At 44.9% G+C, this 144,179-nt stretch overlaps 1 pseudogene; it reads left to right on the top strand.

Annotated features, from left to right (window-relative positions):
• Positions 1 to 86,511: 86,511 nt before the first annotated feature.
• Positions 86,512 to 121,235, top strand: LOC138674466 (sphingosine-1-phosphate phosphatase 2 pseudogene; annotated as a pseudogene).
• The last annotated feature ends 22,944 nt before the right edge of the window (positions 121,236 to 144,179 follow it).

Here is a 144,179-nt window from a genome sequence, read left to right as displayed (position 1 = left end):
CCCCCTCTTTAACACATACCACGATTCATGATGCACAGATACAGCAGAGAAATATAGCACAGCCAAGTAGCGTATAACACAGCCCACATAGTATGTAGCACAGCCACGTAGTATATAGCACAGCCACGTAGTATATAGCACAGCCACATAGTATACAGCACAGCCACGTAGTATAAAACACAGCCACATAGTATATAACACAGCCACGTGGTATATAACACAGCCCACATAGTAAATAGCACAGCCACGTAGTATATAGCATAGCCACGTAGTATATAGCACAGCCACGTAATATATAACACAGCCCATGTAGCATATAACACAGACCACGTAGTATATAGCACAGCCACGTAGTATCTAGCACAGCCACATAGTATATTGTTGTGAATTCTGTGGTCAAGCTCCCTCCTGTGGTCATGAGTGGTACTTCGGCTGGTTCTGTCCATGAGCTTCCTCTGGTGGATGTGAGTGGGGCTGCGGCTTCTGAGTTTCCTTCCTCAGGTGACGAGGTTAAGTCGTTAGGTGCTGCTCTATTTAACTCCACCTAGTTCTTTGTTCCTTGCCTCCAGTCAATGTTCCAGTATTGGTCTTGCTCTTTCCTGGATCGTTCTTGTGGCCTGTCTTCACTGCATAAGCTAAGTTCTGCTTGTGTTACTTGGTTTGCTATTTTTTCTGTCCAGCTTGCTATTTTGGTTTGTCTTGCTTGCTGGAAGCTCTGGGACGCAGAGGAAGCACCTCCATACCGTTAGTCGGTGCGGAGGGTCTTTTTGCGCCCTCTGCGTGGTTGTTTGTAGGTTTTGGTGCTGACCGCAAAGCTATCTTTCCTATCCTCGGTCTATTCAGTAAGTCGGGCCTCACTTTGCTAAAATCTATTTCATCTCTGTGTTTGTATTTTCATCTTTACTCACAGTCATTATATGTGGGGGGCTGCCTTTTCCTTTGGGGAATTTCTCTGAGGCAAGGTAGGCTTATTTTTCTATCTTCAGGGCTAGCTAGTTTCTCAGGCTGTGCCGAGGCGCCTAGGTCTGGTCAGGAGCGCTCCACGGCTACCTCTAGTGTGGTGTGATAGGATTAGGGATTGCGGTCAGCAGAGTTCCCACGTCTCAGAGCTCGTCCTATGTTATTAGTAACTATCAGGTCCCTTTGTGTGCTCTTAACCACCAGGTCCATTGTGTTTCTAAACCACCAGTCATAACAGTACTGGAGGCCCAAAGTACTAATGCTTCTCAATAGAGGGAAAAGAGACCAATTTTTTTCTCTGCACTGTGTTTTGTCTTTCTTTTCCCATAGACATTTGGGTGGTTCAGGACACAGTGTGTAGTGATGGACAGTAGGGTTGAGCGAAACGGGTCGTTCATTTTGAAAAGTCGCCGACTTTTAGCAAAGTCGGGTTTCATGAAACCCGATCCGACCCCTGTGCGGGGTCGGCCATGCGGTACGCGACTTTCGCGCCAAAGTCGCGTTTCAATGACGCGAAAAGCACCATTTCTCAGCCAATGAAGGTAAACGCAGAGTGTGGGCAGCGTGATGACATAGGTCCTGGTCCCCACCATCTTAGAGAAGGGCATTGCAGTGATTGGCTTGCTGTCTGCGGCGTCACAGGGGCTATAAAGGGGCGTTCCCGCCGACCGCCATGTTACTGCTGCTGATCTGAGCTTAGGGAGAGGTTGCTGCCGCTTCATCAGAAGCAGGGATAGCGTTAGGCAGGGTCCATTAACCACCAAACCGCTTGTGCTGTAGCGATTTCCACTGCCCAACACCACCTTCGGTGTGCAGGGACAGTGGAAGCTACATTTTTTTTTTCCCCTCAGCGCTGTAGCTCATTGGGCTGCCCTAGAAGGCTCCCTGATAGCTGCATTGCTGTGTGTACGCCGCTGTGGAAACCAACTGCTTTTTTCAAAGCACAAATCCTCTTGTTCCTTCCTTTCTGCACAGCTATCTTTTTTGTTTGTCCACACTTTTTATTTAATTTGTGCATCAGTCCACTCCTTATTGCTGCCTGCCATACCTGGCTGAGATTACTGCAGGGAGATAGTAATTGTTGGACACTCCCTGTTTTTTTTTTTTTTTTTTTTTGTGGGAGATTAAGATTGACATTTCTGCTAGAGTGCCATCCCTGTGTGTGCCATCTCTCACTCAGTGGGCCATAGAAAGCCTATTTATTTTTTTGCTTGATTTGGGTTATAAAATCTACATGAAAAAATCACTACATCAATCAGTGGGAGAAAAATATTGGCCTCAGGGCTTGTGTGCCACTCTTGACTCCTGTGTGTGCCATCTCTCAGTCAGTGGGCCATAGAAAGCCTATTTATTTTTTTGCTTGATTTGAGTTCTAAAATCTACCTGAAAAAATCACTACATCAATCAGTGGGAGAAAAATATTGGCCTCAGGGCTTGTGTGCCACTCCTGTGTGCATCATCACTCACTCAGTGGGCCATAGAAAGCCCATTTTTTTTTTTTTTTTTGCTTTATTTGGGTTCTAAATTCTACCTGAAAAAATCAATAAATCAATCAGTGGGAGATTAATATTGGCCTTTGGGCTTGTGTGCCAGTCCTAAGCGTGCCATCTCTCTCTCTCTCAGATAGTGGGCCATAGAAAGCCTATTTATTATTTTTTTTATTGGGTTTATAAATTTTCCCTGGAACAAAAAAAAAAAAAGTGGGAGATTAATATTGGCCTCTGGGCTTGTGTGCCAGTCCTGAGCGTGCCATCTCTCTCACAAATAGTGGGCCATAGAAAGCCTATTTATTTTTATTTTTTTGGTTTTATAAATTCTCCCTGAAAAAAAAAAGGGAGATTAATATTGGCCTTTGGGCTTGTGTGCCAGTCCTAAGCGTGCCATCTCTCTCTCTCAGATAGTGGGCCATAGAAAACCTATTTATTATTTTTTTTTATTGGGTTTATAAATTTTCCCTGGAACAAAAAAAAAAGTGGGAGATTAATATTGGCCTCTGGGCTTGTGTGCCAGTCCTGAGCGTGCCATCTCTCTCACAAATAGTGGGCCATAGAAAGCCTATTTATTTTTTTTTTTTGGTTTTATAAATTCTCCCTGAAAAAAAAAAGGGAGATTAATATTGGCCTTTGGGCTTGTGTGCCAGTCCTAAGCGTGCCATCTCTCTCTCTCAGATAGTGGGCCATAGAAAGCCTATTTATTTTTTTTTATTGGGTTTATAAATTTTCCCTGAAAATAAAAAGTGGGAGATTAATATTGGCCTCTGGGCTTGTGTGCCAGTCCTGAGCGTGCCATCTCTCTCACAAATAGTGGGCCATAGAAAGCCTATTTATGTTTTTGGTTGATTTGGGTTCTAAATTGTACCTGAAAAAATCAATAAATCAATCAGTGGGAGATAAATATTGGCCTCTGGGCTTGTGTGCCACTCCTGAATCCTGTGTGCGTCATCTCTCACTCAGTGGGCCATTGAAAGCCTTTTTTTGTTTTATTTGTTTTCTAAATTCTCCCTGAAAAAATCATTTTATTTTATTTGGTTTCTAAATTCTTCCTGAAAAAACCATTTTATTCTATTATTTTTTTTTCCTAAAGTCTCCCTGAAAAAAAAAAAAAACAAATCAGTGGGAGATTAATATTGCCCTTGCTGCTTGTGTGCCAGTCTTGACTCCTGGGTGTGCCATCTCTCTCTCTCTCTCCAATTGTGGGCCATAGAAAGCCTATTATTTTTTTAGCTTGATTTGGGTTCCAAAATCTACCTGAAAAAATCACTACATCAATCAGTGGGAGATAAATATTGGCCTCTGGGCTTGTGTGCCACTCCTGACTCCTGTGTGCATCATCTCTCACTCAGTGGGCCATAGAAAGCCTTTTTTTGTTTTATTTGTTTTCTAAATTCTCCCTGAAAAAATCATTTTATTTTATTTAGTTTCTAAATTCTTCCTGAAAAAATTATTGTATTCTATTATTTTTTTTTCCCTAAAGTCTCCCTGATAAAAAAAAAAAAAAAAAAAAAACAGTGGGAGATTAATATTGCCCTTTCTGCTTGTGTGCCAGTCTTGACTCCTGGGTGTGCCATCTCTCTCTCTCTCTCCAATTGTGGGCCATAGAAAGCCTATTATTTTTTTAGCTTGATTTGGGTTCCAAAATCTACCTGAAAAAATCACTACATCAATCAGTGGGAGATAAATATTGGCCTCTGGGCTTGTGTGCCACTCCTGACTCCTGTGTGCGTCATCTCTCACTCAGTGGGCCATAGAAAGCCTTTTTTTTGTTTTATTTGTTTTCTAAATTCTCCCTGAAAAAATCATTTTATTTTATTTGGTTTCTAAATTCTTCCTGAAAAAATCATTTTATTCTATTATTTTTTTTCCCTAAAGTCTCCCTGAAAAAAAAAAAAAAAAAAATCAGTGGGAGATTAATATTGCCCTTTCTGCTTGTGTGCCAGTCTTGACTCCTGGGTGTGCCATCTCTCTCTCTCTCTCCAATTGTGGGCCATAGAAAGCCTATTAGTTTTTTAGCTTGATTTGGGTTCCAAAATCTACCTGAAAAAATCACTACATCAATCAGTGGGAGATAAATATTGGCCTCTGGGCTTGTGTGCCACTCCTGACTCCTGTGTGCGTCATCTCTCACTCAGTGGGCCCTAGAAAGCCTATTTTTTGTTTTATTTGTTTTCTAAATTCTCCCTGAAAAAATCATTTTATTTTATTTGGTTTCTAAATTCTTCCTGAAAAAAATCATTGTATTCTATTATTTTTTTTTCCTAAAGTCTCCCTGAAAAAAAAAAAAATCAGTGGGAGATTAATATTGCCCTTTCTGCTTGTGTGCCAGTCTTGACTCCTGGGTGTGCCATCTCTCTCTCTCTCTCCAATTGTGGGCCATAGAAAGCCTAATATTTTTTTAGCTTGATTTGGGTTCCAAAATCTACCTGAAAAAATCACTACATCAATCAGTGGGAGATTAATATTGGCCTTTGGGCTTGTGTGCCAGTCCTAAGCGTGCCATCTCTCTCTCTCTCAGATAGTGGGCCATAGAAAACCTATTTATTATTTTTTTTTATTGGGTTTATAAATTTTCCCTGGAACAAAAAAAAAAGTGGGAGATTAATATTGGCCTCTGGGCTTGTGTGCCAGTCCTGAGCGTGCCATCTCTCTCACAAATAGTGGGCCATAGAAAGCCTATTTATTTTTTTTTTTTGGTTTTATAAATTCTCCCTGAAAAAAAAAAGGGAGATTAATATTGGCCTTTGGGCTTGTGTGCCAGTCCTAAGCGTGCCATCTCTCTCTCTCAGATAGTGGGCCATAGAAAGCCTATTTATTTTTTTTTATTGGGTTTACAAATTTTCCCTGAAAATAAAAAGTGGGAGATTAATATTGGCCTCTGGGCTTGTGTGCCAGTCCTGAGCGTGCCATCTCTCTCACAAATAGTGGGCCATAGAAAGCCTATTTATGTTTTTGGTTGATTTGGGTTGTAAATTGTACCTGAAAAAATCAATAAATCAATCAGTGGGAGATAAATATTGGCCTCTGGGCTTGTGTGCCACTCCTGAATCCTGTGTGCGTCATCTCTCACTCAGTGGGCCATTGAAAGCCTTTTTTTGTTTTATTTGTTTTCTAAATTCTCCCTGAAAAAATCATTTTATTTTATTTGGTTTCTAAATTCTTCCTGAAAAAATCATTTTATTCTATTATTTTTTTTTCCTAAAGTCTCCCTGAAAAAAAAAAAAACAAATCAGTGGGAGATTAATATTGCCCTTGCTGCTTGTGTGCCAGTCTTGACTCCTGGGTGTGCCATCTCTCTCTCTCTCTCCAATTGTGGGCCATAGAAAGCCTATTATTTTTTTAGCTTGATTTGGGTTCCAAAATCTACCTGAAAAAATCACTACATCAATCAGTGGGAGATAAATATTGGCCTCTGGGCTTGTGTGCCACTCCTGACTCCTGTGTGCATCATCTCTCACTCAGTGGGCCATAGAAAGCCTTTTTTTGTTTTATTTGTTTTCTAAATTCTCCCTGAAAAAATCATTTTATTTTATTTAGTTTCTAAATTCTTCCTGAAAAAATTATTGTATTCTATTATTTTTTTTTCCCTAAAGTCTCCCTGATAAAAAAAAAAAAAAAAAAAAAACAGTGGGAGATTAATATTGCCCTTTCTGCTTGTGTGCCAGTCTTGACTCCTGGGTGTGCCATCTCTCTCTCTCTCTCCAATTGTGGGCCATAGAAAGCCTATTATTTTTTTAGCTTGATTTGGGTTCCAAAATCTACCTGAAAAAATCACTACATCAATCAGTGGGAGATAAATATTGGCCTCTGGGCTTGTGTGCCACTCCTGACTCCTGTGTGCGTCATCTCTCACTCAGTGGGCCATAGAAAGCCTTTTTTTGTTTTATTTGTTTTCTAAATTCTCCCTGAAAAAATCATTTTATTTTATTTGGTTTCTAAATTCTTCCTGAAAAAATCATTTTATTCTATTATTTTTTTTCCCTAAAGTCTCCCTGAAAAAAAAAAAAAAAAAAAATCAGTGGGAGATTAATATTGCCCTTTCTGCTTGTGTGCCAGTCTTGACTCCTGGGTGTGCCATCTCTCTCTCTCCAATTGTGGGCCATAGAAAGCCTATTAGTTTTTTAGCTTGATTTGGGTTCCAAAATCTACCTGAAAAAATCACTACATCAATCAGTGGGAGATAAATATTGGCCTCTGGGCTTGTGTGCCACTCCTGACTCCTGTGTGCGTCATCTCTCACTCAGTGGGCCATAGAAAGCCATTTTTTGTTTTATTTGTTTTCTAAATTCTCCCTGAAAAAATCATTTTATTTTATTTGGTTTCTAAATTCTTCCTGAAAAAAATCATTGTATTCTATTATTTTTTTTTCCTAAAGTCTCCCTGAAAAAAAAAAAAATCAGTGGGAGATTAATATTGCCCTTTCTGCTTGTGTGCCAGTCTTGACTCCTGGGTGTGCCATCTCTCTCTCTCTCTCCAATTGTGGGCCATAGAAAGCCTAATATTTTTTTAGCTTGATTTGGGTTCCAAAATCTACCTGAAAAAATCACTACATCAATCAGTGGGAGATAAATATTGGCCTCTGGGCTTGTGTGCCACTCCTGTCTCCTGTGTGCGTCATCTCTCACTCAGTGGGCCATAGAAAGCCTTTTTTTGTTTTATTTGTTTTCTAAATTCTCCCTGAAAAAATCATTTTATTTTATTTGGTTTCTAAATTCTTCCTGAAAAAAATCATTGTTTTCTATTATTTTTTTTTCCTAAAGTCTCCCTGAAAAAAAAAAAAAAAAAATCAGTAAGAGATTAATATTGCCCTTTCTGCTTGTGTGCCAGTCTTGACTCCTGGGTGTGCCATCTCTCTCTCTCTCTCCAATTGTGGGCCATAGAAAGCCTAATATTTTTTTAGCTTGATTTGGGTTCCAAAATCTACCTGAAAAAATCACTACATCAATCAGTGGGAGATAAATATTGGCCTCTGGGCTTGTGTGCCACTCCTGACTCCTGTGTGCGTCATCTCTCACTCAGTGGGCCATAGAAAGCCTTTTTTTGTTTTATTTGTTTTCTAAATTCTCCCTGAAAAAATCATTTTATTTTATTTGGTTTCTAAATTCCTCCTGAAAAAAATCATTGTATTCTATTATTTTTTTTTCCTAAAGTCTCCCTGAAAAAAAAAAAAAAATCAGTAAGAGATTAATATTGCCCTTTCTGCTTGTGTGCCAGTCTTGACTCCTGGGTGTGCCATCTCTCTCTCTCTCTCCAATTGTGGGCCATAGAAAGCCTAATATTTTTTTAGCTTGATTTGGGTTCCAAAATCTACCTGAAAAAATCACTACATCAATCAGTGGGAGATAAATATTGGCCTCTGGGCTTGTGTGCCACTCCTGACTCCTGTGTGCGTCATCTCTCACTCAGTGGGCCATAGAAAGCCTTTTTTTGTTTTATTTGTTTTCTAAATTCTCCCTGAAAAAATCATTTTATTTTATTTGGTTTCTAAATTCTTCCTGAAAAAATCATTTTATTCTATTATTTTTTTTTCCTAAAGACTCCCTGAAAAAAAAAAAAAAAAAATCAGTGGGAGATTAATATTTACATTTGTGCTTCAGTGACAGTCCAGCATGTGTGGCATCTCTCTCATTTGTTGCCACCAACAACAGAGTGTGTAACATTGTGCCTGATTTTCGTTGTGGTCTCACTCACCTGTAAAGGGGTAGCTAAATCATACTGAAGTTATAGCTCACCGTGTAAGTTGTGTGACAGCAACAAATACCGTTAGTTTGTTTACGTTTTTAAAACAATGAGGAAGTCTGGTGGAAGAGGTCGTGGCCGGGGGCGTTCATTGTCAGCTGGTAATGAGGGTAGTGGTAGTGGTGGAGCATCAGCTGGTCGTGGGAAAAAAAATATTGCACCTAAGTCTGGAGCTGTGGAGCCAGGTTCGTCGTCTGGCTACACAAGGCCTCGAACGCTCCCTTTTCTGGGAGTAGGAAAACCGCTTTTAAAGCCGGAGCAGCAAGAGCAAGTTTTGGCTTGTCTTGCTGACTCAGCCTCTAGCTCTTTTGCCTCCTCTCGTGAAACTGGTAAATGTCAAAGCAGCGCGTCGTTAGTGGATGTTCACGGTCAGGGACAAGTCGCTTCCTTGTCCTCTTCAGCAAAAACAACAACAGAGAAGAATGCAGCAGGCGACACAACGGGTTACTCCATGGAGCTCTTTACACATACCGTCCCTGGCTTAGAAAGTGAAGCAGTTAACAGTCCATGCCCATTACAAGTTGAATCTGACATGGAGTGCACTGATGCACAGCCACAGCCAGACTACTATGCTGGTCCTTTGACTCAGACCACAACATTGCCCTCGCAGGGTAATGATCAAGAATCAGACCCTGATGAGACTATGTTGCCCCATCACGAACGCTATACCACCGACCGACACGGTGACACAGACAAAGTTGCACACGAGCTACAAGAAGAGGTAATAGATGACCCAGTTCTTGACCCCGATTGGCAGCCATTGGGGGAACAGGGTGCAGGCGGCAGCAGTTCTGAAGCGGAGGAGGAGGGGCCGCAGCAGGCATCAACATCGCAACAGGTTCCATCTGCCGGGCCCGTATCTTGCCCAAAAAGCGTGGCAAAGCCAAAACCTGTTGGAGGACAGCGTGGCCATCCGGTTAAAGCTCAGTCTGCAATGCCTGAAAAGGTATCCGATGCTAGAAAGAGTGCAGTCTGGCATTTTTTTAAACAACATCCAATTGATCAGCGCAAAGTCATCTGTCAAAAATGTTCAACTACCTTAAGCAGAGGACAGAATCTGAAAAGTCTCAATACAAGTTGCATGCATAGACATTTAACCACCATGCATTTGCAAGCCTGGACTAACTACCAAACGTCCCTTAAGGTTGTAGCACCCTCGGCCAATGAAGCTAGTCAGCAACGCAACATCCCTTCCGGCAGTGTAGGGCCACCATTTTCCGCACCACCTGCAGTATCTGTGCAGGTTTCTTTGCCAGGCCAAAGCAGTCAGGGTCAGGGAATCACCAGTTTCGTAGTAGGAAACACTGCATCTAGGGCACCGGCGGCAACAATACCATCTCCCACCGTCTCTCAGTCTGCCATGTCCACCGGCACCCCCGCTAGTTCCACGATCTCCAGCTCTCCAGTCCAGCTCACCCTACATGAGACTATGGTTAGAAAAAGGAAGTACTTAGCCTCGCATCCGCGTACACAGGGTTTGAACGCCCACATAGCTAGACTAATCTCGTTAGAGATGATGCCCTACCGGTTAGTTGAAAGCGAAGCTTTTAAAGCCCTGATGGACTACGCTGTACCACGCTACGAGCTACCCAGTCGACACTTTTTTTCCAGAAAAGCCATCCCAGCCCTCCACCAGCATGTTAAAGAGCGCATCGTCCATGCACTCAGGCAATCTGTGAGCACAAAGGTGCACCTGACAACAGATGCATGGACCAGTGAGTGATAACGGAAGGAATTTCATGGCTGCCATCTCCCTTTCCCAACTGAAACACATTCCTTGCCTGGCTCACACCTTAAACCTGGTGGTGCAGTGCTTCCTGAAAAGTTATCCGGGGTTATCCGACCTGCTCCTCAAAGTGCGTGGACTTTTCTCACATATCCGCCGTTTGCCCGTACACTCCAGCCGTATGCAGACCTATCAGCGTTCTTTGAACCTTCCCCAGCATCGCCTAATCATAGACGTTGCAACAAGGTGGAACTCAACACTGCACATGCTTCAGAGACTGTGTGAACAGAGGCGGGCTGTTATGTTTTTGTGGGAGGATACACATACACGGGCAGGCAGTAGGATGGCAGACATGGAGTTGTCAGGTGTGCAGTGGTCGAAGATTCAAGACATGTGTCAAGTCCTTCAGTGTTTTGAGGAATCCACACGGCTGGTTAGTGCAGACAACGCCATAATAAGCATGAGCATCCCCCTAATGCGTCTGCTGATGCAAAGTTTGACGCACATAAAGGATCAGGCGTCTGCAGCTGAGGAAGAGGAAAGCCTTGATGACAGTCAGCCATTGTCTGGCCAGGGCAGTGTACAGGACGAGTTAGCGGGGGAAGAGGAGGAGGAGGACGAGGAGGATGATGGGGATGATTATATTTTTAATGAGGAAGCTTTTCCGGGGCCACTGGAAATTGGTGGCGCGGCAAGGCCGGGTTCTGGTTTTTGGAGGGACACAAGTGACGTGGATTTGCCTGAAACTGCCCCTCAACCAAGCACAACCGCAGATTTGAGAACTGGAACTTTGGCCCACATGGCGGATTATGCCTTACGTATCCTCAAAAGGGAAACACGCATAACTAAAATGATGAACGATGACGATTACTGGTTGACCTGCCTCCTTGATCCTCGCTATAAAGGCAAATTGCAAAATATAATGCCACATGAGAACTTGGAACTAATATTAGCAACCAAACAATCAACTCTTGTTGACCGTTTGCTTCTGGCATTCCCTGCACACAGCGCCCGTGATCGTTCTCACACGAGCTGCAGGGGCCAGCAGACCAGAGGAGTTAGAGGGGCAGAAATCAGAAGTGGCGTTGGCCAGAGGGGTTTTCTGACCAGGTTGTGGAGTGATTTTGCTATGACCGCAGACAGGACAGGTACTGCAGCATCAATTCAAAGTGACAGGAGACAACATTTGTCCAGTATGGTTACAAACTATTTTTCATCCCTTATCGATGTTCTCCCTCAACCGTCATTCCCATTTGATTACTGGGCATCCAAATTAGACACCTGGCCAGAATTGGCAGAATATGCATTGCAGGAGCTTGCTTGCCCAGCAGCTAGTGTCCTATCAGAAAGAGTATTCAGTGCTGCAGGTTCAATACTAACAGAAAAAAGGACTCGTCTGGCTACCCAAAATATAGATGATCTAACCTTCATTAAAATGAACCACAACTGGATTTCGAAATCTTTTGCCCCACCTTGCCCGGCTGACACCTAGCTTTCCTATGAAAAGGTCTTGCCTGTGGACTATTCTGAATGCCTTTTCCAATCTCGTAATTTTCTGCACCTGATTGTCCAGCATACGACATGTTTACACCTCACTAAATGGCCAAACTACCCACACGGGGCCGTGGTATCGACACTTGGCGACAGCACCCGTGAGAGTGCTGTTTGTCTGAAGAGGTGGGTGTGCCCGCTTTTGGTCGACGGCACTGCCACTGGGTCCCTCCTCGTACAATAAAGTGTCTCTGGCGGTGGTGGTGCGCACCCAACGTCAGACACACCGTTGTAATATGAGGGGCCCTGGGCCTGTACCGCCGGCCACAAGACTGTTCCCCCCCCAGCTCAAACAGTGCTCTACCACTTGCAAAATTATCTCACAGCTCCACCAATGTTTAGTCTATGCGCTGACATCCTTCAATGCCTGCCACTGACAATACCATTGTATTGACATTTTTGTTATGTTAGGCCTTCGAAGCCTGTCTGCGGTCACTCCTTCCACTATGCCTCCACTGACCACACCACTGCTGCCCGTGTACCCCTGGAACCAATTTAAAATTGCCTACAGCCAGCCCAATTTTTTTATTTTAGGACTTGATGCCTGTCTGCGGTCCGTTCTTTCTACTACTACTACACTGACCAGGCCACTGCTGCCCGTGTACCCCTGGAACCAATTTAAAATTGCCTACAGCCATGTGTTATTATTTTAGGCCTTCGATGCCTGTCTGCGGTCACTCCTTCCACTAGGCCTCCACTGACCACACCACTGCTGCCCGTGTACCCCTGGAACCAATTTAAAATTGCCTACAGCCAGCCCAATTTTTATATTTTAGGCCTTCGAGGCCTGTCTGCGGTCACTCCTTCCACTAGGCCTCCACTGACCACACCACTGCTGCCCGTGTACCCCTGGAACCAATTTAAAATTGCCTACAGCCATGTGTTATTATTTTAGGCCTTCGATGCCTGTCTGCGGTCACTCCTTCCACTAGGCCTCCACTGACCACACCACTGCTGCCCGTGTACCCCTGGAACCAATTTAAAATTGCCTACAGCCAGCCCAATTTTTTTATTTTAGGCCTTCGATGCCTGTCTGCGGTCCATTCTTTCTACTACTACTACACTGACCAGGCCACTGCTGCCCGTGTACCCCTGGAACCAATTTAAAATTGCCTACAGCCATGTGTTATTATTTTAGGCCTTCGATGCCTGTCTGCGGTCACTCCTTCCACTAGGCCTCCACTGACCACACCACTGCTGCCCGTGTACCCCTGGAACCAATTTAAAATTGCCTACAGCCATGTGTTATTATTTTAGGCCTTCGATGCCTGTCTGCGGTCACTCCTTCCACTAGGCCTCCACTGACCACACCACTGCTGCCCGTGTACCCCTGGAACCAATTTAAAATTGCCTACAGCCATGTGTTATTATTTTAGGCCTTCGATGCCTGTCTGCGGTCACTCCTTCCACTAGGCCTCCACTGACCACACCACTGCTGCCCGTGTACCCCTGGAACCAATTTAAAATTGCCTACAGCCATGTGTTATTATTTTAGGCCTTCGATGCCTGTCTGCGGTCACTCCTTACAATATGCCTCCACTGACCACACCACTGCTGCCCGTGTACCCCTGGAACCAATTTAAAATTGCCTACAGCCAGCCCAATTTTTTTATTTTAGACCTTCGATGCCTGTCTGCGGTCCGTTCTTTCTACTACTACTACACTGACCAGGCCACTGCTGACCGTGTTTCCCTGGAACCAATTTAAAATTGCCAACAGCAATGTGTTATTATTGTTAAGCCTTCGATGCCTGTCTGCGGTCACTCCTTCCACTAGGCCTCCACTGACCACACCACTGCTGCCCGTATACCCCTGGAACCAATTTAAAATTGCCTACAGCCAGCCCAATTTTTTTATTTTAGGCCTTCGATGCCTGTCTGCGGTCCGTTCTTTCTACTACTACTACACTGACCAGGCCACTGCTGCCCGTGTTCCCCTGGAACCAATTTAAAATTGCCAACAGCAATGTGTTATTATGTTAGGCCTTCGATGCCTGTCTGCGGTCACTCCTTCCACTAGGCCTCCACTGACCACACCACTGCTGCCCGTGTACCCCTGGAACCAATTTAAAATTGCCTACAGCCAGCCCAATTTATTTATTTTAGGCCTTCGATGCCTGTCTGCGGTCCATTCTTTCTACTACTACTACACTGACCAGGCCACTGCTGCCCGTGTACCCCTGGAACCAATTTAAAATTGCCTACAGCCATGTGTTATTATTTTAGGCCTTCGATGCCTGTCTGCGGTCACTCCTTCCACTAGGCCTCCACTGACCACACCACTGCTGCCCGTGTACCCCTGGAACCAATTTAAAATTGCCTACAGCCAGCCCAATTTTTTTATTTTAGGCCTTCGATGCCTGTCTGCGGTCCATTCTTTCTACTACTACTACACTGACCAGGCCACTGCTGCCCGTGTACCCCTGGAACCAATTTAAAATTGCCTACAGCCATGTGTTATTATTTTAGGCCTTCGATGCCTGTCTGCGGTCACTCCTTCCACTAGGCCTCCACTGACCAAACCACTGCTGCCCGTGTACCCCTGGAACCAATTTAAAATTGCCTACAGCCATGTGTTATTATTTTAGGCCTTCGATGCCTGTCTGCGGTCACTCCTTCCACTAGGCCTCCACTGACCACACCACTGCTGCCCGTGTACCCCTGGAACCAATTTAAAATTGCCTACAGCCAGCCCAATTTTTTTATTTTAGGCCTTCGATGCCTGTCTGCGGTCCGTTCTTTCTACTACTACTACACTGACCAGGCCACTGCTGCCCGTGTTCCCCTGGAACCAATTTAAAATTGCCAACAGCAATGTGTTATTATGTTAGGCCTTCGATGCCTGTCTGCGGTCACTCCTTCCACTAGGCCTCCACTGACCACACCACTGCTGCCCGTGTACCCCTGGAACCAATTTAAAATTGCCTACAGCCATCCCAATTTTTATATTTTAGGCCTTCGAGGCCTGTCTGCGGTCACTCCTTCCACTAGGCCTCCACTGACCACACCACTGCTGCCCGTGTACCCCTGGAACCAATTTAAAATTGCCTACAGCCATGTGTTATTATTTTAGGCCTTCGATGCCTGTCTGCGGTCACTCCTTCCACTAGGCCTCCACTGACCACACCACTGCTGCCCGTGTACCCCTGGAACCAATTTAAAATTGCCTACAGCCAGCCCAATTTTTTTATTTTAGGCCTTCGATGCCTGTCTGCGGTCCATTCTTTCTACTACTACTACACTGAACAGGCCACTGCTGCCCGTGTACCCCTGGAACCAATTTAAAATTGCCTACAGCCATGTGTTATTATTTTAGGCCTTCGATGCCTGTCTGGGGTCACTCCTTCCACTAGGCCTCCACTGACCAAACCACTGCTGCCCGTGTACCCCTGGAACCAATTTAAAATTGCCTACAGCCATGTGTTATTATTTTAGGCCTTCGATGCCTGTCTGCGGTCACTCCTTCCACTAGGCCTCCACTGACCACACCACTGCTGCCCGTGTACCCCTGGAACCAATTTAAAATTGCCTACAGCCATGTGTTATTATTTTAGGCCTTCGATACCTGTCTGCGGTCACTCCTTCCACTAGGCCTCCACTGACCACACCACTGCTGCCCGTGTACCCCTGGAACCAATTTAAAATTGCCTACAGCCAGCCCAATTTTTTTATTTTAGGCCTTCGATGCCTGTCTGCGGTCCGTTCTTTCTACTACTACTACACTGACCAGGCCACTGCTGCCCGTGTTTCCCTGGAACCAATTTAAAATTGCCAACAGCAATGTGTTATTATTGTTAGGCCTTCGATGCCTGTCTGTGGTCACTCCTTCCACTAGGCCTCCACTGACCACACCACTGCTGCCCGTATACCCCTGGAACCAATTTAAAATTGCCTACAGCCAGCCCAATTTTTTTATTTTAGGCCTTCGATGCCTGTCTGCGGTCCATTCTTTCTACTACTACTACACTGACCAGGCCACTGCTGCCCGTGTTCCCCTGGAACCAATTTAAAATTGCCAACAGCAATGTGTTATTATGTTAGGCCTTCGATGCCTGTTTGCGGTCACTCCTTCCAATAGTTCTCCACTGACCAGACCAATGCTGGCCGTGTACCCCTGGAACCCAGCTGAAAGTGCATGTAGCCTCCTTTTTTTCTTTGTTTTATATTTAGAAAGCCCAGATGAACTACGCTGTGCAACGGTTCAAGCTACCCAGTCGACATTTCTTTTGCGAGAAAAGCCATCCCAGCCCTCCACCGGCATTAAAAAGTCTGCATTGTCATAGCACTCAGGCAATCAAACAGTAGAAAGGTGCACCTGACAAGAGACGCATGGACCAGTAGGCATGTCCACAAAAAGTTACGTGTCCATTACGGCGCACTGGGTTAATGTGTTGGATGCATGGTCCACAGGGGACAGCCTACAAAGTCTGTCTGCAGTCCCTAATTCCAATTTTCCTCCGCTGACAACACCACTGCTGCCCGTGTACCCCTGGAACCAATTTTACAGTGTCTACAGCCTAATTTTGTTATGTTAGGCCTACTACGCCTGTCTGTGGTCCCTCCTTCCAATACTCGTCCACTGACCACAACACTGCTGCCCGTGGACCCCTGGAACCTATTTTTAATTGCATTGAGCATCCTTTTTTTAATAGTAGGCGTACAAAGTCTGTCTGCGGTCCACTATTGAAATTGTCCTCCACTGCCCAGAGCACTGCTGCTTGTGTACCCCTGTAACTTTTTTAAGCTGCAGTGAGCCACATTTTTGGGTTAAGTCCTACTACCTGTGTCTGTCTGCGCCACTCAATTCAGCTGTGTTCCTTTGAAAAAAGCTGAGCGTCAATAGTCTTGTTTTCAGCCTCTAGGAATTTTAAAACTGCATTGGGGGTACAACTTTGGTAGGGCCTACTAACGGTGTCTGCGTCCCCAAGGTGTGCCCCAGGTTTCCTCGCCATTGCTTCGATCTTAATGCTCTCGTTTAGTAGTTGTTGGAAACTACACTGCATTAGGCCTACAAATTGGGTGTGGGGTGTAAAGAGATGGTGTGTTCCACTCCAAGGTGTTCTCCAGGTTACCTTTCCTGAGCTCCGATCCTCCGGCTCTCGTTTAGTAGTTCTTGGAAACTACACTGCATTAGGCCTACAAATTGGGTATGGGGTGTAGAGAGATGGTGTGTTCCACTCCAAGGTGTTCTCCAGGTTGCCTTTCCTGAGCTTCGATCTTCCGGCTCTTGTTTAGTAGTTCTTGGAAACTACACTGCAGTAGGCCTACAAATTGGGTATGGGGTGTAGAGAGATGGTGTGTTCCACTCCAAGGTGTTCTCCAGGTTGCCTTTCCTGAGCTTCGATCTTCCGGCTCTCGTTTAGTAGTTCTTGGAAACTACACTGCATTAGGCCTACAAATTGGGTATGGGGTGTAGAGAGATGGTGTGTTCCACTCCAAGGTGTTCTCCAGGTTGCCTTTCCTGAGCTTCGATCTTCCGGCTCTCGTTTAGTAGTTCTTGGAAACTACACTGCATTAGGCCTACAAATTGGGTATGGGGTGTAGAGAGATGGTGTGTTCCACTCCAAGGTGTTCTCCAGGTTGCCTTTCCTGAGCTTCGATCTTCCGGCTCTCGTTTAGTAGTTCTTGGAAACTACACTGCATTAGGCCTACAAATTGGGTATGGGGTGTAGAGAGATGATGTGTTCCACTCCAAGGTGTTCTCCAGGTTGCCTTTCCTGAGCTTCGATCTTCCAGCTCTCGTTTAGTAGTTCTTGGAAACTACACTGCATTAGGCCTACAAATTGGGTATGGGGTGTAGAGAGATGGTGTGTTCCACTCCAAGGTGTTCCCCAGGTTTCCTCGCCAATGCTTTGATCTTCATGCTCTCGTTTAGTAGTTGTTGGAAACAACGCTGCATTAGGCCTACAAATTGGGTATGGGGTGTAGAGAGATGGTGTGTTCCACTCCAAGGTGTTCTCCAGGTTGCCTTTCCTGAGCTTCGATCTTCCGGCTCTCGTTTAGTAGTTCTTGGAAACTACACTGCATTAGGCCTACAAATTGGGTATGAGGTGTAGAGAGATGGTGTGTTCCACTCCAAGGTGTTCCCCAGGTTTCCTCGCCAATGCTTCGATCTTCATGCTCTCGTTTAGTAGTTGTTGGAAACTACGCTGCATTAGGCCTACAAATTGGGTATGGGGTGTAGAGAGATGGTGTGTTCCACTCCAAGGTGTTCTCCAAGTTGCCTTTCCTGAGCTTCGATCTTCCGGCTCTCGTTTAGTAGTTCTTGGAAACTACACTGCATTAGGCCTACAAATTGGGTATGGGGTGTAGAGAGATGGTGTGTTCCACTCCAAGGTGTTCTCCAGGTTGCCTTTCCTGAGCTTCGATCTTCCGGCTCTCGTTTAGTAGTTCTTGGAAACTACACTGCATTAGGCCTACAAATTGGGTATGGGGTGTAGAGAGATGGTGTGTTCCACTCCAAGGTGTTCTCCAGGTTGCCTTTCCTGAGCTTCGATCTTCCGGCTCTCGTTTAGTAGTTCTTGGAAACTACAATGCATTAGGCCTACAAATTGGGTATGGGGTGTAGAGAGATGGTGTGTTCCACTCCAAGGTGTTCCCCAGGTTTCCTCGCCAATAGGGTTGAGCGAAACGGGTCGAACATTTTCAAAAGTCGCCGACTTTTGGCGAAGTCGAGTTTCATGAAACCCGATCCGACCCCTGTGCATGGTCGGCCATGCGGTACGCGACTTTCGCGCCAAAGTCGCGTTTCAATGACGCGAAAAGCGCCATTTCTCAGCCAATGAAGGTAAACGCAGAGTGTGGGCAGCGTGATGACATAGGTCCTGGTCCCCACCATCTTAGAGAAGGGCATTGCAGTGATTGGCTTGCTGTCTGCGGCGTCACAGGGGCTATAAAGGGGAGTTCCCGCCGACCGCCATGTTACTGCTGCTGATCTGAGCTTAGGGAGAGGTTGCTGCCGCTTCGTCAGAAGCAGGGATAGCGTTAGGCAGGGTCCATTAACCACAAAACCGCTTGTGCTGTAGCGATTTCCTGGCTGAGATTACTGCAGGGAGATAGTAATTGAAGGACAGTTCCTTTTTTTTTTTTTTTTTTTTTGGTGGGAGATTAAGATTGACATTTCTGCTAGAGTGCCATCTCTGTCTGTGTCATCTCTCACTCAGTGGGCCATAGAAAGCCTATTAATTTTTTTGCTTGATTTGGGTTCTAAATTCTACCTGAAAAAATCAATAAATCAATCAGTGGGAGATTAATATTGGCCTTTGGGCTTGTGTGCCAGTCCTAAGCGTGCCATCTCTCTCTCTCTCAGATAGTGGGCCATAGAAAGCCTATTTTTTTTATTATTTTATTGGGTTTATAAATTTTCCCTGGAAAAAAAAAAAAAGTGGGAGATTAATATTGGCCTCTGGGCTTGTGTGCCAGTCCTGAGCGTGCCATCTCTCTCACAAATAGTGGGCCATAGAAAGCCTATTTATTTTTTTGGTTGATTTGGGTTCATAATTCTACCTTAAAAAATCAATCAATCAATCAGTGGGAGATTAGTATTGGCCTTTGGGCTTGTGTGCCAGTCCTAAGCGTGCCATCTCTCTCTCTCAGATAGTGGGCCATAGAAAGCCTATTTATTATTATTTTTTTTATTGGGTTTATAAATTTTCCCTGGAAAAAAAAAAAAAGTGGGAGATTAATATTGGCCTCTGGGCTTGTGTGCCAGTCCTGAGCGTGCTGTTGTGAATTCTGTGGCTGAGTTCACTTCTGTGGTCACAAGTGGTATTGCAGTCTCTGGGCTTCCTCCCTCAGGTGTTTTGGTGAGCTCGTTGGCTGCCTTGCTATTTAGCTCCACCTGAGTCTGTCTTCCTTGCTCCTTGTCAATGTTCCAGTGTTGGATCTGAGCTACTGCATCTTTCCTTGGGCCTGCTGCTCTGCTAGATAAGTGCTTCTAGTTTGTTTTCTGTTTTTTTCTGTCCAGCTGCTATTGTCTTTTGCTGGAAGCTCTGAGAAGCAGAGGGGTGCACCGCCGTGCTGTTAGTTCGGCACGGTGGGTCTTTTTGCCCCTTTGCGTGGTTTTCGTTTTAGGGTTTTTGTAGACTGCATAGTTCTCTTTGCTATCCTCGCTCTGTCTAGAATATCGGGCCTCACTTTGCTGAATCTATTTCATTCCTACGTTTGTCTTTTCATCTTGCTAACAGTCATTATATGTGGGGGGCTGCCTATTCCTTTGGGGGATTTCTCTGAGGTAAGTCAGGCTTGTATTTCTATCTTCAGGCTAGTCAGCTCCTCAGGCAGTGCCGAGTTGCATAGGTAGTTGTTAGGCGCAATCCACTGCTGCTTATAGTTGTGTGAGGATAGATCAGGTACTGCAGTCTACAGAGATTCCACGTCTCAGAGCTCGTCCTATTGTTTTTGGTTATTGCCAGATCTCTGTATGTGCGCTGATTACTGCACGCTGTGTTGCCTGATTGCCAGCCATAACAGTACAAGGAGCCACACCAATGATTCCCAATAGAGGGAAAAAAGAAATCCTGACATCATTTTTTTTTCTTAGCTCTGTCTTCAGTCTTTTTTTTCCCCTAGACATTAGAGTGCTTCAGGACACAGCTGTGGACATGGATATTCAGGCTCTGTGCTCCTCAATGGATAATCTCGTTGTAAATGTACAAAAGATTCAAGATACTATTGATCAGAAATCGATGCTAGAACCAAGAATTCCGATTCCTGATTTGTTTTTTGGTGACAGAACTAAGTCCCTGAGCTTCAGAAATAATTGTAAGCTATTTTTGGCCTTGAAACCTCATTCTTCTGGTAATCCTATTCAACAGGTTTTGATTATTATTTCTTTTTTGCGCGGCGACCCACAGGACTGGGCGTTTTCTCTTGCACCAGGAGATTCTGCATTGAGTAATGTTGATGCATTTTTCCTGGCGCTCGGATTGCTTTACGATGAGCCTAATTCAGTGGATCAGGCTGAGAAAAATCTGCTGGCTTTATGCCAGGGTAAGGATGATGTAGAAGTATATTGTGTGAAATTTAGGAAATGGTCAGTACTCACTCTGTGGAATGAATCTGCACTAGCGGCTTTGTTCAGAAAGGGTCTCTCTGAAGCTCTTAAGGATGTAATGGTGGGATTTCCTATGCCTGCTGGTTTGAATGAGTCTATGTCCTTGGCCATTCAGATCGGTCGTCGCTTGCGCGAGCGTAAATCTGTGCACCATCTGGCGGTACTGCCTGAGAGTAAACCTGAGCCTATGCAGTGCGACAGGACTATGACTAAAGTAGAACGGCAAGAACACAGACGTCTGAACAGACTGTGTTTCTATTGTGGTGATTCTACTCATGCTATTTCTAATTGTCCTAAACGCACTAGGCGGTTCGATAGCTCTGCCGTTATTGGTACTGTACAGTCCAAATTCCTTTTGTCCATTACCTTAATGTGCTCTTTGTCATCGTATTCTGTCATGGCGTTTGTGGATTCAGGCGCTGCCCTGAATCTGATGGATTTGGATTATGCTAAACGTTGTGGATTTTTCTTGGAGCCTTAGCGGTGTCCTATTCCGTTGAGAGGAATTGATGCTACACCTTTGGCCAAGAATAAGCCTCAGTACTGGGCCCAGCTGACCATGTGCATGGCTCCTGCACATCAGGAAGTTATTCGCTTTCTGGTACTGCATAATTTGCATGATGTGGTCGTGTTGGGGTTGCCATGGCTACAAACCCATAATCCAGTATTTGATTGGAACTCTATGTCGGTAACCAGCTGGGGTTGTCAGGGAGTACATGGTGATGTTCCATTTTTGTCTATTTCGTCATCCATTCCTTCTGACATCCCAGAGTTCTTGTCGGACTTTCAGGATGTATTTGAAGAGTCCAAGTCTGATGCCCTACCTCCGCATAGGAATTGTGATTGTGCTATCGATTTGATTCCTGGTAGTAAATTCCCTAAGGGTCGTTTATTTAATTTGTCCGTACCTGAACACACCGCTATGCGCAGTTATGTGAAGGAGTCCCTGGAGAAGGGACATATTCGCCCATCGTCGTCACCATTGGGAGCAGGGTTCTTTTTTGTAGCCAAGAAGGATGGTTCGCTAAGACCGTGTATTGATTACCGCCTTCTTAATAAGATCACTGTTAAGTTTCAGTATCCCTTGCCATTGATTTCTGACTTGTTTGCTCGGATTAAGGGGGCTAGTTGGTTTACTAAGATTGATCTTCGTGGTGCGTATAATCTGGTGAGAATCAGGCAGGGAGATGAATGGAAAACGGCATTTAATACGCCCGAGGGTCATTTTGAGTATCTGGTGATGCCGTTCGGACTTGCCAATGCTCCATCTGTTTTTCAGTCTTTTATGCATGACATTTTCCGTGAGTATCTGGATAAATTCTTGATTGTTTACTTGGATGACATTTTGATCTTCTCAGATGATTGGGAGTCTCATGTGAAGCAAGTCAGAATGGTTTTCCAGGTACTGCGTGCTAATTCCTTGTTCGTGAAGGGATCAAAGTGTCTCTTCGGTGTGCAGAAAGTTTCATTTTTGGGGTTCATCTTTTCCCCTTCTACTATCGAGATGGATCCGGTTAAGGTTCAGGCCATCCAGGATTGGACTCAGCCGACATCTCTAAAAAGTCTGCAGAAATTCCTGGGCTTTGCTAATTTTTATCGTCGCTTCATCTGTAATTTTTCTAGCATTGCCAGACCATTGACCGATTTGACCAAGAAGGGTGCTGATTTGGTTAATTGGTCTTCTGCTGCCGTGGAAGCTTTTCAGGAGTTGAAGCGTCGTTTTTGCTGTGCCCCTGTGTTGTGTCAACCTGATGTTTCTCTTCCGTTCCAGGTCGAGGTTGATGCTTCTGAGATTGGTGCAGGGGCGGTTTTGTCACAGAGAGGTTCTGGTTGCTCAGTGTTCAAACCATGTGCTTTCTTTTCCAGGAAATTTTCTGCTGCTGAGCGTAATTATGATGTGGGCAACCGAGAGTTGCTGGCCATGAAGTGGGCATTCGAGGAGTGGCGTCATTGGCTTGAGGGTGCTAAGCATCGCGTGGTGGTTTTGACTGATCATAAGAACTTGACTTATCTCGAGTCTGCCAAGCGCTTGAATCCTAGACAGGCCCGTTGGTCGTTATTTTTTGCTCGTTTTGATTTTGTGATTTCATACCTTCCGGGCTCTAAAAATGTGAAGGCGGATGCTCTGTCTAGGAGTTTTGTGCCCGACTCTCCGGGGTTATCTGAGCCGGCGAGTATCCTCAAGGAAGGAGTCATTGTGTCTGCCATCTCCCCTGATTTGCGGAGAGTGTTGCAGAAATTTCAGGCTAATAAACCTGATCGTTGTCCGGCCGAGAAACTGTTCGTCCCTGATAGGTGGACTAGTAAAGTTATCTCTGAACTTCATTGTTCGGTGCTGGCCGGTCATCCAGGAATCTTTGGTACCAGGGAGTTGGTTGCTAGATCCTTCTGGTGGCCATCTCTGTCACGGGATGTGCGTGCTTTTGTGCAGTCCTGTGGAATTTGTGCTAGGGCTAAGCCCTGCTGTTCACGTGCCAGTGGGTTGCTTTTGCCCTTGCCGGTCCCGAAGAGGCCTTGGACACATATTTCGATGGATTTCATTTCTGACCTTCCCGTTTCTCAAAAAATGTCGGTCATTTGGGTGGTCTGTGATCGCTTTTCTAAAATGGTCCATCTGGTGCCCTTGGTTAAATTGCCTTCCTCCTCTGATTTGGTGCCTTTGTTCTTCCAGCATGTGGTTCGTTTACATGGCATTCCTGAGAATATTGTTTCTGACAGAGGTTCCCAGTTTGTCTCGAGGTTCTGGCGAGCCTTTTGTGGTAGGATGGGCATTGACCTATCTTTCTCCTCGGCCTTCCATCCTCAGACTAATGGCCAGACCGAACGAACCAATCAGACCTTGGAAACATATCTGAGATGTTTTGTTTCCGCTGACCAGGATGATTGGGTGTCATTTTTGCCGTTGGCTGAGTTCGCCCTTAATAATCGGGCCAGCTCGGCTACCTTGGTCTCTCCATTTTTCTGCAATTCTGGGTTCCATCCTCGTTTCTCTTCAGGACAGGTTGAGTCTTCGGACTGTCCTGGTGTGGATTCTGTGGTGGACAGGTTGCAGCAGATCTGGACTCAGGTAGTGGACAATTTGACCTTGTCCCAGGAGAAGGCTCAGCTTTTCGCTAATCGCAGACGCCGTGTGGGACCCCGACTTCGTGTTGGGGATTTGGTTTGGTTATCTTCTCGTCATATTCCTATGAAGGTTTCCTCTCCTAAATTTAAACCTCGTTTTATTGGTCCGTATAGGATTTCTGAGATTCTCAATCCGGTGTCTTTTCGTCTGACCCTCCCAGACTCCTTTTCCATACATAATGTATTCCATAGGTCGTTGTTGAGGAGATACGTGGCACCTATGGTTCCATCTGTGGAGCCTCCTGCCCCTGTTTTGGTGGAGGGGGAATTGGAGTATATTGTGGAGAAGATTTTGGATTCTCGTGTCTCTAGACGGAAACTCCAGTATCTGGTCAAATGGAAGGGTTATGCTCAGGAAGATAATTCCTGGGTTTTTGCCTCTGATGTCCATGCCCCAGATCTTGTTCGTGCCTTTCATGTGGCTCATCCTGGTCGGCCTGGGGGTTCTGGTGAGGGTTCGGTGACCCCTCCTCAAGGGGGGGGTACTGTTGTGAATTCTGTGGCTGAGTTCACTTCTGTGGTCACAAGTGGTATTGCAGTCTCTGGGCTTCCTCCCTCAGGTGTTTTGGTGAGCTCGTTGGCTGCCTTGCTATTTAGCTCCACCTGAGTCTGTCTTCCTTGCTCCTTGTCAATGTTCCAGTGTTGGATCTGAGCTACTGCATCTTTCCTTGGGCCTGCTGCTCTGCTAGATAAGTGCTTCTAGTTTGTTTTCTGTTTTTTTCTGTCCAGCTGCTATTGTCTTTTGCTGGAAGCTCTGAGAAGCAGAGGGGTGCACCGCCGTGCTGTTAGTTCGGCACGGTGGGTCTTTTTGCCCCTTTGCGTGGTTTTCGTTTTAGGGTTTTTTGTAGACTGCATAGTTCTCTTTGCTATCCTCGCTCTGTCTAGAATATCGGGCCTCACTTTGCTGAATCTATTTCATTCCTACGTTTGTCTTTTCATCTTGCTAACAGTCATTATATGTGGGGGGCTGCCTATTCCTTTGGGGGATTTCTCTGAGGTAAGTCAGGCTTGTATTTCTATCTTCAGGCTAGTCAGCTCCTCAGGCAGTGCCGAGTTGCATAGGTAGTTGTTAGGCACAATCCACTGCTGCTTATAGTTGTGTGAGGATAGATCAGGTACTGCAGTCTACAGAGATTCCACGTCTCAGAGCTCGTCCTATTGTTTTTGGTTATTGCCAGATCTCTGTATGTGCGCTGATTACTGCACGCTGTGTTGCCTGATTGCCAGCCATAACAGCGTGCCATCTCTCTCACAAATAGTGGGCCATAGAAAGCCTATTTATTTTTTTGGTTGATTTGGGTTCACAATTCTACCTTAAAAAATCAATCAATCAATCAATCAGTGGGAGATTAGTATTGGCCTTTGGGCTTGTGTGCCAGTCCTAAGCGTGCCATCTCTCTCTCTCAGATAGTGGGCCATAGAAAGCCTATTTATTATTATTTTTTTTATTGGGTTTATAAATTTTCCCTGGAAAAAAAAAAAAAGTGGGAGATTAATATTGGCCTCTGGGCTTGTGTGCCAGTCCTGAGCGTGCCATCTCTCTCACAAATAGTGGGCCATAGAAAGCCTATTTATTTTTTGGGTTGATTTGGGTTCATAATTCTACCTGAAAAAATCAATCAATCAATCAGTGGGAGAAAAATATTGGCCTCAGGGCTTGTGTGCCACTCCTTACTCCTGTGTGTGCCATCTCTCACTCAGTGGGCCATAGAAAGCCTATTAATTTTTTTGCTTGATTTGGGTTCTAAATTTTACCTGAAAAAATCATTAAATCAATCAGTGGGAGATTAATATTGGGCTTTGGGCTTGTGTGCCAGTCCTAAGCGTGCCATCTCTCTCTCTCAGATAGTGGGCCATAGAAAGCCTATTTATTATTTTTTTTTTTATTGGGTTTATAAATTTTCCCTGGAAAAAAAAAATGGGAGATTAATATTGCCCTTTCTGCTTGTGTGCCAGTCTTGACTCCTGGGTGTGCCATCTCTCTCTCTCTCTCCAATTGTGGGCCATAGAAAGCCTATTAATTTTTTTGCTTGATTTGGGTTCCAAAATCTACCGAAAAAAATCACTAAATCAATCAGTGGGAGATTAATATTGGCCTCTTGGCTTGTGTGCCACTCCTGACTCCTGTGTGCGTCATCTGTCACTCAGTGGGCCCTAGAAAGCCTATTTTTTGTTTTATTTGTTTTCTAAATTCTCCCTGAAACAATCATTTTATTTTCTTTGGTTTCTAAATTATTCCTGAAAAAAATAATTTTTTTTGTATTTTTTTTTCTCTCAAGTCTCCCTGAAAAAAAAAAAAAAAAATCTGTGGGAGATTCATATTGCCCCTTCTGCTTGTGTGCCAGTCTTGACTCCTGGGTGTGCCATCTCTCTCTCTCTCCCCAATTGTGGGCCATAGAAAGCCTATTAATTTTTTTGCTTGATTTGGGTTCCAAAATCTACCTGAAAAAAATCACTAAATCAATCAGTGGGAGATTAATATTGGCCTCTGGGCTTGTGTGCCACTCCTGACTCCTGTGTGCGTCATCTGTCACTCAGTGGGCCCTAGAAAGCCTATTTTTTGTTTTATTTGTTTTCTAAATTCTCCCTGAAACAATCATTTTATTTTCTTTGGTTTCTAAATTATTCCTGAAAAAAATCATTTTTTTGGTATTTTATTTTCTCTCAAGTCTCCCTGAAAAAAAAAAAAAATTAAAATCTGTGGGAGATTCATATTGCCCCTTCTGCTTGTGTGCCAGTCTTGACTCCTGGGTGTGCCATCTCTCTCTCTCTCCCCAATTGTGGGCCATAGAAAGCCTATTAATTTTTTTGCTTGATTTGGGTTCCAAAATCTACCGAAAAAAATCACTAAATCAATCAGTGGGAGATTAATATTGGCCTCTTGGCTTGTGTGCCACTCCTGACTCCTGTGTGCGTCATCTGTCACTCAGTGGGCCCTAGAAAGCCTATTTTTTGTTTTATTTGTTTTCTAAATTCTCCCTGAAACAATCATTTTATTTTCTTTGGTTTCTAAATTATTCCTGAAAAAAATAATTTTTTTTGTATTTTTTTTTCTCTCAAGTCTCCCTGAAAAAAAAAAAAAAAAATCTGTGGGAGATTCATATTGCCCCTTCTGCTTGTGTGCCAGTCTTGACTCCTGGGTGTGCCATCTCTCTCTCTCTCCCCAATTGTGGGCCATAGAAAGCCTATTAATTTTTTTGCTTGATTTGGGTTCCAAAATCTACCTGAAAAAAATCACTAAATCAATCAGTGGGAGATTAATATTGGCCTCTGGGCTTGTGTGCCACTCCTGACTCCTGTGTGCGTCATCTGTCACTCAGTGGGCCCTAGAAAGCCTATTTTTTGTTTTATTTGTTTTCTAAATTCTCCCTGAAACAATCATTTTATTTTCTTTGGTTTCTAAATTATTCCTGAAAAAAATCATTTTTTTGGTATTTTTTTTTCTCTCAAGTCTCCCTGAAAAAAAAAAAAAATTAAAATCTGTGGGAGATTCATATTGCCCCTTCTGCTTGTGTGCCAGTCTTGACTCCTGGGTGTGCCATCTCTCTCTCTCTCTCCCCAATTGTGGGCCATAGAAAGCCTATTAATTTTTTTGCTTGATTTGGGTTCCAAAATCTACCGAAAAAAATCACTAAATCAATCAGTGGGAGATTAATATTGGCCTCTGGGCTTGTGTGCCACTCCTGACTCCTGTGTGCGTCATCTGTCACTCAGTGGGCCCTAGAAAGCCTATTTTTTGTTTTATTTGTTTTCTAAATTCTCCCTGAAAAAATCATTTTATTTTCTTTGGTTTCTAAATTATTCCTGAAAAAAATCATTTTTTTGGTATTTTTTTTTCTCTCAAGTCTCCCTGAAAAAAAAAAAAAAAAAAAAAATCTGTGGGAGATTCATATTGCCCCTTCTGCTTGTGTGCCAGTCTTGACTCCTGGGTGTGCCATCTCTCTCTCTCTCCCCAATTGTGGGCCATAGAAAGCCTATTAATTTTTTTGCTTGATTTGGGTTCCAAAATCTACCGAAAAAAATCACTAAATCAATCAGTGGGAGATTAATATTGGCCTCTGGGCTTGTGTGCCACTCCTGACTCCTGTATGCGTCATTTGTCACTCAGTGGGCCCTAGAAAGCCTATTTTTTGTTTTATTTGTTTTCTAAATTCTCCCTGAAACAATCATTTTATTTTCTTTGGTTTCTAAATTATTCCTGAAAAAAATCATTTTTTTGGTATTTTTTTTTCTCTCAAGTCTCCCTGAAAAAAAAAAAAAAAAAAAAATCTGTGGGAGATTCATATTGCCCCTTCTGCTTGTGTGCCAGTCTTGACTCCTGGGTGTGCCATCTCTCTCTCTCTCCCCAATTGTGGGCCATAGAAAGCCTATTATTTTTTTTAGCTTGATTTGGGTTCCAAAATCTACCGAAAAAAATCACTACATCAATCAGTGGGAGATAAATATTGGCCTCTGGGCTTGTGTGCCACTCCTGACTCCTGTGTACGTCCTCTCTCACTCAGTGGGCCCTACAAAGCCTTTTTTTTTTTTTCCTAAATTCTCCCTGAAACAATCATTTCATTTTATTTGTTTTATAAATTCTTCTGTAAAAAATAAATTTTTTTTAATTTTTTTTTTTTCTGAAGTCTCCCTTTTAAAAAAAACAAACACAAATCAGTGGGAGATAAATATTTACATTTGCGCTTCAGTGACAGTCCTGCGTGTGTGCCATCTCATTTGTTGCCAACAACAACAGAGTGTGTAACATTGTGGCTGATTTTCGTTGTGGTCTCACCCACCTGTAAAGGCGTAGCTAAATCATACTGAAGTTATAGCTCACCGTGTAAGTTGTGTGACAGCAACAAATACCGTTCGTTTGTTAATGTTTTTAAAACAATGAGGAAGTCTGGTGGAAGAGGTCGTGGCCGGGGGCGTTCATTGTCAGCTGGTAATGAGGGTAGTGGTAGTGGTGGAGCATCAGCTGGTCGTGGGAAAAAAAATATTGCACCTAAGTCTGGAGCTGTGGAGCCAGGTTCGTCGTCTGGCTACACAAGGCCTCGAACGCTCCCTTTTCTGGGAGTAGGAAAACCGCTTTTAAAGCTGGAGCAGCAAGAGCAAGTTTTGGCTTATCTTGCTGACTCAGCCTCTAGCTCTTTTGCCTCCTCTCGTGAAACTGGTAAATGTCAAAGCAGCGCGTCGTTAGTGGATGTTCACGGTCAGGGACAAGTCGCTTCCTTGTCCTCTTCAGCAAAAACAACAACAGAGAAGAATGCAGCAGGCGACACAACGGGTTACTCCATGGAGCTCTTTACACTTACCGTCCCTGGCTTAGAAAGTGAAGCAGTTGACAGTCCATGCCCATTACAAGTTGAATCTGACATGGAGTGCACTGATGCACAGCCACAGCCAGACTACTATCCTGGTCCTTTGACTCAGACCACAACATTGCCATCGCAGGGTGCTGATCAAGAATCAGACCCTGATGAGACTATGTTGCCCCATCACGAACGCTATACCACCGACCGCCACGGTGACACAGACGAAGTTGCACACGAGCTACAAGAAGAGGTAATAGATGACCCAGTTCTTGACCCCGATTGGCAGCCATTGGGGGAACAGGGTGCAGGCGGCAGCAGTTCTGAAGCGGAGGAGCAGGGGCCGCAGCAGGCATCAACATCGCAACACGTTCCATCTGCCGGGCCCGTATCTTGCCCAAAACGCGTGGCAAAGCTAAAACCTGTTGGAGGACAGCGTGGCCATCCGGTTAAAGCTCAGTCTGCAATGCCTGAAAAGGTATCCGATGCTAGAAAGAGTGCAGTCTGGCATTTTTTTAAACAACATCCAATTGATCAGCGCAAAGTCATCTGTCAAAAATGTTCAACTACCTTAAGCAGAGGACAGAATCTGAAAAGTCTCAATACAAGTTGCATGCATAGACATTTAACCACCATGCATTTGCAAGCCTGGACTAACTACCAAACGTCCCTTAAGGTTGTAGCACCCTCGGCCAATGAAGCTAGTCAGCAACGCAACATCCCTTCCGGCAGTGTAGGGCCACCATTTTCCGCACCACCTGCAGTATCTGTGCAGGTTTCTTTGCCAGGCCAAAGCCGTCAGGGTCAGGGAATCACCAGTTTCGTAGTAGGAAACACTGCATCTAGGGCACCGGTGGCAACAATACCATCTCCCACCGTCTCTCAGTCTGCCATGTCCACCGCCACCCCCGCTAGTTCCACGATCTCCAGCTCTCCAGTCCAGCTCACCCTACATGAGACTATGGTTAGAAAAAGGAAGTACTTAGCCTCGCATCCGCGTACACAGGGTTTGAACGCACACATAGCTAGACTAATCTCGTTAGAGATGATGCCCTACCGGTTAGTTGAAAGCGAAGCTTTCAAAGCCCTGATGGACTACGCTGTACCACGCTACGAGCTACCCAGTCGACACTTTTTTCCAGAAAAGCCATCCCAGCCCTCCACCAGCATGTTAAAGAGCGCATCGTCCATGCACTCAGCCAATCTGTGAGCACAAAGGTGCACCTGACAACAGATGCATGGACCAGTAGGCATGGCCAGGGACGTTACATGTCCATCACGGCACACTGGTTAAATGTGGTGGATGCAGGGTCCACAGGGGACAGCAAGTTTGGGACAGTTCTGCCTAGCCCACGGTCTAGGAAACAATTGGCTGTAGCCGTTCGCACCCCCTCCTCCTCCTCTTCGTCCTCCTGCAGAAGCGAGAGCTCGTCCACAGACCGCAGGCGCACAACCACTCCATCCGCAGCTGCCACTGTTGCACACCAGGTCTCCCATTATGGGGCAGCTACTGGCAAACGTCAGCAGGCTGTATTGGCTATGAAGTGTTTGGGCGACAACAGACACACCGCGGAAGTTCTGTCCGAGTTCTTGCAGAAATAAACGCAGTCGTGGCTGGGCACTGTAGATCTTGAGGCAGGCAAGGTAGTGAGTGATAACGGAAGGAATTTCATGGCTGCCATCTCCCTTTCCCAACTGAAACACATTCCTTGCCTGGCTCACACCTTAAACCTGGTGGTGCAGTGCTTCCTGAAAAGTTATCCGGGGTTATCCGACCTGCTCCTCAAAGTGCGTGGACTTTGCTCACATATCCGCCGTTCGCCCGTACACTCCAGCCGTATGCAGACCTATCAGCGTTCTTTGAACCTTCCCCAGCATCGCCTAATCATAGACGTTGCAACAAGGTGGAACTCAACACTGCACATGCTTCAGAGACTGTGTGAACAGAGGCGGGCTGTTATGTTTTTGTGGGAGGATACACATACACGGGCAGGCAGTAGGATGGCAGACATGGAGTTGTCAGGTGTGCAGTGGTCGAAGATTCAAGACATGTGTCAAGTCCTTCAGTGTTTTGAGGAATGCACACGGCTGGTTAGTGCAGACAACGCCATAATAAGCATGAGCATCCCCCTAATGCGTCTGCTGATGCAAAGTTTGACGCACATAAAGGATCAGGCGTCTGCAGCTGAGGAAGAGGAAAGCCTTGATGACAGTCAGCCATTGTCTGGCCAGGGCAGTGTACAGGACAAGGTAGCGGGCGAAGAGGAGGAGGAGGACGAGGAGGATGATGGGGATGATTATATTTTTAATGAGGAAGCTTTTCCGGGGCCACTGGAAATTGGTGGCGCGGCAAGGCCGGGTTCTGGTTTTTTGAGGGACACAAGTGACGTGGATTTGCCTGAAACTGCCCCTCAACCAAGCACAACCGCAGATTTGAGAACTGGAACTTTGGCCCACATGGCGGATTATGCCTTACGTATCCTCAAAAGGGACACACGCATAACTAAAATGATGAATGATGACGATTATTGGTTGGCCTGCCTCCTTGATCCTCGCTATGAAGGCAAATTGCAAAATATAATGCCACATGAGAACTTGGAACTAATATTAGCAACCAAACAATCAACTCTTGTTGACCGTTTGATTATGGCATTCCCTGCACACAGCGCCCGTGATCGTTCTCACACGAGCTGCAGGGGCCAGCAGACCAGAGGAGTTAGAGGGGCAGAAATCAGAAGTGGCGTTGGCCAGAGGGGTTTTCTGACCAGGTTGTGGAGTGATTTTGCTATGACCGCAGACAGGACAGGTACTGCAGCATCAATTCAAAGTGACAGGAGACAACATTTGTCCAGTATGGTTACAAACTATTTTTCATCCCTTATCGATGTTCTCCCTCAACCGTCATTCCCATTTGATTACTGGGCATCAAAATTAGACACCTGGCCAGAATTGGCAGAATATGCATTGCAGGAGCTTGCTTGCCCGGCAGCTAGTGTCCTATCAGAAAGAGTATTCAGTGCTGCAGGTTCAATACTAACAGAAAAAAGGACTCGTCTGGCTACCCAAAATGTAGATGATCTAACCTTCATTAAAATGAACCACAACTGGATTTCGAAATCTTTTGCCCCACCTTGCCCGGCTGACACCTAGCTTTCCTATGAAAAGGTCTTGCCTGTGGACTATTCTGAATGCCTTTTCCAATCTCGTAATTTTCTGCACCTGATTGTCCAGCATACGACATGTTTACACCTCACTAAATGGCCAAACTCCCCACACGGGGCCGTGGTATCGACACTTGGCGACAGCACCCGTGAGAGTGCAGTTTGTCTGAAGAGGTGGGTGAGCCCGCTTTTGGTCGACGGCACTGCCACTGGGTCCCTCCTAGTACAATAAAGTGTCTCTGGCGGTGGTGGTGCGCACCCAACGTCAGACACACCGTTGTAATATGAGGGGCCCTGGGCCTGTACCGCCGGCCACAAGACAGTTTCCCCCCATCCCAGCTCAAACAGTGCTCTACCACTTGCAAAATTATCTCACAGCTCCACCAATGTTTAGTCTATGCGCTGACATCCTTCAATGCCTGCCACTGACAATACCATTGTATTGACATTTTTGTTATGTTAGGCCTTCGATGCCTGTTTGTGGTCACTCCTTCCACTAGGCCTCCACTGACCACACCACTGCTGCCCGTGTACCCCTGGAACCAATTTAAAATTGCCTACAGCCATGTGTTATTATTTTAGGCCTTCGATGCCTGTCTGCGGTCACTCCTTCCACTAGGCCTCCACTGACCACACCACTGCTGCCCGTGTACCCCTGGAACCAATTTAAAATTGCCTACAGCCAGCCCAATTTTTTTATTTTAGGCCTTCGATGCCTGTCTGCGGTCCATTCTTTCAACTACTACTACACTGACCAGGTCACTGCTGCCCGTGTACCCCTGGAACCAATTTAAAATTGCCTACAGCCATGTGTTATTATTTTAGGCCTTCGATGCCTGTCTGCGGTCCATTCTTTCAACTACTACTACACTGACCAGGTCACTGCTGCCCGTGTACCCCTGGAACCAATTTAAAATTGCCTACAGCCATGTGTTATTATTTTAGGCCTTCGATGCCTGTCTGCGGTCATTCCTTCCACTAGGCCTCCACTGACCACACCACTGCTGCCCGTGTACCCCTGGAACCAATTTAAAATTGCCTACAGCCAGCCCAATTTTTTTATTTTAGGCCTTCGATGCCTGTCTGCGGTCCATTCTTTCAACTACTACTACACTGACCAGGTCACTGCTGCCCGTGTACCCCTGGAACCAATTTAAAATTGCCTACAGCCATGTGTTATTATTTTAGGCCTTCGATGCCTGTCTGCGGTCACTCCTTCCACTAGGCCTCCACTGACCACACCACTGCTGCCCGTGTACCCCTGGAACCAATTTAAAATTGCCTACAGCCAGCCCAATTTTTTTATTTTAGGCCTTCGATGCCTGTCTGCGGTCCATTCTTTCAACTACTACTACACTGACCAGGTCACTGCTGCCCGTGTACCCCTGGAACCAATTTAAAATTGCCTACAGCCATGTGTTATTATTTTAGGCCTTCGATGCCTGTCTGCGGTCCATTCTTTCAACTACTACTACACTGACCAGGTCACTGCTGCCCGTGTACCCCTGGAACCAATTTAAAATTGCCTACAGCCATGTGTTATTATTTTAGGCCTTCGATGCCTGTCTGCGGTCCATTCTTTCAACTACTACTACACTGACCAGGTCACTGCTGCCCGTGTACCCCTGGAACCAATTTAAAATTGCCTACAGCCATGTGTTATTATTTTAGGCCTTCGATGCCTGTCTGCGGTCACTCCTTCCACTAGGCCTCCACTGACCACACCACTGCTGCCCGTGTACCCCTGGAACCAATTTAAAATTGCCTACAGCCAGCCCAATTTTTTTATTTTAGGCCTTCGATGCCTGTCTGCGGTCCATTCTTTCAACTACTACTACACTGACCAGGGCACTGCTGCCCGTGTACCCCTGGAACCAACATCAGAAAATATAAAAATAAGTATTTTGCTTACAAAAGTAGTTAGTTGCTTACAAGTAGTTAACTGAAAGGTTTTTTCAATTGAAAACACACATATGGCATCCACCGAGTGTTGTCCTGTCGCGTCTTCTTTATATTATTGCCGAGAAGATGCAAAACAATGAAAATAATAAAATCATTAATTATCAAAATAATAGAGAAAGTCAACACCACATTGCAAATAAACATTCATTCCAAATAAAGAAGCAGGGCGCGTCCGAGGGTGAGTATATACCTAATAAGAATATAATCACCCTCGGACGCGCAATGCTTATTTCCAACAGCCTTCCTTCCTAAGAATCAGCCCTTCCGTGGTGTAGAGAGACGTTGTGTTACACTCCAAGGTGTTCCCCAGGTTGCCTTTCCTGAGCTTCGATCTTCCGGCTCTCGTTTAGTAGTTCTTGGAAACTACACTGCATTAGGCCTTCAAATTGGGTATGGGGTGTAGAGAGAGGGTGTGTTACACTCCAAGGTGTTCCCCAGGTTGCCTTTCCTGAGCTTCGATCTTCCGGCTCTCGTTTAGTAGTTCTTGGAAACTACACTGCATTAGGCCTTCAAATTGGGTATGGGGTGTAGAGAGAGGGTGTGTTACACTCCAAGGTGTTCCCCAGGTTGCCTTTCCTGAGCTTCGATATTCCGGCTCTCGTTTAGTAGTTGTTGGAAACTACACTGCATTAGGCCTACAAATTTGGTATGGGGGAAACATTGGCGCATCTGCGGTCCCTCCTTCCTCTAGGCCTCCACTGACCTGTCTACTGCTGCCCGTGTTCCCCTGGAACCAATTTTAAATTGCCTACAGGCAGCCCAATTTATTATGTTAGGGCTTCGAAGCCTGTCTGCGGTCCCTCCTTCCACTAGGCCTCCACTGACCTGTCTACTGCTGCCCGTGTACCCCTTGAACCAACATCATAAAATAAAAAAAAAGTATTTTGCTTATAAAAAAGAAAATACTGGTGAGATATCAAATGCAGACATTTTAACATTAAAAACAAACACACAACTAAAATCTGGTACAGTACTAAAAATGGCCACCAGCTACAATTACTTTCTCCTGCAAGTAGTTAACTGAAAGGTTTTTTCAATTGAAAACACACATATGGCATCCACCGAGTGTTGTCCTGTCGCGTCTTCTTTATATTATTGCCGAGAAGATGCAAAACAATGAAAATAATAAAATCATTAATTACCAAAATAATAGAGAAAGTCAACACCACATTGCAAATAAACATTCATTCCAAATAAAGAAGCAGGGCGCGTCCGAGGGTGAGTATATACCTAATAAGAATATAATCACCCTCGGACGCGCAATGCTTATTTCCAACAGCCTTCCTTCCTAAGAATCAGCCCTTCCGTGGTGTAGAGAGACGTTGTGTTACACTCCAAGGTGTTCCCCAGGTTGCCTTTTCTGAGCTTCGATCTTCCGGCTCTCGTTTAGTAGTTCTTGGAAACTACACTGCATTAGGCCTTCAAATTGGGTATGGGGTGTAGAGAGAGGGTGTGTTCCACTCCAAGGTGTTCCCCAGGTTGCCTTTCCTGAGCTTCGATCTTCCGGCTCTCGTTTAGTAGTTGTTGGAAACTACGCTGCATTAGGCCTTCAAATTGGGTATGGGGTGTAGAGAGAGGGTGTGTTACACTCCAAGGTGTTCCCCAGGTTGCCTTTCCTGAGCTTCGATCTTCCGGCTCTCGTTTAGTAGTTGTTGGAAACTACACTGCATTAGGCCTACAAATTGGGTATGGGGTGGAGAGAGATGGTGTGTTACACTCCAAGGTGTTCCCCAGGTTTCCTTGCCATTGCTTCGGTCTTCCGACTCTCGTTTAGTAGTTGTAGAAAAGTACACTGCATTAGGCCTACAAAATGGGTATGGGGTGGAGAGAGATGGTGTGTTACACTCCAAGGTGTTCCCCAGGTTGCCTTTCCTGAGCTTCTATCTTCAGGCTCTCATTAAATTGTGGTTAAATGGAACAACTGCATTTGGCGTACTAGTTGGTTTGGGGCCTACTATCGGTGTCTGCCACTCCTTGCTGTTCTCCTGGTTTCCTGTCCTGAAATTCCATTTTCAGGCTCTCGTTAAGTAGTTGTTAATGTTAGACTGCATTTGGCCTACTAGTTGGGTTGGGGCCTACTATCGGTGTCTGCCACTCCTTGCTGTTCTCCTCCACTGAACAAAGCTGTGCCGCCTGTTTACTACGGTTGCCAATTTTGAACTGCATTTCGACTACTTACTGATTTGGCCCTACTCTCTGTGTCAGCCTCTCATTCCAGTTGTCCTCCACTGCAATGCCCCCTGGTTATTCCTGTGTTACCAATTTTGAACTGCATTTAGCCCACTTTATTCTTTGGGCCTATATCTGTGTTTCCACTTCATCGTGCCCATTGCCCAGCCAGTGATAGATGAGTCTGCTGGTACATTGACCCATAACGCAACATTCCCCGTGCATGCTACACAACAACATTGTGACCCTGCTGAAAGTCAGGTTGCTCTTCCCGCATACCATACCACCTTACACGGGGACAAAGAGGAAGGTGCAGATGAAAGTGCAGGTTCCTTCATCAGGTGGGGGGAGGAATACTAGTTGGCGACGTCACTGGCACAGGGCCTCTCATAGTACGCAAAAGTGTTGCTGCCGGTGGGAGGCGCCCCCGCCGTGCAAACACACCGCTGTACTTTGAGGGGCCCTGTGCCAGTGCCAATGCCAACAAGTGGGCCCCCCCTGCTTGCTCAGGATCACAGCACTTGCAAAGTTGAAATACTTACCTCTCCCTGCTCCACTTCCGTGACGTGGTCCAGATTTCCTGGGCCCACTAATTACTTGAACCAGCCCTACCCCACACAACTTTAGCCAAATGACCCCCAATTTCAAATGCCTTCCAATTATTATAAGGTAAATTACGCTTGACAAGCTTCATTAAGAAGAATGGATGGTTTTTACATTAAAATGGGCACTCTAGGTGTTTTCCTGGCCCCCACTCACTGCCGACTATGCTGCCCCATTGACTTGCATTGGGTTTCGTGTTTCGGTCGATCCCGACTTTACGTCATAATCGGCCGATTTCACTCGACCCGACTTTTGAGATAGTCGGGTTTCGCGAAACCCGGCTCGACTCTAAAAAGGTCAAGGTCGCACAACTCTACTCGCCAATGCTTCGATCTTCATGCTCTCGTTTAGTAGTTGTTGGAAACTACGCTGCATTAGGCCTACAAATTGGGTATGGGGTGTAGAGAGATGGTGTGTTCCACTCCAAGGTGTTCCCCAGGTTTCCTCGCCAATGCTTCGATCTTCATGCTCTCGTTTAGTAGTTGTTGGAAACTACGCTGCATTAGGCCTACAAATTGGGTATGGGGTGTAGAGAGATGGTGTGTTCCACTCCAAGGTGTTCTCCAGGTTGCCTTTCCTGAGCTTCGATCTTCCGGCTCTCGTTTAGTAGTTGTTGGAAACTACGCTGCATTAGGCCTACAAATTGGGTATGGGGTGTAGAGAGATGGTGTGTTCCACTCCAAGGTGTTCCCCAGGTTTCCTCGCCAATGCTTCGATCTTCATGCTCTCGTTTAGTAGTTGTTGGAAACTACGCTGCATTAGTCCTACAAATTGGGTATGGGGTGTAGAGAGATGGTGTGTTCCACTACAAGGTGTTCTCCAGGTTGCCTTTCCTGAGCTTCGATCTTCCGGCTCTCGTTTAGTAGTTCTTGGAAACTACACTGCATTAGGCCTACAAATTGGGTATGGGGTGTAGAGAGATGGTGTGTTCCACTCCAAGGTGTTCTCCAGGTTGCCTTTCCTGAGCTTCGATCTTCCAGCTCTCGTTTAGTAGTTGTTGGAAACTACACTGCATTAGGCCTACAAATTGGGTATGGGGTGTAGAGAGATGGTGGGTTCCACTCCAAGGTGTTCTCCAGGTTGCCTTTCCTGAGATTCGATCTTCCGGCTCTCGTTTAGTAGTTCTTGGAAACTACACTGCATTAGGCCTACAAATTGGGTATGGGGTGTAGAGAGATGGTGTGTTCCACTCCAAGGTGTTCTCCAGGTTGCCTTTCCTGAGCTTCGATCTTCCGGCTCTCAATTAGTAGTTGTTGGAAACTACGCTGCATTAGGCCTACAAATTGGGTATGGGGTGTAGAGAGATGGTGTGTTCCACACCAAGGTGTTCCCCAGGTTTCCTCGCCAATGCTTCGATCTTCATGCTCTCGTTTAGTAGTTGTTGGAAACTACGCTGCATTAGGCCTACAAATTGGGTATGGGGTGTAGAGAGATGGTGTGTTCCACTCCTTGCTGTTCTCCAGGTTGCCTTTCCTGAGCTTCGATCTTCCGGCTCTCGTTTAGTAGTTCTTGGAAACTACACTGCATTAGGCCTACAAATTGGGTATGGGGTGAGGAGAGATGGTGTGTTCCACTCCAAGGTGTTCTCCAGGTTGCCTTTCCTGAGCTTCGATCTTCCGGCTCTCGTTTAGTAGTTCTTGGAAACTACACTGCATTAGGCCTACAAATTGGGTATGGGGTGTAGAGAGATGGTGTGTTCCACTCCAAGGTGTTCTCCAGGTTGCCTTTCCTGAGCTTCGATCTTCCGGCTCTCGTTTAGTAGTTCTTGGAAACTACACTGCATTAGGCCTACAAATTGGGTATGGGGTGTAGAGAGATGGTGTGTTCCACTCCAAGGTGTTCTCCAGGTTGCCTTTCCTGAGCTTCGATCTTCCGGCTCTCGTTTAGTAGTTCTTGGAAACTACACTGCATTAGGCCTACAAATTGGGTATGAGGTGTAGAGAGATGGTGTGTTCCACTCCAAGGTGTTCCCCAGGTTTCCTCGCCAATGCTTCGATCTTCATGCTCTCGTTTAGTAGTTGTTGGAAACTACGCTGCATTAGGCCTACAAATTGGGTATGGGGTGTAGAGAGATGGTGTGTTCCACTCCAAGGTGTTCTCCAAGTTGCCTTTCCTGAGCTTCGATCTTCCGGCTCTCGTTTAGTAGTTCTTGGAAACTACACTGCATTAGGCCTACAAATTGGGTATGGGGTGTAGAGAGATGGTGTGTTCCACTCCAAGGTGTTCTCCAGGTTGCCTTTCCTGAGCTTCGATCTTCCGGCTCTCGTTTAGTAGTTCTTGGAAACTACACTGCATTAGGCCTACAAATTGGGTATGGGGTGTAGAGAGATGGTGTGTTCCACTCCAAGGTGTTCTCCAGGTTGCCTTTCCTGAGCTTCGATCTTCCGGCTCTCGTTTAGTAGTTGTTGGAAACTACGCTGCATTAGGCCTACAAATTGGGTATGGGGTGTAGAGAGATGGTGTGTTCCACTCCAAGGTGTTCCCCAGGTTTCCTCGCCAATGCTTCGATCTTCATGCTCTCGTTTAGTAGTTGTTGGAAACTACGCTGCATTAGGCCTACAAATTGGGTATGGGGTGTAGAGAGATGGTGTGTTCCACTCCAAGGTGTTCTCCAGGTTGCCTTTCCTGAGCTTCGATCTTCCGGCTCTCGTTTAGTAGTTCTTGGAAACTACACTGCATTAGGCCTACAAATTGGGTATGGGGTGTAGAGAGATGGTGTGTTCCACTCCAAGGTGTTCTCCAGGTTGCCTTTCCTGAGCTTCGATCTTCCGGCTCTCGTTTAGTAGTTGTTGGAAACTACACTGCATTAGGCCTACAAATTGGGTATGGGGTGTAGAGAGATGGTGGGTTCCACTCCAAGGTGTTCTCCAGGTTGCCTTTCCTGAGCTTCGATCTTCCGGCTCTCAATTAGTAGTTGTTGGAAACTACGCTGCATTAGGCCTACAAATTGGGTATGGGGTGTAGAGAGATGGTGTGTTCCACTCCAAGGTGTTCCCCAGGTTTCCTCGCCAATGCTTCGATCTTCATGCTCTCGTTTAGTAGTTGTTGGAAACTACGCTGCATTAGGCCTACAAATTGGGTATGGGGTGTAGAGAGATGGTGTGTTCCACTCCTTGCTGTTCTCCAGGTTGCCTTTCCTGAGCTTCGATCTTCCGGCTCTCGTTTAGTAGTTCTTGGAAACTACACTGCATTAGGCCTACAAATTGGGTATGGGGTGTAGAGAGATGGTGTGTTCCACTACAAGGTGTTCTCCAGGTTGCCTTTCCTGAGCTTCGATCTTCCGGCTCTCGTTTAGTAGTTCTTGGAAACTACACTGCATTAGGCCTACAAATTGGGTATGGGGTGTAGAGAGATGGTGTGTTCCACTCCAAGGTGTTCTCCAGGTTGCCTTTCCTGAGCTTCGATCTTCCGGCTCTCGTTTAGTAGTTGTTGGAAACTACCCTGCATTAGGCCTACAAATTGGGTATGGGGTGTAGAGAGATGGTGGGTTCCACTCCAAGGTGTTCTCCAGGTTGCCTTTCCTGAGATTCGATCTTCCGGCTCTCGTTTAGTAGTTCTTGGAAACTACACTGCATTAGGCCTACAAATTGGGTATGGGGTGTAGAGAGATGGTGTGTTCCACTCCAAGGTGTTCTCCAGGTTGCCTTTCCTGAGCTTCGATCTTCCGGCTCTCAATTAGTAGTTGTTGGAAACTACGCTGCATTAGGCCTACAAATTGGGTATGGGGTGTAGAGAGATGGTGTGTTCCACACCAAGGTGTTCCCCAGGTTTCCTCGCCAATGCTTCGATCTTCATGCTCTCGTTTAGTAGTTGTTGGAAACTACGCTGCATTAGGCCTACAAATTGGGTATGGGGTGTAGAGAGATGGTGTGTTCCATTCCTTGCTGTTCTCCAGGTTGCCTTTCCTGAGCTTCGATCTTCCGGCTCTCGTTTAGTAGTTCTTGGAAACTACACTGCATTAGGCCTACAAATTGGGTATGGGGTGTAGAGAGATGGTGTGTTCCACTCCAAGGTGTTCTCCAGGTTGCCTTTCCTGAGCTTCGATCTTCCGGCTCTCGTTTAGTAGTTGTTGGAAACTACACTGCATTAGGCCTACAAATTGGGTATGGGGTGAGGAGAGATGGTGTGTTCCACTCCAAGGTGTTCTCCAGGTTGCCTTTCCTGAGCTTCGATCTTCCGGCTCTCGTTTAGTAGTTCTTGGAAACTACACTGCATTAGGCCTACAAATTGGGTATGGGGTGTAGAGAGATGGTGTGTTCCACTCCAAGGTGTTCTCCAGGTTGCCTTTCCTGAGCTTCGATCTTCCGGCTCTCGTTTAGTAGTTCTTGGAAACTACACTGCATTAGGCCTACAAATTGGGTATGGGGTGTAGAGAGATGGTGTGTTCCACTCCAAGGTGTTCTCCAGGTTGCCTTTCCTGAGCTTCGATCTTCCGGCTCTCGTTTAGTAGTTCTTGGAAACTACACTGCATTAGGCCTACAAATTGGGTATGAGGTGTAGAGAGATGGTGTGTTCCACTCCAAGGTGTTCCCCAGGTTTCCTCGCCAATGCTTCGATCTTCATGCTCTCGTTTAGTAGTTGTTGGAAACTACGCTGCATTAGGCCTACAAATTGGGTATGGGGTGTAGAGAGATGGTGTGTTCCACTCCAAGGTGTTCTCCAAGTTGCCTTTCCTGAGCTTCGATCTTCCGGCTCTCGTTTAGTAGTTCTTGGAAACTACACTGCATTAGGCCTACAAATTGGGTATGGGGTGTAGAGAGATGGTGTGTTCCACTCCAAGGTGTTCTCCAGGTTGCCTTTCCTGAGCTTCGATCTTCCGGCTCTCGTTTAGTAGTTCTTGGAAACTACACTGCATTAGGCCTACAAATTGGGTATGGGGTGTAGAGAGATGGTGTGTTCCACTCCAAGGTGTTCTCCAGGTTGCCTTTCCTGAGCTTCGATCTTCCGGCTCTCGTTTAGTAGTTCTTGGAAACTACACTGCATTAGGCCTACAAATTGGGTATGGGGTGTAGAGAGATGGTGTGTTCCACTCCAAGGTGTTCCCCAGGTTTCCTCGCCAATGCTTCGATCTTCATGCTCTCGTTTAGTAGTTGTTGGAAACTACGCTGCATTAGGCCTACAAATTGGGTATGGGGTGTAGAGAGATGGTGTGTTCCACTCCAAGGTGTTCCCCAGGTTTCCTCGCCAATGCTTCGATCTTCATGCTCTCGTTTAGTAGTTGTTGGAAACTACGCTGCATTAGGCCTACAAATTGGGTATGGGGTGTAGAGAGATGGTGTGTTCCACTCCAAGGTGTTCTCCAGGTTGCCTTTCCTGAGCTTCGATCTTCCGGCTCTCGTTTAGTAGTTGTTGGAAACTACGCTGCATTAGGCCTACAAATTGGGTATGGGGTGTAGAGAGATGGTGTGTTCCACTCCAAGGTGTTCTCCAGGTTGCCTTTCCTGAGCTTCGATCTTCCGGCTCTCGTTTAGTAGTTGTTGGAAACTACGCTGCATTAGGCCTACAAATTGGGTATGGGGTGTAGAGAGATGGTGTGTTCCACTCCAAGGTGTTCTCCAAGTTGCCTTTCCTGAGCTTCGATCTTCCGGCTCTCGTTTAGTAGTTCTTGGAAACTACACTGCATTAGGCCTACAAATTGGGTATGGGGTGTAGAGAGATGGTGTGTTCCACTCCAAGGTGTTCTCCAGGTTGCCTTTCCTGAGCTTCGATCTTCCGGCTCTCGTTTAGTAGTTCTTGGAAACTACACTGCATTAGGCCTACAAATTGGGTATGGGGTGTAGAGAGATGGTGTGTTCCACTCCAAGGTGTTCTCCAGGTTGCCTTTCCTGAGCTTCGATCTTCCGGCTCTCGTTTAGTAGTTCTTGGAAACTACACTGCATTAGGCCTACAAATTGGGTATGGGGTGTAGAGAGATGGTGTGTTCCACTCCAAGGTGTTCCCCAGGTTTCCTCGCCAATGCTTCGATCTTCATGCTCTCGTTTAGTAGTTGTTGGAAACTACGCTGCATTAGGCCTACAAATTGGGTATGGGGTGTAGAGAGATGGTGTGTTCCACTCCAAGGTGTTCCCCAGGTTTCCTCGCCAATGCTTCGATCTTCATGCTCTCGTTTAGTAGTTGTTGGAAACTACGCTGCATTAGGCCTACAAATTGGGTATGGGGTGTAGAGAGATGGTGTGTTCCACTCCAAGGTGTTCTCCAGGTTGCCTTTCCTGAGCTTCGATCTTCCGGCTCTCGTTTAGTAGTTGTTGGAAACTACGCTGCATTAGGCCTACAAATTGGGTATGGGGTGTAGAGAGATGGTGTGTTCCACTCCAAGGTGTTCCCCAGGTTTCCTCGCCAATGCTTCGATCTTCATGCTCTCGTTTAGTAGTTGTTGGAAACTACGCTGCATTAGGCCTACAAATTGGGTATGGGGTGTAGAGAGATGGTGTGTTCCACTCCAAGGTGTTCTCCAGGTTGCCTTTCCTGAGCTTCGATCTTCCGGCTCTCGTTTAGTAGTTCTTGGAAACTACACTGCATTAGGCCTACAATTTGGGTATGGGGTGTAGAGAGATGGTGTGTTCCACTCCAAGGTGTTCTCCAGGTTGCCTTTCCTGAGCTTCGATCTTCCGGCTCTCGTTTAGTAGTTGTTGGAAACTACACTGCATTAGGCCTACAAATTGGGTATGGGGTGTAGAGAGATGGTGGGTTCCACTCCAAGGTGTTCTCCAGGTTGCCTTTCCTGAGATTCGATTTTCCGGCTCTCGTTTAGTAGTTCTTGGAAACTACACTGCATTAGGCCTACAAATTGGGTATGGGGTGTAGAGAGATGGTGTGTTCCACTCCAAGGTGTTCTCCAGGTTGCCTTTCCTGAGCTTCGATCTTCCGGCTCTCAATTAGTAGTTGTTGGAAACTACGCTGCATTAGGCCTACAAATTGGGTATGGGGTGTAGAGAGATGGTGTGTTCCACTCCAAGGTGTTCCCCAGGTTTCCTCGCCAATGCTTCGATCTTCATGCTCTCGTTTAGTAGTTGTTGGAAACTACGCTGCATTAGGCCTACAAATTGGGTATGGGGTGTAGAGAGATGGTGTGTTCCACTCCTTGCTGTTCTCCAGGTTGCCTTTCCTGAGCTTCGATCTTCCGGCTCTCGTTTAGTAGTTCTTGGAAACTACACTGCATTAGGCCTACAAATTGGGTATGGGGTGTAGAGAGATGGTGTGTTCCACTCCAAGGTGTTCTCCAGGTTGCCTTTCCTGAGCTTCGATCTTCCGGCTCTCGTTTAGTAGTTGTTGGAAACTACACTGCATTAGGCCTACAAATTGGGTATGGGGTGAGGAGAGATGGTGTGTTCCACTCCAAGGTGTTCTCCAGGTTGCCTTTCCTGAGCTTCGACCTTCCGGCTCTCGTTTAGTAGTTCTTGGAAACTACACTGCATTAGGCCTACAAATTGGGTATGGGGTGTAGAGAGATGGTGTGTTCCACTCCAAGGTGTTCTCCAGGTTGCCTTTCCTGAGCTTCGATCTTCCGGCTCTCGTTTAGTAGTTCTTGGAAACTACACTGCATTAGGCCTACAAATTGGGTATGGGGTGTAGAGAGATGGTGTGTTCCACTCCAAGGTGTTCTCCAGGTTGCCTTTCCTGAGCTTCGATCTTCCGGCTCTCGTTTAGTAGTTGTTGGAAACTACGCTGCATTAGGCCTACAAATTGGGTATGGGGTGTAGAGAGATGGTGTGTTCCACTCCAAGGTGTTCCCCAAGTTTCCTCGCCAATGCTTCGATCTTCATGCTCTCGTTTAGTAGTTGTTGGAAACTACGCTGCATTAGGCCTACAAATTGGGTATGGGGTGTAGAGAGATGGTGTGTTCCACTCCAAGGTGTTCTCCAGGTTGCCTTTCCTGAGCTTCGATCTTCCGGCTCTCGTTTAGTAGTTCTTGGAAACTACACTGCATTAGGCCTACAAATTGGGTATGGGGTGTAGAGAGATGGTGTGTTCCACTCCAAGGTGTTCTCCAGGTTGCCTTTCCTGAGCTTCGATCTTCCGGCTCTCGTTTAGTAGTTCTTGGAAACTACACTGCATTAGGCCTACAAATTGGGTATGGGGTGTAGAGAGATGGTGTGTTCCACTCCAAGGTGTTCTCCAGGTTGCCTGTCATGATCCCAATGGCAGGGGATCACTAAAGGACAAGCACAGATACAAACAAGCTCTAGGGCGATGGAACCTGAGCTGACCGCGACCCTGAACCTAACACACAAATAAAAGTAGCCGGGGAACGTGCCTACGATGATCCTAGACGTCTCGCTCCAGCCGAAGATCTAACTTCCCCTATTAGAAGAAACACAGACCTCTCTTGCCTCCAGAGAAATCCCCCACAGAAATAGCAGCCCCCCACATATAATGACGGTGAAATGAGAGGAAAGCACATACGCAGTATGAAAACAGTTTCAGCAAAATGAGGCCTGCTGAAGCTAGATAGCAGAGGATACAAAAGTGAACTGCGCGGTCAGCGAAAAACCCTTCAAAAAAACATCCTGAAATTACTTGAACTCATGTGCCAACTCATGGTACATGAGGAGCAATTTCAGCCCACTAGAGCAACCAGCAGCAAGAATCACATATCTGCAGGCTGGACTAAAAACCAAATAAAGCAAAACACCAAAACAGGAAAATCCAAACTTAGCTTGACAAGAAGGTTCTAGGAGCAGGGAGCAGAGGTAACAAGACACACTGGATACATTGATAACCGGCGAGGAAATGCCAGCAAAGCCAGGTTAAATAGGAAACTCCCATATGCTGATGGAACAGGTGGAACCCAGAAACCCAGGCAAGACAAGTCACCCAGTACCATCAGTAACCACCAGAGGGAGCCCAAAAACAGAACTCACAACAGTACCCCCCCCTTGAGGAGGGGTCACCGAACCCTCACGAGAACCACCAGGGCGACCAGGATGAGCCCTATGAAAAGCGCGAACCAAATCATCAGCATGAACATCCGAGGCAACCACCCAAGAATTATCCTCCTGACCATAACCCTTCCACTTGACCAAATACTGGAGTTTCCATCTGGAAACACGAGAATCCAAGATCTTCTCCACAACATACTCCAATTCTCCCTCCACCAGCACTGGAGCAGGAGGCTCAAGCGAAGGAACAACAGGTACCTCATACTTCCGCAACAACGACCGATGAAACACATTATGAATAGCAAACGATGCCGGGAGATCCAAACGAAACGACACAGGGTTAAGAATTTCCAAGATCTATTCGGACTATAGCTGGTCCGAATAACTAAAGCAATTGCTACCATCCACCTCTCGTGTCTCCCCTTTTCCCCATAGTTTGTAAGCTTGCGAGCAGGGCCCTCACTCCTCCTGGTATCTGTTTTGAACTGTATTTCTGTTATGCTGTAATGTCTATTGTCTGTACAAGTCCCCTCTATAATTAGTAAAGCGCTGCGGAATATGTTGGCGCTATATAAATAAAAATTATTATTATTATTATTAAGATCCTATAGGGACCGATGAACCGAGGCTTGAACTTAGGAGAAGAGACCTTCATAGGAACAAAACGAGAAGACAACCACACCAAGTCACCAACAAGAAGTCGAGGACCCACGCGGCGACGGCGATTAGCAAACTGCTGAGCCTTCTCCTGGGACAACTTCAAATTGTCCACCACATGACTCCAAATCCGATACAACCTATCCACCACCATGTCCACTCCAGGACAATCAGAAGGTTCCACCTGACCAGAGGAAAAAACGAGGATGAAACCCCGAATTACAAAAGAAAGGAGAAACCAAGGTAGCAGAACTAGCCCGATTATTAAGGGCAAACTCGGCCAACGGCAAAAAGGTAACCCAGTCATCCTGATCAGCAGAAACAAAACACCTTAAATAAGTTTCCAAGGTCTGATTAGTTCGTTCAGTCTGGCCATTCGTCTGAGGATGGAATGCAGACGAAAAGGACAAATCAATGCCCATCTTAGCACAGAACGTCCGCCAAAATCTAGACACAAACTGGGATCCCCTGTCAGAAACGATGTTCTCAGGAATCCCATGCAAACGAACCACATTATGAAAAAACAGAGGGACCAACTCAGAGGAGGAAGGCAACTTAGGCAAGGGTACCAGATGAACCATTTTAGAAAAGCGATCACACACAACCCAGATGACGGACATTTTTTGAGAGACAGGGAGATCCGAAATAAAGTCCATGGAAATGTGCGTCCAAGGCCTCTTCGGGATAGGCAAAGGTGACAACAATCCACTGGCCCGAGAACAGCAAGGCTTAGCCCGAGCACAAACCTCACAAGACTGCACAAAAGAACGCACATCCCTCGACAAGGAAGGCCACCAAAAAGACCTGGCCACCAAGTCTCTAGTACCAAATATTCCAGGATGACCTGCCAACGCAGAAGAATGGACCTCGGAGATGACTCTACTGGTCCAATTATCCGGAACAAACAGTCTCTCAGGCGGACAACGATCAGGTTTACCCGCCTGAAACTCCTGCAAAGCACGTCGCAAGTCTGGGGAGACAGCAGACAAAATCACCCCATCCCTAAGGATACCAGAGGGCTCAGAATTTCCAAGGGAGTCAGGCACAAAACTCCTAGAAAGAGCATCCGCCTTCACATTCTTTGAACCTGGCAGGTATGAAACCACAAAATTGAAACGAGAGAAAAACAGTGACCAACGAGCCTGTCTAGGATTCAGACGCCTGGCAGACTCAAGGTAAATCAAATTTTTGTGATCAGTCAAGACCACCACACGATGTCTAGCACCCTCTAGCCAATGACGCCACTCCTCAAATGCCCACTTCATGGCCAAAAGTTCCCGATTACCAACATCATAATTCCGCTCAGCCGGCGAAAACTTTCTAGACAAAAACGCGCATGGCTTCATCACTGAGCCATCGGAGCTTCTCTGTGACAAAACCGCCCCCGCTCCAATCTCGGAAGCATCAACCTCAACCTGAAAAGGGAGCGAAACATCTGGCTGACGCAACACAGGAGCAGAAGAAAACCGGCGCTTAAGTTCCTGAAAGGCCTCCACAGCCGCAGGAGACCAATTAGCAACATCAGCACCCTTCTTAGTCAAATCCGTCAAAGGCTTAACAACACTAGAAAAATTAGTTATAAAACGACGATAGAAATTAGCAAAGCCCAAGAACTTCTGTAGACTCTTAAGAGATGTAGGCTGCGTCCAGTCACAAATAGCCTGAACCTTGATGGGATCCATCTCGATAGTAGAAGGGGAAAAAATATACCCCAAAAAAGAAATCTTCTGGACTCCAGAGAGACACTTTGAGCCTTTTACAAACAAGGAATTGGCCCGCAGGACCTGAAACACCTTCCTGACCTGCTGAACATGAGACTCCCAGTCATCAGAAAAAACCAAAATATCATCCAAATAAACAATCATAAATTTATCCAGATATTCACGGAAAATATCGTGCATAAAGGACTGGAAGACTGAAGGAGCATTAGAAAGTCCAAAAGGCATTACCAAATACTCAAAATGGCCCTCAGGCGTATTAAATGCGGTTTTCCACTCATCACCTTGCTTTATTCGTATAAGATTATACGCACCCCGAAGATCAATCTTAGTGAACCATTTAGCCCCCTTAATGCGAGCAAACAAATCAGTCAACAATGGCAAAGGATACTGATATTTTACGGTAATCTTATTCAAAAGACGATAATCTATACAAGGCCTCAAGGAACCATCTTTTTTGGCCACGAAAAAAAAACCTGCTCCCAAAGGGGACAAAGATGGACGGATATGTCCCTTTTCCAAGGACTCCTTAACATAATCCCGCATAGCAGTATGCTCTGGCACTGACAGATTGAACAAACGACCTTTAGGAAATTTACTGCCTGGAATTAAATTTATAGCACAATCGCAATCCCTGTGAGGAGGAAGCGAACTGAGCTTAGGCTCCTCAAAAACATCCCGATAGTCAGACAAAAACACAGGAATCTCAGAAGGAGTAGATGAAGCGATAGAAATCGGAGGTGCATCATCATGAACCCCCTGACAACCCCAGCTTAACACAGACATTGATTTCCAGTCAAGGACTGGATTATGAGTTTGTAACCATGGCAGACCAAGTACTAGAACATCATGCAAATTATACAGTACCAGGAAGCGAATCACCTCCTGGTGAACGGGAGTCATACGCATGGTCACTTGTGTCCAGTACTGAGGTTTATTCATAGCCAAAGGTGTAGAGTCAATTCCCTTCAAAGGAATAGGGACTTCCAGAGGCTCCAGACTAAACCCACAGCGATTGGCAAATGACCAATCCATAAGACTCAGGGCAGCGCCTGAATCCACATAGGCATCGACGGAAATGGATGATAATGAACAAATCAGAGTCACAGACAGAATGAACTTAGACTGTAAAGTACTAATGGCAACAGACTTATCAACCTTTTTTGTGCGTTTAGAGCATGCTGATATAACATGAGCTGAATCACCACAATAAAAGCACAACCCTTTTTTCCGCCTATACTTTTGCCGTTCACTTCTGGACTGAATTCTATCACATTGCATTATCTCAGGTGACGGTTCAGACGACACCGCCAAATGATGCACAGGTTTGCGCTCCCGTAAACGCCGATCAATCTGAACAGCCATAGTCATAGACTCATTCAGACCAGCAGGCGCAGGGAACCCCACCATAACATCTTTAATGGCCTCAGAAAGGCCATCTCTAAACTTTGCAGCCAGAGCGCACTCATTCCACTGAGTAAGTACCGACCACTTCCGAAATTTTTGACAATAAATTTCTGCTTCATCTTGCCCCTGAGAGAGGGCCAACAAAGCTTTTTCAGCCTGAATCTCTTGGTTAGGTTCCTCATAGAGCAAACCCAATGCCAGAAAAAACGCATCCGCATTAAGCAACGCAGGGTCCCCTGGTGCCAATGCAAATGCCCAATCCTGAGGGTCACCCCGCAGGAAAGATATAATAATCTTGACTTGCTGAGCAGGGTCTCCAGAGGAGCGAGATTTCAAAGAAAGAAACAACTTGCAATTGTTCCTAAAATTCAGAAAACGAGATCTATCTCCAGAAAAAAACTCTGGGACAGGAATTCTAGGTTCAGACATAGGAGCATGTACAACAAAATCCTGTATATTTTGAACCTTAGTGGCAAGATTATTCAGGCTGGAAGCCAAACTCTGGACGTCCATGATAAACAGCTGGGATCAGAGCCATTCAAAGATTAAGAGGAGGAGGAAGTAGCCACGCTGCAATAAGGCTAGGCAGCAAACTCTGAGGGAAAGAGAAAAAAAAAAAAAACTTCCTCAGACTACTTATCCTCCTACTTCAGCCAATACAATTAACACTTTGTGGGCCGGTTATACTGTCATGATCCCAATGGCAGGGGATCACTAAAGGACAAGCACAGATACAAACAAGCTCTAGGGCGATGGAACCTGAGCTGACCGCGACCCTGAACCTAACACACAAATAAAAGTAGCCGGGGAACGTGCCTACGATGATCCTAGACGTCTCGCTCCAGCCGAAGATCTAACTTCCCCTATTAGAAGAAACACAGACCTCTCTTGCCTCCAGAGAAATCCCCCACAGAAATAGCAGCCCCCCACATATAATGACGGTGAAATGAGAGGAAAGCACATACGCAGTATGAAAACAGTTTCAGCAAAATGAGGCCCGCTAAAGCTAGATAGCAGAGGATACAAAAGTGAACTGCGCGGTCAGCGAAAAACCCTTCAAAAAAACATCCTGAAATTACTTGAACTCATGTGCCAACTCATGGTACATGAGGAGCAATTTCAGCCCACTAGAGCAACCAGCAGCAAGAATCACATATCTGCAGGCTGGACTAAAAACCAAATAAAGCAAAACGCCAAAACAGGAAAATCCAAACTTAGCTTTACCAGAAGGTTCTAGGAGCAGGGAGCAGAGGTAACAAGACACACTGGATACATTGATAACCGGCGAGGAAATGCCAGCAAAGCCAGGTTAAATAGGAAACTCCCATATGCTGATGGAACAGGTGGAACCCAGAAACCCAGGCAAGACAAGTCACCCAGTACCATCAGTAACCACCAGAGGGAGCCCAAAAACAGAACTCACAACAGTTGTCTTTCCTGAGCTTCGATCTTCCGGCTCTCGTTTAGTAGTTCTTGGAAACTACACTGCATTAGGCCTACAAATTGGGTATGGGGTGTAGAGAGATGGTGTGTTCCACTCCAAGGTGTTCTCCAGGTTGCCTTTCCTGAGCTTCGATCTTCCGGCTCTCGTTTAGTAGTTCTTGGAAACTACACTGCATTAGGCCTACAAATTGGGTATGGGGTGTAGAGAGATGGTGTGTTCCACTCCAAGGTGTTCTCCAGGTTGCCTTTCCTGAGCTTCGATCTTCCGGCTCTCGTTTAGTAGTTCTTGGAAACTACACTGCATTAGGCCTACAAATTGAGTATGGGGTGTAGAGAGATGGTGTGTTCCACTCCAAGGTGTTCTCCAGGTTGCCTTTCCTGAGCTTCGATCTTCCGGCTCTCGTTTAGTAGTTCTTGGAAACTACACTGCATTAGGCCTACAAATTGGGTATGGGGTGTAGAGAGATGGGATGTTCCACTCCAAGGTGTTCTCCAGGTTGCCTTTCCTGAGCTTCGATCTTCCGGCTCTCGTTTAGTAGTTCTTGGAAACTACACTGCAGTAGGCCTACAAATTGGGTATGGGGTGTAGAGAGATGGTGTGTTCCACTCCAAGGTGTTCTCCAGGTTGCCTTTCCTGAGCTTCGATCTTCCGGCTCTCGTTTAGTAGTTCTTGGAAACTACACTGCATTAGGCCTACAAATTGGGTATGGGGTGTAGAGAGATGGTGTGTTCCACTCCAAGGTGTTCTCCAGGTTGCCTTTCCTGAGCTTCGATCTTCCGGCTCTCGTTTAGTAGTTCTTGGAAACTACACTGCATTAGGCCTACAAATTGGGTATGGGGTGTAGAGAGATGGTGTGTTCCACTCCAAGGTGTTCTCCAGGTTGCCTTTCCTGAGCTTCGATCTTCCGGCTCTCGTTTAGTAGTTCTTGGAAACTACACTGCATTAGGCCTACAAATTGGGTATGGGGTGTAGAGAGATGGTGTGTTCCACTCCAAGGTGTTCTCCAGGTTGCCTTTCCTGAGCTTCGATCTTCCGGCTCTCGTTTAGTAGTTCTTGGAAACTACACTGCATTAGGCCTACAAATTGGGTATGAGGTGTAGAGAGATGGTGTGTTCCACTCCAAGGTGTTCCCCAGGTTTCCTCGCCAATGCTTCGATCTTCATGCTCTCGTTTAGTAGTTGTTGGAAACTACGCTGCATTAGGCCTACAAATTGGGTATGGGGTGTAGAGAGATGGTGTTTTCCACTCCAAGGTGTTCTCCAGGTTGCCTTTCCTGAGCTTCGATCTTCCGGCTCTCGTTTAGTAGTTCTTGGAAACTACACTGCATTAGGCCTACAAATTGGGTATGGGGTGTAGAGAGATGGTGTGTTCCACTCCAAGGTGTTCTCCAGGTTGCCTTTCCTTAGCTTCGATCTTCCGGCTCTCGTTTAGTAGTTCTTGGAAACTACACTGCATTAGGCCTACAAATTGGGTATGGGGTGTAGAGAGATGGTGTGTTCCACTCCAAGGTGTTCCCCAGGTTTCCTCGCCAATGCTTCGATCTTCATGCTCTCATTTAGTAGTTGTTGGAAACTACACTGCATTAGGCCTACAAATTGGGTATGGGGTGTAGAGAGATGGTGTGTTCCACTCCAAGGTGTTCTCCAGGTTGCCTTTCCTGAGCTTCGATCTTCCGGCTCTCGTTTAGTAGTTCTTGGAAACTACACTGCATTAGGCCTACAAATTGGGTATGGGGTGTAGAGAGATGGTGTGTTCCACTCCAAGGTGTTCTCCAGGTTGCCTTTCCTGAGATTCGATCTTCCGGCTCTCGTTTAGTAGTTGTTGGAAACTACACTGCATTAGGCCTACAAATTGGGTATGGGGTGTAGAGAGATGGTGGGTTCCACTCCAAGGTGTTCTCCAGGTTGCCTTTCCTGAGATTCAATCTTCCGGCTCTCGTTTAGTAGTTCTTGGAAACTACACTGCATTAGGCCTACAAATTGGGTATGGGGTGTAGAGAGATGGTGTGTTCCACTCCAAGGTGTTCTCCAGGTTGCCTTTCCTGAGCTTCGATCTTCCGGCTCTCAATTAGTAGTTGTTGGAAACTACGCTGCATTAGGCCTACAAATTGGGTATGGGGTGTAGAGAGATGGTGGGTTCCACTCCAAGGTGTTCTCCAGGTTGCCTTTCCTGAGCTTCGATCTTCCGGCTCTCGTTTAGTAGTTCTTGGAAACTACACTGCATTAGGCCTACAAATTGGGTATGGGGTGTAGAGAGATGGTGTGTTCCACTCCAAGGTGTTCTCCAGGTTGCCTTTCCTGAGCTTCGATCTTCCGACTCTCGTTTAGTAGTTCTTGGAAACTACACTGCATTAGGCCTACAAATTGGGTATGGGGTGTAGAGAGATGGTGTGTTCCACTCCAAGGTGTTCTCCAGGTTGCCTTTCCTGAGCTTCGATCTTCCGGCTCTCGTTTAGTAGTTGTTGGAAACTATGCTGCATTAGGCCTACAAATTGGGTATGCGGTGTAGAGAGATGGTGTGTTCCACTCCAATGTGTTCCCCAAGTTTCCTCGCCAATGCTTCGATCTTCATGCTCTCGTTTAGTAGTTGCTGGAAACTACGCTGCATTAGGCCTACAAATTGGGTATGGGGTGTAGAGAGATGGTGTGTTCCACTCCAAGGTGTTCTCCAGGTTGCCTTTCCTGAGCTTCGATCTTCCGGCTCTCGTTTAGTAGTTCTTGGAAACTACACTGCATTAGGCCTACAAATTGCGTATGGGGTGTAGAGAGATGGTGTGTTCCACTCCAAGGTGTTCTCCAGGTTGCCTTTCCTGAGCTTCGATCTTCCGGCTCTCGTTTAGTAGTTCTTGGAAACTACACTGCATTAGGCCTACAAATTGGGTATGGGGTGTAGAGAGATGGTGTGTTCCACTCCAAGGTGTTCTCCAGGTTGCCTTTCCTGAGCTTCGATCTTCCGGCTCTCGTTTAGTAGTTCTTGGAAACTACACTGCATTAGTCCTACAAATTGGGTATGGGGTGTAGAGAGATGGTGTGTTCCACTCCAAGGTGTTCTCCAGGTTGCCTTTCCTGAGCTTCGATCTTCCGGCTCTCGTTTAGTAGTTCTTGGAAACTACACTGCATTAGGCCTACAAATTGGGTATGGGGTGTAGAGAGATGGTGTGTTCCACTCCAAGGTGTTCTCCAGGTTGCCTTTCCTGAGCTTCGATCTTCCGGCTCTCGTTTAGTAGTTCTTGGAAACTACACTGCATTAGGCCTACAAATTGGGTATGGGGTGTAGAGAGATGGTGTGTTCCACTCCAAGGTGTTCTCCAGGTTGCCTTTCCTGAGCTTCGATCTTCCGGCTCTCGTTTAGTAGTTCTTGGAAACTACACTGCATTAGGCCTACAAATTGAGTATGGGGTGTAGAGAGATGGTGTGTTCCACTCCAAGGTGTTCCCCAGGTTTCCTCGCCAATGCTTCGATCTTCATGCTCTCGTTTAGTAGTTGTTGGAAACAACGCTGCATTAGGCCTACAAATTGGGTATGGGGTGTAGAGAGATGGTGTGTTCCACTCCAAGGTGTTCTCCAAGTTGCCTTTCCTGAGCTTCGATCTTCCGGCTCTCGTTTAGTAGTTCTTGGAAACTACACTGCATTAGGCCTACAAATTGGGTATGAGGTGTAGAGAGATGGTGTGCTCCACTCCAAGGTGTTCCCCAGGTTTCCTCGCCAATGCTTCGATCTTCATGCTCTCGTTTAGTAGTTGTTGGAAACTACGCTGCATTAGGCCTACAAATTGGGTATGGGGTGTAGAGAGATGGTGTGTTCCACTCCAAGGTGTTCTCCAGGTTGCCTTTCCTGAGCTTCGATCTTCCGGCTCTCGTTTAGTAGTTCTTGGAAACTACACTGCATTAGGCCTACAAATTGGGTATGGGGTGTAGAGAGATGGTGTGTTCCACTCCAAGGTGTTCTCCAGGTTGCCTTTCCTGAGCTTCGATCTTCCGGCTCTCGTTTAGTAGTTCTTGGAAAGTACACTGCATTAGGCCTACAAATTGGGTATGGGGTGTAGAGAGATGGTGTGTTCCACTCCAAGGTGTTCTCCAGGTTGCCTTTCCTGAGCTTCGATCTTCCGGCTCTCGTTTAGTAGTTCTTGGAAACTACACTGCATTAGGCCTACAAATTGGGTATGGGGTGTAGAGAGATGGTGTGTTCCACTCCAAGGTGTTCCCCAGGTTTCCTCGCCAATGCTTCGATCTTCATGCTCTCGTTTAGTAGTTGTTGGAAACTACGCTGCATTAGGCCTACAAATTGGGTATGGGGTGTAGAGAGATGGTGTTTTCCACTCCAAGGTGTTCTCCAGGTTGCCTTTCCTGAGCTTCGATCTTCCGGCTCTCGTTTAGTAGTTCTTGGAAACTACACTGCATTAGGCCTACAAATTGGGTATGGGGTGTAGAGAGATGGTGTGTTCCACTCCAAGGTGTTCTCCAGGTTGCCTTTCCTGAGCTTCGATCTTCCGGCTCTCGTTTAGTAGTTCTTGGAAACTACACTGCATTAGGCCTACAAATTGGGTATGGGGTGTAGAGAGATGGTGTGTTCCACTCCAAGGTGTTCCCCAGGTTTCCTCGCCAATGCTTCGATCTTCATGCTCTCATTTAGTAGTTGTTGGAAACTACGCTGCATTAGGCCTACAAATTGGGTATGGGGTGTAGAGAGATGGTGTGTTCCACTCCAAGGTGTTCTCCAGGTTGCCTTTCCTGAGCTTCGATCTTCCGGCTCTCGTTTAGTAGTTGTTGGAAACTACGCTGCATTAGACCTACAAATTGGGTATGGGGTGTAGAGAGATGGTGTGTTCCACTCCAAGGTGTTCCCCAGGTTTCCTCACCAATGCTTCGATCTTCATGCTCTCGTTTAGTAGTTGTTGGAAACTACGCTGCATTAGGCCTACAAATTGGGTATGGGGTGTAGAGAGATGGTGTGTTCCACTCCAAGGTGTTCTCCAGGTTGCCTTTCCTGAGCTTCGATCTTCCGGCTCTCGTTTAGTAGTTCTTGGAAACTACACTGCATTAGGCCTACAAATTGGGTATGGGGTGTAGAGAGATGGTGTGTTCCACTCCAAGGTGTTCTCCAGGTTGCCTTTCCTGAGATTCGATCTTCCGGCTCTCGTTTAGTAGTTGTTGGAAACTACACTGCATTAGGCCTACAAATTGGGTATGGGGTGTAGAGAGATGGTGGGTTCCACTCCAAGGTGTTCTCCAGGTTGCCTTTCCTGAGATTCAATCTTCCGGCTCTCGTTTAGTAGTTCTTGGAAACTACACTGCATTAGGCCTACAAATTGGGTATGGGGTGTAGAGAGATGGTGTGTTCCACTCCAAGGTGTTCTCCAGGTTGCCTTTCCTGAGCTTCGATCTTCCGGCTCTCAATTAGTAGTTGTTGGAAACTACGCTGCATTAGGCCTACAAATTGGGTATGGGGTGTAGAGAGATGGTGGGTTCCACTCCAAGGTGTTCTCCAGGTTGCCTTTCCTGAGCTTCGATCTTCCGGCTCTCGTTTAGTAGTTCTTGGAAACTACACTGCATTAGGCCTACAAATTGGGTATGGGGTGTAGAGAGATGGTGTGTTCCACTCCAAGGTGTTCTCCAGGTTGCCTTTCCTGAGCTTCGATCTTCCGACTCTCGTTTAGTAGTTCTTGGAAACTACACAGCATTAGGCCTACAAATTGGGTATGGGGTGTAGAGAGATGGTGTGTTCCACTCCAAGGTGTTCTCCAGGTTGCCTTTCCTGAGCTTCGATCTTCCGGCTCTCGTTTAGTAGTTGTTGGAAACTACGCTGCATTAGGCCTACAAATTGGGTATGCGGAGTAGAGAGATGGTGTGTTCCACTCCAAGGTGTTCCCCAAGTTTCCTCGCCAATGCTTCGATCTTCATGCTCTCGTTTAGTAGTTGTTGGAAACTACGCTGCATTAGGCCTACAAATTGGGTATGGGGTGTAGAGAGATGGTGTGTTCCACTCCAAGGTGTTCTCCAGGTTGCCTTTCCTGAGCTTCGATCTTCCGGCTCTCGTTTAGTAGTTCTTGGAAACTACACTGCATTAGGCCTACAAATTGCGTATGGGGTGTAGAGAGATGGTGTGTTCCACTCCAAGGTGTTCTCCAGGTTGCCTTTCCTGAGCTTCGATCTTCCGGCTCTCGTTTAGTAGTTCTTGGAAACTACACTGCATTAGGCCTACAAATTGGGTATGGGGTGTAGAGAGATGGTGTGTTCCACTCCAAGGTGTTCTCCAGGTTGCCTTTCCTGAGCTTCGATCTTCCGGCTCTCGTTTAGTAGTTCTTGGAAACTACACTGCATTAGGCCTACAAATTGAGTATGGGGTGTAGAGAGATGGTGTGTTCCACTCCAAGGTGTTCCCCAGGTTTCCTCGCCAATGCTTCGATCTTCATGCTCTCGTTTAGTAGTTGTTGGAAACAACGCTGCATTAGGCCTACAAATTGGGTATGGGGTGTAGAGAGATGGTGTGTTCCACTCCAAGGTGTTCTCCAAGTTGCCTTTCCTGAGCTTCGATCTTCCGGCTCTCGTTTAGTAGTTCTTGGAAACTACACTGCATTAGGCCTACAAATTGGATATGAGGTGTAGAGAGATGGTGTGCTCCACTCCAAGGTGTTCCCCAGGTTTCCTCGCCAATGCTTCGATCTTCATGCTCTCGTTTAGTAGTTGTTGGAAACTACGCTGCATTAGGCCTACAAATTGGGTATGGGGTGTAGAGAGATGGTGTGTTCCACTCCAAGGTGTTCTCCAGGTTGCCTTTCCTGAGCTTCGATCTTCCGGCTCTCGTTTAGTAGTTCTTGGAAACTACACTGCATTAGGCCTACAAATTGGGTATGGGGTGTAGAGAGATGGTGTGTTCCACTCCAAGGTGTACTCCAGGTTGCCTTTCCTGAGCTTCGATCTTCCGGCTCTCGTTTAGTAGTTCTTGGAAACTACACTGCATTAGGCCTACAAATTGGGTATGGGGTGTAGAGAGATGGTGTGTTCCACTCCAAGGTGTTCTCCAGGTTGCCTTTCCTCAGCTTCGATCTTCCGGCTCTCGTTTAGTAGTTCTTGGAAACTACACTGCATTAGGCCTACAAATTGGGTATGGGGTGTAGAGAGATGGTGTGTTCCACTCCAAGGTGTTCCCCAGGTTTCCTCGCCAATGCTTCGATCTTCATGCTCTCGTTTAGTAGTTGTTGGAAACTACGCTGCATTAGGCCTACAAATTGGGTATGGGGTGTAGAGAGATGGTGTGTTCCACTCCAAGGTGTTCCCCAGGTTTCCTCGCCAATGCTTCGATCTTCATGCTCTCGTTTAGTAGTTGTTGGAAACTACGCTGCATTAGGCCTACAAATTGGGTATGGGGTGTAGAGAGATGGTGTGTTCCACTCCAAGGTGTTCTCCAGGTTGCCTTTCCTGAGCTTCGACCTTCCGGCTCTCGTTTAGTAGTTCTTGGAAACTACACTGCATTAGGCCTACAAATTGGGTATGGGGTGTAGAGAGATGGTGTGTTCCACTCCAAGGTGTTCTCCAGGTTGCCTTTCCTGAGCTTCGATCTTCCGGCTCTCGTTTAGTAGTTGTTGGAAACTACACTGCATTAGGCCTACAAATTGGGTATGGGGTGAGGAGAGATGGTGTGTTCCACTCCAAGGTGTTCTCCAGGTTGCCTTTCCTGAGCTTCGATCTTCCGGCTCTCGTTTAGTAGTTCTTGGAAACTACACTGCATTAGGCCTACAAATTGGGTATGGGGTGTAGAGAGATGGTGTGTTCCACTCCAAGGTGTTCTCCAGGTTGCCTTTCCTGAGCTTCGATCTTCCGGCTCTCGTTTAGTAGTTGTTGGAAACTACGCTGCATTAGACCTACAAATTGGGTATGGGGTGTAGAGAGATGGTGTGTTCCACTCCAAGGTGTTCCCCAGGTTTCCTCGCCAATGCTTCGATCTTCATGCTCTCGTTTAGTAGTTGTTGGAAACTACGCTGCATTAGGCCTACAAATTGGGTATGGGGTGTAGAGAGATGGTGTGTTCCACTCCAAGGTGTTCTCCAGGTTGCCTTTCCTGAGCTTCGATCTTCCGGCTCTCGTTTAGTAGTTCTTGGAAACTACACTGCATTAGGCCTACAAATTGGGTATGGGGTGTAGAGAGATGGTGTTTTCCACTCCAAGGTGTTCTCCAGGTTGCCTTTCCTGAGATTCGATCTTCCGGCTCTCGTTTAGTAGTTGTTGGAAACTACACTGCATTAGGCCTACAAATTGGGTATGGGGTGTAGAGAGATGGTGGGTTCCACTCCAAGGTGTTCTCCAGGTTGCCTTTCCTGAGATTCAATCTTCCGGCTCTCGTTTAGTAGTTCTTGGAAACTACACTGCATTAGGCCTACAAATTGGGTATGGGGTGTAGAGAGATGGTGTGTTCCACTCCAAGGTGTTCTCCAGGTTGCCTTTCCTGAGCTTCGATCTTCCGGCTCTCAATTAGTAGTTGTTGGAAACTACGCTGCATTAGGCCTACAAATTGGGTATGGGGTGTAGAGAGATGGTGGGTTCCACTCCAAGGTGTTCTCCAGGTTGCCTTTCCTGAGCTTCGATCTTCCGGCTCTCGTTTAGTAGTTCTTGGAAACTACACTGCATTAGGCCTACAAATTGGGTATGGGGTGTAGAGAGATGGTGTGTTCCACTCCAAGGTGTTCTCCAGGTTGCCTTTCCTGAGCTTCGATCTTCCGACTCTCGTTTAGTAGTTCTTGGAAACTACACTGCATTAGGCCTACAAATTGGGTATGGGGTGTAGAGAGATGGTGTGTTCCACTCCAAGGTGTTCTCCAGGTTGCCTTTCCTGAGCTTCGATCTTCCGGCTCTCGTTTAGTAGTTGTTGGAAACTACGCTGCATTCGGCCTACAAATTGGGTATGCGGAGTAGAGAGATGGTGTGTTCCACTCCAAGGTGTTCCCCAAGTTTCCTCGCCAATGCTTCGATCTTCATGCTCTCGTTTAGTAGTTGTTGGACACTACGCTGCATTAGGCCTACAAATTGGGTATGGGGTGTAGAGAGATGGTGTGTTCCACTCCAAGGTGTTCTCCAGGTTGCCTTTCCTGAGCTTCGATCTTCCGGCTCTCGTTTAGTAGTTCTTGGAAACTACACTGCATTAGGCCTACAAATTGCGTATGGGGTGTAGAGAGATGGTGTGTTCCACTCCAAGGTGTTCTCCAGGTTGCCTTTCCTGAGCTTCGATCTTCCGGCTCTCGTTTAGTAGTTCTTGGAAACTACACTGCATTAGGCCTACAAATTGGGTATGGGGTGTAGAGAGATGGTGTGTTCCACTCCAAGGTGTTCTCCAGGTTGCCTTTCCTGAGCTTCGATCTTCCGGCTCTCGTTTAGTAGTTCTTGGAAACTACACTGCATTAGGCCTACAAATTGGGTATGGGGTGTAGAGAGATGGTGTGTTCCACTCCAAGGTGTTCTCCAGGTTGCCTTTCCTGAGCTTCGATCTTCCGGCTCTCGTTTAGTAGTTCTTGGAAACTACACTGCATTAGGCCTACAAATTGAGTATGGGGTGTAGAGAGATGGTGTGTTCCACTCCAAGGTGTTCCCCAGGTTTCCTCGCCAATGCTTCGATCTTCATGCTCTCGTTTAGTAGTTGTTGGAAACAACGCTGCATTAGGCCTACAAATTGGGTATGGGGTGTAGAGAGATGGTGTGTTCCACTCCAAGGTGTTCTCCAAGTTGCCTTTCCTGAGCTTCGATCTTCCGGCTCTCGTTTAGTAGTTCTTGGAAACTACACTGCATTAGGCCTACAAATTGGGTATGAGGTGTAGAGAGATGGTGTGCTCCACTCCAAGGTGTTCCCCAGGTTTCCTCGCCAATGCTTCGATCTTCATGCTCTCGTTTAGTAGTTGTTGGAAACTACGCTGCATTAGGCCTACAAATTGGGTATGGGGTGTAGAGAGATGGTGTGTTCCACTCCAAGGTGTTCTCCAGGTTGCCTTTCCTGAGCTTCGATCTTCCGGCTCTCGTTTAGTAGTTCTTGGAAACTACACTGCATTAGGCCTACAAATTGGGTATGGGGTGTAGAGAGATGGTGTGTTCCACTCCAAGGTGTTCTCCAGGTTGCCTTTCCTGAGCTTCGATCTTCCGGCTCTCGTTTAGTAGTTCTTGGAAACTACACAGCATTAGGCCTACAAATTGGGTATGAGGTGTAGAGAGATGGTGTGTTCCACTCCAAGGTGTTCTCCAGGTTGCCTTTCCTCAGCTTCGATCTTCCGGCTCTCGTTTAGTAGTTCTTGGAAACTACACTGCATTAGGCCTACAAATTGGGTATGGGGTGTAGAGAGATGGTGTGTTCCACTCCAAGGTGTTCCCCAGGTTTCCTCGCCAATGCTTCGATCTTCATGCTCTCGTTTAGTAGTTGTTGGAAACTACGCTGCATTAGGCCTACAAATTGGGTATGGGGTGTAGAGAGATGGTGTGTTCCACTCCAAGGTGTTCCCCAGGTTTCCTCGCCAATGCTTCGATCTTCATGCTCTCGTTTAGTAGTTGTTGGAAACTACGCTGCATTAGGCCTACAAATTGGGTATGGGGTGTAGAGAGATGGTGTGTTCCACTCCAAGGTGTTCTCCAGGTTGCCTTTCCTGAGCTTCGATCTTCCGGCTCTCGTTTAGTAGTTGTTGGAAACTACGCTGCATTAGGCCTACAAATTGGGTATGGGGTGTAGAGAGATGGTGTGTTCCACTCCAAGGTGTTCCCCAGGTTTCCTCGCCAATGCTTCGATCTTCATGCTCTCGTTTAGTAGTTGTTGGAAACTACGCTGCATTAGGCCTACAAATTGGGTATGGGGTGTAGAGAGATGGTGTGTTCCACTCCAAGGTGTTCTCCAGGTTGCCTTTCCTGAGCTTCGATCTTCCGGCTCTCGTTTAGTAGTTCTTGGAAACTACACTGCATTAGGCCTACAAATTGGGTATGGGGTGTAGAGAGATGGTGTGTTCCACTCCAAGGTGTTCTCCAGGTTGCCTTTCCTGAGCTTCGATCTTCCGGCTCTCGTTTAGTAGTTGTTGGAAACTACACTGCATTAGGCCTACAAATTGGGTATGGGGTGAGGAGAGATGGTGTGTTCCACTCCAAGGTGTTCTCCAGGTTGCCTTTCCTGAGCTTCGATCTTCCGGCTCTCGTTTAGTAGTTCTTGGAAACTACACTGCATTAGGCCTACAAATTGGGTATGGGGTGTAGAGAGATGGTGTGTTCCACTCCAAGGTGTTCTCCAGGTTGCCTTTCCTGAGCTTCGATCTTCCGGCTCTCGTTTAGTAGTTGTTGGAAACTACACTGCATTAGGCCTACAAATTGGGTATGGGGTGTAGAGAGATGGTGGGTTCCACTCCAAGGTGTTCTCCAGGTTGCCTTTCCTGAGATTCAATCTTCCGGCTCTCGTTTAGTAGTTCTTGGAAACTACACTGCATTAGGCCTACAAATTGGGTATGGGGTGTAGAGAGATGGTGTGTTCCACTCCAAGGTGTTCTCCAGGTTGCCTTTCCTGAGCTTCGATCTTCCGGCTCTCAATTAGTAGTTGTTGGAAACTACGCTGCATTAGGCCTACAAATTGGGTATGGGGTGTAGAGAGATGGTGGGTTCCACTCCAAGGTGTTCTCCAGGTTGCCTTTCCTGAGCTTCGATCTTCCGGCTCTCGTTTAGTAGTTCTTGGAAACTACACTGCATTAGGCCTACAAATTGGGTATGGGGTGTAGAGAGATGGTGTGTTCCACTCCAAGGTGTTCTCCAGGTTGCCTTTCCTGAGCTTCGATCTTCCGACTCTCGTTGAGTAGTTCTTGGAAACTACACTGCATTAGGCCTACAAATTGGGTATGGGGTGTAGAGAGATGGTGTGTTCCACTCCAAGGTGTTCTCCAGGTTGCCTTTCCTGAGCTTCGATCTTCCGGCTCTCGTTTAGTAGTTGTTGGAAACTACGCTGCATTAGGCCTACAAATTGGGTATGCGGTGTAGAGAGATGGTGTGTTCCACTCCAAGGTGTTCCCCAAGTTTCCTCGCCAATGCTTCGATCTTCATGCTCTCGTTTAGTAGTTGTTGGAAACTACGCTGCATTAGGCCTACAAATTGGGTATGGGGTGTAGAGAGATGGTGTGTTCCACTCCAAGGTGTTCTCCAGGTTGCCTTTCCTGAGCTTCGATCTTCCGGCTCTCGTTTAGTAGTTCTTGGAAACTACACTGCATTAGGCCTACAAATTGCGTATGGGGTGTAGAGAGATGGTGTGTTCCACTCCAAGGTGTTCTCCAGGTTGCCTTTTCTGAGCTTCGATCTTCCGGCTCTCGTTTAGTAGTTCTTGGAAACTACACTGCATTAGGCCTACAAATTGGGTATGGGGTGTAGAGAGATGGTGTGTTCCACTCCAAGGTGTTCTCCAGGTTGCCTTTCCTGAGCTTCGATCTTCCGGCTCTCGTTTAGTAGTTCTTGGAAACTACACTGCATTAGGCCTACAAATTGGGTATGGGGTGTAGAGAGATGGTGTGTTCCACTCCAAGGTGTTCCCCACGTTTCCTCACCAATGCTTCGATCTTCATGCTCTTGTTTAGTAGTTGTTGGAAACTACACTGCATTAGTCCTACAAATTGGGTATGGGGTGTAGAGAGATGGTGTGTTCCACTCCAAGGTGTTCTCCAGGTTGCCTTTCCTGAGCTTCGATCTTCCGGCTCTCGTTTAGTAGTTCTTGGAAACTACACTGCATTAGGCCTACAAATTGGGTATGGGGTGTAGAGAGATGGTGTGTTCCACTCCAAGGTGTTCTCCAGGTTGCCTTTCCTGAGCTTCGATCTTCCGGCTCTCGTTTAGTAGTTCTTGGAAAGTACACTGCATTAGGCCTACAAATTGGGTATGGGGTGTAGAGAGATGGTGTGTTCCACTCCAAGGTGTTCTCCAGGTTGCCTTTCCTGAGCTTCGATCTTCCGGCTCTCGTTTAGTAGTTCTTGGAAACTACACTGCATTAGGCCTACAAATTGAGTATGGGGTGTAGAGAGATGGTGTGTTCCACTCCAAGGTGTTCCCCAGGTTTCCTCGCCAATGCTTCGATCTTCATGCTCTCGTTTAGTAGTTGTTGGAAACAACGCTGCATTAGGCCTACAAATTGGGTATGGGGTGTAGAGAGATGGTGTCTTCCACTCCAAGGTGTTCTCCAAGTTGCCTTTCCTGAGCTTCGATCTTCCGGCTCTCGTTTAGTAGTTCTTGGAAACTACACTGCATTAGGCCTACAAATTGGGTATGAGGTGTAGAGAGATGGTGTGCTCCACTCCAAAGTGTTCCCCAGGTTTCCTCGCCAATGCTTCGATCTTCATGCTCTCGTTTAGTAGTTGTTGGAAACTACGCTGCATTAGGCCTACAAATTGGGTATGGGGTGTAGAGAGATGGTGTGTTCCACTCCAAGGTGTTCTCCAGGTTGCCTTTCCTGAGCTTCGATCTTCCGGCTCTCGTTTAGTAGTTCTTGGAAACTACACTGCATTAGGCCTACAATTTGGGTATGGGGTGTAGAGAGATGGTGTGTTCCACTCCAAGGTGTTCTCCAGGTTGCCTTTCCTGAGCTTCGATCTTCCGGCTCTCATTTAGTAGTTCTTGGAAACTACACTGCATTAGGCCTACAAATTGGGTATGGGGTGTAGAGAGATGGTGTGTTCCACTCCAAGGTGTTCTCCAGGTTGCCTTTCCTCAGCTTCGATCTTCCGGCTCTCGTTTAGTAGTTCTTGGAAACTACACTGCATTAGGCCTACAAATTGAGTATGGGGTGTAGAGAGATGGTGTGTTCCACTCCAAGGTGTTCCCCAGGTTTCCTCGCCAATGCTTCGATCTTCATGCTCTCGTTTAGTAGTTGTTGGAAACTACGCTGCATTAGGCCTACAAATTGGGTATGGGGTGTAGAGAGATGGTGTGTTCCACTCCAAGGTGTTCCCCAGGTTTCCTCGCCAATGCTTCGATCTTCATGCTCTCGTTTAGTAGTTGTTGGAAACTACGCTGCATTAGGCCTACAAATTGGGTATGGGGTGTAGAGAGATGGTGTGTTCCACTCCAAGGTGTTCTCCAGGTTGCCTTTCCTGAGCTTCGATCTTCCGGCTCTCGTTTAGTAGTTGTTGGAAACTACGCTGCATTAGGCCTACAAATTGGGTATGGGGTGTAGAGAGATGGTGTGTTCCACTCCAAGGTGTTCCCCAGGTTTCCTCGCCAATGCTTCGATCTTCATGCTCTCGTTTAGTAGTTGTTGGAAACTACGCTGCATTAGGCCTACAAATTGGGTATGGGGTGTAGAGAGATGGTGTGTTCCACTCCAAGGTGTTCGACAGGTTGCCTTTCCTGAGCTTCGATCTTCCGGCTCTCGTTTAGTAGTTCTTGGAAACTACACTGCATTAGGCCTACAAATTGGGTATGGGGTGTAGAGAGATGGTGTGTTCCACTCCAAGGTGTTCTCCAAGTTGCCTTTCCTGAGCTTCGATCTTCCGGCTCTCGTTTAGTAGTTGTTGGAAACTACACTGCATTAGGCCTACAAATTGGGTATGGGGTGAGGAGAGATGGTGTGTTCCACTCCAAGGTGTTCTCCAGGTTGCCTTTCCTGAGCTTCGATCTTCCGGCTCTCGTTTAGTAGTTCTTGGAAACTACACTGCATTAGGCCTACAAATTGGGTATGGGGTGTAGAGAGATGGTGTGTTCCACTCCAAGGTGTTCTCCAGGTTGCCTTTCCTGAGCTTCGATCTTCCGGCTCTCGTTTAGTAGTTGTTGGAAACTACGCTGCATTAGGCCTACAAATTGGGTATGGGGTGTAGAGAGATGGTGTGTTCCACTCCAAGGTGTTCCCCAGGTTTCCTCGCCAATGCTTCGATCTTCATGCTCTCGTTTAGTAGTTGTTGGAAACTACGCTGCATTAGGCCTACAAATTGGGTATGGGGTGTAGAGAGATGGTGTGTTCCACTCCAAGGTGTTCTCCAGGTTGCCTTTCCTGAGCTTCGATCTTCCGGCTCTCGTTTAGTAGTTCTTGGAAACTACACTGCATTAGGCCTACAAATTGGGTATGGGGTGTAGAGAGATGGTGTGTTCCACTCCAAGGTGTTCTCCAGGTTGCCTTTCCTGAGCTTCGATCTTCCGGCTCTCGTTTAGTAGTTCTTGGAAACTACACTGCATTAGGCCTACAAATTGGGTATGGGGTGTAGAGAGATGGTGTGTTCCACTCCAAGGTGTTCTCCAAGTTGCCTTTCCTGAGCTTCGATCTTCCGGCTCTCGTTTAGTAGTTCTTGGAAACTACACTGCATTAGGCCTACAAATTGGGTATGGGGTGTAGAGAGATGGTGTGTTCCACTCCAAGGTGTTCTCCAGGTTGCCTTTCCTGAGCTTCGATCTTCCGGCTCTCGTTTAGTAGTTGTTGGAAACTACGCTGCATTAGGCCTACAAATTGGGTATGGGGTGTAGAGAGATGGTGTGTTCCACTCCAAGGTGTTCCCCAGGTTTCCTCGCCAATGCTTCGATCTTCATGCTCTCGTTTAGTAGTTGTTGGAAACTACGCTGCATTAGGCCTACAAATTGGGTATGGGGTGTAGAGAGATGGTGTGTTCCACTCCAAGGTGTTCACCAGGTTGCCTTTCCTGAGCTTCGATCTTCCGGCTCTCGTTTAGTAGTTCTTGGAAACTACACTGCATTAGGCCTACAAATTGGGTATGGGGTGTAGAGAGATGGTGTGTTCCACTCCAAGGTGTTCTCCAGGTTGCCTTTCCTGAGCTTCGATCTTCCGGCTCTCGTTTAGTAGTTGTTGGAAAGTACACTGCATTAGGCCTACAAATTGGGTATGGGGTGTAGAGAGATGGTGTGTTCCACTCCAAGGTGTTCTCCAGGTTGCCTTTCCTGAGCTTCGATCTTCCGGCTCTCGTTTTGTAGTTCTTGGAAACTACACTGCATTAGTCCTACAAATTGGGTATGGGGTGTAGAGAGATGGTGTGTTCCACTCCAAGGTGTTCCCCAGGTTTCCTTGCCAATGCTTCGATCTTCATGCTCTCGTTTAGTAGTTGTTGGAAACTACACTGCATTAGTCCTACAAATTGGGTATGGGGTGTAGAGAGATGGTGTGTTCCACTCCAAGGTGTTCTCCAGGTTGCCTTTCCTGAGCTTCGATCTTCCGGCTCTCGTTTAGTAGTTCTTGGAAACTACACTGCATTAGGCCTACAAATTGGGTATGGGGTGTAGAGAGATGGTGTGTTCCACTCCAAGGTGTTCTCCAGGTTGCCTTTCCTGATCTTCGATCTTCCGGCTCTCGTTTAGTAGTTCTTGGAAACTACACTGCATTAGGCCTACAAATTGGGTATGGGGTGTAGAGAGATGGTGTGTTCCACTCCAAGGTGTTCTCCAGGTTGCCTTTACTGAACTTCTATCTTCAGGCTCTCATTAAATTGTGGTTAAACGGAACAACTGCATTTGGCGTACTAGTTGGTTTGGGGCCTACTATCGGTGTCTGCCACTCCTTGCTGTTCTCCTGGTTTCCTGTCCTGAAATTCCATTTTCAGGCTCTCGTTAAGTAGTTGTTAATGTTAGACAGCATTTGGCCTACTAGTTGGGTTGGGGCCTACTATCGGTGTCTGCCACTCCTTGCTGTTCTCCTCCACTGAACAAAGCTGTGCCGCCTGTTTACTACGGTTGCCAATTTTGAACTGCATTTCGACTACTTACTGATTTGGGCCTACTCTCTGTGTCAGCCTCTCATTCCAGTTGTCCTCCACTGCAATGCCCCCTGGTTAGTCCTGTGTTACCAATTTTGAACTGCATTTAGCCAACTTTATTCTTTGGGCCTATATCTGTGTTTCCTCCTCATCCTGCCCATTGCCCAGCCAGTGATAGATGAGTCTGCTGGTACATTGACCCACAACGCAAAATTCCCCGTGCACGCTACACAGCAAGATTGTGACCCTGCTGAAAGTCAGGTTCCTCTTCCCGCATACCATACCACCTTACACGGGGACAAAGAGGAAGGTGCAGATGAAAGTGCAGGTTCCTTCATCAGGTGGGGGGAGGAATACTAGTTGGCGACGTCACTGGCACAGGGCCTCTCATAGTACGCAAAAGTGTTGCTGCCGGTGGGAGGCGCCCCCGCCGTGCAAACACACCGCTGTACTTTGAGGGGCCCTGTGCCAGTGCCAATGCCAACGAGTGGGCCCCCCCTGCTTGCTCAGGATCACAGCACTTGCAAAGTTGAAATACTTACCTCTCCCTGCTCCACTGCCGTGACGTGGTCCAGATTTACTGGGCCCACTAATTACTTGAACCAGCCCTACCCCCCACAACTTTAGCCAAATGACCCCCAATTTCAAATGCCTTCCAATTATTATAAGGTAAATTACGAATGACAAACTTCTTTAACAAGAATGGATGTTTTTGCCATTAAAATGGGCAGTGTAGGTATTTTCCTGGCCTCCACTCACTGCCGACTATGCTCCCCCATTGACTTGCATTGGGTTTCGTGTTTCGGGCAATACCCGACTTTTCGCGATAATCGGCCGATTCCACTCGACTCGACTTCTAAGATAGTCAGGTTTCGCGAAACACGGCTCGACTCTAAAAAAGTCAAGGTCGCTCAACCCTAATGGACAGTAAAGGTCTGTCTTCTTGTGTGGATCATCTCACTGCAAGAGTACAAAATATTCAAGACATTGTGGTTCAGAAATCTATGTTAGAACCTAGAATTCCTATTCCTGATTTTTTTTCTGGAGATAGAGCTAAGTTTCTGAATTTCAAAAATAATTGTAAACTGTTTCTGGCTTTGAAACCCCGCTCCTCTGGTGACCCAGTTCAACAAGTTAAGATCATTATTTCTTTATTACGTGGCGACCCTCAAGACTGGGCATTTTCCCTTGCGCCAGGAGATCCTGCATTATGCGATATTGATGCGTTTTTTCTGGCGCTCGGATTGCTTTATGATGAACCAAATTCAGTGGATCAGGCAGAGAAAAATTTGCTGGCTCTGTGTCAGGGTCAGGATGAGGTAGAGATATATTGTCAGAAGTTTAGGAAGTGGTCTGTGCTCATTCAATGGAATGGATGTGCGCTGGCAGCAATTTTCAGAAAGGGTCTCTCTGAAGCCCTTAAGGATGTCATGGTGGGATTTCCTATGCCTGCTGGTCTGAATGAGTCTATGTCTTTGGCCATTCAGATCGATCGACGCTTACGTGAGTGTAAAAATGTGCACCATTTGGCGGTATTATCTGAGCAAAAACCTGAGCCTATGCAATGTGATAGGACTTTGACCAGAGCTGAATGGCAAGAACACAGACGTCGGAATGGGCTGTGTTTTTATTGTGGTGATTCCACTCATGCTATCTCCGATTGTCCTAAGCGCACTAAGCGGTTCGCTAGGTCTGCCACCATTGGTACGGTACAGTCGAAATTTCTTTTGTCCGTTACTTTGATCTGCTCTTTGTCATCCTAATCTGTAATGGCATTTGTGGATTCAGGCGCTGCCCTGAATTTGATGGACTTGGACTTTGCTAGGCGCTGTGGGTTTTTCTTGGAGCCCTTGCAGTATCCTATTCCATTGAGAGGAGTTGATGCTACGCCTTTGGCCAAGAATAAGCCTCAGTACTGGACCCAACTGACCATGTGCATGGCTCCTGCGCATCAGGAGGATATTCGCTTTTTGGTGTTGCATAATCTGCATGATGTGGTCGTGTTGGGGTTGCCATGGCTACAAGTCCATAACCCAGTATTGGATTGGAAATCTATGTCTGTGTCCAGCTGGGGTTGTCAGGGGGTACATGATGATGTTCCATTTCTGTCTATTTCATCATCCACCCCTTCTGAGGTCCCAGAGTTCTTGTCGGATTACCGGGATGTATTTGATGAGCCCAAGTCCAGTGCCCTACCTCCGCATAGGGATTGCGATTGTGCTATCGATTTGATTCCTGGTAGTAAGTTTCCTAAGGGTCGAATGTTTAATTTGTCTGTGCCTGAGCACGCCGCTATGTGGAGTTACGTAAAGGAATCCTTGGAGAAGGGTCATATTCGCCCATCGTCGTCGCCATTGGGAGCAGGGTTCTTTTTTTGTGGCCAAGAAGGATGGTTCGTTGAGACCTTGTATTGATTACCGCCTTCTAAATAAAATCACAGTCAAATTTCAGTACCCCTTGCCGCTGCTGTCTGATTTGTTTGCTCGGATTAAGGGGGCTAGTTGGTTCACCAAGATAGATCTTCGTGGTGCGTATAATCTTGTGCGTATTAAACAGGGCGATGAATGGAAAACAGCATTTAATACGCCCGAGGGCCATTTTGAGTACCTGGTTATGCCATTCGGGCTTTCCAATACTCCATCAGTATTTCAGTCCTTTATGCATGACATCTTCCGAGAGTACCTGGATAAATTCCTGATTGTATACTTGGATGATATTTTGGTCTTCTCGGATGATTGGGAGTCTCACGTGAAGCAGGTTAGAATGGTGTTCCAGGTCCTGCGTGCAAATACTTTGTTTGTGAAGGGGTCAAAGTGTCTCTTTGGTGTTCAGAAGGTTTCATTTTTGGGTTTCATTTTTTCCCCTTACACTATCGAGATGGACCCTGTTAAAGTTCAGGCCATTTATGATTGGACTCAGCCGACATCTCTGAAGAGTCTGCAAAAGTTCCTGGGCTTTGCTAATTTTTATCGTCGCTTCATCAATAATTTTTCTAGTATTGCTAAACCGTTGACTGATTTAACCAAGAAGGCTGCTGATGTGGTCAATTGGTCTGCTGCTGTGGAAGCTTTTCAGGAGTTGAAGCGTCGTTTTTTTTCTGCCCCTGTGTTGTGCCAGCCAGATGTTTTGCTCCCATTCCAGGTCGAGGTTGATGCTTCTGAGATTGGAGCAGGGGCTGTTTTGTCGCAAAGAAGTTCTGATGGCTTGGTGATGAAACCATGTGCCTTCTTTTCCAGGAAGTTTTCGCCTGCTGAGCGTAATTATGATGTTGGCAATCGAGAGTTGTTGGCCATGAAGTGGGCATTCGAGGAGTGGCGTCATTGGCTTGAAGGAGCTAAGCATCGCGTGGTGGTCTTGACTGATCACAAGAACTTGACTTATCTCGAGTCTGCCAAACGGTTGAATCCTAGACAGGCTCGTTGGTCGCTGTTTTTCTCCCGTTTTGACTTTGTGGTTTCGTACCTTCCGGGCTCTAAGAGTGTGAAGGCGGATGCCCTGTCTAGGAGTTTTGTGCCCGACTCTCCGGGTTTGCCTGAGCCGGCGGGTATTCTCAAAGAGGGGGTAATTTTGTCTGCCATCTCCCCTGATTTGCGGCGGGTGCTGCAAAAATTTCAGGCTTATAGACCTGACCGTTGCCCAGCGGAGAAACTGTTTGTCCTTGATAAATGGACGAGTAGAGTTATCTCTGAGGTTCATTGTTCGGTGTTGGCTGGTCATCCTGGAATCTTTGGTACCAGAGATTTGGTGGCTAGATCCTTTTGGTGGCCGTCTCTGTCGCGGGATGTGCGTTCGTTTGTGCAGTCCTGTGGGATTTGTGCTCGGGCGAAGCCCTGCTGTTCTCGTGCCAGTGGGTTGCTTTTGCCCTTGCCGGTCCCGAAGAGGCCCTGGTCACATATCTCTATGGATTTTATTTCAGATCTCCCCGTCTCTCAAAAGATGTCGGTCTTTTGGGTGGTTTGTGATCGCTTCTCTAAGATGGTCCATTTGGTACCCTTGTCTAAATTGCCTTCCTTCTCTGATTTGGTGCCATTGTTCTTCCAGCATGTGGTTCGTTTACATGGCATTCCGGAGAACATCGTTTCTGGCAGAGGTTCCCAGTTTGTTTCGAGGTTTTGGCGAGCCTTTTGTGCTAGGATGGGCATTGATTTGTCTTTTTCCTCGGCTTTCCATCCTCAGACAAATGGCCAAACTGAACGAACCAATCAGACCTTGGAAACATATCTGAGATGTTTTGTTTCTGCTGATCAGGATGATTGGGTGTCCTTTTTGCCTTTGGCTGAGTTCGCCCTTAATAATCGGGCCAGCTCGGCTACTTTGGTTTCGCCGTTTTTCTGCAATTCTGGTTTCCATCCTCGTTTCTCTTCAGGGCAGGTTGAGACTTCGGACTGTCCTGGTGTAGATACTGTGGTGGATAGGTTGCAGCAGATTTGGACTCATGTAGTGGACAATTTGACATTGTCCCAGGAGAAGGCTCACCGTTTCGCTAACCGCAGGCGCTGTGTGGGTCCCCGACTTCGTGTTGGGGATTTGGTTTGGTTGTCATCTCGTTATATTCCTATGAAAGTTTCCTCTCCTAAGTTTAAGCCTCGTTTCATTGGTCCGTATAGGATTTCTGAGGTTCTTAATCCTGTGTCTTTTCGTTTGACCCTTCCAGCTTCTTTTTCCATCCATAATGTATTCCATAGGTCATTGTTGCGGAGATACGTGGCACCTGTGGTTCCATCCGTTGATCCTCATGCCCCGGTTTTGGTTGAGGGGGAGTTGGAGTGTATAGTGGAGAAGATTTTGGATTCTCGTATTTCGAGACGGAAACTCCAGTACCTGGTTAATTGGAAGGGTTATGGTCAGGAAGATAATTCCTGGGTCTTTGCCTCTGATGTTCATGCTGCCGATCTGGTTCGTGGTTTGTGGCCTGTCTTCACTGCATAAGCTAAGTTCTGCTTGTGTTACTTGGTTTGCTATTTTTTCTGTCCAGCTTGCTATTTTGGTTTGTCTTGCTTGCTGGAAGCTCTGGGACGCAGAGGAAGCACCTCCGTACCGTTAGTCGGTGCGGAGGGTCTTTTTGCTCCCTCTGCGTGGTTGTTTGTAGGTTTTTGTGCTGACCGCAAAGCTATCTTTCCTATCCTCGGTCTATTCAGTAAGTCGGGCCTCACTTTGCTAAAATCTATTTCATCTCTGTGTTTGTATTTTCATCTTTACTCACAGTCATTATATGTGGGGGGCTGCCTTTTCCTTTGGGGAATTTCTCTGAGGCAAGGTAGGCTTATTTTTCTATCTTCAGGGCTAGCTAGTTTCTCAGGCTGTGCCGAGGCGCCTAGGTCTGGTCAGGAGTGCTCCACGGCTACCTCTAGTGTGGTGTGATAGGATTAGGGATTGCGGTCATCAGAGTTCCCACGTCTCAGAGCTCGTCCTATGTTATTAGTAACTATCAGGTCACTTTGTGTGCTCTTAACCACCAGGTCCATTGTGTTTCTAAACCACCAGTCATAACAGTATATAACACAGCCACATAGTATATTGCCCAGCCACGTAGTATATAGCACAACCACGTAGTATATAGCACAGCCACATAGTATATAACACAGCCCATGTAGTATATAGCACAGCCACATAGTATATAGCAGAGCCCACGTAGTATATAGCACAGCCACATAGTATATAGCACAGCCACATAGTATATAGCACAGCCACGTAGTATATAGCACAGCCACATAGTATATTGCCCTGTCACGAAGTATATTGTCCAGCGACGTAGTATATTGCCCAGCAACGTAGTATTTTGCTCAGCCACGTATTATATTGCCCAGCCACGTAGCATATTGCCCATCCACGTAGTATATTGTCCAGCCACGTAGTATATAGCACAGTCTATATAGTATATAGCACAGAGATGTAGTATATAACACAGCCCATACAGTATCTAACACAGCCCACATAGTATATAGCAATGTGGGCACCATATCTCTGTTAAAAAAAGAATTAAAATAAAAAATAGTCATATACTCACCCTCCGTCGGCCCCCGGATCCAGCCGAAGCATTTACCGATGCTCCTTGTGATGCTCCAGTCCCAAGACTGCATTGCAGTCTCGTGAGATGATGATGTAGCGGTCTTGCAAGACCGCTACGTCATCATCTCGCGAGACTGCAATGCATGGAACGGTCACCAGAGCGTCGCGAGGAGCGGGAAAGGCCTGGGCTGGATCCGGAAAGGTGAGTATATAATTATTTTTTAATTTTTATTATTTTTAACATTAGATCCCGAGCCAATGTCGCTGATTGGTCACGCAGGCTGGGCACGGCCAATAAGCGAAGCGGGATTTAAATCCTGCGGCAATGTCGCTGATTGGTCACGCCGGCCAATCAGCGCTGGCTGGGTGCCACCAATCAGGGAAGCGGGATTTAAATCCCGTGGCAATGTCGCTGATTGGTCGCGCCGACTGGGCGCGACCAATCAGCGAAGCGGGATTTAAATCCCGTGCCAATGTCACTGATTAGTCGTGCCATCTGAGCGCGAGCAATCAAGCAGGATTTAAATCCCGCGCCAATGTCGCTGATTGGTCACGCCGGCTGGACGCGACCAATCAGCGAAGTGGGATTTAAATCCCGTGCCAATGTCACTGATTAGTCGCACCATCTGAGCGCGAGCAATCAAGCGGGATTTAAATCCCACGCCATTGTTGCTGATTGGTCACGCTGGCTGGGCACGAGCAATCAGCAAAGCCGGATTTAAATCCCATGCCAATGACACTGATTGGTCGTGCCGGCTGGGCGCGATCACTCAGCGAAGCGGGATTTAAATCCTGCGCCAATGTCGCTGATTGGTCGCGCCGGCTGGACACGACCAATCAGCGAAGCGGGATTTAAATCCCACGCAAATGTCGCTGATTGGTTGCACCGGCTGGGCACGAGCAATCAAGCGGGATTTAAATCCCATGCCATTGTCGCTGATTTGTCACGCCGGCTGGGCGCGAGCAATCAGCGAAGCAGGATTTAAATCTCGCGCCAATGTTGCTGATTGGTTGCACCGGCTGGGCACGAGCAATCAAGCGGGATTTAAATCCCACTCCATTGTCGCTGATTGGTCATGCCGGCTGGGCACGAGCAATCAGTGAAGCCGGATTTAAATCCCGCGCCAATGTCACTGATTGGTCACGCCGGCTGGACACGAGCAATCAGAGAAGCGGGATTTAAATCCCGCGCCAATATCGCTGATTGGACACATAAGCTGGGCGCAACCAATCAGCTGGGCATGACCAGTCAGCAAAGCGGGATTTAAATCTTATGCCCAATCAGCGAAGCGGTGGGACGGAGCATCGCGAGCTGCAGGAAAAGCTGCTGCAGAGGCGATGGAAGGTGAGAATATCACGATTTTTCATTTTTTAATTATTTTTAACATTATATCTTTTTACTGTTGATGCTGCATAGGCAGAATCAATAGTAAAAAGATTGTCACATAGGGTTAGTAGCAGCAATAACAGACTGCGTTACACCGCGTTATGCCGCGGTGTAACGCAGTCAGTTTAACGGACTGCTACAACGCTATGTGGGCGGCGGGCCGCATAGGCAGCATCAATAGTAAAAAGTTGGTCACACAGGGTTAATAGCAGCATTAACAGAGTGTGTTACACAGCGGCATAACGCGGTCCATTAACACTGCCATTAACCCTGTGTGAGCGCTGACTGGAAGAGAGTATGGAGCAGGCTCTGACTGCGGGGAGTAAGGAGCAGCCATTTTGTCGCCGGACTGTGCCCGTCGCTGATTGGTCATGGCAGTTTTGCCGCGACCAATCAGCGACTTGGGATTTCCGTTACAGACAGACAGACATAAAGACGGTAGTGACCCTTAGACAATTATATAGTAGATAAGACAGAAAAGTAAAAAATGTATTCCTTTGTGGGCCAGATTTATCAAAGCGTTCAAGCCAGAGTTCTATCGCAAAAGCTGTGAAAAGTAGTAAAATTTAGGCGCAACTCCGAGTTGTGCCTAAATTTTATGATGTTTGAGTTTTCATGACAGTTTCTCCCCCTCTGCCAAAATGGGCCAGAGCAGGGGCACGACCCCACAGCTCATCTAATTTATGATGAGCTGTTGTGTCCTCATGCCAGAAATCTCACTCAGGTACCTAACTGTAGTGGAATTTCTGGCACAGCACATAGAGACGCATGCCATTCGTCAGATGCTCCAGATTCATAAAGAGGCGTGCACCTCTTCATAAATCAGGTGCATCTGACTCAAGCCCACCCCCTCACCAAGACCCATGTGAACAATGCCAGCATTGATAAATTGGGCCCTGTGCACTTTTATTGCTTGGACCAATCGGAACCAGGAATGTAGTCCAAAGACAAGGTCACAAATCTGGGACCACTGGATGGAAGACCTTTGAATGTCTTTACCTTGATTATCCGGGCTGACACAATGCTCTCATTGCGGCTTGGCACACACATAATGTTGCACCAGGCCAGCAAATCAAAAGAAGATTAGGGAATGCAGGGAGATAAGGAAATTCACAGTCCTGTGTATTAATTCTCCCATACCTAGTAATTAGCCATTTATAATTTTAAATATTTTTCGTATTAAGTATATAATGCATACTAGATTTGGTTTCCAGTACCATCTCTATGCTGACGACACCCAATTATACACCTCTTCTCCTGTTGTCACGCCGACCTTTTTAGAAAACACCAGGGATTGTCTTACCGCTGTCTCTAACATCATGTCCTCCCTCTATCTGAAACTAAACCTGTCAAAAACTGAACTCCTCATGTTCTCTCCCTCTACTAACCTACCTTTGCCTGACATTGCCATCTCCGTGTGCGGTTCCACCATTACTCCAAAGCAACATGCCCGCTGCCTTGGGGTCATCCTTGATTCTGACCTTTCATTCACCCCCCACATCCGATCACTGGCTCGCTCTTCTTACCTGCATCTCAAAAACATTTCTAGAATTAGCCTTTTTCTTACTTTCGACTCTGCAAAAACTCTTACTGTTTCACTTATTCATTCTCGTCTGGACTATTGTAACTCTCTACTAATCGGCCTCCCTCTTACCAAACTTTCCCCGCTCCAATCTGTCCTGAATGCTGCTGCCAGGATCATATTCCTCACCAACCGTTACACCGATGCCTCTACCCTGTGCCAGTCATTACACTGGCTACCCATCCACTCCAGAATCCAGTACAAAACTACTACCCTCATCCACAAAGCACTCCATGGCTGGGCACCACCCTACATCTCCTCTCTGGTCTCAGTCTACCACCCTACCCGTGCCCTCCGCTCCGCTAATGACCTCAGGTTAGCATCCTCAATAATCAGAACCTCCCACTCCCGTCTCCAAGACTTTACACGTGCTGCGCCGATTCTTTGGAATGCACTACCTAGGTTAATACGATTAATCCCCAATCCCCACAGTTTTAAGCGTACCCTAAAAACTCATTTGTTCAGACTGGCCTACCGCCTCAATATATTAACCTAACGATCCCTGTGTGGCCTATTTAAAAAAAAAAAAACCTATTGTTTTTATTTATTTATTTTTTTTAAATTGGCAATCAGGTTCCTCGCATCATGTTCTCATTCACTTTATGCAGTTAATAGCCCTCTGTGTCTGTACTGCTACATACTTAGACAGTTAACTGGTTCATGCAGCTTTACATGAACACCCGAGCCTTACACTATGGCCGGTCCGAATAACTATAGCAATTGTTACCATCCACCTCTCGTGTCTCCCCTTTTCCTCATAGTTTGTAAGCTTGCGAGCAGGGCCCTCACTCCTCTTGGTATCTGTTTTGAACTGTATTTCTGTTATGCTGTAATGTCTATTGTCTGTACAAGTCCCCTCTATAATTTGTAAAGCGCTGCGGAATATGTTGGCGCTATATAAATAAAAATTATTATTATTATTATAAAAGGGGTAGATATGTTATATGTGCAATTTCTGAAGATGCACAGGGAATTAATAGGTAACATGGTCCATTGCCACCTTAAAAGCAGACATCAGCTTTTTTCTATACTCTATTAGATTGCATGTAAGTGACTGAGCTAATACATTTAATAGCTCAAATTTACTAATGGAATGTGAGAGCGAGATGAGAAGACTCCACTATTATGATATAAAGGAGCCTGTATATTGTTCTCACACAGGAACCTTTCTCGTCTATGTTCGTTCCTGTCTCTGAGGACAGCAGGCAAAAATGGAAAATATTTTAATGTAACTAATGTATCTTTAAAACACATTTATAAAAAGCTAACAATGAAAAGAAAATCAGTGGCTTATATGGAAAAAGTGGAATAAATTAATATTTTCTTGCCATAATTATAAACCCCTTCACGACTTATGACATATACAGTAGGTACGTTAAAGCTCGTGTCCCTCCCTTTCATGCGTCCTCCAGTTTCCAGTGTTCATAGGCGATAATAATTTCTGCACTGTTACGTGTAGCATAAGCGATCGGCTGGTTGCAGCTTCAAGTCTCCAAAGGGGATTGTTGAAGCAAGTAAAAAATTTTAAAAAAAGTTTTAAAAAATATAAAAATAAAATAAAAATATAAAAGTTCAAATCAGCCTCCTATTGTCTCATTAAAAAAACACATATTTTGCATCGTGAGTTCAGAAATGTCCTATCTATTAAAATATAAAAACAATCTGATCGGTAAACGGCATAACGAGAAAAAAAATCAAAAAGACAGAATTAACTTTTTTGGTTACCACAACATTGCAATAAAAAGCAATAAAAAGCGATCAAAACTTTGCATCTACCCCAAAATGGTATCGATAAAATTGTCAGATCAGTCTGCAAAAAATAAGCCCTTTCCCTGTCCGGGATTCCAAACACTGGAGACGCTACGGGTTTCGGAATATGGCGCAATTTTTTTTTCTTAAAAACTTTGGACTTTTTTCACAATTTATATAAAAAAGAACCTATATACTGTATAGTTGTTATCTGCGAACTCGTAATTTCTTGGGGAATCATAATGACAGGTCAGTTTTAGCATTTAGTGAACATGGTAAATAAAAAAATAAAAAAAAAAATTGTGGAATTCTACTTTTTTTGCAATGTCCTCACACTTGGAATTTTTTCATACTTTTGGGTACGCTATATAGTAAAACCAATGATATCGTTCAAAAGTGCAACACCTCCTGCAAAACACAAGCCCTCACATGGCCATACTGACAAAAAATTACAAAATTTATGACTCTGGGAAGATAGGGAGCAAAAAACAAAAATGCAAAAATGCAAAATCCCAAGGTTGTGAATGGGGTTAAAATATTCCATTGTGTGTGACATTAGACACTGCTGTCTTCCCACATTGCTACCACTATTGATAGACTTATGCCGGTTTCACACTAGCGTTTTTCTGATCCGCGGAGGGCTGCGGACTTCCTCCGTGAAGCGCCGCCCTCGGCCGCACCTCCGCTGCTAGCTCCGCCTACTTCTGCATGCGGCCCGCATGCGGCCTGCGTACCTAACTTTAACATTAGGTACGCAGGTCGTGCGGCTGTATGCGACGATGCGGCGACCAGCGTAGGACGCATCTTGTAGCAATTTTTTTCTACGCATCATCAAAACGACGCATGCGGAAGCATCCGCATACAGCCGCAGGACCTGCGTAGCTAATGTTAGAGATAGGTACGTAGGCCGCATGCTGAAGTAGGCGGAGCTAGCGACAGAGGTGGGGCTTCACGGAGGAAGTCCGCAGCCCTCTGCAGATCAGAAATACGCTAGTGTGAAACTAGCCTTAGTCAACTTTAATTACAGCTTCACTCATCAGTAAGAAACTGTTTAGAAGCAATGTGATGTAGTGTAAAAATCATTGGATAGAATGGATTAGGATGATCCCTACGTATAAAAAGTGCATAGTGCTTGACATTGGTGACATGACATCTATTAGAAAAGTGTTAGAAGAAATGAATAAAACATGATGAGGCTGCCTGGGCTAAAAGAATGAAAATTGTCATACTACATGCAAATAAAAAGTAGTATACAGTGAACAAATGTGTGAAAAAAAAGAGTGTGATACATATGAAAGAGTAATATGACAAAAATATATATAGGAGTTTTAATAAAGTGCCGACATGCTGTAAAATACAAAAGATCTATGGAGGAGAAAATTTGGAATGGAAGGGTTAAGCCCAAAAGGAGTGGTTAAAGAAAATAAGTCAAATGAGACATGAGGACATATGAAAAAAGCAGTGAAACCAAAACACGAATTTATAAAACCAGTAAGTTGCCGCAATTGATGTCCAGAGGTACATTATGTGGACCAAGTGTCTTCATTTCAATATGGACCAATGAACATCTGGTACCCAGGTGCAAATGCAAATCACAGATGCCGTGGAAATATTAGGTACACTAAGAGAAAGTATATATAATATTAAAATGAATAAAAAATATAAAACCAATAAAATGTCAAACACAGAGATCATGGCGCAGGTAGATCAAAGAAACAGGGCGAAACTGAGCGTTTCATTGAGACCAAACAGTTTTAAGGTACGCAACTTCCAAATCCAATGAGATTCTTTTTGTACCAAAAGGTGACACAAATTTTACCCATTTAGATCAGTTTGTATACAATCGATGCCCTTAATACAGAGGCCAGAGGAATCACATAAATGGTGTAATTTAAAATGCCTAGGAATGGTTTTTAATGCATTGAGATCATCCTTTTTGACAGCGCCCATAATGCCCCTCATGTTCTATTAACATCACCTTACATTAAAGTGTAACAGTTGTTTCGGGAGAACTTGCAGCAGAACGTCTGTACCTGCCTCTAGCTTCTTCCTCCTCCCATTTTCCTCCTCCATGAGAACTTTATGAACAGCAATTGTCATTTCCTATCTCAGTATTAGGAAAATCTATTTTCACTGAATACAGATTTTACCCATGAATTGAGAGTGATTGATCAGTTTATGTAGGGAAAGAAGCAGATGTCACAAAGTGACTGTCCTAGCGTGACACGACCCGACGAATGGACGGTCACCAAATGGCGAAACACACAAGGGTACACCGGGGACACTTTAACAATAGTGGGCTCTGTCGGTAGGGAACGGCGAATGAACACCTCCTGCACTCACCTGAGGATGGGCCCTGCTCTTACTAGCGTCCCTATAGGGGTTCTTTCAACATTAACCCCCGATAGCCTGAAAGGAAAAAAAGTTTTCAACTGAGAGGCCAGATCTGCCACAGATCCAAACATGGATTGTGACAGCAGATTTCTCCTATAACATACATTACAAGTATAACACCCCTTTAAGCTGCATCTGGGGGGCAAGGTGTCTTGTAATTCTCACATCAATATGGTGCAATGCCTCCACCTTAATCTTGCTGGGAGCTATAGTGGGATGCAGGAAGCACTTCCTCTTCTGCCAGGGGCCAACTCTGGAAACCTTAATCCTCGCTTCGTACACACTCACAAGAGATGAGGTTAAAACAATTTCCAGGTTTATTTACAGAGAACTAAATGGTGCTAAATTCAGAGGGCATAACGAGAAAGAGCAAAATATTTAATATCACACAATCTATGATGCAGCTTCTAATTGTGCTTTGCATTAGATCTAAATGTTAATGATGACACTTCCCTTTTAATTGACAGCAGATACACTCCTAATTAATAACACATAACCCAATAATGGCTGCAGCAATCCCAGTAACACAGTCCTATCAAAGGGTCCAGTTGCTGATTTTGTTGGCGCACTTGTAGAAGCCGTTGGTGCACATAATACAATAGGAAGAAAATCCAATCAGCAACAGTTGTCTTATTAACTCCTCAACATTGGAACCACAAGTCCCAAAAATAGCTCAGCACCAGTTCTCTTATTAACTCGACAGTGGAACCGCAGGTCTCAAGAAGAACTACACCTTGATGTAGCAGATTTGGATAGTCACACAAGAATACAGCTTGAGGTTGCAGGGTAGGGACGTCTTAGAGACAAGTGATAGATTGTAGACGTATTCCCTAAAGGTACCTTCACATTAAGCGACGCTGCAGCGATACCGACAACGATCCGGATCGCTGCAGCGTCGCTGTTTGGTCGCTGGAGAGCTGTCACACAGACCGCTCTCCAGCGACCAACGATGTCGGTGACCAGGGTAAACATCGGGTAACTAAGCGCAGGGCCGCGCTTAGTAACCCGATGTTTACCCTGGTTACCATCCTAAAAGTAAAAAAAACAAACAGTACATACTTACCTACAGCCGTCTGTCCTCCAGCGCTGTGCTCTGCACTCCTCCTGTACTGTCTGTGTGAGCACAGCGGCCGGAAAGCAGAGCGGTGACGTCACCGCTCTGCTTTCCGGCTGACCGACGCTCACAGCCAGTACAGGAGGAGAGCGGAGCACAGCGCCGGGGACAGACAGCGGTAGGTAAGTATGTACTGTTTGTTTTTTTTTACTTTTAGGATGGTAACCAGGGTAAACATCGGGTTACTAAGCGCGGCCCTGCGCTTAGTTACCCGATGTTTACCCTGGTTACCAGTGAAGACATCGCTGGATCGGTGTCACACACGCCGATCCAGCGATGTCAGCAGGAGTCCAGCGACGAAATAAAGTTCTGGACTTTATTCAGCGACCAACGATCTCCCAGCAGGGGCCTGATCGTTGGTCGCTGTCACACATAACGATTTCATTAACGATATCGTTGCTACGTCACAAAAAGCAACGATATCGTTAACAATATCGTTATGTGTGAAGGTACCTTTAGTTAAGCCAGGCGGCAATGGACACCTCCTAATAGCCTGGTTGGTCTGCAGATGTGGCTTGGCTGCAGGATTATCATTTCCCCCACACATTGAGTGACTGGGCGATTAGCACTCACTTTGTGCCTCTGTCCTCTGCTCTGCAGGATTAGACTCTCACATGTCTGAAATGGAGAATTGCATTTCTCTCCTTCTTGCTATCTCCACCCTTCCACTCGAACCTGCACAATCAGTTCCTTCCTCTGCTGCTCCTCCTCTCCTATGATGCAGAGAAGAGCAATGTCTTCTTCGAGTTGTAGTCCAGGAAAGTGCAGCAAGAGAATCATTAATGTCTGCTGCTGTGAATGTCTGTGTAATCCCAGACTAATATTGATTTATGAAATAAAAATTAAAACAACAGTCACTATGCTTTCAGGTCACTTTTCATAATAAGGTGTCCTGTCTGTGTGTGCATGAAGAATAACAATAAAACTTCTGTAACTTACATCCAGCTTCCTCACCAGATAAAACTGCGAATTGCTCTATCTGTAACTATCATGATTAAGGGAGCTTAGTCTCCAGAAACGCGTTGAGATTCTTACCCATATGGTTCGTGCTGAAGTCTGTATCCTCTATGCTTAAAGTTTCTGAATAAAGAAAACTCTTTTTTACGGATTCAGTGAAGCTGGACATTCTCTTCTTGTTTTAGTGCACACTTTACCAAGCTGTTAGGGCAGTCTGCACCAGACTGTTAGGACACCCTGCTCCAGCCTGTTAGGTAAATGTTCACCAGGCTGATGGGGCAATGTGCACCAGGTTGTTAGGGCACTCTTCACTAGGCTGTTAGGCTAATCTGCATCAGGCTATTAGGGCCCTATGCATCAGGCTGTTAACGCACTCTACACCAGGCTGTTAGGGCAATGTGCACCAGGCTCTTAGGATAATGTGCACCAGGCTGTTAGGGCACTCTGCACCAGGCTGTTAGGACACTCTGCACCAGGCTGTTAGGGCAATGTGTGCAAGGATGTTACTGCACTCTACAACAGGTTGTTAGGGCAATGTATACTCGGCTGATAGGGCAATGTGCATCAGGCTGTTAGGGCACTCTGCACGAGGCTGTTAGGAAACTCTGCACCAGGCTGTTAGGGCAATGTGTGCAAGAATGTTACTGCACTCTACAACAGGTTGTTAGGGCAATGTATACTCGGCTGATAGGGCAATGTGCATCAGGCTGTTAGGGCACTCTGCACCAGGCTGTTAGGAAACTCTGCACCAGGCTGTTAGGGCAATGTGTGCAAGGATGTTACTGCACTCTACAACAGGTTGTTAGGGCAATGTATACTCGGCTGATAGGGCAATGTGCATCAGGCTGTTAGGGCACTCTGCACCAGGCTGTTAGGACACTCTGCACCAGGCTGTTAGGGCAATGTGTGCAAGAATGTTACTGCACTCTACACCAGGTCATTAGGGCTAATGTATACTAGGCTGTTAGAGCAATGTGTATCAGGCTGTTAGGGCACTCTGACCTAAGCCGCTAGGGAAATGTGCACCAGGCTGCTAGGGAAATGTGTCAAGGCTCTTAATGCACTCTGCATCAGGCTGTTAGGGTAATCTGCACCACCAGGATGTTAGGGCAATGTGAACCATTCTGTTGGCGCAATGTGCACCAGACTGTTGGGGAACTCTGACCTAAGCTGTTAGGGAAATGTGCACCAGGCTGCTAGGAAAATGTGACAAGGCTGTTGGGGCACTCTGCACCAGGCTGTTAGTGCATTCTACCCCAGGTTGTTAGGCCACTCTGCACCAGGCTGTTTTAGGGCACTCTGCACCAAGTTTTTAGGGCAATGTGCACCAGTTGGTAAGGAAAATGTGCACCAGGGTGTTAGGACATGCTGTACCAGGCCGTTAGGCCACTCTGCGCCAGGCTATTAGAGTAATTTTAACCATGCTGTTGGGGCAATGTGCACCAGTCTGTCAGGGCACTCTACACCAGGTTGTTTGGGCACTCTACACCAGGCTGTTAGACCACTCTTCACTATGCTGTTAGGGCAATGTGCACCAGGCTGTTAGGGCACTCAGCACCACGCTGTGAGGGCACTTTGCTCTTTGCTGAGAATAGAATTGCAGAACAACCCTTCATCTGGCGTTTACACAAACTGGGTAATGTGGTGCGCCTGCAATCACAACCATGCCAATACTTGGCATAACTGTGATAGTTTCAGAAGTGCCCACAGCCTAAAATCTTGTTGATTGGCTGCACTGCATATTTTCAGCAAACTTTATTCCTCATCCAAACCTGGACAATACAACAGACTTCCGGGAGAAGTCCGTGTTCAAAGTTCAGCACCAGACACAAGGTGTCTGGTATGAACCCTGAAATTTACAGTTAGAGTTCGCTCATCTCTAGTCATTAGCAATTAATGCACACAAATTGTTAGAAAAACAACCATGATTACTGGGTAGACCAGTTATAGATGTACAGTATATTAGATAGAGATGTGCAAATATGCCCAACACAAATAAAATTGATTTTGAATTTTTAGGAATTTACTGAACAAGATGAAGTCAAAGAATTTTCAGTTCAAATAACGTGAATCACCTGAAATGTCCCCTTAGATTTTATGCATTGCAGAAGATTGCATCAGTCCGAGAAAAATAACAGGACCTTAAGGGCAGCCAGATGGATTTCCCCATAATTATTTGTAGCTATCATATTACTTGGCATAGCAAAACCAAACAGGAGGGGTTATCATAGCATGTCTAAAAGTAGAAACAGGAACTACAGCATCCATTTTGTGATGTATTTGGTTGGTCACAGGACAGTTCATAGTTGTAGAAAAATAGAAAAAATTATAAATAACGGATCAAATTGTACAGATAGTAAGGAGAATAAGGATGCAGATGGGGGGCCCGCAAACCCCAGCATGCATCTCTGCTCTTGGTGTCCTCGCATGGTTCCCCTTCTCCCTCCATGCAGTGATGCCAACATACTCACTGCAGCAGCCATGCGGCATGTCCCTTGGCATTCTCCCTCCTTCCAGTCTCTGTGTCTCATTGGCACGCATAGTGAAATGAGTGTTAGTGGTGCAACTAGTGAGTAGTTAGGTCTGCTCATCCTGGTGTGGCCAGTGGCCTGAATCCATAGTACCTGGTCCTTGCATGACCAGTCCCGAACCTGTAGTTCCTAGGCCTTGCGTGGCAAGTCCTGGACCCATAGTCCCAGGTCCAACTGTGGCCATTTCCTGAGACCTTAACCCCCAGTCACTCTGTGGTCAATACTTGAATCAGTATCTGATATCCATGTGTCTGAATGTGTGCCTTCAAAGTATTCCTTATATCCAGACTGTCCTATCAGTCTCTGAATCAACCCTGTCTGAGACTCCATGTCAGTAACTGTTTTACCAGAGGGTCAATAGATTAAGGGGTGCTCACTGCTAAAAAAAAACAGATGCTCAGGAGAAAAAAGAAAACTATAAAAAATGATGAACTCCGGCACTGAAATTAGACTTTTTGAAAACAAGGTGATTTTATTATATCCCAAAAATATGGTAAATTCAAGAAAAGAAGAGTAAATACAGACATCAATTTACAATGTTTCGGCTAACAAGCCTTTCTCAAGTAATGTCTGTTTATCAGAAACAGACATTACTTGAGAAGGGCTTGTTACTCTTCTTTATTGAATTTACCATATTTTTGGATACAACAAAATCACCTTGTTTTCAAAAAAGTCTAATTTAGGTGCAAGTGCCGGAGTTCATAATTTTTATGGTTTTCCTTTTTCTCCTGAGCACCTATTTTTTTTGGCAGTGAGCACCCCTTAATCTAATGACGCCATTGATATTGTTTGGGTGTTGGCTCCTGCTTGGACTAATGTCTTTTACTACTTTGTCCTACAATCAAGAGGAAGCATCCACCATCATTTCACAAGTCACTACACTTGGGACTTTCTTAAACACTTCCTCAGAAGAATTACGAAGAGAGACTTTGAAATCGACTTACGGAGACTCATGGCACTAGACTTACATTGCATTACTCTAGCAGAATACCATAGGGTGCAACGCATCCCTAGAGGTCTCAGAGTCCCAATAAGAACCACTTTGTTCCATGATAATGCAGATTTTTGTGTTAAGTTTGAATCGATTCTGAACAAGTGTTCTATGGACCTTATTGTTTTGACCATTGATTATTTACAGACCTAAATCACTGAGCCTAAGACAAAGATCACCACAATGGAGCAACAGCTTATTAATACTTTTTCATCTGAGGATTTCAAGCCTGTGAAAGACAAACTTGATAACACCATCTCTGAACTTCGTAATAACCTACAAACCAAAGAAAGGAACAAGTTCCTACGTGATACAGAAGGTTATAAGAACAACCAGGTATACGGATGGCATTCTAGTGGCTCCTTCAGAAACTGCAGGTCTACATGGCGAGGATACAGTCCTATCTCCACCAGCTCAGAAAGCGATTTTGGCACTTCACATTCAACTTTTTTAGAACCACGTCAGGCCCGGCCATACCAAGGAAGACGCGGAGGGCGAGGCGACACAGGTCTAGACCAACACAAGATGAGAACGAGATCACAGGTACAAATACATCTACCAACATTGTCTACAATATCTCAATGCACTGCCTGTCTTCCTCCAAAATGATTCTTTTACAGAAGAGACTAACCTTTTGCCCTGTACCACGCTTTAATACCTTTCAACTTGACCAAGAGTTACACCATTTTACTAGGACTTTAAGGTTGAAGGCCCATTTCTCCAACCAACCACTGGTAAATCTTCCTGTTGCGGAACCTTCATGAATGCTTTTTGCTCTAAAAGCTCTGAATCTACGCATTCCGAGCTCTTTTCAACCACCACGATCATATCACCTTATTGAAACATATATTGATCTTGTTCAAACAGATGTTAAAGCTACTTTGGAATCTATAGAAAGGGGTCAGTTGCGCATTAAACATAACCTTACCAGTGATGAGTATAGGTTCTTAATATAACTTAAAGCCAGAAAGGAATTAATTATTATCCCGGAGACAAGGGGGGTTCAATAGCGGTTCTAGATCGAGCATATTATATGGATGAGATACCTTCACAATCAAGTGATTCTAATACATATTTGCCTATATCTAATAATCCTACATTTGATATAACCAAACAAATTCAAAGTCTAGTAACACATTACTGCCAACTAGGGACAACTGATGAGAAACTAGGGGAATTCTTAATTAATCAGCACCCAGTCATCCCTGTGTTTTATACCCTCCTGAAAATTCACAAGAATTTATCGAGACCCCCCCTGGACGTCCGATAATGGCCTCCACTAATTCCATTTTATCTCCCTTAGTGATCACACTGAAAAAATCTTGTCTCCGCTTGTCCCGCTCATCAAATCGTATCTTAAAGATACAACCGACTTCCTAGCATCTCTGAATCATTTAGGTGTTCTACAAACAGGCTGTAAATTAGTAACTATGGATGTAAATAGCCTTTATACCAGTATTGGGGACAAAGAAGGACTGGAATCTGTGATTTCCTTCCTCTCTAAACACACTAGTTTCTCTAACGACTAGGGTTGAGCGAAACGGGTCGTTCATTTTCAAAAGTCGCCGACTTTTGGCAAAGTCGGGTTTCATGAAACCCGATCCGACCCCTGTGCGGGGTCAGCCATGAGGTACGCGACTGTCGCGCCAAAGTCGCATTTCAATGACGCGAAAAGTGCCATTTCTCAGCCAATGAAGGTAAACGCAGAGTGTGGGCAGCGTGATGACATAGGTCCTGGTCCCCACCATCTTAGAGAAGGGCATTGCAGTGATTGGCTTGCTGTCTGCGGCGTCACAGGGGCTATAAAGGGGCGTTCCCGCCGACCGCCATCTTACTGCTGCTGATCTGAGCTTAGGGAGAGGTTGCTGCCGCTTCGTCAGAAGCAGGGATAGCGTTAGGCAGGGTCCATTAACCACCAAACCGCTTGTGCTGTAGCGATTTCCACTGCCCAACACCACCTTCGGTGTGCAGGGACAGTGGAAGCTACATTTTTTTTTTTTTATCCCCTCAGCGCTGTAGCTCATTGGGCTGCCCTAGAAGGCTCCCTGATAGCTGCATTGCTGTGTGTACGCCGCTGTGCAAACCAACTGCTTTTTTTCAAAGCACAAATCGTCTTGTTCCTTCCTTTCTGCACAGCTATCTTTTTTGTTTGTACACACTTTTTATTTAATTTGTGCATCAGTCCACTCCTTATTGCTGCCTGCCATACCTGGCTGAGATTACTGCAGGGAGATAGTAATTGAAGGACACTCCCTGTTTTTTTTTTTTTGTGGGAGATTAAGATTGACATTTCTGCTAGAGTGCCATTCCTGTGTGTGCCATCTCTCAGTCAGTGGGCCATAGAAAGCCTATTAATTTTTTTGCTTGATTTGGGTTATAAAATCTACCTGAAAAAATCACTACATCAATCAGTGGGAGAAAAATATTGGCCTCAGGGCTTGTGTGCCACTCCTGACTCCTGTGTGCATCATCACTCACTCAGTGGGCCATAGAAAGCCCATTTTTTTTTTTTTTTTGCTTTATTTGGGTTCTAAATTCTACCTGAAAAAATCAATAAATCAATCAGTGGGAGATTAATATTGGCCTTTGGGCTTGTGTGCCAGTCCTAAGCGTGCCATTTCTCTCTCTCAGATAGTGGGCCATAGAAAGCCTATTTATTATTTTTTTTATTGGGTTTATAAATTTTCCCTGGAACAAAAAAAAAAAAAGTGGGAGATTAATATTGGCCTCTGGGCTTGTGTGCCAGTCCTGAGCGTGCCATCTCTCTCACAAATAGTGGGCCATAGAAAGCCTATTTATTATTTTGCTTGATTTGGGTTATAAAATCTACCTGAAAAAATCACTACATCAATCAGTGGGAGAAAAATATTGGCTTTAGGGCTTGTGTGCCACTCTTGACTCCTGTGTGTGCCATCTCTCAGTCAGTGGGCCATAGAAAGCCTATTTATTTTTTTGCTTGATTTTGGTTCTAAAATCTACCTGAAAAAATCACTACATCAATCAGTGGGAGAAAAATATTGGCCTCAGGGCTTGTGTGCCACTCCTGACTCCTGTGTGCATCATCACTCACTCAGTGGGCCATAGAAAGCCCATTTTTTTTTTTTTTGCTTTATTTGGGTTCTAAATTCTACCTGAAAAAATCAATAAATCAATCAGTGGGAGATTAATATTGGCCTTTGGGCTTGTGTGCCAGTCCTAAGCGTGCCATCTCTCTCTCTCAGATAGTGGGCCATAGAAAGCCTATTTATTATTTTTTTTATTGGGTTTATAAATTTTCCCTGGAACAAAAAAAGAAAAAGTGGGAGATTAATATTGGCCTCTGGGCTTGTGTGCCAGTCCTGAGCGTGCCATCTCTCTCACAAATAGTGGGCCATAGAAAGCCTATTTATTTTTTTGCTTGATTTGGGTTCTAAAATCTACCTGAAAAAATCACTACATCAATCAGTGGGAGAAAAATATTGGCCTCAGGGCTTGTGTGCCACTCCTGACTCCTGTGTGCATCATCACTCGCTCAGTGGGCCATAGAAAGCCCATTTTTTTTTTTTTGCTTTATTTGGGTTCTAAATTCTACCTGAAAAAATCAATAAATCAATCAGTGGGAGATTAATATTGGCCTTTGGGCTTGTGTGCCAGTCCTAAGCGTACCATCTCTCTCTCTCAGATAGTGGGCCATAGAAAGCCTATTTATTATTTTTTTATTGGGTTTATAAATTTTCCCTGGAACAAAAAAAAAAAAAAAGTGGGAGATTAATATTGGCCTCTGGGCTTGTGTGCCAGTCCTGAGCGTGCCATCTCTCTCACAAATAGTGGGCCATAGAAAGCCTATTTATTTTTTTGCTTGATTTGGGTTCTAAAATGTACCTGAAAAAATCACTACATCAATCAGTGGGAGAAAAATATTGGCCTCAGGGCTTGTGTGCCACTCCTGACTCCTGTGTGCATCATCACTCACTCAGTGGGCCATAGAAAGCCCTTTTTTTTTTTTTTTTTGCTTTATTTGGGTTCTAAATTCTACCTGAAAAAATCAATAAATCAATCAGTGGGAGATTAATATTGCCCTTTCTGCTTGTGTGCCAGTCTTGACTCCTGGGTGTGCCATCTCTCTCTCTCTCTCTCCAATTGTGGGCCATAGAAAGCCTATTATTTTTTTAGCTTGATTTGGGTTCCAAAATCTACCTGAAAAAATCACTACGTCAATCAGTGGGAGATAAATATTGGCCTCTGGGCTTGTGTGCCACTCCTGACTCCTGTGTGCGTCATCTCTCACTCAGTGGGCCATAGAAAGCCTTTTTTTGTTTTATTTGTTTTCTAAATTCTCCCTGAAAAAATCATTTTATTTTATTTGGTTTCTAAATTCTTCCTGAAAAAATCATTTTATTCTATTTTTTTTTTTCCTAAAGTCTCCCTGAAAAAAAAAAAAAAAAAAAAAAACAGTGGGAGATTAATATTGCCCTTTCTGCTTGTGTGCCAGTCTTGACTCCTGGGTGTGCCATCTCTCTCTTTCTCTCCAATTGTGGGCCATAGAAAGCCTATTATTTTTTTAGCTTGATTTGGGTTCCAAAATCTACCTGAAAAAATCACTACATCAATCAGTGGGAGATAAATATTGGCCTCTGGGCTTGTGTGCCACTCCTGACTCCTGTGTGCGTCATCTCTCACTCAGTGGGCCATAGAAAGCCTTTTTTTGTTTTATTTGTTTTCTAAATTCTCCCTGAAAAAATCATTTTATTTTATTTGGTTTCTAAATTCTTCCTGAAAAAATCATTTTATTCTATTATTTTTTTTCCTAAAGTCTCCCTGAAAAAAAAAAAAAACAAATCAGTGGGAGATTAATATTGCCCTTTCTGCTTGTGTGCCAGTCTTGACTCCTGGGTGTGCCATCTCTCTCTCTCCAATTGTGGGCCATAGAAAGCCTATTATTTTTTTAGCTTGATTTGGGTTCCAAAATCTACCTGAAAAAATCACTACATCAATCAGTGGGAGATAAATATTGGCCTCTGGGCTTGTGTGCCACTCCTGACTCCTGTGTGCGTCATCTCTCACTCAGTGGGCCATAGAAAGCCTTTTTTGTTTTATTTGTTTTCTAAATTCTCCCTGAAAAAATCATTTTATTTTATTTGGTTTCTAAATTCTTCCTGAAAAAATCATTTTATTCTATTATTTTTTTTCCTAAAGTCTCCCTGAAAAAAAAACAAAAAACAAATCAGTGGGAGATTAATATTGCCCTTTCTGCTTGTGTGCCAGTCTTGACTCCTGGGTGTGCCATCTCTCTCTCTCTCTCTCCAATTGTGGGCCATAGAAAGCCTATTATTTTTTTAGCTTGATTTGGGTTCCAAAATCTACCTGAAAAAATCACTACATCAAGCAGTGGGAGATAAATATTGGCCTCTGGGCTTCTGTGCCACTCCTGACTCCTGTGTGCGTCATCTCTCACTCAGTGGGCCATAGAAAGCCTTTTTTTGTTTTATTTGTTTTCTAAATTCTCCCTGAAAAAATCATTTTATTTTATTTGGTTTCTAAATTCTTCCTGAAAAAATCATTTTATTCTATTTTTTTTTTTCCTAAAGTCTCCCTGAAAAAAAAAAAAAAAAAAAAAAACAGTGGGAGATTAATATTGCCCTTTCTGCTTGTGTGCCAGTCTTGACTCCTGGGTGTGCCATCTCTCTCTTTCTCTCCAATTGTGGGCCATAGAAAGCCTATTATTTTTTTAGCTTGATTTGGGTTCCAAAATCTACCTGAAAAAATCACTACATCAATCAGTGGGAGATAAATATTGGCCTCTGGGCTTGTGTGCCACTCCTGACTCCTGTGTGCGTCATCTCTCACTCAGTGGGCCATAGAAAGCCTTTTTTTGTTTTATTTGTTTTCTAAATTCTCCCTGAAAAAATCATTTTATTTTATTTGGTTTCTAAATTCTTCCTGAAAAAATCATTTTATTCTATTATTTTTTTTTCCTAAAGTCTCCCTGAAAAAAAAAAAAAAAAAAAAACAGTGGGAGATTAATATTTACATTTGTGCCTCAGTGACAGTCCTGCGTGTGTGGCATCTCTCTCATTTGTTGCCACCAACAACAGAGTGTGTAACATTGTGCCTGATTTTCGTTGTGGTCTCACTCACCTGTAAAGGGGTAGCTAAATCATACTGAAGTTATAGCTCACCGTGTAATTTGTGTGACAGCAACAAATACCGTTAGTTTGTTTACGTTTTTAAAACAATGAGGAAGTCTGGTGGAAGAGGTCGTGGCCGGGGGCGTTCATTGTCAGCTGGTAATGAGGGTAGTGGTAGTGGTGGAGCATCAGCTGGTCGTGGGAAAAAAAATATTGCACCTAAGTCTGGAGCTGTGGAGCCAGGTTCGTCGTCTGGCTACACAAGGCCTCGAACGCTCCCTTTTCTGGGAGTAGGAAAACCGCTTTTAAAGCCGGAGCAGCAAGAGCAAGTTTTGGCTTATCTTGCTGACTCAGCCTCTAGCTCTTTTGCCTCCTCTCGTGAAACTGGTAAATGTCAAAGCAGCGCGTCGTTAGTGGATGTTCACGGTCAGGGACAAGTCGCTTCCTTGTCCTCTTCAGCAAAAACAACAACAAGAGAGAAGGATGCAGCAGGCGACACAACGGGTTACTCCATGGAGCTCTTTACACATACCGTCCCTGGCTTAGAAAGTGAAGCAGTTAACAGTCCATGCCCATTACAAGTTGAATCTGACATGGAGTGCACTGATGCACAGCCACAGCCAGACTACAATGCTGGTCCTTTGACTCAGACCACAACATTGCCCTCGCAGGGTAATGATCAAGAATCAGACCCTGATGAGACTATGTTGCCCCATCACGAACGCTATACCACCTACCGACACGGTGACACAGACGAAGTTGCACACGAGCTACAAGAAGAGGTAATAGATGACCCAGTTCTTGACCCCGATTGGCAGCCATTGGGGGAACACGGTGCAGGCGGCAGCAGTTCTGAAGCGGAGGAGGAGGGGCCGCAGCAGGCATCAACATCGCAACAGGTTCCATCTGCCGGGCCCGTATCTTGCCCAAAACGCGTGGCAAAGCCAAAACCTGTTGGAGGACAGCGTGGCCATCTGGTTAAAGCTCAGTCTGCAATGCCTGAAAAGGTATCCGATGCTAGAAAGAGTGCAGTCTGGCATTTTTTTAAACAACATCCAATTGATCAGCGCAAAGTCATCTGTCAAAAATGTTCAACTACCTTAAGCAGAGGACAGAATCTGAAAAGTCTCAATACAAGTTGCATGCATAGACATTTAACCACCATGCATTTGCAAGCCTGGACTAACTACCAAATGTCCCTTAAGGTTGTAGCACCCTCGGCCAATGAAGCTAGTCAGCAACGCAACATCCCTTCCGGCAGTGTAGGGCCACCATTTTCCGCACCACCTGCAGTATCTGTGCAGGTTTCTTTGCCAGGCCAAAGCAGTCAGGGTCAGGGAATCACCAGTTTTGTAGTAGGAAACACTGCATCTAGGGCACCGGCGGCAACAATACCATCTCCCACCGTCTCTCAGTCTGCCATGTCCACCAGCACCCCCGCTAGTTCCACGATCTCCAGCTCTCCAGTCCAGCTCACCCTACATGAGACTATGGTTAGAAAAAGGAAGTACTTAGCCTCGCATCCGCGTACACAGGGTTTGAACGCCCACATAGCTAGACTAATCTCGTTAGAGATGATGCCCTACCGGTTAGTTGAAAGCGAAGCTTTCAAAGCCCTGATGGACTACGCTGTACCACGCTACGAGCTACCCAGTCGACACTTTTTTCCAGAAAAGCCATCCCAGCCCTCCACCAGCATGTTAAAGAGCGCATCGTCCATGCACTCAGGCAATCTGTGAGCACAAAGGTGCACCTGACAACAGATGCATGGACCAGTAGGCATGGCCAGGGACGTTACGTGTCCATCACGGCACACTGGGTAAATGTGGTGGATGCAGGGTCCACAGGGGACAGCAAGTTTGGGACAGTTCTGCCTAGCCCACGGTCTAGGAAACAGTTGGCTGTAGCCGTTCGCACCCCCTCCTCCTCCTCTTCGTCCTCCTGCAGAAGTGAGAGCTCGTCCACAGACCGCAGTCGCACAACCACTCCATTTGCAGCTGCCACTGTTGCACACCAGGTCTCCCATTATGGGGCAGCTACTGGCAAACGTCAGCAGGCTGTATTGGCTATGAAGTGTTTGGGCGACAACAGACACACCGCGGAAGTTCTGTCCGAGTTCTTGCAGAAAGAAATGCAGTCGTGGCTGGGCACTGTAGATCTTGAGGCAGGCAAGGTAGTGATTGATAACGGAAGGAATTTCATGGCTGCCATCTCCCTTTCCCAACTGAAACACATTCCTTGCCTGGCTCACACCTTAAACCTGGTGGTGCAGTGCTTCCTGAAAAGTTATCCGGGGTTATCCGACCTGCTCCTCAAAGTGCGTGGACTTTGCTCACATATCCGCCGTTCGCCCGTACACTCCACCCGTATGCAGACCTATCAGCGTTCTTTGAACCTTCCCCAGCATCGCCTAATCATAGACGTTGCAACAAGGTGGAACTCAACACTGCACATGCTTCAGAGACTGTGCGAACAGAGGCGGGCTGTTATGTTTTTGTGGGAGGATACATATACACGGGCAGGCAGTAGGATGGCAGACATGGAGTTGTCAGGTGTGCAGTGGTCGAACATTCAAGACATGTGTCAAGTCCTTCAGTGTTTTGAGGAATGCACACGGCTGGTTAGTGCAGACAACGCCATAATAAGCATGAGCATCCCCCTAATGCGTCTGCTGATGCAAAGTTTGACGCACATAAAGGATCAGGCGTCTGCAGCTGAGGAAGAGGTAAGCCTTGATGACAGTCAGCCATTGTCTGGCCAGGGCAGTGTACAGGACAAGTTAGCGGGCGAAGAGGAGGAGGAGGACGAGGAGGATGATGGGGATGATTATATTTTTAATGAGGAAGCTTTTCCGGGGCCACTGGAAATTGGTGGCGCGGCAAGGTCGGGTTCTGGTTTTTGGAGGGACACAAGTGACGTGGATTTGCCTGAAACTGCCCCTCAACCAAGCACAACCGCAGATTTGAGAACTGGAACTTTGGCCCACATGGCGGATTATGCCTTACGTATCCTCAAAAGGGACACACGCATAACTAAAATGATGAACGATGACGATTACTGGTTGGCCTGCCTCCTTGATGCTCGCTATAAGGGCAAATTGCAAAATATAATGCCACATGAGAACTTGGAACTAATATTAGCAACCAAACAATCAACTCTTGTTGACCGTTTGCTTCTGGCATTCCCTGCACACAGCGCCCGTGATCGTTCTCACACGAGCTGCAGGGGCCAGCAGACCAGAGGAGTTAGAGGGGCAGAAATCAGAAGTGGCGTTGGCCAGAGGGGTTTTCTGACCAGGTTGTGGAGTGATTTTGCTATGACCGCAGACAGGACAGGTACTGCAGCATCAATTCAAAGTGACAGGAGAAAACATTTGTCCAGTATGGTTACAAACTATTTTTCATCCCTTATCGATGTTCTCCCTCAACCGTCATTCCCATTTGATTACTGGGCATCAAAATTAGACACCTGGCCAGAATTGGCAGAATATGCATTGCAGGAGCTTGCTTGCCCGGCAGCTAGTGTCCTATCAGAAAGAGTATTCAGTGCTGCAGGTTCAATACTAACAGAAAAAAGGACTCGTCTGGCTACCCAAAATGTAGATGATCTAACCTTCATTAAAATGAACCACAACTGGATTTCGAAATCTTTTGCCCCACCTTGCCCGGCCGACACCTAGCTTTCCTATGAAAAGGTCTTGGACTATTCTGAATGCCTTTTCCAATCTCGTAATTTTCTGCACCTGATTGTCCAGCATACGACATGTTTACACCTCACTAAATGGCCAAACTCCCTACACGGGGCCGTGGTATCGACACTTGGCGACAGCACCCGTGAGAGTGCTGTTTGTCTGAAGAGGTGGGTGTGCCCGCTTTTGGTCAACGGCACTGCCACTGGGTCCCTCCTAGTACAATAAAGTGTCTCTGGCGGTGGTGGTGCTCACCCAACGTCAGACACACCGTTGTAATATGAGGGGCCCTGGGCCTGTACCGCCGGCCACAAGACAGTTCCCACCCTCCCCAGCTCAAACAGTGCTCTACCACTTGCAAAATTATCTCACAGCTCCACCAATGTTTAATCTATGCGCTGACATCCTTCAATGCCTGCCACTGACAATACCATTGTATTGACATTTTTGTTATGTTAGGCCTTCGAAGCCTGTCTGCGGTCACTCCTTCCACTATGCCTCCACTGACCACACCACTGCTGCCCGTGTACCCCTGGAACCAATTTAAAATTGCCTACAGCCAGCCCAATTTTTTTATTTTAGGCCTTCGATGCCTGTCTGCGGTCCATTCTTTCTACTACTACTACACTGACCAGGCCACTGCTGCCCGTGTACCCCTGGAACCAATTTAAAATTGCCTACAGCCATGTGTTATTATTTTAGGCCTTCGATGCCTGTCTGCGGTCACTCCTTACAATATGCCTCCACTGACCACACCACTGCTGCCCGTGTACCCCTGGAACCAATTTAAAATTGCCTACAGCCATGTGTTATTATTTTAGGCCTTCGATGCCTGTCTGCGGTCACTCCTTCCACTACGCCTCCACTGACCACACCACTGCTGCCCGTGTACCCCTGGAACCAATTTAAAATTGCCTACAGCCAGCCCAATTTTTTTATTTTAGGCCTTCGATGCCTGTCTGCGGTCCATTCTTTCTACTACTACTACACTGACCAGGCCACTGCTGCCCGTGTACCTCTGGAACCAATTTAAAATTGCCTACAGCCATGTGTTATTATTTTAGGCCTTCGATGCCTGTCTGCGGTCACTCCTTACAATATGCCTCCACTGACCACACCACTGCTGCCCGTGTACCCCTGGAACCAATTTAAAATTGCCTACAGCCAGCCCAATTTTTTTATTCTAGGCCTTCGATGCCTGTCTGCGGTCCATTCATTCCAGTACTACTACACTGACCAGGCCACTGCTGCCCGTGTACCCCTGGAACCAATTTAAAATTGCCTACAGCCATGTGTTATTATTTTAGGCCTTCGATGCCTGTCTGCGGTCACTCCTTACAATATGCCTCCACTGACCACACCACTGCTGCCCGTGTACCCCTGGAACCAATTTAAAATTGCCTACAGCCATGTGTTATTATTTTAGGCCTTCGATGCCTGTCTGCTGTCACTCCTTCCACTACGCCTCCACTGACCACACCACTGCTGCCCGTGTACCCCTGGAACCAATTTAAAATTGCCTACAGCCAGCCCAATTTTTTTATTTTAGGCCTTCGATGCCTGTCTGCGGTCCATTCTTTCTACTACTACTACACTGACCAGGCCACTGCTGCCCGTGTACCCCTGGAACCAATTTAAAATTGCCTATAGCCATGTGTTATTATTTTAGGCCTTCGATGCCTGTCTGCGGTCACTCCTTACAATATGCCTCCACTGACCACACCACTGCTGCCCGTGTACCCCTGGAACCAATTTAAAATTGCCTACAGCCAGCCCAATTTTTTTATTCTAGGCCTTCGATACCTGTCTGCGGTCCATTCTTTCCACTACTACTACACTGACCAGGCCACTGCTGCCCGTGTACCCCTGGAACCAATTTAAAATTGCCTACAGCCATGTGTTATTATTTTAGGCCTTCGATGCCTATCTGCGGTCACTCCTTACAATATGCCTCCACTGACCACACGACTGCTGCCCGTGTACCCCTGGAACCAATTTAAAATTGCCTACAGCCAGCCCAATTTTTTTATTCTAGGCCTTCGATGCCTGTCTGCGGTCCATTCTTTCCACTACTACTACACTGACCAGGCCACTGCTGCCCGTGTACCCCTGGAACCAATTTAAAATTGCCTACAGCCATGTGTTATTATTTTAGGCCTTCGATGCCTGTCTGCGGTCACTCCTTACAATATGCCTCCACTGACCACACCACTGCTGCCCGTGTACCCCTGGAACCAATTTAAAATTGCCTACTGCCAGCCCAATTTTTTTATTCTAGGCCTTCGATGCCTGTCTGCGGTCCATTCTTTCCACTACTACTACACTGACCAGGCCACTGCTGCCCGTGTACCCCTGGAACCAATTTAAAATTGCCTACAGCCATGTGTTATTATTTTAAGCCTTCGATGCCTGTCTGCGGTCACTCCTTACAATATGCCTCCACTGACCACACCACTGCTGCCCGTGTACCCCTGGAACCAATTTAAAATTGCCTACAGCCAGCCCAATTTTTTTATTTTAGGCCTTCGATGCCTGTCTGCGGTCCGTTCTTTCTACTACTACTACACTGACCAGGCCACTGCTGCCCGTGTACCCCTGGAACCAATTTGCAATTGCCTACAGCCATGTGTTATTATTTTAGGCCTTCGATGCCTGTCTGCGGTCACTCCTTCCACTAGGCCTCCACTGACCACACCACTGCTGCCCGTGTACCCCTGGAACCAATTTAAAATTGCCTACAGCCAGCCCAATTTTTTTACTTTAGGCCTTCGATGCCTGTTTGCGGTCACTCCTTCCACTAGGCCTCCACTGACCACACCACTGCTGCCCGTGTACCCCTGGAACCAATTTAAAATTGCCTACAGCCATGTGTTATTATTTTAGGCCTTCGATGCCTGTCTGCGGTCACTCCTTCCACTAGGCCTCCACTGACCACACCACTGCTGCCCGTGTACCCCTGGAACCAACATCAGAAAATATAAAAATAAGTATTTTGCTTATAAAAAAGAAAATACTGGAGAGATATCAAATGCAGACATTTTAACATTAAAAACAAACACATACAACAAAAATCTGGTACAGTACTAAAAATGGCCACCAGCTACAATAACTTTCTCCTGCAAGTAGTTAACTGAAAGTTTTTTTCAATTTAAAACACAGATATGGCATCCACCGAGTGTTGTCCTGTCGCGTCTTCTTTATATTATTGCCAAGAAGATGCAAAACAATGAAAATAATAAAATCATTATTTACCTAAAAATAGAGTAAGTCAAAACCACATTGCAAATAAACATTCATTACAAATAAAGAAGCAGGGCGCGTCCGAGGGTGAGTATATACCTGATAAGAATATAATCACCCTCGGACGCACCCTGCTTCTTTCCGACAGCCTTCCTTCCTAAGAATCAGCCCTTCCATGGTGTAGAGAGAGGGTTTGTTACACTCCAAGGTGTTCCCCAGGTTGCCTTTCCTGAGCTTCGATCTTCATGCTCTCGTTTAGTAGTTCTTGGAAACTACACTGCATTAGGCCTACAAATTGGGTATGGGGTGTAGAGAGATGGTGTGTTCCACTCCAAGGTGTTCTCCAGGTTGCCTTTCCTGAGCTTTGATCTTCCGGCTCTCGTTTAGTAGTTCTTGGAAACTACACTGCATTAGGCCTACAAATTGGGTATGGGGTGTAGAGAGATGGTTTGTTCCACTCCAAGGTGTTCTCCAGGTTGCCTTTCCTGAGCTTCGATCTTCCGGCTCTCGTTTAGTAGTTCTTGGAAACTACACTGCATTAGGCCTACAAATTGGGTATGGGGTGTAGAGAGATGGTGTGTTCCACTCCAAAGTGTTCTCTAGGTTGCCTTTCCTGAGCTTCGATCTTCCAGCTCTCGTTTAGTAGTTCTTGGAAACTACACTGCATTAGGCCTACAAATTGGGTATGGGGTGTAGAGAGATGGTTTGTTCCACTCCAAGGTGTTCTCCAGGTTGCCTTTCCTGAGCTTCGATCTTCCGGCTCTCGTTTAGTAGTTGTTAGAAACTACTCTGCATTAGGCCTACAAATTGGGTATGGGGTGTAGAGAGATGGTGTGTTCCACTCCAAGGTGTTCCCCAGGTTTCCTCGCCAATGCTTCGATCTTCATGCTCTCGTTTAGTAGTTGTTGGAAACTACGCTGCATTAGGCCTACAAATTGGGTATGGGGTGTAGAGAGATGGTGTGTTCCACTCCAAGGTGTTCTCCAGGTTGCCTTTCCTGAGCTTCGATCTTCCGGCTCTCGTTTAGTAGTTGTTGGAAACTATACTGCATTAGGCCTACAAATTGGGTATGGGGTGTAGAGAGATGGTGTGTTCCACTCCAAGGTGTTCTCCAGGTTGCCTTTCCTGAGCTTCGATCTTCCGGCTCTCGTTTAGTAGTTCTTGGAAACTACACTGCATTAGGCCTACAAATTTGGTATGGGGTGTAGAGAGATGGTGTGTTCCACTCCAAGGTGTTCTCCAGGTTGCCTTTCCTGAACTTCTATCTTCAGGCTCTCATTGAATTGTGGTTAAACGGAACAACTGCATTTGGCGTACTAGTTGGTTTGGGGCCTACTATCGGTGTCTGCCACTCCTTGCTGTTCTCCTGGTTTCCTGTCCTGAAATTCCGTTTTCAGGCGCTCGTTAAGTAGTTGTTAATGTTAGACTGCATTTGGCCTACTAGTTGGGTTGGGGCCTACTATCGGTGTCTGCCACTCCTTGCTGTTCTCCTCCACTGAACAAAGCTGTGCCGCCTGTTTACTACGGTTGCCAATTTTGAACTGCATTTCGACTACTTACTGATTTGGGCCTACTCTCTGTGTCAGTCTCTCATTCCAGTTGTCCTCCACTGCAATGCCCCCTGGTTATTCCTGTGTTACCAATTTTGAACTACATTTAGCCAACTTTATTCTTTGGACCTATATCTGTGTTTCCTCCTCATCCTGCCCATTGCCCAGCCAGTGATAGATGAGTCTGCTGGTACATTGACCCATAACGCAACATTCCCCGTGCACGCTACACAACAACATTGTGACCCTGCTGAAAGTCAGGTTGCTCTTCCCGCATACCATACCACCTTACACGGGGACAAACAGGAAGGTGCAGATGAAAGTGCAGGTTCCTTCATCAGGTGGGGGGAGGAATACTAGTTGGCGACGTCACTGGCACAGGGCCTCTCATAGTACGCAAAAGTGTTGCTGCCGGTGGGAGGCGCCCCCGCCGTGCAAACACACCGCTGTACTTTGAGGGGCCCTGTGCCAGTGCCAATGCCAACGAGTGGGCCCCCCCTGCTTGCTCAGGTTCACAGCACTTGCAAAGTTGAAATACTTACCTCTCCCTGCTCCACTGCCGTGACGTGGTCCAGATTTCCTGGGCCCACTAATTACTTGAACCAGCACTACCCACCACAACTTTAGCCAAATGACCCCCAATTTCAAATGCCTTCCAATTATTATAAGGTAAATTACGCTTGACAAGCTTCATTAAGAAGAATGGATGGTTTTGACATTAAAATGGGCACTCTAGGTGTTTTCCTGGCCCCCACTCACTGCCGACTATGCTGCCCCATTGACTTGCATTGGGTTTTGTGTTTCGGTCGATCCCGACTTTACGTCATAATCGGCCGATTTCACTCGACCCGACTTTTGAGATAGTCGGGTTTCGCGAAACCCGGCTCGACTCTAAAAAGGTCAAGGTCGCTCAACTCTATGCGCGAGCGCAAAGCTGTGCACCATATGGCAGTGTCCTCTGAGCAAAGTCCTGAACCTATGCAATGTGATAGGATTTTGACTAGAACAGAACGGCAGGAATTCAGACGTCAGAATAGGCTGTGTTTTTACTGTGGTGATTCGGCTCATGTTATCTCTGATTGCCCTAAGCGTACTAAGAGAGTCGCTAGGTATGTTACCATTAGTACTATACAGCCTAAATTTCTCTTATCTGTGACCCTGATTTGCTCATTGTCGTCCTTTTCTGTCATGGCATTTGTGGATTCAGGCGTTTCCCTGAACTTAATGGACTTAGAATTCGCCAGGCGCTGTGGTTTTTCCTTGCAGCCTTTGCAGAGCCCTATTTCTTTGAGGGGTATTGATGCTACACCCTTGGCCAAGGATAAACCTCAGTACTGGATGCAGATGACTATGTACATGGCTCCAGCACATCAGGAAGATTGCCGTTTTCTGGTGTTGCATTACCTGCATGATGTTGTTGTACTGGGTTTTCCATGATTACGGGAACATAATCCGGTGCTGGATTGGAAAACTATGTCTGTGACTAGTTGGGGTTGTCAAGGGGTACATAGTGACGTTCCTTTGATGTCAATTTCCTCTTCCCCCTCTTCTGAGGTCCCTGAGTTTTTGTCGGATTTCCAGGATGTATTTGATGAGCCCAAATCCAGTTCCCTTCCTCCACATAGGGACTGTGATTGTGCTATTAACTTGATTCCTAGTTGCAAGTTCCCTAAGGGCCGACTTTTCAATCTGTCTGTACCAGAGCATGCCGCCATGCGGAGTTATGTTAAGGAGTCTTTGGAGAAGGGGCATATTCGGCCCTCTTCGTCACCATTGGGAGTGGGTTTCTTTTTTGTTGCTAAGAAGGATGGCTCCTTGAGACCCTGTATTGATTATCGTCTTCTTAATAAGATCACGGTCAAATTCCAATACCCCTTGCCTTTGCTTACTGATTTGTTTTGTCAGATTAAGAGGGCTAGTTGGTTTACTAAGATTGACCTCCGAGGGGCATATAATCTTGTTCGTATTAAACAGGGTGACGAATGGAAAACTGCATTTAATACGCAGAAGGCCATTTTGAATACCTTGTGATGCCATTTGGGCTCTCTAATGCTCCATCTGTGTTCCAGTCTTTCATGCATGATATTTTCCGCAATTATCTTGATAAATTCATGGTCGTATATTTGGATGATATTTTGATTTTGTCCGATGATTGGGAGTCTCATGTGAAGCAGGTCAGGATGGTGTTCCAGAACCTTCATGATAATGCTTTGTTTGTGAAGGGGTCTAAGTGCCTATTCGGAGTTCAGAAGGTCTCTTTTTTGGGTTTTATTTTTTCTCCCTCGTCTATAGAAATGGATCCTGTTAAGGTCCAAGCTATTCATGACTGGATTCAACCCACATCTGTGAAGGGCCTTCAAAAATTTTTGGGCTTTGCTAATTTCTATCGCCGTTTCATTGCCAACTTTTCCAGTGTGGTTAAGCCCCTTACTGATTTGACGAAGAAAGGCGCGGATGTGACGAATTGGTCCTCTGCGGCTGTTGAGGCCTTTCAAGAGCTTAAATGCCGATTTACTTCTGCCCCTGTGTTGCGTCAGCCGGATGTTTCTCTTCCTTTTCAGGTTGAGGTCGACACTTCTGAGATTGGAGCAGGGGCCGTTTTGTCTCAGAGGGAGTCTGATGGTTCTTTGATGCAACCGTGTGCTTTTTTTTCCAGAAAGTTTTCGCCTGCGGAACGCTATTATGATGTCGGCAATCGGGAGTTGTTGGCTATGAAGTGGGCGTTTGAGGAGTGGCGACATTGGCTTGAGGGAGCTAAGCACCGCGTTGTGGTCTTGACCGATCATAAGAATCTGATTTACCAAGTGGCTTAATCCTAGACAGGCTCGATGGTCCCTGTTTTTCTCCCGTTTTGATTTTGTGGTCTCGTATCTTCCGGGATCTAAGAATGTTAAGGCTGATGCCCTCTCTAGGAGTTTTTCGCCTGATTCTCCTGGAGTCCTTGAGCCGGTTGGCATTCTTAAGGAAGGGGTGATTCTTTCTGCCATATCTCCTGATTTGCGGCGGGTGCTTCAGGAATTTCAGGCTGATAGGCCTGACCGCTGTCCTGTGGGGAAGCTGTTTGTTCCTGATAGATGGACAAGTAAGGTAATTTCTGAGGTTCATTGTTCAGTGTTGGCTGGTCATCCTGGGATTTTTGGTACCAGAGATTTGATTGCTAGGTCCTTTTGGTGGCCGTCCTTGTCGCGCGATGTCCGTGCTTTTGTGCAATCCTGTGGGACTTGCGCCCGAGCCAAGCCTTGCTGTTCCCGCGCTAGTGGGTTGCTTTTGCCTTTGCCGGTCCCTGAGAGGCCCTGGACGCATATTTCCATGGATTTTATTTCGGATCTTCCTGTTTCCCAGAAGATGTCTGTTATCTGGGTTGTTTGTGACCGGTTCTCTAAACTGGTCCATCTGGTACCTTTGCCTAAGTTGCCTTCCTCCTCAGATCTGGTTCCATTGTTTTTTCAGCATGTGGTTCGTTTGCATGGCATTCCGGAGAATATTGTGTCTGACAGAGGTTCTCAGTTTGTCTCTAGATTTTGGCGGTCCTTTTATGCTAGGGTGGGCATTGATTTGTCTTTTTCTTCGGCGTTTCATCCTCAGACTAATGGCCAAACTGAGCGAAGTAATCAGACCTTGGAGACCTATTTGAGATGCTTTGTGTCTGCTGATCAGGATAATTGGGTGTCTTTCTTGCCTTTGGCCGAGTTTGCCCTTAATAATTGGGCTAGTTCGGCTACTTTGGTTTCCCCTTTCTTTTGTAATTTTGGTTTTCATCCTCGCTTTTCTTCTGGGCAGGTTGAGCCTTCTGATTGTCCTGGTGTTGATTCTGTGGTGGACAGGCTGCAGCAGATTTGGACTCATGTGGTGGACAATTTGACGTTGTCTCAGGAAAGAGCTCAACGTTTTGCTAACCGCCGTCGGTGTGTTGGTCCCCGGCTTCGTGTGGGGGATTTGGTTTGGTTGTCTTCTCGTCATGTTCCTATGAAGGTTTCGTCCCCTAAGTTTAAGCCTCGGTTTATTGGTCCTTATAAAATTTCTGAAATTATTAATCTGGTGTCATTTCGTTTGGCTCTTCCAGCCTCTTTTGCCATTCATAATGTTTTCCATAGATCTTTGTTGCGGAGATATGTGGTGCCCGTTGTTCCCTCGGATGACCCTCCTGCCCCGGTGTTGGTTGAGGGAGAGTTGGAATATGAGGTTGAGAAGATTTTGGATTCTCGTTTTTCGAGGCGGAGGCTTCAGTATCTTGTCAAGTGGAAGGGTTATGGCCAGGAGGATAATTCTTGGGTTGTTGCCTCCGATGTCCATGCCACCGATTTGGTTCGTGCTTTTCATTTGGCTCATCCTGATCGGCCTGGGGGCTCTGGTGAGGGTTCGGTGACCCCTCCTCAAGGAGGGGTGTTATGATCTGGTAATTCAGTACCACAATGGACATAGAAGTCAGAGCACATACAGTGACCTGACAATAACCCAAAAACATAGAACGAGCTCTGAGACGTGGGAACTCTGCTGACCGCAATCCCTAATCCTCTCCAACCACACTAGAGGCAGCCGTAGATTGCGCCTAACACTCCCTATGCAACTCGGCACAGCCTGAGAAACTAGCTAGCCTGAAGATAGAAAATAAGCCTACCTTGCCTCAGAGAAATACCCCAAAGGAAAAGGCAGCCCCCACATATAATGACTGTGAGTTAAGATGAAAAGACAAACGTAGAGATGAAATAGATTTAGCAAAGTGAGGCCCGACTTTCTGAACAGAGCGAGGATAGGAAAGGTAACTTTGCGGTCAACACAAAACCCTACAAACAACCACGCAAAGGGGGCAAAAAGACCCTCCGTACCGAACTAACGGCACGGAGGTACACCCTCTGCGTCCCAGAGCTTCCAGCAAGCAAAAAAAAACAAAAAAGCAAGCTGGACAGAAAAAAACAGCAAACAAAAAGCAAAAGCGGAACTTAGCTATGCAGAGCAGCAGGCCACAGGAACGATCCAGGAGGAAACAGGTCCAATACTAGAACATTGACTGGAGGCAAGGATCAAAGCACTAGGTGGAGTTAAATAGAGCAGCACCGAACGACTTCCCCACATCACCTGAGGAAGGAAACTCAGAAGCTGCAGTACCACTCTCCTCCACCAACGGAAGCTCACAGAGAGAATCAGCCGAAGTACCACTTGTGACCACAGGAGGGAGCTCTGCCACAGAATTCACAACAGAGGGGGTACTGTTGTGAATTCCGCTCTTGGGGTCCCTCCGGTGGTTGTAAGTGGCACTTTTGTGAGTTCTGCTCTTGGGCTCCCTCTTGTGGTTTCAAGTGGTATGTGTTATGGCTGGCAATCAGGCAACACAGCGTGCAGTAATCAGCGCACATACAGAGATCTGGCAATAACCAAAAACAATAGGACGAGCTCTGAGACGTGGAATCTCTGTAAACTGCAGTACCTGATCTATCCTCACACAACTATAAGCAGCAGTGGATTGCGCCTATCACTACCTATGCAACTCGGCACTGCCTGAGGAGCTGACTAGCCTGAAGATAGAAATACAAGCCTGACTTACCTCAGAGAAATACCCCAAAGGAATAGGCAGCCCCCCACATATAATGACTGTTAGCAAGATGAAAAGACAAACGTAGGAATGAAATAGATTCAGCAAAGTGAGGCCCGATATTCTAGACAGAGCAAGGATAGCAAAGAGAACTATGCAGTCTACAAAAAACCCTAAAACGAAAACCACGCAAAGGGGCAAAAAGACCCACCGTGCCGAACTAACAGCACGGCGGTGCACCCCTTTGCTTCTCAGAGCTTCCAGCAAAAGTTAATAGCAAGCTGGACAGAAAAAACAGAAAACAAACTAGAAGCACTTATCTAGCAGAGCAGCAGGCCCAAGGAAAGATGCAGTAGCTCAGATCCAACACTGGAACATTGACAAGGAGCAAGGAAGACAGACTCAGGTGGAGCTAAATAGCAAGGCAGCCAACGAGCTCACCAAAACACCTGAGGGAGGAAGCCCAGAGACTGCAATACCACTTGTGACCACAGAAGTGAACTCAGCCACAGAATTCACAACAGTACCCCCCCCTTGAGGAGGGGTCACCGAACCCTCACCAGAACCCCCAGGCCGACCAGGATGAGCCACATGAAAGGCACGAACAAGATCTGGGGCATGGACATCAGAGGCAAAAACCCAGGAATTATCTTCCTGAGCATAACCCTTCCATTTGACCAGATACTGGAGTTTCCGTCTAGAGACACGAGAATCCAAAATCTTCTCCACAATATACTCCAATTCCCCCTCCACCAAAACAGGGGCAGGAGGCTCCACAGATGGAACCATAGGTGCCACGTATCTCCTCAACAACGACCTATGGAATACATTATGTATGGAAAAGGAGTCTGGGAGGGTCAGACGAAAAGACACCGGATTGAGAATCTCAGAAATCCTATACGGACCAATAAAACGAGGTTTAAATTTAGGAGAGGAAACCTTCATAGGAATATGACGAGAAGATAGAAATACAAGCCTGACTTACCTCAGAGAAATACCCCAAAGGAATAGGCAGCCCCCCACATATAATGACTGTTAGCAAGATGAAAAGACAAACGTAGGAATGAAATAGATTCAGCAAAGTGAGGCCCGATATTCTAGACAGAGCGAGGATAGCAAAGAGAACTATGCAGTCTACAAAAAACCCTAAAACGAAAACCACGCAAAGGGGCAAAAAGACCCACCGTGCCGAACTAACAGCACGGCGGTGCACCCCTTTGCTTCTCAGAGCTTCCAGCAAAAGTTAATAGCAAGCTGGACAGAAAAAACAGAAAACAAACTAGAAGCACTTATCTAGCAGAGCAGCAGGCCCAAGGAAAGATGCAGTAGCTCAGATCCAACACTGGAACATTGACAAGGAGCAAGGAAGACAGACTCAGGTGGAGCTAAATAGCAAGGCAGCCAACGAGCTCACCAAAACACCTGAGGGAGGAAGCCCAGAGACTGCAATACCACTTGTGACCACAGAAGTGAACTCAGCCACAGAATTCACAACAGGTATGGCTGCTCCTTGGAGTTAGCTGTCATCAGCTGCCTCCACTTATCTTCTCTTCTGCTCGGCTATTTAGGCCTGGCTGTTCCTTCAGCCAGTGCCACTTGTAAATGGTTTCTGGTAGGATTCACATCTCTTTGGATTTCCCTGTTTTCCTGACCAGTTCAGCAAAGCTAAGTTCTTACTTGCTCTGTTCTGTTCACAGATTGTGTACTTATCCGTTCAGTGCTTTCTATGTTTGTCCAGCTTATCAATATGAATTAATTCTGTCTTGCTGGAAGCTCTGGGAAGCAGATTTACCCTCCACACCTTTAGTCAGGTGTGGAGATTTTTTGTAAACTCTGCATGGATTTTTGTAGTGTTTTATACTGACCGCACAGTATTCCATCCTGTCTTATCTATCAAGCTAGACTGGCCTCCTGTGCTCATCCTGGTTTCATTCTGTGTATGTCTTTTCCCTCTCCACTCACAGTCATTATTTGTGGGGGGCTAATCTATCCTTTGGGGATTTTCTCTGAGGCAAGATAGTTTTCCTGCTTCTGTCTTTAGGGGTAGTTAGCTCTTAGGCTGTGACGAGATGCATAGGGAGAGTTAGGAGCATTCCTCGGCTATTTCTAGTGTTGTGTTGAGCTTAGGGACTGCGGTCAGTACAGTTACCACTTCCTTCAGAGCTCGTTCCATGTTGCTCCTAAACCACTGCATCATAACAGCTGAGCACATTTGAGCTCTGCAGCTCATTGCGGCCTTTGAGCATAGCGAAGTCCAAGGAGAGGGCCCTAGGAGGGGGGTAATGTTAGGGGTCGAGTTCCCACCTCTGCACAGGGGGAATCTCGAGCCATCTCCGCTGCAGTCTCCCATTCTTCTCCAGCTGCAGTGGAGCCTGCTCAGCGGAGACATCGGTCCCAGCGTCTGGCTCAGCCTGATACGGTGCGGATGGTTACTGATGCCTTTCCAGGCTCAGCCATTGTAGCCAGTACTGGTCAGCGGTGAGCAGACGTCTCTGCGACTTAGTCCTGCTTTTCCCCTTCTGAGCAGGCCCAGGGTAAGACCTCTCATTGGAGGTCGGGGGTCACATGCTCAGGTACTGCAGCAGCTCCCTTTGGTCCTCTAGGAAGGTCCTGAAGTTGCTCAGATACTGTAGCAGCTCCCATTGGTCCTCCAGGAAGGTCCTGAAGTTGCTGCAGCTATAAAAGGTTTGCATGGCAGCACAGCCATGCGCTAGTATCCACTAAGTTGTGTGTTCAGCGCCAGTGTGGTCTTATGTATGTGGTTTCAGGGTACGGCTGAAATAAGCCCCTAGAAAACTGGCACCTCCGGTGAGTAGTTTTGCGTGTGCTATTCTGACTGCATGACCTCTGTTCGCTCTATTTGGTAGCTGTGTTCCTCTGTGAGGTTAACAGGGAACAGTGTTCTCTTGTCTTAAGTGTCTCTGTGAAGTAACAGAGTTCACTTATACCGCCATATAGTACCGTCACTTACTAGCAGCGGGTTTTACTCCTGCATGATGGACCCCGGGTTGCGAACGCACCTATTACTTTATACATAAATATTTGGTGTGTTCCGCCAAACCCTAACACCCATATTAATTAAACGTGGCTCCGGATGACGGACATACCAGGAAAGGGAGACATTATATTTGGAAGTTACTCAGGAAGGAACCATTAAACTAGGATACGGGACATTAATACTGGAAGGGGCCCAGAGTGGGGGACATTGTTATAGAAAGGGGCCAGGATAGGGGATTGTTACATAAGAGGGTGAAGATCTATGTCTTCACAGTGTTTAGAACACTACAAGGGCCCATATATCTGCATGTATGCATGCAGGAGGACTCAGGTTCAAATTTTGCACCAGGGCTGATCGCCACAGCAGATAGTGTGTTACAACAAATCAGTGAAGAAGATTAGCATGTAAAGAATAGAGAAAAATAAAAAAAAATTGACAGGGAGAGACAGAAGAGATTGAGGCTGCTACTTGCTTAATCAGTGTGGTTGTAGTGCTGCTAATTCAATTACAGAATTAAAAAGAGCACTCCCATGAATATATTTTTTTCATGAAATGTTCGTGTATGATGTGTAGTATGAGTATATTAACTGACCTTCTTCCACTTTCTCCGGGATCCAGCGCTGTTCTGCTCCTCTTCTCAGTGTTGTCACCGCAATTCAGACAAGCCGGATCACTTTATGCTCTTTGTGTGAGCCTGAAGTCACTTTGACAAAGTAAGCTTATGGAGAATAATTCTCACGCTTTGTAGGCTTACATTGTAAAAGACACTTCTGGATCACGTAGAGCGCAGTGTGACCCGAAGAGTTTGCAGAGACACTGAGAAGAGGAGACGAGCGGCGCTGGACATCAGAGAATGACGTGGTTGATGAGTATACAAATACATTCACACTACCATACAGACATATACTGTATACACACATTTAATGAACAAAAATATTAATGGGAGTACTACTATAAATTTATGCAGAAGTAAGCCACAAATATTGTTGGAAGAAAGAGCACACTTTGACTGCTCGCAGAGAATGAGTTGAAAGGTCCTCTCTGCTGTCTCAGCATGGATACAATCCATTGACTTTACCTGCAAACATGGTAGAAGGAATGCTCCTATAGTTAACTACTACTAATATTTTATTACAAAATATTTTTATATTTCTGGGCTAATTGAACGTAGATTTCGTGCTTGTATAGTATTATGCATTCATGGTTAACATTTTATATCCCTTAACCATACTTAAGTACTTATCTCTTCTTTCCTAATCTCAGGTCATCTGCTAAGAGTAACCAAATATATTCATAAAAACTACTGAGGAAGTAAAATATATAACATACTATCCCGCTTTCTGAAAAGCTAGTTAATGAATTCTGGGTTCTCACATCAACATATACAAGATGTTTGGAGAGGTTCATCCATCAATGTCACTGTTTAATCAAATACATAACTTGCTAGCATTAATACATTATCATATCTCTCTGCAGAAGAGGAAGCGTCTAATTACAGTGCCTATGATTCCTCAAAGTGGAGGCAAAAGTTTTTTACAGCAATATAGGTATGCTAAACCAAAGGATAAAAATACAATGGAGAAATGCAGAGATTTTTAGAGGAATATGTAAATGTCTAACAAGTACCCAAATTACTTTTCATCTCATTGTGTCATTAATTTATACTGCCTTGTTACAACTCTGTGTTTAAAATAGGCTTTTAGTTTAAAATGTAAATGCATTCCAATATTCAAAGTAATGGAGATTAGTAATTTATATAGTATCTTGGCTACATAAAAACAGGTAAATTATATCTTCTAATGCTAATTTTCTTAAATACATTTTTGAAGTTCCTAACTAATGGTTTCTAAACAGGATTATTCCCTTACTTCTACACTATAGGCATACTAACTAGTGATGAGTGAGTGTACTCGTTGCTCGGGTTTTCCCGAGCATGCTTGGGTGACCTCCGAATATTTATGACTGCTCTGAGATTAAGTTTTCATCACGCCAGTTGAATGATTTACAGCTACTTTATTACATGGGGGCTTCCCTAGCAACCAGGCAACCCCCACATGTACTCAGCCTGGCTAATAGCTGTAAATCATTCAGCTGCCCGCGATGAAAACTAAATCTCCGAGCAGTCATAAATACCGAGCAACGAGTACACTCACTCATCACTAATTCTAACCTTACACCGAACATCGGGAACAACCTGAGGATTGTACCGAGCCCAAGAAATATTGTCATAGGTGAAAATATGCTTGAGATAGGTTCATCTGATGCCTTTTAGTAGTATTTTATTATATCCTGCTTGTGTGTTTGTTTGTTTTTTTTTTTGTTTTCTGACCCAGCACACAAATCTGAATGCAGAATTTTACAGGAAGAGGTCTAATAAAATGTTGCAGTACCAGGAGGCCCTAGATGAATTATGTAAAAAATTCCCATCTGACAACTTTGGTGGCAGAGGTCACAGTTCCTTGGACAACCAAGGAGTGGAGATGAAGGAAACACACACCTGATACAGCAGAGGCAGAGGAACACTCTCAAAGGTCTCCGACCCTCCCAGCATCCAGACCCTGATACATGGGGTACTCTAACAAGGAGGGAAAAGTTTTGGAATATGCTGAAGGAGTACCTAGCCGACCATAACAGAGGCCTCCATGATTCCTCTGTGCCTTACAACTATTGGGTATTCAAGCTATACACACTGTCTCTCTACGCCTTGAAAGTCCTGGCCTACCCTGCCACTAGCGTTTTTGTCAGAGAAGGTGTTTATTACCGGCGAAGGCATTATAACCGATGCCTGCATTAAGAATTTTGAGAGTCCTACCTCTAACATTTTTTTATATATATGTATACCCCTCAAGGGTAAATGTTTTTCAGCTTATGCACTTTGTTCATATGCATTACCAGCCTAGGATACCCATTCCTTAATAATGGAAAAAAAAATATTTTCTGAGGTGCTCCACTACGTCTCTTCAAAGGAATATTGTAGTACCTCCTTCTAATTTTTGGCATCCTTTGCATTTAGTGCATAAGCTATACCAGTATAGGAGATCCACTCCTTAGTATTGGGAAAAAATGTTTTTCTGAGGCTCCACCTTCTAATTGAGGGAACATTTTTGAAGTTGAAAAGAGCCAGTGGGTTCTATTAGTATATGATTCAGAGTCTTGTTGTGGGCAATCAGGTGGTCATCACATAGGGAGATCTCACACTGCATACAGGATTTCACAGCAGAGACACAAGACTTTATACAGTAAGTACAGTAAGATCTTGTCTCCTCCATATCAGGCTCAGTAGATGTGAAACGCTAAACTATATTCCCAGCAGGGTTAAATAACAGTCCTTGATGCTACTATGTTAAACTAATAGCTTTTTTCAGTGCGAATTCCAATAAATTATATTCTGTTATAATAGTACCACTCTTATCTGCAATTTGTCTACGGTGAGGTATGGCAGTAGGGATAAGGTATGACAGGCATAAAGTCAGGGATTATTTCTTATAAATTCTAAGCCTTGCTGCTGATTTTTCCATACAATACTTGACAGATTCATGTTTTTACGGTGATCTGTACTCAGAAATTCATCAAAGCTGGCAGTGTTACTTGCGTTCCTCCATAGTTTGCTGCTGCCACGAACAATAAAATATCTGTTCAAGGCAAGTTCAAATCCCTTCTATTATACAATAATAATATTCTTATCTGCAATTTGTCTATGGTGAGGTGTGGCAGTAGGTATCAGATATGACAAGCATCTTGTCAGGGATTATTACCTTATAAATTCTAAGCCTTGCTGCTGCTTTTTTCCATGCACTTATTGACCAATTTCTGTTTTTAAAGTTATCTGTACTCAGAAATTCATCAAAACTGGCAGTGTTGCCTGTGTTCCTCCACATTTTGTTGCTGCCACGTACAAAAAATAATTGTTTAGGGTCTGTTCAAGTCCCTTCTATATTCTACAATAATACTGCTCTCATCTGCAATTCATCTATGGTGAGATGTGGCCAGAGGTATAAAGTATGACAGGCATCTAGTCAAGGGTTATTGATTTATAAATTCTAGGCCTTGCTGCTTCTTTTCCATGCACTCCTTGACCAACTCATGCTTTTTATGGTGATTTGTACTCAGAAATTCGTCAAAGCTGGCAGCGTTGTTTGCGTTCCACCAGAGTCTGTTGCTGCCACATACAATAAAATATATTTTCCAGGCTAGTTCAAATCCCTTCTATATTCTACAATAATACCACTCTTTTTTGCAATTCCACTACAGCAAGGTGTGGCAGTAGGGATAGCGTATTACAGGCTTCAAATCAGGGATTATTACCTTACAAATTATAAACCTTGCTGAATCTTTTTTACATGTATTCATTGACAAATTCATGTTTTATACAGTGGTCTGTACTCAGAAATGTATAAAGTAGGCAAAATTAAGTGATTTAATATGTCCATTCTCAGTTTCTCTGTAGCATCTGCATGTAGTGGTGGGAGACTTTAAGATACCAGAGCTCAAATTACCACTTATGATCTTTCCAATGCTTTGTTTCCATCCATTTCTGGGTCCTTTTTTAAGTTTGGGGTTATTGTCCTGCTGGAAGACCCATGACCTAGGATGCAAAACAAGATTTTTTACCCTGGGCACTAAATTGTGACCTAAAATCTTTTGGGAATCATCACATTTAATTAAACTTTGCACATAGTCAAGACAGCCAGGACCAGAAGCAGCAAAATAATACCAAAATATCTTTGAACCTTCACAATATTTGACTGTAACCACTGTGTTCTATTATTCGTAGGCCTCATTTCTTTTACAGCAAACAGCTGAAAGATGTGCTTTACCAAAAAGTTCTGTCTTTGTCTCATATGTCCACAATATGCCTGCTGGTCCTCTATAAATTGAAAAAAAAAAGTGACTTTCAGACTTCTGCCTTCATAAATTTAACAAGATGTGTCTGATCATGTCCCATATACCACATGGCCAGATAAATTATTAAAATGATAAAATTACAATTCCTGGTGAATGTTTTTTTCACCATTGAAAGCAATGCAAAAATGCAGCAAAATTGCTGCATGTGAGCATAGCCAAAGGTGTGGTGAAGCATTTTTTTTTCTCTTATTTATTTTGCCTTATATACAAGTCATTATCCTGGAAAGATTATTTATTTTGCCTTAGGGTACCGTCACACAGTGGCATTTTGATCGCTACGACGGCACGATTTGTGACGTTCCAGCGATATATCCGTGACGTTCCAGCGATCTCGCTGTGTCTGACACGCTCCTGCGATCAGGGACCCCGCTGAGAATCGTACGTCCTAGCAGATCGTTTGAAACTTTCTTTCGTCGTCTAGTGTCCCGCTGTGGCGGCATGATCGCATGGTGTAACAAAGGTGTGCACGATATTGTTTACGATGTGCGCATAGTAACCAACAGCTTCTACATCGCACATACGTCATGAAATTATCGCTCCAGCGTCGTACATTGCAAAGTGTGACAGAGTCTACGACGCTGGAGCGATATTGTTACGACGCTGGAGCGTCACGGATCGTGCCGTCGTAGCGATCAAAATGCCATTGTGTGACGGTACCCTTATATACAAGTCATTATCATGGAAAGAATGGGTATTGAAAATCTTTCCAGAAAAATCCATTTTATCTTCGGTTTTGTATGTTTTATTGTCAGTTTGGAAAAAATGGACTAAAACTTTGATAACATTGTTCTCAGCAGCTACTTTGGATTCAGCGATGCTACCACAGGTCTTCCTCATGCTGTTCTCATGTCATTTCAGTACCATTTCCATCTATTTTAGGGATTTTTAGACTCTATCAGATCTCCAGGGGGTTGCAGAAAAATGTTCAAGTTTTCCGTTGACTTCCATTATACTCGTTACTTGGACAGAGCACCTGAGCATTAAGATTTGCTCGATTCGAGCAATGATCATCCAAGAATTTTAGTGCTTACTCATCACTACCCATCTATGCTGATCAAAGGGCAAGTTAAGGTCTGGATGTATTCTGTTGCCTCTTATTCAGTTTCAGTTACATAGTCCATAGCCCTGAAAACTCTACAGGACACTCAGCTGGTGGCCCAATTCCAAAGGTCCTGTGATTTGACCCTAAGGCCAAAGGTTGAGGCTAATGGAGCAACTTCAGGGTATAGCTCTCCAAAGACTCTTCAGAACATCAAAGAGAAGCCTGCAGAGGTCAATGGTGTTCCCCATGAAAATGGCCACAAGCCCAATAGCAATGGATCGTAAACAAATGGAACACATAGACAATGTCCGGTGAGAAATAATGTGGTTCGCAACTATTTACTGTTTTACCTCATCAGATTTGCTACTGCACTAGGCCAGGAAATATATTTCTTATTCCTTCCTTTTATATTATGGAATATAGATTCTTTTATTGCGAGATGACTGATCTTTGTCTGGTTTTTGTCATGTACATAGGTCTTAGTTCTAAAGATAATCTAAAGTGGCCTCACCCCTCCTGTCCTCCAGTGGTGAAGCTGAATACTAGAGTAACATAGTAACATAGTAACATAGTAACATAGTTAGTAAGGCCGAAAAAAGACATTTGTCCATCCAGTTCAGCCTATATTCCATCATAATAAGTACCCAGATCTACGTCCTTCTACAGAACCTAATAATTGTATGATACAATATTGTTCTGCTCCAGGAAGACATCCAGGCCTCTCTTGAACCCCTCGACTGAGGTCGCCATCACCACCTCCTCAGGCAAGCAATTCCAGATTCTCACTGCCCTAACAGTAAAGAATCCTCTTCTATGTTGGTGGAAAAACCTTCTCTCCTCCAGACGCAAAGAATGCCCCCTTGTGCCCGTCACCTTCCTTGGTATAAACAGATCCTCAGCGAGATATTTGTATTGTCCCCTTATATACTTATACATGGTTATTAGATCGCCCCTCAGTCGTCTTTTTTCTAGACTAAATAATCCTAATTTCGCTAATCTATCTGGGTATTGTAGTTCTCCCATCCCCTTTATTAATTTTGTTGCCCTCCTTTGTACTCTCTCTAGTTCCATTATATCCTTCCTGAGCACCGGTGCCCAAAACTGGACACAGTACTCCATGTGCGGTCTAACTAGGGATTTGTACAGAGGCAGTATAATGCTCTCATCATGTGTATCCAGACCTCTTTTAATGCACCCCATGATCCTGTTTGCCTTGGCAGCTGCTGCCTGGCACTGGCTGCTCCAGGTAAGTTTATCATTAACTAGGATCCCCAAGTCCTTCTCCCTGTCAGATTTACCCAGTGGTTTCCCGTTCAGTGTGTAATGGTGATATTGATTCCCTCTTCCCATGTGTATAACCTTACATTTATCATTGTTAAACCTCATCTGCCACCTTTCAGCCCAAGTTTCCAACTTATCCAGATCCATCTGTAGCAGAATACTATCTTCTCTTGTATTAACTGCTTTACATAGTTTTGTATCATCTGCAAATATCGATATTTTACTGTGTAAACCTTCTACCAGATCATTAATGAATATGTTGAAGAGAACAGGTCCCAATACTGACCCCTGCGGTACCCCACTGGTCACAGCGACCCAGTTAGAGACTATACCATTTATAACCACCCTCTGCTTTCTATCACTAAGCCAGTTACTAACCCATTTACACACATTTTCCCCCAGACCAAGCATTCTCATTTTGTGTACCAACCTCTTGTGTGGCACGGTATCAAACGCTTTGGAAAAATCGAGATATACCACGTCCAATGACTCACCGTGGTCCAGTCTATAGCTTACCTCTTCATAAAAACTGATTAGATTGGTTTGACAGGAGCGATTTCTCATAAACCCATGCTGATATGGAGTTAAACAGTTATTCTCATTGAGATAATCCAGAATAACATCCCTCAGAAACCCTTCAAATATTTTACCAACAATAGAGGTTAGACTTACTGGCCTATAATTTCCAGGTTCACTTTTAGAGCCCTTTTTGAATATTGGCACCACATTTGCTATGCGCCAGTCCTGCGGAACAGACCCTGTCGCTATAGAGTCACTAAAAATAAGAAATAATGGTTTATCTATTACATTACTTAGTTCTCTTAGTACTCGTGGGTGTATGCCATCCGGACCCGGAGATTTATCTATTTTAATCTTATTTAGCCGGTTTCGCACCTCTTCTTGGGTTAGATTGGTGACCCTTAATATAGGGTTTTCATTGTTTCTTGGGATTTCACCTAGCATTTCATTTTCCACCGTGAATACCGTGGAGAAGAAGGTGTTTAATATGTTAGCTTTTTCCTCGTCATCTACAACCATTCTTTCCTCACTATTTTTTAAGGGGCCTACATTTTCAGTTTTTATTCTTTTACTATTGATATAGTTGAAGAACAGTTTGGGATTAGTTTTACTCTCCTTAGCAATGTGCTTCTCTGTTTCCTTTTTGGCAGCTTTAATTAGTTTTTTAGATAAAGTATTTTTCTCCCTATAGTTTTTTAGAGCTTCAATGGTGCCATCCTGCTTTAGTAGTGCAAATGCTTTCTTTTTACTGTTAATTGCCTGTCTTACTTCTTTGTTTAGCCACATTGGGTTTTTCCTATTTCTAGTCCTTTTATTCCCACAAGGTATAAACCGCTTACACTGCCTATTTAGGATGTTCTTAAACATTTCCCATTTATTATCTGTATTCTCATTTCTGAGGATATTGTCCCAGTCTACCTGATTAAGGGCATCTCTAAGCTGTTCAAACTTTGCCTTCCTAAAGTTCAATGTTTTTGTGACTCCCTGACAAGTCCCCCTAGTGAAAGACAGGTGAAACTGCACAATATTGTGGTCGCTATTTCCTAAATGCCCAACCACCTGCAGATTTGTTATTCTGTCAGGTCTATTAGATAGTATTAGGTCTAAAAGTGCTGCTCCTCTGGTTGGATTCTGCACCAATTGTGAAAGATAATTTTTCTTGGTTATTAGCAGAAACCTGTTGCCTTTATGGGTTTCACAGGTTTCTGTTTCCCAGTTAATATCCGGGTAGTTAAAGTCCCCCATAACCAGGACCTCATTATGGGTTGCAGCTTCATCTATCTGCTTTAGAAGTAGACTTTCCATGCTTTCTGTTATATTTGGGGGTTTGTAACAGACCCCAATGAGAATTTTGTTACCATTTTTCCCTCCAAGAATTTCAACCCATATGGACTCGACATCCTCATTCCCTTCGCTAATATCCTCCCTTAAAGTGGACTTTAGACAAGACTTTACATAGAGACAAACCCCTCCTCCTCTCCGATTTTTACGATCCTTTCTAAACAGACTGTAACCCTGTAAGTTAACTGCCCAGTCATAGCTTTCATCTAACCATGTCTCGGTTATTCCCACTATGTCAAAGTTACCTGTAGATATTTCTGCTTCTAGTTCTTCCATCTTGTTTGTCAGGCTTCTGGCGTTTGCGAGCATGCAGTTTAGAGGATTTTGTTTTGTTCCAATCTCCTCACTGTGGATTGTTTTAGAAATGTTCTTACCTCCCTTCTGAGTATGTTTTCCTGGGTCGTCTTTGTTCGAGTCTAATGTTTTTCTTCCCGTCCCCTCTTCTTCTAGTTTAACGCCCTCCTGATGAGTGTAGCGAGTCTTCTGGCGAATGTGTGTTTCCCAGGTTTGTTGAGGTGTAGTCCGTCTCTGGCGAGGAGTCCATCATACCAGTAATTCACACCGTGGTCCAGGAATCCAAATCCTTGTTGTCTGCACCATCGTCTTAGCCAGTTGTTTGCATCAAGGATCCTGTTCCATCTCCTGGTGCCATGCCCGTCTACTGGAAGGATAGAAGAAAAAACTACCTGTGCATCCAGTTCCTTTACTTTCTTCCCCAACTCTTCAAAGTCCTTGCAGATTGTCGGTAGGTCCTTCCTTGCCGTGTCATTGGTGCCAACATGTATCAGAAGAAATGGGTGGACGTCCTTGGAGCTGAAGAGCTTTGGTATCCTATCGGTCACATCCTTGATCATCGCACCTGGAAGGCAGCATACTTCTCTTGCAGTTATGTCCGGTCTGCAGATGGCTGCTTCGGTGCCTCTCAGTAGTGAGTCTCCCACCACCACCACTCTTCGTTGCTTCTTGGCTGTACTTTTTGCTGTCACTTGTTGCTGTGTGCCCTTTTCTTTTTTGCTTGCTGGTATTGCTTCATTCTTAGGTGTGCCATCTTCATCCTCTACAAAGATTTGATATCGGTTCTTCAGTTGTGTGGTTGGTGATTTCTCCATGGTCTTCTTGCTTCTTTTGGTCACATGCTTCCACTCATCTGCTTTTGGAGGTTCTCTGACACTTTTTGCACCTTCTGTGACCAGTAGAGATGCTTCTGTTCTGTCTAGAAAGTCTTCATTCTCTTTGATGAGTTTCAAAGTTGCTATTCTTTCTTTCAGACCCCGCACCTTTTCTTCTAAAAGGGCCACTAGTCTACACTTCTGACAGGTGAAATTGGATTCTTCTTCTGGTCGATCTGTGAACATGTAGCACATGCTGCAGCTCACCATGTAGGTTGTCACATCTGCCATGTTGCTCCTAGATCCTGCTGACTTGCTGTGTGTTTTCCTTCTTGTGTAATCTACTCAGCCAAGCTCTCTTGCAATAATGTCCTACAGGCAAAAATTTGCGCGCCGTAAGGCGCGCGGTTTGGTGATGCTTTCGAAGCAGCTGGTCCCGGCTGTATCCAACGATCTTCTAGCTTAGGGAGACTTCGCTTCTCCCAGAAGGCACCTGGAATATGCAAATTAGCCTCCTGAAGCTTGAATCCCTGGTTTGGTGATGCTTTCGAAGCAGCTGGTCCCGGCTGTATCCAACGATCTTCTAGCTTAGGGAGACTTCGCTTCTCCCAGAAGGCACCTGGAATATGCAAATTAGCCTCCTGAAGCTTGAATCCCTGGTTTGGTGATGCTTTCGAAGCAGCTGGTCCCGGCTGTATCCAACGATCTTCTAGCTTAGGGAGACTTCGCTTCTCCCAGAAGGCACCTGGAATATGCAAATTAGCCTCCTGAAGCTTGAATCCCTGGTTTGGTGATGCTTTCGAAGCAGCTGGTCCCGGCTGTATCCAACGATCTTCTAGCTTAGGGAGACTTCGCTTCTCCCAGAAGGCACCTGGAATATGCAAATTAGCCTCCTGAAGCTTGAATCCCTGGTTTGTAGAAGTAGAAGCTGAGTAGAAGCTGAATATCGCATGCCTTCAACTCATGCCATTGCGGCCACTGCAATCTCTTTTAGTTTATTGTTGGCCGACATGGAATGATTCCAGATCCCCTTTGTGCTTAGATTTGTAGCTACTCTATGCCTCTCCACCCTAGTGCCCCTCCACTGGCCATATACAGGAATGCACACTGCTAGATGTGATTTGTGGAGTTCTGATTGCCTTGTTATTCATAGAAATGACTTTTCCAGTATGTAATTTTATGGACCAACTGATTATGATCAACCCAATATGTGCTGTATTTGCTATCATTGCTGCTTTTCTTCTGAGGTACAACTACCCACGGTTAGATCATTACAGCACCACTCAGGCAGACACTGCCATGATTTGTGTAGGTGTTTGGATCATCAATTGCATAGGACTGACTTATGTGTCCTCTGGATTGCCTGCTTGGCATCCCTCCAATAACATATCCCATTCTGATACAGCAAGTACTGAGGTTTGATCTTAGCATTGCAATTTTGGTGGCCATATGGTATATTGTGAAGACTCTGTCTCTCAAAGCTCTAGGTTCATGGTACAAAGTCTCAACACAGTACATACTGGTTAGGCATAGGCTGGAGGTTGAGGTACCTTATAAGCTTGTGACTTATTTATCAATTGGTGTGGTTGCCACTTAAACGGTTCTTTGGGTTTACCTGTTGGGCTTATGAGTGTCCTGAGAAGAGCAGAACTGCGAGGCTAATGTTAAAGGCAAATTGGTCTGAAGTATCCAGTAGTGTTCCACACACACACAGACATTGTGGATGTCCATGTTGATCATGGATATCAGACATTAAGGTTTCATGATTTCCAGTCCCCGGCTGACATTCGGACCATGTCAGGAGGCTCCACCATTATTTATAATGGACACTTTCACACGCCAGCAGTTCTGTTCTTCACATACATTAAGATTAGACTCTAATATGTTGGCCAAGAAAGACTGTATGAAATAGACATGCTTTTTCCCAGACAAAATCTTTTTCATGCATTTGTATCCCACATTCAGATCACTTTCTGAAAAAACTTGAGGATTTAGGGGATGGAAAGCTGAACACTTACATTGGGATAGTGTGGAGTTGTTCAGTTAAACTGGTAGTGGTGTTGGTGATGGTGTCATATCCTCTCTTTGTTGGGAAGCAAGTGGCCCTGTTGATGACAAGTGGGAGGAAGAGTCCGAGACTGTAGCAAAAAAGGGAGCAGGAGGAGGATCTGATTTGTTATGCTTTTTAAAGTTGTGTACTCCACTGCACCTCATGCTTGGAAGTTAGATGTCTCTTCATACAGATGGTGCTCTGGTTCAGAACATTTATTCCTCACTTCAGGGTCTGATGGCACTCCCTTCCCTCCTTGCCGGTCTACACACTGCAGAAAGACAAAGTAATTGGTAATTGAGTTTCATCATTATATGACATGTACTGCGGTGGTCCATTAGCTGTGTGCACTGCAGCTAAACCAGCACCACGATGGCCAAATCTAATTCTCTTTTTTGATGTTCTCATTTTTGGAAGTGGTTTTTCAAAACACTACTTGCAAACAGATGGTGGAAGAGTAGATTTGTTTATTCACAACAGTATTAGAAGACACCAGTTCAGAAAAAATAATTTTTTTGGCATAGAAATGACAACTAGATGGCAGATGCCAATTGTTTATTTCACGGACTAGTAAAAAAAACACAGCAGTCAAGAGAAATTATTTTTTGGCCTAGAAATGGCAACTAGATGGCAGATGATAATTATTTATTTCACAGACTAGAAAAAAGTTTGAAGAGTACACACAGCGGCTTATATCACAGTGCTAGCACAGATATTGGTTACAGAATACGCTCAGCATTTTATTTTTTTGCAGAATATGCAGTCAGAATTTGTCCCTCACTCCAGCTGCATCTTATCACTACACTAATGAGAGCTTAATGGCAGTGACACTTTAAATCCGGTCTTTATACTGTCGGGTCATGTGCTGCGCTGGCCAGTGGCCAATCACAGCCATACCAATACTTGACATGGCTGTGATGACTCTGGAAGTGCTCACAGTCGAAAAGCATGTTGTGTCAGGGGTCAAGTTCCTGCTTCTGCACTGGAGGAATCTTGGGCCATCTCCGCTGCAGTATCCCATTCTTCTCCTGCTGCAGTGGAGCCTGCTCAGTGGAGACGTTGGTCCCAGCATCTTGCTCAGTCTCACTCTGTGCATAGGGTTACTGCTGCTTTTCCAGCTTCTGTCATTAAAGCCAGTGCTGGGTAGCGGCGAGCAGTCTTGCTTTTCCCCTTCTGAGCATGCCCAGGGCAAGATCTCCCATTGGAGATTGAGGGTCAAATGCTCAGATACTGCAGCAGATCCCATTGGTCCTCCAGGAAAGTCCTGTACATGCTGCAGCTATATAAGTTTTGCATGGCCGCATGGCCTGTACGCCTGAACTCACAGCGTTAATACACGATACAGTGTCTAATGCTGTGACCGCCAGTGCAGCCCCACACGCCATTAGAGCGCTTCCTTAGCCCAAGTCTGGGTGGTTAGTGGGGTCCGCCAGTACAGCACAGTTCGCACTCTTGTGCTCTAACTATTATTTAAGTTCACTCTTAGGGTACCATCACACTATACGATTTACCTACGATCATGACCAGCGATACGACCTGGCCGTGATCGTAGGTATATCGTAGTGTGGTCGCTGGAGAGCTGTCGATGTTTACCCTGGTTACCAGCGTAAAAAAAACCAAACAGCACATACTTACATTCCGGTGTCTGTCCCTTGCCGTCTGCTTCCCGCACTCACTGACTGCCGGCCATAAAGTGAAAGCACAGCACAGCGGTGACGTCACCGCTGTGCTCTGCTTTCACTTTACGGCCGGCAGTCAGTGAGTGCGGGAAGCAGACGGCAAGGGACCTGACGGACACCGGAATGTAAGTATGTGCTGTTTTTTTTTTTTTACATTTACGCTGGTAACCAGGGTAAACATCAGGTTACTAAGCGCGGCCCTGCGCTTAGTAACCCGATGTTTACCCTGGTTACAAGCGAACGCATCGCTAGATCGGTGTCACACACACTGATCTAGCGATGACAGCGGGAGATCCAGCGACGAAACAAAGTTCCAAACGATCTGCTACGACGTACGATTCTCAGTAGGATCCCTGATTGCTGCTGCGTGTCAGACACAGCGATATCGTAACGATATCGCTGGAACGTCACGAATCGTACCGTCGTAGCGATCGAAATGGTAGTGTGTGACGGTACCCTTACACGCAGTAGCGGTGTCGAGCGCAAGTAGTCTAGACGGACTCAAATTCCAAGTCTTGGGACTGAGCTCGGTGACTCCTTGCTTGCGCTCTTTTGTGCGGTACCCCGGCCCTGTGACTGAACAGGGTTCGCTTCCACTGCCATATAGCACTGCCATTTGCTAGCAGCAGGTTCTCACCTGCACGGTGGACCCTGGACTGCGAACGCACCTAATAACATCTCACCTTTTACTTGGTGCATTCCGCCAGTCCTAACATGTTGATTAGCTGTGCCGCAGCCTTTCAGCAAGCTTTATTAGATTGGCGAACCAGAACAGGAAAACTGACCTACAGTAAAAAAATCTGTGTTCCGATACGGACCCCAAATTTTCCATTTTGGGTTCACTCATCCCTAATTAGCACTCCTAGCAGTTTTCTTCTTCTCTTCATATTTTAAAGATGCCGGCATCCTCAGCATTAGATGCAAGGGGAGTCGGGACATCTTCAGCTGATACTACTACATAAATCTGCAATGAAGCAAAGTTGTAGCTGGTATTAGCATATCTTGCCAAGGGGACCATAATACCTGTTAACTTATGTGCCATATATTACTACTTGTGGTAGCTAAACTCTGGAGCGCACAGCATTTTGAATCTTTTACTGTGAAAAGCCTACAAGCAGTAAAAGCTGCATAGTACTATTAAACTATGTTTCAGTTTAAAACTTCTATTTTCCACAGAATTATTTTTATTTTTTTAAATAACAAAATAATAATATTTACCCACTGTAGCTCCAGCGCTACCGCTTTACTGCTCCCCTATCATTTTTTGTGGACATGGCTGTTGGGGTGACATCAAGATTGAAGCAGAAGCAGGGACTTTGACAGTGTAAGAAGTGTGACTGTGGTCACTGAGAAAGTACTTGGACTTTCTCATACCCCATGCTTGACCCCTATAAAACAAAAATGCTTATTTTCACTTTCCATGCCGGCACCATTCCAGCGGTCTTGGCACTCATGTTCCCGGAGCTCCCTTGCAGTTGTTATGACACATGATCCTGGCACCCATTCAGTGCTGGTGTGAATGGCCCCAGCTTCAGACAAATCGAACATCAATAGGAAGTCAGGGCTGAGGCTGCTATCTCACTTCCTGTTGATGTTTGATTTGTACAAACAAGGGGTCTATGATGCCAGCACTGATTGGGCTCCAGGCTCACGTGTGATAACAACCACATGAGAGCCCCGAAGAGAGCAAGTGCCAACACTGCAGGAATGGCGCTGGCACAGGAGGTGAGTATAAGCTTTTTATTTTTATCTTCGCCAAACATTTAGATCAAGAACGTGTTGTCCTAGTAATGGACAACCCCTATAATGATATACATCCTTATAAAGGGCATTATAGGTATCATACATGTACATGCTATACAGTATATTAAGTGTATGGGTCAAATGTACAGGATGTCTGTTACAAAATGATGTTTTACTATCTAACTCTCTTTAAATCAGTCAATCATTATGTAAGGTATATTTTGCAGTAGATGACTGTAATATTCTTCTAGTAACTTGACGCATTCCTTCATTTTATATAATTTGTATTTTAAAACAACATGTGCTAATGAATATTTATGTGCAGTTGCCTTATGTGCTCTGCATGGCTGACTGGCCTACAACTCTACGCGCACAGAGACCTGTCAGTCAAGCAAAGCAGGGACAAGTCAGGGGCAAGGTTGCCAACCATCCAGAAATTACAGGATAGTCTTTAATAAATTAAGGCATCTATAATTTATGAAGAACTTATATAGCTTATTTTTACTGTATTTATCACCATTTCACAGTGATTTCAGTTGTTGTCTTCATTTCAGACTTATGGGCTGTAGACATGTATCACAATGATTTAATATAGTTGCTTTTGGCTACCTCAATCCCAAATGCCGTTTTAAAGCATTCTTTAGTTTAGAGCTCATTCAGATGAGCATTTTATATAGAAGTTTGTTTCCTGTGTGCACCATGGCTGATTTTCCACATGGACCAATGATCTGCACAGAAATATCATAGCATGCAGTAATCTGGTCCGATTTACAGACCAGACTAGTGAATGTAGATAGCAGGCAGCTTCTTCATTCATCTGCTATGTGTACAAGCAAAAGGGAATCATGGAATGTTAGATTTGGAATGGACCTCTAGGGTCATCATGTTCAAACCCCTGTCCAATGCTGCACATTGGGGGACTGCACACGGAGCGAGTTACATCTACATTTTGCAGATGAGACTTGCCTAAGTTTTAATACGGCTTTCTGAACCCGGCATTACAGTGGTGCAGATGTAGCATTTTTATCAAATTTAACCTGCACAGTTTTTAAGAAATGCCAAAGAAAATTTCATTTTCCTGTCCTCATATTGAATAAATTCAAATGTCTGAACTATTTGTTACTTATGAAATAGATGTCATAGCTTGGGGTTAAGATACGGCTAGGTGGAATAGAAATGAACATTTGCAGAGGATTTTCATTGGTAAATGCTTTAGTATAAAATATCTTTTCAACAGCAGGTTCCTTTGGATCAGGTTTCGAGTAAATCTGCATGTGTGCCTGTATTTACTGACAATTGCTGAGTCAGCAGTTCTTCATAGTATGGGAACACTGAAAGCTGATGTTCATTTGGCAGCACTGATTATATTCTGTAGAAGCAAAAGGGAGAAAAGCATGAAATTTACATGTTATGCTAATAGAACATCTGTGGATAAAGCAGCTGTGCACATTTCATTCAGCCGCCTGGGCGACTATAAACTGACTGTAGGCAGAGTTCATATTTTGAAGGCAATTTAGCATGAATCAGTCCAATGAAAAGCAATGATTGTGAGAGCCACAGAGTTTCTTCTGAGAACTATATTTTAAGACGAACAAGAAGATACTATGTATGAGTATGGACTGATAACACAAGAGACTCAATGCAGAATTTAACAGCGAAACATTCGGCGTTGTGGACTGATCATCAGTTTCTCTTTCTTGCTTTGCATATTTAAATTCATGGCCAAAAGTATTGGCACCCTTGAAATTGAATTTAGATCCAGCCTCATTGCTGGACACTTCTCCAGTGCTTTGTTTCCATCCATTTTTAAGTGCTTCTTGAAGTATGTTTGGGATTATTGTTCTGCTGAAAGACCCATTACCTAAGAAGCAAACTCAACTTTTTGAAACTGGGCCCTTCATTGCGACCCAAAGACCCCTGGTAATCTTTAGATATCATGATGCTTTGCACACAGACAAGGCACATAGTGCCAGAGGCAGCAAAACAATCCCAAAACATCTTTGAACCTCCTCAGTATTCGACTGGTGGAACTGTGTTTCTTTCTTTGTAGACCTCATTCCATTTTCGGTAAATAGTAGAATGATTCTCTTTTTGTGTCAGTACTGGGGTTCTCTTGAGCCTCCTGCCATAGCGTTTCTCTTCATTCAAATGTCGACGGATAGATTGCACTGACACTGATGCACCCTGAGCCTGCAGGACAGCCTGAAATTATTTGGAACTTGATTGGGCTGCTTGCAACCTTTCATCAACTTTTCCGTACATGTCCAGGTAGGTTAGCTACAATGCCATGGGTTGTAAATAAAGGAACATTAAGATCTTTGGAGATGGACTTGTAACCTTGAGATTGCTGATATTGCTCAGAAATTTTGGTTCTCGTCCTCAGAGAGATATCTTCTCCACTTTCTGTTCTCCATGCTTATAGTGGCACACACAGACACACAATCCAAAGTCAAGACTAAGTCAACTTCTCCCCTCTTTATCTGGTTTCAGGTGTGAATTTCATATTGCCTACACCTCTTGCCATAAGTGAGTTTGAATGAGAATTACATGCTTGAAACAAAGTTGCTTATCCACAATTTTGCAATTTTAAAATTTTATAAAGGTGACATCAATTTTGTCCAGCCCATTTTTGAAATTTTGTGTGAAATGATGTCCAATTTGCCTTTTTCCCTGTTTTTTTTTGTTATTCCAATATACACAAAAGAAAAAAAATATGTAGAAAAAGATGTGTAATTGCAATAATTTTCTGGGAGAAATACTTCATTTTTCTAGACCAATTTCAAGGGTGTCTACACTTTCGGCCATGACTGTACGTGCATTCACTATTCAGTCTACCTATTCTAATACAATGGGTACGGAATGCATTTATATCCCTTTAAATTATTTACTTTAAATTATTTGTTTCCTTGCATCCATTTGGTAAATTCAGAAAATTTCATTTTTTTCTCATTAATGTACACTCTGTGTAAGGGTTGGCGGAACGCACCAAGTATAAATATATGTAATAATAGGTGCATTCGCTACCCGGGGTCCACCGTGCAGGAGAGGAACCTGCTGATAGCAATTGGCGGCACTATATGGCGGTATTAGTGAATTCTGTTACTTCACAGAATCACTATGATAGTCAAATGCTGTGCCCTGTTAACCTCACAGAGGAATACAGCTACCAAACAGAGCAAAACTGTGGTCATGCAGTCAGCAGAGCTCACAAACAACTCACCGGAGGTGCCGGTATTCTAGGGGCATATTTCAGACAAGACCTGAATCCAAACACACAAAACTCCTCACCAGAGGTGCCGGTATTCTAGGGGCTTATTTCACCCAACCCTGACCACATGCAAACAAGACCACACAGCAGAAAGGCTCAATACATAGGTTGACACTAGCGCATGGACCTTCCTTGTGGTCCAATAGGAGCTGCTACAGGACCTGAGCATGTGACCCCAGACCTCCAATGGGAGGTCGTCCCGTGGGCATGCTCAGTATGGGAAAAGGGGGACTTAGTCTCAGAAAGATCTGCTCGCTGCTGAACATTGCTGGCTACAATGACAGAGCCTGGAAGGGCAGTAGTAATCAGTTGTCCACTATCAGCCTGAGCCAGACGCTGGGACTGACGTCTCCGCTGAGCAGGCTCCACTGTGGCTGGAGGAGAATGGGAGACCGCAGCAGACATGGTTCGAGATTCCCCCTGTGCAGCGGCGGGAACTCGTCACCTAACACTCTGCACCCCATCTTGACTATAAAAAACAGAAATGTAGTAATTTTTGCAAATTTATTAAAAGAGAAAAACTGAAATATCACATAGTCATAAGGGTTCAGACCCTTTGTTTAGTATTGAGTAGATGCACCCTTTTGATCTAGTACAGCCATGAGTCTTCTTGGTTCCAACAGGTTGGATGGTGAACATTTTTGGACAGCCATTTTCAGGTCTCTCCAAAAATGCTCAATTGGGCTTAGGTCAGGGATCTGTCTGGGCTAGTCAAGAATGGTCACAGAGTTGCTCTGACGCCACTCCTTTGTTATTTTAGCTATGTGCTTAGGGTCATTGTCTTGTTTGAATGTGAATCAAGTCTGAGGTCTAGAGCACTCTGGAAGAGGTTTTCATCCAGGATATTTCTGTACTTGGCCACAGTCATATTTTCTTCAATGACAATCAGTCGTACTCTCCCTGCAGCTGAAAAACACCTCATACCATGATACTGCCACCACCATGTTTCACTGTTGGAATTGTATTGGGCAGGTGATGGGCAGTGCCTGGTTTTCTCCACACAAACCGCTTAGAATTATCACCAATAAGGTCTATCCTTGTCTAATCAGACCAGAGAATCTTCTTTCTCATAGTCTGGGAGTCCATCATGTGTTTATTAGCAAACTCTATATGGGCTTTCATATGTCTTGCACTGAGGAAAGTCTTCTGTCGGGCCATTCTGCTATGAGAGCCCAACTGATGGATGGCTGCAGTGATAGTTGACTTTGTGGAACTTTCTTCCATCTACTACATCTCTTGAGCTCAGCCACAGAGATCTTGTGGTTCTTCTTTATCTCTCTCATCAAGGCTCTTCTCCCACGATATGATATAAAAGGCACACACTATGCAAACCGAACCATCCCTGAGGAAGGAATCAGAGATTCCAAAATGCGTAGGTTACTGTGGTTCTGTGTGCGCCCTGTAGCCGGTCACGTGAAGCTATCACATGTCAGTGATGTCACACAAGGTCCTGCAGTCACACTGCGCCTTGCCAGGCTCTATCTTTTAGAGCAGGGGTTCCCAACTCCAAGCCTTGAGGGCCGCCAACAGTGCAGGTTTTCAGGATTTCTTTAGTATTGCATTGGTGGTAATGTGATCATCTGCACAGGTGATGATTCCAACCCCTGTGCAATACTAAGGAAATCCTGAAAACCTGCACTGTTGGCGGCCCTCGAGGCTTGGAGTTGGGAACCAATGTTTTAGATTGAGCCACTACTGCCAGTGCACAGCAGACTCGTACTTTCCAGGGGGCACGCCAGTCACCGGCCGGGACGGTATCCTCTGGACAACTGTTTATTACTCACCACCTTCCGGCATTTAGCATCACCGGGACAGAGAATTTATACAAGAAACTGGGCAAACGCTATTTTAAGGACATTTCCGGACGCAGGAGGCATCATTTGAATACAGTCTAAAGGACCGAGGTAACCATCTACTAACACCCATGAGACTATCAGTGAGGGGTTAATACGGTGTTTTATTTATTTATGTTTTTAACTGAATTATTAGCGCAAATATTTTAAAAAAACTTTTAAAAAAACTTTTTATAAAAATGTAAAGGGGTCTGAATATTTTCTGTACCCACTGGCTGTGATTACAGTATTCACAGAATTAAAGACTGCACCCCAATGCTTCATGTAATAGTGAATATATGTTTTCCCTCCAACCTGTGCACTATAATACAATTTGTAATCTTTCATGTTGTATGGCTAAACCCCTTTATGTAGCTGGAACAAGACATTATATTGCCTTCTGGTGTTAATGAGGTAAAAAATGCCATCATGCAATGAAGTGCACCACTACAGCTTTAATAAATAGATCTCAAAGTTTTGCAAATTATGGCGCATTGATGCCAAGATTAAATTATACAATATTATCTCATTGTGGGAGAAAAGACTAGTACCTAAATATACCCATTAGGAGTTCTGCTGTTTGTTCTTGTAATCGAACAAGTGTATATGAAAATTTCACTCAATTAAAATATAATACGCAAGTTTTTTTGGTATAATAAAATAGTTATGTGTAACAATAGAACATATGGTAAGTAAATAAAATGAATAATAATACAAAATAAATATCTTTGTTATTAATTTTGCAACAATGGCTGAAAGAGCATGAGGAAAAAAAGATTTGATCCTTCTGGTATAGTAATTTGACAATTTGCAGAAAGAATAAAGCATAAGTCAAAAATATCTTGAATGACATAATTGCTGTTAACACTGGAAGAAAAGGATTTGGCAGATAATTTACAGTAAGCTCAAAAAGCACCTTTGAATTGCCATACTGCATACAGCATGAGTGACATTGATTTACTATGATTTTAACATTAATTCCTTCCTTGTCAATATTCATGGTAACTATTAGAGATGAGTAGATCTTTTGAAATTTGTATTTGCCAGCTTTGCCAAATTTTCCTCAAGAATTTGATTTGCAGCAAATAAATTTTCATAAAACACATAATTAAAAAGCCACCAGGTGATCATGCATAGAGTTTGGTATTACAAACTCAATCTTTTTAACGTATAAATGTCTTCTTCATATTCAGCCAAAGGAAAGTTTACAGTAACCAACAGCGTGTTCAACAACATACTGCAGTATGAGACATTTTAGGCTACTTAAATTGTGTAGGCAAGCTAAACTAAATCCATTTTGTGGTAGCACAAACATGAATTGCTGTTGTTTAAAGACAGGCTGTGAAAATGGAAGAAGCTGAGGCATTTGCACATGGTTGGGTGTCACAATTATCCCTGTTTGGACAGTATAAAGAGCTTTGCACCTTTGGTCAATGAATCTTTTTTTATAAGCCATCCAAAAACTATCCTTTTAATTAGGGAGACAAAACAGGTGTACTGTACTGTTTTGAATGTGCTGAGGTAGTGGCCTCAACTAAAAGAGAAAACAAAATCCCTTTTTGGGATCCACAGCTGATTTGCTAATCAAAAAACAGATTAGATATTTATAAAGGCTTTTTACTAAGCTGTCCAAAAACTAGCCCTCTCTTTTACTGGAGATAAAACAGGAGCACTGTTTTGAACATAAAGGATTTAAGGCTTGCTTTCGCCAAGTATTTAAAAGAAAATTAGCACTATTTTGAGAGCTTTTTCTTGAGGATACAAGTCACAAGAGTGTATTTCCCAACATTAGCAGTACTGGCTATCAATATACTGTAAGAAAAAGTGGGCAGCCAGGAAAAGTGTGACTGACATGGCTGTACCTTGTGGGGTAACAAGGAGATGCTTAGTAGTTTAGTGCCAACAATGGAAGACCTGTCAGCAGCAGTACAGACTAGCACTATGAAACACAGAGGACAGCCAGCCAGGAGGTGTATGGCTGCCATGGCTGTGCAGTGGCTGTAGCAAAGACAGAATGGTAGAGAGTTAGGAGGGGTAGGCAAGGAGATGCTTGTCAGTTGAACATTAGCGATGGTAAGGAGAATTGTTACCCCTTGGATCCTGGTCAGATGCCTCTTACCCAGCCGAACCATATCTCACACTTTGCACTGATGAGGGGCAGTACCTTGAAACACAGTGTCTGAAAATACAAATTTTGGTTTGGGATTATTGTTCTGCTGAAAGACCCATTACCTAAGAAGCAAACTCAACTTTTTGAAACTGGGCCCTTCATTGCGACCCAAAGACCCCTGGTAATCTTTAGATATCATGATGCTTTGCACACAGACAAGGCACATAGTGCCAGAGGCAGCAAAACAATCCCAAAACATCTTTGAACCTCCTCAGTATTCGACTGGTGGAACTGTGTTTCTTTCTTTGTAGACCTCATTCCATTTTCGGTAAATAGTAGAATGATTCTCTTTTTGTGTCAGTACTGGGGTTCTCTTGAGCCTCCTGCCATAGCGTTTCTCTTCATTCAAATGTCGACGGATAGATTGCACTGACACTGATGCACCCTGAGCCTGCAGGACAGCCTGAAATTATTTGGAACTTGATTGGGCTGCTTGCAACCTTTCATCAACTTTTCCGTACATGTCCAGGTAGGTTAGCTACAATGCCATGGGTTGTAAATAAAGGAACATTAAGATCTTTGGAGATGGACTTGTAACCTTGAGATTGCTGATATTGCTCAGAAATTTTGGTTCTCGTCCTCAGAGAGATATCTTCTCCACTTTCTGTTCTCCATGCTTATAGTGGCACACACAGACACACAATCCAAAGTCAAGACTAAGTCAACTTCTCCCCTCTTTATCTGGTTTCAGGTGTGAATTTCATATTGCCTACACCTCTTGCCATAAGTGAGTTTGAATGAGAATTACATGCTTGAAACAAAGTTGCTTATCCACAATTTTGCAATTTTAAAATTTTATAAAGGTGACATCAATTTTGTCCAGCCCATTTTTGAAATTTTGTGTGAAATGATGTCCAATTTGCCTTTTTCCCTGTTTTTTTTTGTTATTCCAATATACACAAAAGAAAAAAAATATGTAGAAAAAGATGTGTAATTGCAATAATTTTCTGGGAGAAATACTTCATTTTTCTAGACCAATTTCAAGGGTGTCTACACTTTCGGCCATGACTGTACGTGCATTCACTATTCAGTCTACCTATTCTAATACAATGGGTACGGAATGCATTTATATCCCTTTAAATTATTTACTTTAAATTATTTGTTTCCTTGCATCCATTTGGTAAATTCAGAAAATTTCATTTTTTTCTCATTAATGTACACTCTGTGTAAGGGTTGGTGGAACGCACCAAGTATAAATATATGTAATAATAGGTGCATTCGCTACCCGGGGTCCACCGTGCAGGAGAGGAACCTGCTGATAGCAATTGGCGGCACTATATGGCGGTATTAGTGAACTCTGTTACTTCACAGAATCACTATGATAGTCAAATGCTGTGCCCTGTTAACCTCACAGAGGAATACAGCTACCAAACAGAGCAAAACTGTGGTCATGCAGTCAGCAGAGCTCACAAACAACTCACCGGAGGTGCCGGTATTCTAGGGGCATATTTCAGACAAGACCTGAATCCAAACACACAAAACTCCTCACCAGAGGTGCCGGTATTCTAGGGGCTTATTTCACCCAACCCTGACCACATGCAAACAAGACCACACAGCAGAAAGGCTCAATACATAGGTTGACACTAGCGCATGGACCTTCCTTGTGGTCCAATAGGAGCTGCTACAGGACCTGAGCATGTGACCCCAGACCTCCAATGGGAGGTCGTCCCGTGGGCATGCTCAGTATGGGAAAAGGGGGACTTAGTCTCAGAAAGATCTGCTCGCTGCTGAACATTGCTGGCTACAATGACAGAGCCTGGAAGGGCAGTAGTAATCAGTTGTCCACTATCAGCCTGAGCCAGACGCTGGGACTGATGTCTCCGCTGAGCAGGCTCCACTGTGGCTGGAGGAGAATGGGAGACCGCAGCAGACATGGTTCGAGATTCCCCCTGTGCAGCGGCGGGAACTCGTCACCTAACACTCTGCACCCCATCTTGACTATAAAAAACAGAAATGTAGTAATTTTTGCAAATTTATTAAAAGAGAAAAACTGAAATATCACATAGTCATAAGGGTTCAGACCCTTTGTTTAGTATTGAGTAGATGCACCCTTTTGATCTAGTACAGCCATGAGTCTTCTTGGTTCCAACAGGTTGGATGGTGAACATTTTTGGACAGCCATTTTCAGGTCTCTCCAAAAATGCTCAATTGGGCTTAGGTCAGGGATCTGTCTGGGCTAGTCAAGAATGGTCACAGAGTTGCTCTGACGCCACTCCTTTGTTATTTTAGCTATGTGCTTAGGGTCATTGTCTTGTTTGAATGTGAATCAAGTCTGAGGTCTAGAGCACTCTGGAAGAGGTTTTCATCCAGGATATTTCTGTACTTGGCCACAGTCATATTTTCTTCAATGACAATCAGTCGTACTCTCCCTGCAGCTGAAAAACACCTCATACCATGATACTGCCACCACCATGTTTCACTGTTGGAATTGTATTGGGCAGGTGATGGGCAGTGCCTGGTTTTCTCCACACAAACCGCTTAGAATTATCACCAATAAGGTCTATCCTTGTCTAATCAGACCAGAGAATCTTCTTTCTCATAGTCTGGGAGTCCATCATGTGTTTATTAGCAAACTCTATATGGGCTTTCATATGTCTTGCACTGAGGAAAGTCTTCTGTCGGGCCATTCTGCTATGAGAGCCCAACTGATGGATGGCTGCAGTGATAGTTGACTTTGTGGAACTTTCTTCCATCTACTACATCTCTTGAGCTCAGCCACAGAGATCTTGTGGTTCTTCTTTATCTCTCTCATCAAGGCTCTTCTCCCACGATATGATATAAAAGGCACACACTATGCAAACCGAACCATCCCTGAGGAAGGAATCAGAGATTCCAAAATGCGTAGGTTACTGTGGTTCTGTGTGCGCCCTGTAGCCGGTCACGTGAAGCTATCACATGTCAGTGATGTCACACAAGGTCCTGCAGTCACACTGCGCCTTGCCGGCTCTATCTTTTGGAGCAGGGGTTCCCAACTCCAAGCCTTGAGGGCCGCCAACAGTGCAGGTTTTCAGGATTTCTTTAGTATTGCATTGGTGGTAATGTGATCATCTGCACAGGTGATGATTCCAACCCCTGTGCAATACTAAGGAAATCCTGAAAACCTGCACTGTTGGCGGCCCTCGAGGCTTGGAGTTGGGAACCAATGTTTTAGATTGAGCCACTACTGCCAGTGCACAGCAGACTCGTACTTTCCAGGGGGCACGCCAGTCACCGGCCGGGACGGTATCCTCTGGACAACTGTTTATTACTCACCACCTTCCGGCATTTGGCATCACCGGGACAGAGAATTTATACAAGAAACTGGGCAAACGCTATTTTAAGGACATTTCCGGACGCAGGAGGCATCATTTGAATACAGTCTAAAGGACCGAGGTAACCATCTACTAACACCCATGAGACTATCAGTGAGGGGTTAATACGGTGTTTTATTTATTTATGTTTTTAACTGAATTATTAGCGCAAATATTTTAAAAAAACTTTTAAAAAAACTTTTTATAAAAATGTAAAGGGGTCTGAATATTTTCTGTACCCACTGGCTGTGATTACAGTATTCACAGAATTAAAGACTGCACCCCAATGCTTCATGTAATAGTGAATATATGTTTTCCCTCCAACCTGTGCACTATAATACAATTTGTAATCTTTCATGTTGTATGGCTAAACCCCTTTATGTAGCTGGAACAAGACATTATATTGCCTTCTGGTGTTAATGAGGTAAAAAATGCCATCATGCAATGAAGTGCACCACTACAGCTTTAATAAATAGATCTCAAAGTTTTGCAAATTATGGCGCATTGATGCCAAGATTAAATTATACAATATTATCTCATTGTGGGAGAAAAGACTAGTACCTAAATATACCCATTAGGAGTTCTGCTGTTTGTTCTTGTAATCGAACAAGTGTATATGAAAATTTCACTCAATTAAAATATAATACGCAAGTTTTTTTGGTATAATAAAATAGTTATGTGTAACAATAGAACATATGGTAAGTAAATAAAATGAATAATAATACAAAATAAATATCTTTGTTATTAATTTTGCAACAATGGCTGAAAGAGCATGAGGAAAAAAAGATTTGATCCTTCTGGTATAGTAATTTGACAATTTGCAGAAAGAATAAAGCATAAGTCAAAAATATCTTGAATGACATAATTGCTGTTAACACTGGAAGAAAAGGATTTGGCAGATAATTTACAGTAAGCTCAAAAAGCACCTTTGAATTGCCATACTGCATACAGCATGAGTGACATTGATTTACTATGATTTTAACATTAATTCCTTCCTTGTCAATATTCATGGTAACTATTAGAGATGAGTAGATCTTTTGAAATTTGTATTTGCCAGCTTTGCCAAATTTTCCTCAAGAATTTGATTTGCAGCAAATAAATTTTCATAAAACACATAATTAAAAAGCCACCAGGTGATCATGCATAGAGTTTGGTATTACAAACTCAATCTTTTTAACGTATAAATGTCTTCTTCATATTCAGCCAAAGGAAAGTTTACAGTAACCAACAGCGTGTTCAACAACATACTGCAGTATGAGACATTTTAGGCTACTTAAATTGTGTAGGCAAGCTAAACTAAATCCATTTTGTGGTAGCACAAACATGAATTGCTGTTGTTTAAAGACAGGCTGTGAAAATGGAAGAAGCTGAGGCATTTGCACATGGTTGGGTGTCACAATTATCCCTGTTTGGACAGTATAAAGAGCTTTGCACCTTTGGTCAATGAATCTTTTTTTATAAGCCATCCAAAAACTATCCTTTTAATTAGGGAGACAAAACAGGTGTACTGTACTGTTTTGAATGTGCTGAGGTAGTGGCCTCAACTAAAAGAGAAAACAAAATCCCTTTTTGGGATCCACAGCTGATTTGCTAATCAAAAAACAGATTAGATATTTATAAAGGCTTTTTACTAAGCTGTCCAAAAACTAGCCCTCTCATTTACTGGAGATAAAACAGGAGCACTGTTTTGAACATAAAGGATTTAAGGCTTGCTTTCGCCAAGTATTTAAAAGAAAATTAGCACTATTTTGAGAGCTTTTTCTTGAGGATACAAGTCACAAGAGTGTATTTCCCAACATTAGCAGTACTGGCTATCAATATACTGTAAGAAAAAGTGGGCAGCCAGGAAAAGTGTGACTGACATGGCTGTACCTTGTGGGGTAACAAGGAGATGCTTAGTAGTTTAGTGCCAACAATGGAAGACCTGTCAGCAGCAGTACAGACTAGCACTATGAAACACAGAGGACAGCCAGCCAGGAGGTGTATGGCTGCCATGGCTGTGCAGTGGCTGTAGCAAAGACAGAATGGTAGAGAGTTAGGAGGGGTAGGCAAGGAGATGCTTGTCAGTTGAACATTAGCGATGGTAAGGAGAATTGTTACCCCTTGGATCCTGGTCAGATGCCTCTTACCCAGCCGAACCATATCTCACACTTTGCACTGATGAGGGGCAGTACCTTGAAACACAGTGTCTGAAAATACAAATTTTGGTTTGGGATTATTGTTCTGCTGAAAGACCCATTACCTAAGAAGCAAACTCAACTTTTTGAAACTGGGCCCTTCATTGCGACCCAAAGACCCCTGGTAATCTTTAGATATCATGATGCTTTGCACACAGACAAGGCACATAGTGCCAGAGGCAGCAAAACAATCCCAAAACATCTTTGAACCTCCTCAGTATTCGACTGGTGGAACTGTGTTTCTTTCTTTGTAGACCTCATTCCATTTTCGGTAAATAGTAGAATGATTCTCTTTTTGTGTCAGTACTGGGGTTCTCTTGAGCCTCCTGCCATAGCGTTTCTCTTCATTCAAATGTCGACGGATAGATTGCACTGACACTGATGCACCCTGAGCCTGCAGGACAGCCTGAAATTATTTGGAACTTGATTGGGCTGCTTGCAACCTTTCATCAACTTTTCCGTACATGTCCAGGTAGGTTAGCTACAATGCCATGGGTTGTAAATAAAGGAACATTAAGATCTTTGGAGATGGACTTGTAACCTTGAGATTGCTGATATTGCTCAGAAATTTTGGTTCTCGTCCTCAGAGAGATATCTTCTCCACTTTCTGTTCTCCATGCTTATAGTGGCACACACAGACACACAATCCAAAGTCAAGACTAAGTCAACTTCTCCCCTCTTTATCTGGTTTCAGGTGTGAATTTCATATTGCCTACACCTCTTGCCATAAGTGAGTTTGAATGAGAATTACATGCTTGAAACAAAGTTGCTTATCCACAATTTTGCAATTTTAAAATTTTATAAAGGTGACATCAATTTTGTCCAGCCCATTTTTGAAATTTTGTGTGAAATGATGTCCAATTTGCCTTTTTCCCTGTTTTTTTTTGTTATTCCAATATACACAAAAGAAAAAAAATATGTAGAAAAAGATGTGTAATTGCAATAATTTTCTGGGAGAAATACTTCATTTTTCTAGACCAATTTCAAGGGTGTCTACACTTTCGGCCATGACTGTACGTGCATTCACTATTCAGTCTACCTATTCTAATACAATGGGTACGGAATGCTTTTATATCCCTTTAAATTATTTACTTTAAATTATTTGTTTCCTTGCATCCATTTGGTAAATTCAGAAAATTTCATTTTTTTCTCATTAATGTACACTCTGTGTAAGGGTTGGCGGAACGCACCAAATATAAATATATGTAATAATAGGTGCATTCGCTACCCGGGATCCACCGTGCAGGAGAGGAACCTGCTGATAGCAATTGGCGGCACTATATGGCGGTATTAGTGAACTCTGTTACTTCACAGAATCACTATGATAGTCAAATGCTGTGCCCTGTTAACCTCACAGAGGAATACAGCTACCAAACAGAGCAAAACTGTGGTCATGCAGTCAGCAGAGCTCACAAACAACTCACCGGAGGTGCCGGTATTCTAGGGGCATATTTCAGACAAGACCTGAATCCAAACACACAAAACTCCTCACCAGAGGTGCCGGTATTCTAGGGGCTTATTTCACCCAACCCTGACCACATGCAAACAAGACCACACAGCAGAAAGGCTCAATACATAGGTTGACACTAGCGCATGGACCTTCCTTGTGGTCCAATAGGAGCTGCTACAGGACCTGAGCATGTGACCCCAGACCTCCAATGGGAGGTCGTCCCGTGGGCATGCTCAGTATGGGAAAAGGGGGACTTAGTCTCAGAAAGATCTGCTCGCTGCTGAACATTGCTGGCTACAATGACAGAGCCTGGAAGGGCAGTAGTAATCAGTTGTCCACTATCAGCCTGAGCCAGACGCTGGGACTGATGTCTCCGCTGAGCAGGCTCCACTGTGGCTGGAGGAGAATGGGAGACCGCAGCAGACATGGTTCGAGATTCCCCCTGTGCAGCGGCGGGAACTCGTCACCTAACACTCTGCACCCCATCTTGACTATAAAAAACAGAAATGTAGTAATTTTTGCAAATTTATTAAAAGAGAAAAACTGAAATATCACATAGTCATAAGGGTTCAGACCCTTTGTTTAGTATTGAGTAGATGCACCCTTTTGATCTAGTACAGCCATGAGTCTTCTTGGTTCCAACAGGTTGGATGGTGAACATTTTTGGACAGCCATTTTCAGGTCTCTCCAAAAATGCTCAATTGGGCTTAGGTCAGGGATCTGTCTGGGCTAGTCAAGAATGGTCACAGAGTTGCTCTGACGCCACTCCTTTGTTATTTTAGCTATGTGCTTAGGGTCATTGTCTTGTTTGAATGTGAATCAAGTCTGAGGTCTAGAGCACTCTGGAAGAGGTTTTCATCCAGGATATTTCTGTACTTGGCCACAGTCATATTTTCTTCAATGACAATCAGTCGTACTCTCCCTGCAGCTGAAAAACACCTCATACCATGATACTGCCACCACCATGTTTCACTGTTGGAATTGTATTGGGCAGGTGATGGGCAGTGCCTGGTTTTCTCCACACAAACCGCTTAGAATTATCACCAATAAGGTCTATCCTTGTCTAATCAGACCAGAGAATCTTCTTTCTCATAGTCTGGGAGTCCATCATGTGTTTATTAGCAAACTCTATATGGGCTTTCATATGTCTTGCACTGAGGAAAGTCTTCTGTCGGGCCATTCTGCTATGAGAGCCCAACTGATGGATGGCTGCAGTGATAGTTGACTTTGTGGAACTTTCTTCCATCTACTACATCTCTTGAGCTCAGCCACAGAGATCTTGTGGTTCTTCTTTATCTCTCTCATCAAGGCTCTTCTCCCACGATATGATATAAAAGGCACACACTATGCAAACCGAACCATCCCTGAGGAAGGAATCAGAGATTCCAAAATGCGTAGGTTACTGTGGTTCTGTGTGCGCCCTGTAGCCGGTCACGTGAAGCTATCACATGTCAGTGATGTCACACAAGGTCCTGCAGTCACACTGCGCCTTGCCGGCTCTATCTTTTAGAGCAGGGGTTCCCAACTCCAAGCCTTGAGGGCCGCCAACAGTGCAGGTTTTCAGGATTTCTTTAGTATTGCATTGGTGGTAATGTGATCATCTGCACAGGTGATGATTCCAACCCCTGTGCAATACTAAGGAAATCCTGAAAACCTGCACTGTTGGCGGCCCTCGAGGCTTGGAGTTGGGAACCAATGTTTTAGATTGAGCCACTACTGCCAGTGCACAGCAGACTCGTACTTTCCAGGGGGCACGCCAGTCACCGGCCGGGACGGTATCCTCTGGACAACTGTTTATTACTCACCACCTTCCGGCATTTGGCATCACCGGGACAGAGAATTTATACAAGAAACTGGGCAAACGCTATTTTAAGGACATTTCCGGACGCAGGAGGCATCATTTGAATACAGTCTAAAGGACCGAGGTAACCATCTACTAACACCCATGAGACTATCAGTGAGGGGTTAATACGGTGTTTTATTTATTTATGTTTTTAACTGAATTATTAGCGCAAATATTTTAAAAAAACTTTTAAAAAAACTTTTTATAAAAATGTAAAGGGGTCTGAATATTTTCTGTACCCACTGGCTGTGATTACAGTATTCACAGAATTAAAGACTGCACCCCAATGCTTCATGTAATAGTGAATATATGTTTTCCCTCCAACCTGTGCACTATAATACAATTTGTAATCTTTCATGTTGTATGGCTAAACCCCTTTATGTAGCTGGAACAAGACATTATATTGCCTTCTGGTGTTAATGAGGTAAAAAATGCCATCATGCAATGAAGTGCACCACTACAGCTTTAATAAATAGATCTCAAAGTTTTGCAAATTATGGTGCATTGATGCCAAGATTAAATTATACAATATTATCTCATTGTGGGAGAAAAGACTAGTACCTAAATATACCCATTAGGAGTTCTGCTGTTTGTTCTTGTAATCGAACAAGTGTATATGAAAATTTCACTCAATTAAAATATAATACGCAAGTTTTTTTGGTATAATAAAATAGTTATGTGTAACAATAGAACATATGGTAAGTAAATAAAATGAATAATAATACAAAATAAATATCTTTGTTATTAATTTTGCAACAATGGCTGAAAGAGCATGAGGAAAAAAAGATTTGATCCTTCTGGTATAGTAATTTGACAATTTGCAGAAAGAATAAAGCATAAGTCAAAAATATCTTGAATGACATAATTGCTGTTAACACTGGAAGAAAAGGATTTGGCAGATAATTTACAGTAAGCTCAAAAAGCACCTTTGAATTGCCATACTGCATACAGCATGAGTGACATTGATTTACTATGATTTTAACATTAATTCCTTCCTTGTCAATATTCATGGTAACTATTAGAGATGAGTAGATCTTTTGAAATTTGTATTTGCCAGCTTTGCCAAATTTTCCTCAAGAATTTGATTTGCAGCAAATAAATTTTCATAAAACACATAATTAAAAAGCCACCAGGTGATCATGCATAGAGTTTGGTATTACAAACTCAATCTTTTTAACGTATAAATGTCTTCTTCATATTCAGCCAAAGGAAAGTTTACAGTAACCAACAGCGTGTTCAACAACATACTGCAGTATGAGACATTTTAGGCTACTTAAATTGTGTAGGCAAGCTAAACTAAATCCATTTTGTGGTAGCACAAACATGAATTGCTGTTGTTTAAAGACAGGCTGTGAAAATGGAAGAAGCTGAGGCATTTGCACATGGTTGGGTGTCACAATTATCCCTGTTTGGACAGTATAAAGAGCTTTGCACCTTTGGTCAATGAATCTTTTTTTATAAGCCATCCAAAAACTATCCTTTTAATTAGGGAGACAAAACAGGTGTACTGTACTGTTTTGAATGTGCTGAGGTAGTGGCCTCAACTAAAAGAGAAAACAAAATCCCTTTTTGGGATCCACAGCTGATTTGCTAATCAAAAAACAGATTAGATATTTATAAAGGCTTTTTACTAAGCTGTCCAAAAACTAGCCCTCTCTTTTACTGGAGATAAAACAGGAGCACTGTTTTGAACATAAAGGATTTAAGGCTTGCTTTCGCCAAGTATTTAAAAGAAAATTAGCACTATTTTGAGAGCTTTTTCTTGAGGATACAAGTCACAAGAGTGTATTTCCCAACATTAGCAGTACTGGCTATCAATATACTGTAAGAAAAAGTGGGCAGCCAGGAAAAGTGTGACTGACATGGCTGTACCTTGTGGGGTAACAAGGAGATGCTTAGTAGTTTAGTGCCAACAATGGAAGACCTGTCAGCAGCAGTACAGACTAGCACTATGAAACACAGAGGACAGCCAGCCAGGAGGTGTATGGCTGCCATGGCTGTGCAGTGGCTGTAGCAAAGACAGAATGGTAGAGAGTTAGGAGGGGTAGGCAAGGAGATGCTTGTCAGTTGAACATTAGCGATGGTAAGGAGAATTGTTACCCCTTGGATCCTGGTCAGATGCCTCTTACCTAGCCGAACCATTTCTCACACTTTGCACTGATGAGGGGCAGTACCTTGAAACACAGTGTCTGAAAATACAAATTTTGGTTTGGGATTATTGTTCTGCTGAAAGACCCATTACCTAAGAAGCAAACTCAACTTTTTGAAACTGGGCCCTTCATTGCGACCCAAAGACCCCTGGTAATCTTTAGATATCATGATGCTTTGCACACAGACAAGGCACATAGTGCCAGAGGCAGCAAAACAATCCCAAAACATCTTTGAACCTCCTCAGTATTCGACTGGTGGAACTGTGTTTCTTTCTTTGTAGACCTCATTCCATTTTCGGTAAATAGTAGAATGATTCTCTTTTTGTGTCAGTACTGGGGTTCTCTTGAGCCTCCTGCCATAGCGTTTCTCTTCATTCAAATGTCGACGGATAGATTGCACTGACACTGATGCACCCTGAGCCTGCAGGACAGCCTGAAATTATTTGGAACTTGATTGGGCTGCTTGCAACCTTTCATCAACTTTTCCGTACATGTCCAGGTAGGTTAGCTACAATGCCATGGGTTGTAAATAAAGGAACATTAAGATCTTTGGAGATGGACTTGTAACCTTGAGATTGCTGATATTGCTCAGAAATTTTGGTTCTCGTCCTCAGAGAGATATCTTCTCCACTTTCTGTTCTCCATGCTTATAGTGGCACACACAGACACACAATCCAAAGTCAAGACTAAGTCAACTTCTCCCCTCTTTATCTGGTTTCAGGTGTGAATTTCATATTGCCTACACCTCTTGCCATAAGTGAGTTTGAATGAGAATTACATGCTTGAAACAAAGTTGCTTATCCACAATTTTGCAATTTTAAAATTTTATAAAGGTGACATCAATTTTGTCCAGCCCATTTTTGAAATTTTGTGTGAAATGATGTCCAAT

Source organism: Ranitomeya imitator, chromosome 4 (assembly GCF_032444005.1).
Source record: "Ranitomeya imitator isolate aRanImi1 chromosome 4, aRanImi1.pri, whole genome shotgun sequence".
Lineage (NCBI taxonomy): Eukaryota > Metazoa > Chordata > Amphibia > Anura > Dendrobatidae > Ranitomeya > Ranitomeya imitator.
The sequence above is the reverse complement of the archived record's forward strand: the minus strand, read 5'-3'. Positions and strand labels throughout refer to the sequence as shown.